The following is a 144,179-nucleotide window of genomic DNA, read 5'->3' as shown; positions in this document are numbered from 1 at the left end:
ACTCATGTTCACCACTAGGTCCACTTCAAATGAACTGTTAATTCATCTGAAGTCAAGGGACAAGATTGCTTACCCATGCCATTTGGGATTTAAAAAAAAAAAAAGTATGGTATCATGTATTAATGAAACTGATCTCTCATATGGTTCAAAAATGTCTCTGTCAGAGTTGGATTTTCAAAACTACTTTGTACAAAGGCCATATCCAAAAAGAATTTTTTTTATATGGGAATTCCCTGGCAGTCCAGTGTTTAAGACTCCACACTTCCAATGCAGGGGACACAGGTTCGATCCCTGGTCAGGAAACTAAAATCCCATATGACGGGTGGTGCAGCCCAAAAAAACAAAAACAAAGGCCATATCACTTAAGTGATGCCACCCTCAACCCCCTCCACTTGCACCTACACATACCATTCTAAAGGAGAACAAGAGACTCAGTGAGAATTAAGTTCTGGCATGTTTATTTCAAACCCTTTTTTTAAACTTTCAGTTTCACTTCATTATCCTTTTCTCGGGTCAATGAAACACACCAGGACTCAAAATTGGCCTCTGCAGAGAATAGCTCGTATTCAAAGACAGCAGGAAAGGTGAAGAAAGCAGGAATCACAGGACAAGGCAATTTCTCATTCCTGAGCTACCACATCCCTACTAACCTACTCCCCATTCCCATCGTCTGTAAAATGGGGGCAATAAGTCTTTTCTGTTGCCAATTTCATCAGAACAGCACATGTATTAATTAGCTGATACAATTCACCGAACACCCAAAAGAAAGGTAAAAATAAATTTGGTGTGGCAACACCTTTAAAACCCAAGGTCCATGTTCTCAACTGAAGCCACAGAGCAAGTCCTGCTATCCAATCTCCAAATCTGGCTATAGTTTTATCATAAAGGAAAAGAGCTTGGGTAGGTTGGGAGATAAAAAGACACACAAATACAAAACACATCTTTCACACTGTCAAAACAAACACTATGTTTATAAAAATCAATTTCTTCTCTTAGCAAACATGGCGGATTCATTCTTTACCTGCCTACCTAGTCTGGGTTTAATCTAACCCCCTCAATCCCCCAAAGCAGTTTGCCTTTTTGTTTTGTTTTATTTAGGCCGGAAAGCCAGCTGGACTTGAATCAAGGCCAAGCATTTAAAAATATTAGAAAATTGATCTTACATATGAATCACATTTTTTAAATTATTATTTTTTAAGGCATCAAACAGCCCTCTAGCTCCTCTAGGGCAAAGGAAGCCCCCACTGGCCTCTTAAGTGTTGGGCATTTCCTGACTCCTTGTTTTTCCCACATGGGGCTCATATTTCAAATGATTTTCTCCTGCCTTCTTTAGCAGAGGATTTCAGGACCACCTAAATCAGAACCACCTGGGAAGGATTGCAGGTGCCCATGCCCCACTTTACCCAAAATTCCTGTAAGTAAAACCCAGAGATATGCACAACCTTCTGGGTGATTTGTAACACACCCAAGTCTCTAACCCCTACTTTAAAGGCAAGTATTTCATCTACCAGGGCAAAGGATAACACAAGACAGGAGTGGATATACGACGCGGGTAGGGCTCAATTCCACATGGTGAAGAGACACCAGAATGTCAACACTGGAGCAGCTGGACAAATGCAGAAACTGAGGCCGGGAAAAGGGAACAGGGAAGGGAACTAAAACAGATGCGAAGCCAAAAGCCCGTCTCCTGGCCTTTAAGCACGGTTACGGGAGACGTTTTGAGAGGGGAAAAGTAGGGAAGGCAGCCTTGGGCTGAGAGGCCCGGTCTGCGGAAACCAGTGAGGAGCCCAGAGCCCCCTTGTACGTCCCGCTTCGCAGACACTAGGGGGGCGATATGTAGGGACCCCACAACAGTGCTGGGAAGGCGCCAGGGCCTCTGGCGGGAGGAGACCGGGGCAGCGCCCTGAGCCCCCAGCCCAGGCCCAGGGCCGGGCGGCCCTCACCGCCCCTACCTTCGGCTTCCCGCCCGGCAGCCGAGGGGCAGACACAACCCCCACAATTCCAGGCGGCCGCAGCGGCAACCAGCTCCCCGTACGCAGACGCAGCGGCCACCGTCAGAAGCCGTGAGCGCGCGGCTATTATGTCACTTGCCTCCTCGCCCAACTGTCTTCTTCCAAACAGCGTACAGCCGCCTCTCTCCCTTTCCCGCAATCGGAGTAGTCAGCCCCACCCCTCCCGGCTTCTGTTAAGTCCCGCCCCCTAGCGTCTATCTGAGCAAACCTCCTGGAACTTATTTACCCCAGTATCCCTCCGCCAGCGTGAGGTACCCGCGGGCCTGGTTTTGTTCCTAAACCACAGCTTAACTTCTTTCTAGCGGAAGGATCATCAGAAAAAAGTGAGAGGTGGTGCTGCCCTCGTGGTCCAGGGGTTAAGACTCCGGGCTTCCACTGCAGGGTACAAGGGTTCAATTCCTGGTTGAGGAAATAAGATTCCCACAAGACGCATAGTGCGGCCAAAAAGAAACCAGAGGTGGTAGGGAGTAAAAAATCAAACTGGTGTGACTCAGTTGGGATAAAGCAATAAGGAGTCTGAAGCAATAAACAGTCCTTAGAAAATTTATGCAGAAGAGGGCACCTGCAAGTCACCTACTTTATCTACTTATGTAATGTGTGAATTGACAACGACCAATTATTTTAAAAATAAAAGTCACCAGCAGCTCTAATTCCGTTCTACCACTGAATATCTTATTTATATATGCCAGGTGTTGCGTATACATTATATTTACTTCTTATAACGTTTTTATTTTTAATTTTTGGCTGCATTGGATCTTTGTTGCTGAACACGGGCTTTCTCTAGTTGCGGTGAGCGGGAGCTACTCTTCGTTGCAGCGCACGGGCTTCTCGTTGCGATGGCTTCTCTCGTTGTGGAGCATGGGCTCTAGGTGTGCGGCCTTCAGTAGTTGTGGCTCGCGGGCTCTAGGGCGCAGGCTCAGTTGTTGTGGCGCACGGGCTTAGTTGCTCTGCAGCATGTGGGATCTCCCTGGGCCAGGGCTCAAACCCGTGTTCCCTGCATTGGCAGGCAGATTCTTAACCACTGCACCACCAGGGAAGCCCCTCATAACTTCTTAAGATCAGAACTGTCACCCCCTTTTTATAGATGGGGAAGCTGTGGCTCAAAGAGGTTGAAAGACTTATACAAGTTCATACAGTCCGAAAGTGCTATAAATGGGAATTTAAGTCAGAGAAAGGATAATCTAAACAATAAGAGCAAACAATCAACCTATCTGTTTAGTTACTTTCCCTTTTCCATGTATTATGTGAGCTTCTAGCAGTTAATCTACTTTCTTGATTATGTTTACTTCAAGCAGATGGAAGATTGACTTCACAACCATGAACAAACTTTGGTTAGTAGCCTGGAAAGAGAGAACAAGCCCCTAGGCTTCAGTGAGTAGTGCCACTTTATTAGAAAAACCTACATAAGATACTTCCCTGGGACTGGGTGGGAAAGGACAGGGAACAGCTCACTTTTCCCATGGAACACCCAGGAGGCTGGTGAGAATAGCTGGGCCCAGGAATAATTCTAGTTTGTGTCACTGCCTAGTACCATGAGGACAGATAATAAATGTTCAACAAGTATTTACTGCATCAGTGGTACATTGCATAGTGAACATATAAATTACAATTGAGCCTGACACAAGTTATAAAAAAGATATTAATAAAGTACTACAAGAGTAAGATGCTTAAAAATAGAATAACTCAAATCTCAGAATTCGTATTTAAATGCATGAGCCAAGAGAAGAGTCCAGCTGGACACAGAGCTGCCAACACTCACAGGAGCATGGCTTCCTTCTTGGGACAGATCTAACCAGCTCAAATATGTACAGAAGGAAAATTCTGTGTCCCCCCAATCCCCAAACCTCTAAAAGCCCTGATTGAGAACCCCTTCCCAGGGGAAGTAGCTCCAAGCTCAAGCCTCTTGAGCTGCTAAAATCAGAGTGCAGGGCTGGGCCTAAGCAGATTGCCTCTACTCTCGTGGCCCCCAAACAAGGAGGACCACTGTAAAGGTGGAAAGTTTGAAATCCAAGGATCAGATTGGGTGGTGGGATCACGTTGGTCTCTTCTCTGTTTCCCTGTATTACTCTTGGAATTGAGCAGAAATAAGTTTTAAATTTCCTTTTCAATAAGTAAACAACACCTAAAAAGCCTTCTGTCCCTTACAGCTCTGTTGGAGAGCTTCCAAGTTCCCTCTTCCACTCCCCAGAAGAGCAAAACCTTGGAAAGGTAAAGAGCCTGGGGAACCACCTTCAACCTTGCCACCATCAATTAAAGGAAACCACAGCACCCACCCCCAGAGCCCTGGCTAGGCAGAGATTTATATGATCAATCTGGCCTACCTCAACAAGCAAAATGTATGAATAGATCATTTCTCCTCTGACCAAACGTTCTCAATTAATCTCCGACAAGCCTGATACCCAGTTGTGTGAAAGCATTCCTGGCATCAGGAATTGGCTCCCTGCTCTCTCTGGATGGCCCTAGAATGTTGAGTGTGGGGAGCCAGAGCCCTAGCTCTCTGTCTCACCACCCTATTGTCCTGCCCCCTCCTCTCTGTGTACCCCCTAATCCCAGCTCTCACCATACACTTTATTTTTTTTTAATTTATTTAATTTGTTTATTTATTTGGTTGCAGCAGGTCTTAGTTGCAGCAGGTGGGCTCCTTAGCTGTGGCATACAAACTCTTAGTTGCCATGCATGTGGGATCTAGTTCCCTGGCCAGGGATCGAACCCCGGGCCCCCTGCATTGGGAACATGGAGTCTTAACCACTGTGCCACCAGGGAAGTCCCTCACCATACACTTTAAATCCTGCTGCCAGGAATCACTTCTGAACTCCCGACATTTTATTTACTTGAACATGAGTACCATGCTACATGCGGTGAGGATACATCTCTGATACTATCCCACCTGTTCTTACCCTTAAAGAGCTCAGAGTCAGAAGAGAGACACAGAAATGTAAACAGATCAAATCAACACAGTCCAGCAAGGGCCATAAAACAGAAATTTTAACAAAGAGCTATAAGTTCACACTGCTGTCTATCTTTCCAGATCCCTTATGTGAATAAAACTTTTTCACATTCATCATCTTGTTTGCTTCAGACAGCCCTATGAGGCAGATGGGGCCAATTTTTATCCCCATTTTACAAATAAAAGAAAAACTCTTCTCTCTGAACTCTTCAGAGCTGTGCTGTCCTACACAGTAGCCAATAGACACATGCAGTATTTAGATTTAAATTAATTAAAATTAAATAAAATTTTAAGTTCAGTTTCTTAGTCACACCAGTCACATTTCAAGTGCTCAAGAGCCACATGTGGCTAATGTCTACCATATTGGACAGTGCAGATTATGAAACATTTCCATCATCGCTAAAAGATCTGTTAGAAAACAGTGCTTTAGAGGTCCTGAGAGGCTGAGAGTCAGTGCAAGGGCAGGAGTGTGAAGCTAGAGAGAGCTCTCTGCGTTCCCAGAAAAGCTAAATCGAGCTGCCAACATGGAAGAAGCAATAAGCTGAGAGCAAGAAGCTGAGGGGAGGGCCTTCCCTGGTGGCGCAGTGGTTGAGAGTCCGCCTGCTGATGCAGGGGACACGGGTTCGTGCCCCGGTCCGGGAAGATCCCACATGCCGCGGAGTGGCTGGGCCCGTGAGCCATGGCCGCTGAGCCTGCGCGTCTGGAGCCTGTGCTCCGCAGTGGGAGAGGCCACAACAGTGAGAGGCCCATGTACCGCAAAAAAAAAAAAAAAGAAGCTGAGGGGCACTGCCGAGGAGACCAAGAGGAACTGGCCATCTGAACCAGGGTCCTCTACTACCTGTGCTGCACTCAGATGGAGTAGGTGGCAGCAGCTAAGGCAGTGCAAAGACGAGATGACCTCTGCCCTGGGACTGGGCACACTTGAGCCCATCAGCAGCTTCCTTGGTGCCAGTCAGGAATTCTAGGTCTCTCTATCCCAGGAGACATCAACGACCCTGGTGTCTGTGCTTTGCTCAGGTGCATTTCTGAAGGCCTCAGTAGCAGAAAAGGAAAATTTAAAAAAGTGTTTTCAGCCCCCTGAGAAAGGGATGTGAGGCCTCTGGATGGCAGCCTCCCACCTACTAGAAGGCTTTGGCATCTCCAGGGAGTTTTGGCCAGAAAAAGGTAAGTAAATTTAAGCTGCACTTGCTTTCAGCTAAACAGGCCTCTCTGGTTCAACGGGAAAGCACGCAAAAGAAGAGACTCAGAAGACAGACAAGATTCAAAGTGTTCTCACCAAACAGCTCCCATTGAGGCCAAAGCTAAACCCCAAGAACCATGATTCTGTCTCCAGAAACACCTTCAACCACACACCTACTCATGTACACTGACATCTGACACAACTGTACTGCCTATGGGCACCCACAAAGGCACTGAATCACAGGAACACACACACAGAGCAGACACAGCTACAGCCGCATAACAAAGCATCCACAGTCATTTATTTAGCAATTTGGTCAGGGCTTGGTAGGGAAGAATAGACTCTGCTCTGTGCACTGTCCACTGGCGTGGCTCAACTAAGGCATGGTTCTCACTCACATGGCTGGAAGTTGACGCTGGCTGTCAGTTGGGACCTCAGCTGGGGCTGTCAGCCAAGACACTGACAAGTGGCCTCTCCCAGTATCTGCTTGGCCTCCTCACAACTTAGTGGCTGGTTTCCAAGAATGAGCATCCCAAGAGAACCAAGCATTAAGGTGCATGGTATTTTTATGATCTAGCCTCAGAAGTCACGTAGCATTATTTCTGCCATACTCTATTGGTTGAACCCTTCTCTCCTCTGACATTGTCCCTAATAAAGGTCCCCAAGCACCAAAGCTTTGGGAGATCACATGTGGAGAATAAGGCTTGCCATGTGGCATGTCACAGGATGTTGGATCATCAAATCCAATATCGTTGTCAGCAGAGAGCCTAGAATTGGGGTTGTAGAGAAGTGTAAGAACAGGCTTTGAAATTGGTCAGACGTTTTAAGTCCTGACTGCCCCTCACTAACTAAGCAAGTTGCTTTAACTTTAAGCAATGTTAGAGGTGTGTTTCCTTATTTGTAAAAAGGAGATAATATTAGTACTCACCTCAGTAATTGTTATGGAGATTAAATGGGATAATATATATAAAGCATTCAGCCCGGTCCCTGGCACAGTAAGTGCTGAATAGTTCTTAGCTATTACTATTCTTTTCCATGCCTGTTGGCTACACAGATGTTGTGCTAGAAGCTGGGCAAAGTTAAATCACACACATATACACATGTGGGTACTTATAGACTCACACAGGGGATCCGGCTTTATATCCCTACTTATATTCTAAGTAATTATCCCACTCTCAGACGTACACATATTACACACATATTATACATCATGCCCAGACTCTATAGGAGCTTTTACAGAAATGTTGGAAGAGGTATTACTAAGGCAGACAAATCCTCCTTCCAGTCAAAAATGAGACACAAAAAAATGAAAGGTATGGCAGTGTCTCTGGGACAGAGGGTTTCAAGGGGGTTCTTCTGGGGAAAAGAATACTGCATTTTCTGAGCTGGGTTAGAGTGACAAGTTGAATGTGGTTTTTCTCAGCAGTGTCTTTATTAGTCCATATGTTGGAGCACACAACAGGCCAGCTCAGGTGTCAAGGGGCTGGTCACATGCAACTAATCATTCTTATTTGTTTACCTAGTGTGGCTTCCCATTTCCCCACAGCCTCTGCAGAGACACCCAGGGTGGGAGGCATTGGCACCAAGATCATTATGGAATAATGAGACCCATCGAACCATCATTAGAGCCACTGTGGGGAAATAAATCTTCCCTGGCTATAACTGGACTGCACAGCCATGGGAACCCTCCTAATGTGTTTTCCTCAGGAACTGGCAGGGGTAAGAGCTGAAGAGTGGGGTAAGGTTCAGGGGTCCTTCTCCAGGGCTGGGGATCTAGGGGCTCTGGCCTTGTCCACTCCTCATCCTGGGGAACAATGATAATAATGACAACCTAATGTTAAACAGAACTTTACAGTTTATATCACTTTCTTGCATTCATTATACCATTTAATTCTCATAGGAATCCTGTGAGATGCAGGATACATTGTCCCTCATTAACCAAAAAGGAAACTGAAGTTCAAATACTCTGAGAGATGCGGCATGGTAGAGATGACCCATGGTAGCCCCAAAATGGAACATGTGGAATGGAGTGCTTCTAAGAGTCCAGTTAGACCTCAGCTTTGATCTAGCTGCAAATCTAATATTTTCATACTACAAATAGGTCAGCTTTTATCTACCAGAGTATATCCATTAGTTAACAAATTTATTGAGTTCATAAGCCAGGTGGTATGCTAAGAGCTGACAATGTATGGTGAGTGAGCTTAGTCCTCAAGTAAATTAAAGAAAGCCTCAACTTTTTTGCACTCCTGTCATTCAGATGTGGGTTATATTTCCCCTCCCTTTGAATCTGGGTTGGCCTGTGACTGCTTTGACCAATGGAATACAGAAGGAGTGACACTCTTCAATTATAAGCCCCATCTTTCGGAGTTTCCATTTTGGTTTTTTGGATACCTGAGCCACTCTTTCATAAGTCCAATCACTCTGAGGGAGGGACAGTATGGAAAGGGGCCCAGCTAAGCCCAGGCTTCCAGCTGACTTGCCAAGGTACCAGACATGTGAGTGAAGCCTTCTTGGACCCTCTAGACCAGACCAATTTCTAGCTGAGTGCCGATGAGCAGTGCCAGTCAATATCACATAGAGCAGAAGAATCATCCAACCAAACCCTTCCTGAAGTCCTGTTGCACAAAATCATGAGATGTAACAAAATGGTTGTTTTGGCAAACCTCTTCTATAAAGGGCCAGATAGTAAATACTTTAGGCTTTGTGGGCCATGTACCATCTCTGTCACATATTGTTCTTGTTTAGGGGGTTTCTTTTACAATCCCTTAAAAATGTGAAAAAAAATTCTTAGTTTTTCAGTTATATAAAAACAGGTGAGGGACTTCCCTGTGGTGCAGTGGTTAAGAATCCACCTGCCAATGCAGAGGACACGGGTTTGAGCCCTGGTCCGGGAGGATCCCACATGCCACAAAGCAACTAAGCCCACAACTCAGTAGTTGTGCGCCACAACAACTGAGCCTGCACTCTAGAGCCTGTGAGCTGCAACTACTGAAGCCCACGTGCCTAGAGCCTGTGCTCCGCAACAAGAGAAGCCACCTCAATGAGAAGCCTGCGCACCGCAACAAAGAGTAGCCCCCACTTGCCACAACTAGAGAAAGTCCGCGCAGCAACGAAGACCCACTGCAGCCAAAAATTAATTAATTAATTAATTAATTTAAAAACAACAACAACAACCAAAAAAACAGGTGGTAGGCTGGATCTGGCACATGGGTCCTACTATGCCAACCTCTGCTTTAGGCCACTAAGGTTTGGGGTAGTTTTTTACCTAGAAATAGCTAACCAGAACAGTCCCTTCCTTCATGAAGCTAGAAGACTGCGAGGAAGACAACATAAAACAAAAAAACAATTACTAGTTAATCAAATTGCTACATATGCTCCAAATGCCATTGGACTTTAACAGCACTGATGGCTCCAGGAAAGGACTCCCCCAAAAGGTAACATTTAGACTGAGACTTGAAGGATGACTATAAGTTTGCAGGTGAAAAGAAACAAAGAAGAATATAGTGGGCCCACCATTTTGGTTCAGTGTGGGACTCTCTGAAGGGCAATACTAGTTCCAGAGCTCTCTCTTGGATTGGCGAAGGACTTCTTCCTCCACCCAATCTTCTTCTGCCTCCTTCCTTTCATAGGTATTGTTCCCTATGAACATCTGGAACCCTGAACCCAGTCTCAGTTCCTGCCTCTGGAAAACCCAACCCATGACACTTGCTAAAACAAAAAGGGAATTTATTGACTCACGTACTTGGAGAGACTACAGGCAGAGTCCTGAGTGTCAAGCAGAGGTAGATTTAGAGCTCCAACTAGGGTGACCAACATGGGACACAGGACTTTCAGTCCTAAAACCAGGAAGGTCACAGACAAACTCCAGTGTATAACCAGGTCTTCATATCTCTCCATGGCTTGGCTCTATTATCACCTGGGTGGGATAATTCAGTCTCAGGCTCTACACAAAGCAAGACAGGTCAGCACGTTCAGACCCTGTATTCTCTCAAGTTGGAGACCTGCAAGAGGGAAACTAGTTTGCTACCCTTACAGCTCTAAATAATTGGATTGAGTCTTATTGGCTCTCATTGGCCTGCTTAAGTCACGTGCCCTTATTTTTTAAGTTTAGTGTTTTTTGTTTTGGGGGGTGGTTTTTGCCTGCACCACGCGGCATGAGGAACTTCCCCAACCAGGGATGGAACCTGCACCCCCAGCAGTGGAAGGGCGTAGTCTTAACCACTGGACCACCAGGGAAGTCCCAAGTTTAGTTTTTTTTAATTGACATAATTCACTTACTAAAAATTCATCCTTTTAAAGTATGAAATTCAGTAGTTTTTAGCATACTCACAATGTTGTACAATTATCACCACTATCTAATTCCAAAACGTTTTCAGCACCTCAAAGAGAAGCCCCAGACCCATTAGCAATCATCCCCATTCTCTCTTCCTCCAATCCCTGGCAGTCACTAGTGTACTTTCCATCCCTGTAGATTTGCCTATTCTGCATATTTCATATAAATGGAATCATATAACATATGGCCTGTCTTCTTTCACTTAGCACAATGTTTTCAAGTTTCATCCATGTTGTAGCATAAATTAGTACTTCATTCCTTTTTATGGCTGAATAATATTACCCTTGTATGAATATACCAACATTTTATTTATCCACTCATCACATTATGGACATTTGGGTTGTTTCCATTTTTCATTGTTATGAATAATGCTGCTATGAACATTCCTATACAAATTTTTATTTGAAGACCTGTTTTAAATTCCCTTGGGTATACACCTAGGAGTAGAATTGCTGGATCATATGGTAACTCCATGTATGGCCCCATTTTTTAATCAATCACTGTGGCCTGGAGGATGGAATCGTCTGATTGGTTTAAACCTAAGTCACAGGCTTTACTCCTGATGCTGAGGGTGGAGTCAGTTTCACTAGAACAACAGGGACTGAGGAGAGAATGATGTTTCACCAGAAGGAAATGTGGAACAGCTAGCAGATGCAGGGTGAATGGACTCTAGGCAGCAAATCCACAGATGACCACTGCAAATAACTACTTTTACTGAATGCTTACTATGACCCAGGCACTGTGCTAAGTACATGCATTATCTCATTTAACCCTGCTAGCAACTTCATGAGGTTTCTACTATTATTCCTATTTTACAGATGAGGAAACTGAGCCTCAGAAAAGTTGAGTAAGTTGCCCAAGTTTGTGTATCCGGGAGGTGGGAATTTGAACCCAGGTCTGATTGAAAGCGAAGTGTCAGAGAAAAAACAGATTTTGAGTTATTTCAAAGTGTATCTACTAGAGGCTCTTTTATTTCATTTGCCCAACATTGTTATAATCATTGTAGAAGAGTCTGTGTAACCAAAAATTTCCTTTTACATCAGGAACAGAGAAGAACAGGTTTTATAATGAAAAAAATCACAGTTGACATTTTTTCCTTTAGATTTCCAAGTAAGCTTCCAACTTAGTGAGATACTGCATCATTGGCATTGAAATTAATCAGCTATATTTCTCAGAAAGCCCCCATGCTTCTTGTAACCAACCATCTTTTTCAAATAGGTCTAGCAGAAATTCAGCTAAATTTTTCTTGTCATGAGATTAGGAAATGCAGAACACCACATCATGCTCTTAACCTCCCTCAGACATGATTTACAAGAGCTCTTATCACAGGCTCTTCTGCAGTCCTCACGGTGAGGACCTGAGGCCAGGGATTTCTGACTCTCTGCTCCAGTAGACCAGAGCATGGGCAGTGTGAGATGGGTGGGACAGAAGATGTGAGGTTGCCAAAGAGTTGAAAGGGTACAAGGAGTTGCACTTCATTGCCCCCACACCCTCTGCCGAATCCAACAAGCCAGTCTTTGGAATATCATGGAAGAATAACTTCGTATTAAGCTGCATACTGTATTAAGCTTCATACTAAGCTTCAGGCTTACAGCACCATACTGGCATTTAAGAGACTTCTTCCCACCACCTCCTCCTCCCCAGTATACGCACATCCCCACCAAAGCAACTTGCATCCTAAGCCCTTAAAAGATTTACTGCCAGTATCACAGACAAATTAGTGAATGCTCCAGCAGTTGTTTCCAAAGACAGGACACTCATTTGCATGAGGAGTTGCATGCCATCTGCATTATATTTGCAAGTAATTTGCATATCATGTCTGCCCTGTCAGAATGTACATAAATCCTTTATACTTTTGCTTTTTTATTTTCTAAAAAGGACTACGCCTCCACATCCTGCCCAGACTGTCTGGTAAAATTACCAATTGAGTATTCCTAGCTTGATTGTGAAGAGCCTCACATGCCATGCTAAGGAGATCTCAAACAGTAGCGAATCCCCAAGGATATCAGGAAGCAGTTTGAGATGCTTCCTTCATTCATTTATTCAACAAATCTTTACTGAACACCTACAATGTGCCAGACACTGTTCTGGGCGCTGAGGATATATCTTTGAACAATGAGATAAAAATAATTACAGCATTAAAAATTAAATGCTGGGGACTTCCCTGGTGGCGTAGTGGTTAAGAATCTGCCTGCCAATGCAGGGGACATGGGTTCGAGCCCTGCTCTGGGAAGATCCCACATGCCCGGAGCAACTAAGCCCGTGCACCACAACTACTGAGCCTGCGCTCTAGAGCCCATGAGCCACAACTACTGAGCCTGTGTGCCACAACTACTGAAGCCCACACACCTAGAGCCTGTGCTCCGCAACAAGAGAAGCCACTGCAATGAGAAGCCCATGCACTGCAATGAAGAGTAGCCCCCACTCGCCACAACTAGAGAAAGCCCGCACACAGCAATGAAGACCTAACGCAGACAAATTAATTAATTAATTAAATTTTTAAAAAATTAAATGCTCTCATTTCAGAAGATCATTTCTCACCAACCCAATCAATAAATACAAGTGTAAACCAACACTAAAATCTCAAAGTGTTTGGCTATAACATAGTCGTCTGGGTATTACAGACTATGCTTACATTTAAAAAAAATTAATCCTGAAATTAAATAATACATTTTTTAAAAAATATTTATTTATTTATTTGCCTGCATCGGGTCTCAGTTGTGGCATGCGGGATCTTCGTTGTGGCATGTGGGATCTTTCATTGCAGCACAGGGCTCCGTAGTTGTGGCATGCTGGCTCTCTAGTTGTGGCGTGAAAGCTTTAGAGCACGTGGGCTTAGTTGCCCGTGGCATGTGGGATCTTAGTTCCCAGACCAGGGATTGAACCCGCGTCCTCTGCATTGGAAGGCGGATTCTCAATCACTGGACCACCAGGGAAGTCCCAAATAATACATTTCTTAAAGGGTACTGAAGACCCCTGAGAATACATCCACAGTGATCCATGAGCCCCAGGTTTGAAAAACACTAACTAGAGAGTCATTAAAAGATTTAAGCAGGGAATTTCCCTGGTAGTCCAGTGGCTAAGACTCCGCGCTCCCAATGCAGGGGTCCCAGTTCGATCCCTGGTCTGGGAACTAGATCCCACATGCCGCAACTAAGAGTTCGCATGCTGCAACTAAAAGATCCCGCATGCCGCAACTAAAAATTCCGCATGCAACTAAAAATTCCGCACGCCACTAAAGATCCCGCAAGCAGCAACGAAGATCCCTCGAGCCGCAATTAAGACCCAGTGCAGCCAAATAATTAAAGAAAAATAAATTTTAAAAAAGATTTAAGCAGACTTCCCTGGCAGTCCAGTGGTTAAGACTGTGCTCCCACTGCACAGGGCACAGGGTTCAATCCGTGGTCAGGATAAGATGCCACAAGAAAATGACCTAGGTTTGTGTCATAGATCTTTCTGGCAGCTATATGGAGGGTGGGCTGGAAGCAGTTTCAGGTCAGAGGCTAAGAGATCAGAGAGAGACTTCAATAGTCTGGGTGTGACTCAGATGTGGCGCTGTCCACACTGCCAGCCTCATAAACCTTGGCCCCCTCACTGCTGTCTGTCTGAAATCAAGTCACAACACTTACATGGTAGCTTCAGAAGTTTTACATAAAAATTTATGCAGTCACAGAGAGGGGTCACAACCTACATGGTTTCACTTGAAAAGTCAGGTCTAGACATGTCTATCCAAATTCTCTTACGCAGCCATAAGTGGAAGGTCCTTCTCAACTCTTCCATCACCCAGCTCTCAACTGACTCTAGTGTCTCTCTTCTTGATCTTTTAAACTCTGGGACTCCAAATACATCATGTCTTAATTTTGTGGAGCAATTCAACTTCTATTTGAAAACCCCAGGAGTGTTTGAAAACAATGGGCCCTTCAGTTCCAGGACCTACCCTATGGGAAGTTATAAATAATTTTTTAAAAAAATTCTGTCCTTAAGAAAAATCTAGTAAGAACCTTATCAAGAGCAATAGCTCTGTAATGGAGAGAAGAGACAGAGAGAGATAGCAGAGGGAGAATCACGACTATAAGGGGGAAAGGAAGCCCATGGCCAAATACAAAGATTCAAGGGGTAGGCCACAAACAGCTCTCATTAGGTCTTAGTCACATGGTTAGGGCGGATTGCTTGGTTTAGAAGCTCAGAGGTATCCAGACAGGGTCTGGTTAAAAACCCAGGGTAATGCCAACCAAAAAGAAGAGAAAGGTAATAGACAGGAGTCCAAGGAGAAGTGAGATGTAGAGAGATGTAGCAGAAAACAAAAGAAGAGCTTCAAGAAAGAGGGAGCCAGCAATGTAGAACATCACAGAGAGGTCAAGTACAAGGAAAACTGGAGAGAAGTCATTGGATCTAGCAATTAAGGTGACCAAAAGAACAGTTGTAGTGAGGTCTTGTGGGAGATACTGTTAATTATTTACCCCAAAGCTATTTTCCCACCCTCCTTCCCTACTTACAAGGACTACCTCCCACTACAGGGGAGGCTGGATAATTTCTCAGTACACCTTCCCCCACTCCTTTAAACCCAAGGATAGACAAGTGACCTAGATCTGGGCAAAGGGACTTGGGAATAAGCCTGGAAGCTTATGGAAAAGATTTTCCTTTTCAATACAATAGATATCTTCAACCCCTTCCTTTCCCAGCTTGAAAGTTGTATATGAGCTCATGCTGTTCAGAGCTGTGGCAGCCATCTTAGGACTGTGGGGGGGACAAGCTCAAGAATGGAACAAACACCCTGAGGAAGGCAAATGAGAAAAGCCTGGATCTTTGTGTGTGTCCGTCTGTCTGTCTGTGTGTATGTGTGTGTGATCTTAGTTCCCCAACCAGGGATTGAACCGGGGACCAGAGCAGTGAAAGCACCGAGTCCTAACCACTGGACCACCAGGGAACTCTCCAAAGCCTGGACCCTTGATTGTATTACTGAGTGGTGAAATAACCCAAACCTGAAGCTACTTACCTCTGGATTTCTTGTTATATGAGATAAATAAATGTTCTTACTTCTTAAATCACTGTTAGTCAACTATTTCATTATTTACAAGCATGATACATGGTGAACATGGAAGCCAGAATTACATTTACTGAGAAGGGAATGAAAAACAAGAAAGTAAAGATTCTTAGTGTTGTCCAGTGGTTTCCAAATGCCAATTAATAAACTAGCTGCATTAAAATTACGGAAGTAGCTTTCTAAAAATACAGCTGTCTCTCCTTTATTCCTGGAATATTCTGATTCAGTAAGTCCAGCACAGAGCCCAGGGATCTTGCTTTTTAATAAGGGCCCCACTGGTACACCATTTTGGAAAGTTGTTGGCACTTTCTTATAGAGTTAAACATACACATATACACCTATCCTATAACCTACAATTCCACTCCTAGATATTTACCCAGGAAAAAGAAAAATATATGTCCACAAAAAGAAGTTATGAGAATATCCATAGCAACCTTATTCATAACAGCTGAAACTGGAAACAAGCGCAAATACCCATAGCAGAAGAATGAAAGAGATCAAGGGCTGGGGATGATTACAAAGATAACCAAGGGGGCTTCCTTGGTGGTGCAGTGGTTAAGAATCTGCCTGCCAACGCAAGGGACACGGGTTCATGCCCTGGCCCGGGAAGATCTCACACGCCTTGGAGCAACTAAGCCCATGTGTCACAACTACTGGGCCCACGTGCCACAACTACTGAAGCCTGAGCGCCTAGAGCCGGTGCTCCACAACAAGAGAAGCCACGACAATGAGAAGCCCGCGCACTGCAACAAAGAGTAGCCCCCGCTCACTGCAAATAGAGAAAGCCTGTGCACAGCAACAAAGACCCAATGCAGCCAATAAGTAAATAAATAAATAGATAGATAGATTTTTAAAAAAACAAAAAAGATAACCAAGGGACATTGGAGGCCTGACCACGACTGGAAATCAGACCCTGGAGCCAATGAGCACAGTTCTGTGGTTTTCTCTGGTAGCCTCGAGGCAGGAGCAGAGTAAAAATTAATGTTGTCTGAGCTATGTGTGGGAATTAGAATGGGAGGGATGAAATGACAGGATGACAGGAGGCAAAGGAACTAAAGGAAGTGGCGAGAATGGAGGCAAAGTGACTATCTCTGTCTGAGGTTTCTTTTTTTTTTTGGCCACGCGGCCTCAGTTCCCCAACCAGGGATTGAACCCATGCCCTGAGCAGTGAAAGCACAGAGTCCCAACCACTGGACCGCCAGGGAATTCTCTGTCTGAGACTGTTTTTGAAACACCCCTGTCCAGGCTTCCCTTATTCTGCCCCCTTTAGCTCTGCCCTCCATGTGTTTTGTGCCTCCTCTTCCTTGGATTCAAAAGTAGGAAAACCGGACTTCCCTGGTGGTGCAGTGGTTGAGAGTCCGCCTGCCGATGCAGGAGACACGGGTTCGTGCCCCGGTTCGGGAGGATCCCACATGCCGCGGAGCGGCGGAGCCCGTGAGCCGTGGCCGCTGGGCCTGTGCGTCCGGAGCCTGTGCTCCGCAATGGGAGAGGCCACAGCAGTGAGAGGCCCGCATACCGCAAAAAAAAAAAAAAAAAAAAAAGTAGGAAAACCAACCAACCCATTTTGCACACTGGGACTGAGGCTTAAAGGAGAGAAAGTAGGAAAGGTAAAAGTCAGTGTTGAGGGAAGCGAAGCAAAAGCTGAGAGCAAGACAGAGATGTCCCTGAGACGTTCAGTCTACCTGGGGACCCTAGAAAGGGCAAAGGCAAATCCCAAGTTTGTGTGGCAGCCAAGGAGGTTGACCCTGCTCTCACTGAGGGTCTGAGGAGCTGTCATCTATGCGATAACTGGTAGCCTGAAAAATTAATTGGCCCGCTCCGGATAGGAGATAAAAGGAAAATTCTATCCAAGCAGGTGTCACACTAATTTGGCAGGAGGCTGGGTGCTGATTTGCATATGTCAACATCCTCTTCCCTTATTCTTCCCTCTCCCTCAGTCAGGCTGGTTTCAAGCTGCTCCCTAGGGAGGAGCATCAGAGAAGCGCAGCCTTGCATGGATGAAAATTAGGCTTTCTAAGGAGAGAAGTCCTGAAAAGGAGAGTGGAGACAGCTGTAACCTTACAGCTCTAACTTCCCTTCCTCTCTCTCCTTGCAGGCTCAGTAGAAGGAAAGGAAAAGAAACCAACACTATCAAAGTTCTACTTTTTATCCAGCCCTATGCTGAAAGCATTTAACCTAATCTTCCGAACAACCCTGCAAGTCCAAGATCATACCCAAGTAAGGAAAGAGGAGTTTGGGGGAGGGGAAGTGTCACACAGCTAGTGAGGGGCAGGGGCCACGCCGGGACCCCAGTGCATGTCAGTCTGACTCAAACTCTGAACTGTTTCTACTATAATGAGCTGAGTGGTGTTTTCTGTGTGTGTCAAAAATTAATCGACCCTATAGCCAGTGCAGATACTTAACTGTAGAGCACTGACTTGCAGGAAAGGGCTCAATTCCCCTAATTCCCAGGGCACCTAGTGATACACAGAGCAACAGCTAAGACTGTCACCCACCAACGATAACAACAAAACAACAATGGGGGGCTTCCCTGGTGGCGCCGTGGTTGAGAGTCCGCCTGCTGATGCAGGGGACACGGGTTCGTGCCCCGGTCTGGGAAAATCCCATATGCCGCGGAGCGGCTGGGCCCGTGAGCCATGGCCGCTGAGCCTGGGCATCCGGAGCCTGTGCTCCGCAACGGGAGAGGCCACAACAGTGAAAGGCCCGCGTACCGCAAAAAAAAAAAAAACAATGGGGGACTTCCCTGGTGGCGCAGTCGTTAAGAATCCGCCTGCCAATGCAGGGGTCACGGGTTCAAGCCCTGGTCCGGGAAGATCCCACATGCTGTGGAGCAACGAAGCCCGTGTGCCACACTACTGAGCCTGCGCTCTAGAGCCTGCAAGCCACAACCACTGAGCCCCCACGCCACAACTACTGAAGCCCGTGTGTCTAGAGCCTGTGCTTCACAACAAAAGAAGCCACCACAATGAGAAGCCCGTGCACTGCAACGAAGAGTAGACCCCACTCGCTGCAACTAGAGAAAGCCCGTGCACAGCAACGAAGACTCAACACAACCAAAAAATAAATAAATTTATTATTTTTTAAATTAAAAAAAAACAATGGGAGCCACTACTTCTCGAGATCTATGTGCTAAGTATTGTTTTAAGGGCTTTATAGGTATTATCTAATATTTATCTTCACAATACCCTATGAGGCAGCCAATGATTATCCTTTCAAGCACCTATGGAACATCTAAAAAACTGATCACATACTAGACAGAAGAGTACATCTCATCAGATATTTTTAAAAGTCAATAAACCACTTTCTTTAATCAAAATAGAACTTAACAACAAAAAGATAACAAGGGTCCCATGCATTTGGAAATGCTTCTAGACCCATGGGACAAAAATTAAATCAAAATGAAGATATTTAGGGCTTCCCTGGTGGCTCAGTGGTTGAGAGTCTGCCTGCCGATGCAGGGGACACCGGTTCGTGCCCCGGTCCGGGAGGATCCCACATGCCGCGGAGCGGCTAGGCCCATGAGCCATGGCTGCTGAGCCTGCACATCCGGAGCCTGTGCTCCGCAACGGGAGAGGCCACAACAGTGAGAGGCCCACGTACTGCCAAAAAAAAAAAAAAAAAAGATATTTAGAAATTAAAATTAGCTGTGGGAAGCAGATAATGTGATACTTAAAGGGAAATGTGTGGATTTAAATGCTTATATAAAAAAAGCAAAAGCTGGAAAAAAGCATCCAACTCAAGAAATTAAAAAAGAACAGACTAATCCAAAAGAGAGTAGGAAGAAGAAATCACAAGACAAAGCCAAATTTTAACAAATTGGGAAATAGAGATACTATAGAAGATCAATAAAAACTTTTGATAAGCTCAATCAAGAAAAAGAGAAGGCATAAATAAACAATATCAAAAAAATTTAAAGGGGACATACCGGCAGATAAAGTAGAAAATTTAAAATCACAACAGAATACTGTAAAGAACTTTAGGTCAATCAATTTTAAATTTTGATGAAATGGATAATTTCCCTTAACATGGAAAAACAATCCTATGATGGAGATATTATTATTATTTCTTTTCAACAGATAAGGAAACTGAGGAACAGAGAAGAACTTGTTCAAATTCCCATACTAGTAAGAGACAGAGTCTGGATTTGAAGACCCAGGCAGTGGACCTCTAACTCATCCTTCCTCCTTCCCACATTTACTGAGCACCTGCCACTGTGCTAGGGATTATAAGAATAAAAGACAAAGTTCTTACCCTCAGGAAGCTCCCAATCTAGGAGAAGAGATGAGGACAAGGAATAAGGTGAGTCAGGTGAGCTACCTAGAGCACAAAATTTAAAGATTTACTCTCACTTGAACAACTCTCCTTAAATTTCGCTCTCTAGTCATGGGCCTGCTAATAAGCATAATCACAGCTACAAAGTTACATGCTTTCCACATTGAAACAGGTAAGAATTTTGAGCTATGGACTGTGAGGAAAGGGCATTCCAGGCAGCGGGGAGTAGTTTGAGCAAAGGACAGAACAGGGAAGCAGCATGATCCCTGGTGGGAACTACCAGCAGTTTGATATTTCAGAGGCATACAAATCAGTGCAAGGTAAAGAACGGCAGAGGAGAGGCTAGAGAGATGGCCAATGTTCGGGTCATTGTAGGTGCTAAGGATTTTTGACTTTACTCTGAAGGTTTAAGCAGAGGAGTGACACGGGCAAAGTTGTATTTTATATGAGCCCTCTGGCTGAAACGTGGATGGTGTTGGGGGCAGGAACAGGCTGAAGGCAGATGACTTAGGAGGCCATAGCAGCATCCAGGCAAGAGATGAAGAGAGCCTGCTCTAGGGAAATAGCAGTTGGACTAAAAAAACAGGAAAAGGATTTAAGAAGTATTTGAGATGTAAAATTGGCAGGACTTAGTGGTTGACTGAATGTGGGAGAAGAAAGTGGGAAAGGAATCAAGAATGAGGCCCCTACCACCCAGTTTCTATCAGGAAAAACTGGAGTGCATAGTAGTAATATCAACTTCCATCTCTTTCTTGATTCATACATACATCCAATAATCTATCCATCTTTTTAGTCATTCATTCATTCATTTTTTGATTCATACATCTATATATCCATCCATTTATACATCTATCCTTTAATCAAATCCTTATGAGTGTCAAAGCGCCATGAAGAATACATGTATAGGGCTTCCCTGGTGGTGCAGTGGTTAAGAGTCCGCCTGTCAATGCAGGGGACATGGGTTCGAGCCCTGGTCCGGGAAGATCCCACATGCTGCAGAGCAACTAAGCCCGTGTGCCACAACTACCGAGCCTGCGCTCTAGGGCCCGCGAACCACAACTACTGAGCCCACGTGCCACAGCTACTGAAGCCCATGCACCTAGAGCCCATGCTCCACAAGAGAAGCCACTGAAATGAGAAGCCTGTGCACCGAAACGAAGAGTAGCCCCCGCTCACTGCAACTAGAGAAAGCCCGCATGCAGCAATGAAGACCCAGTGCAACCAAAAATAAATAAATAAAATAAATGTTTATTTTTTTAAAAGTTAAAAAAAATACATGTATAAAAAGGAATACTACTTGGCTTTACTCATTTATTCATTCACTCACTAAACGTTTATTGACATCCTGCTATGTGCCAGATACGATTCTAGGTAATAGAGATATAGCAGTGAAGAAGCAAAAAAGGGGGCTTCCCTGGTGGCGCAGTGGTTGAGAGTCCTCCTGCCAATGCAGGGGATATGGGTTCATGCCCCGGTCCGGGAATATCCCGCATGCTGCGGAGCGGCTAGGCCCGTGAGCCATGGCTACTGAGCCTGTGGGTCCGGAGCCTGTGCTCTGCAACGGGAGAGGCCACAACAGTGAGAGGCCCGTGTACCACAAAAAAAAAAAAAAAAAAAAAGCAAAAAAGGTCGTACTTAAGGACCTAATATTTTAGTGGAAGATACAAATAGAAAGCTAAGAAATAATATAATTTCAAGTAGTGAAACTTCTTTGTAATAAAAGAAACCAGAGTTCCTTGGAAATGGCTGATTCTAGGGATGGAGCAGGAAATATACAATGTGAGCCTGGAGCATCTTGCAGTACCAGAAGGAAAGGAAGGACTCAAATAAAAACACAATGATGGGGCTTCCCTGATGGCGCAGTGGTTGAGAGTCTGCCTGCCGATGCAGGGGACACGGGTTCGTGCCCCGGTCCGGGAAAATCCCACATGCCGCAGAGCGGCTGGGCCTGTGAGCCATGGCCGCTGAGCCTGCGTGTCCGGAGCCTATGCTCCGCAACGGGAGAGACCACAACAGTGAGAGGCCCGTGTACCACAAAAAAAAAAAAAAAACACAGAAATTTATTTTTCCTGTCAAAAGCTCAACATCAGTTTACATATATTCGTAGTTCATTCTTTTTTACTGCTATGTAGTATTCCATTGAATGAATATACCAGTTTATTTAGCCATTCTCCTGTTGATGCACAGTTGGTTTGTTTCCAGTTTGGGGCTATTATGAATAAGGTTGATACGAACATTCTTGTACATGTCTTTTTGTCCACATGTGCACTCATTTATCTTGGGTATATACCTAGGAGTGGAATTATTGGACAATAGTATATGTCTAACTTTAGTAGAGAGTGACAGTTTACCTAAGGGCATTTCCCAGTTTACATTCCCACCATCAGTGAATGAGAGTTCCAGTTGTTCCACATCCTTGCCTACACTTAGTGTTGTCAGAATTTTAGCATTCTGGTGGGTATATAATGGTACCTCAGTGTGGTTTTAATTTGCATTTTTCCTGATGAATAATAATGCTAAGCATCTTTTCACTGGACAACTTTGAGCAGAAGGGAGATGTAATTTAATATTCTTAAAAGATTACTCTGACTCTGAGTTTAAAATAGAAGAGGTAAGGAGTAGGTGTGGAAGTAGGGAGACCAGTTAGGAAGTAATTACACTAATCTAGGTGAAAGAGGATGATGGCTTGAACCAGGATGGTAATGATAAAGTTAATTTGAGGTGGTCAGATGCAGAATATAGTTTGAAAACATAGCTTACAGAGCTAACTGATAGATTGAATGTGGGGACTGAGGGAAAGAGAGGAGTCAGGAATGGCCCCTAGGTATCTGACTTGAGCAACCAGGTAAAGGGAGATGCCACTAGGATTGTGCAGGGAATGGCGAACTAGAAGGGTCAAAGAATCAAGATTTTTTTTTGGACATACCAAGCTTGAGATTGCTATTAGATATACAAGTGGAAATGTCAGGTAGGCATTAGACATCTGAGTCTGTAGTCCAAAAGAGAGGTCCAAACTAGAGATATAGCCATCAGTATAGAAAGTATTTAAAGCTTGATACTAGAGAAAATTACTTAGAAATGAGTATGGGGAAAAGATATATCCCTGGGACTTGAACTTGTAGAAGGCATAAAGATAGGGAAAGGATCTGCCAGGAAAGCAGGAGGAAAACCATAAACGTGTTAGTGCCCAGGAAGCCAGGTGAAGAAAGTGTTCCAAAAGAAGGGTGCCATGAACTAAGTCAAATGATGGTGAGACACAGACTAAATGATAACTGAAAATTGACAAATGGATTTGGCAAGTAGCTTTAAGTTGCTTCTTATCCAAGGGAGGCGCTAGGAAAGGTGAGGAAGAAAAGGAACCACCTGTGTGGCTCTGGAAAAAAACATCCTTAACCAGCATGTCTGGGGGTGGGGGTAGGGATGTTTAGAGAGAAAGATGAAACCCACCAGACTGTCAATGTCGAATGCTTGCATCTCAGACTACCAGCCCACATGGGGCAATTACTAAGTCTTCAGGCTAGAAAGATCACCACTAAATACAAAAATATCTCCTTGTCTTCCAGGGAACTATACCTAAACTTGCAAACTGAAGGACTTGCTGGCTGAAGGGACCATCCTGGGATTCTAGTCCTTCATTCATAAAGTATTTATGGAGCCACTACTATGTGTCGGGTAGTCTATAGGCTCTATGGAAACAGCAAAGAACGAAACAGACTAAACTCCCTGCCCTCAGGAGCTGATCGTCTCCTATGTCCCTGTACTTTCCTGTAGTCTCACCCTCTTACATGCCCAGAGACCCTAAGGCTATAGGGCAGAGCAAGGCAGATCTAGTCATCACTCCCTGAGCCCTGGTAAAACATACAAAACTCTCCTTTTCAGAACAAAGTACAGTGATCAGCCCCTTGGCAGAGGGTGAATTTTCCCCGGGGCCAAACCCAAGCTGGGAGCAAAGGCCCCACATCTGGAGTGCCATTAGTTTGGATGTCACTGCAATTATCACGTTGGCTCCAGACAAAGCCGAATCACAACTGAAGACAGGATTTTAAATCACGACCTTCCAGAGTCTCATTAGGTAATTGATGCTGATCACATTGCTTAATGGGGACCCATAAAATGCTTGCTATTTATATTGCAATGGGCAAAGAAAAGGCTCAGCTAACCAGATAATTGACTGATGATGTAAGGGACTAGGGTGAAGGGGTGGGAAGAGGCATGGAAACCTGGTGAAGTTTCCCTGCCTCTGGCTTTTAGCATCTTATTGGTGATGATTGTTTGACCGGATTCAGAAGAGACTGTGCACCATGGTCTCCACAAAGCCCAAAGCTGCTCTTCCCAGGAGCCAGGGACTAAAATAAGAATTGTAATCGGATTTTCTATAGCAGGCTAAATCGTTTGCTAAATGAGCAATTTCAAACATCCTTTCCCATCCACTAGGAGGGAATTAAGCTCACTTCTCCTCCAGCCTATACCCCCATCTCTCACCCTCATCCCTCACCAGCTCTTAGCAAGAAAGATGGTCTGGTTGAAGTACAGAAGGTACAGATTATAGCAAGATGCTTTGGGCCCAACTGAGTTCACCAGATCAGGAGACTATAAGAGAGTTGCAGCCATATTCCCTACCCCTGCACACCCCAGACCACCCTTGGAGAGCCATTCACACCCTCCAAATGTGGGTCTCCTTAGAACAAAGACCCCAGGGTAGGCAAACTTCTCCAAAACTTGCCAAGAAGGAGCTGTAACACTTCCTACTGCAGAAAGGGGGTTGGGGATGAGATTAATTTCTTTTCATTATTGAGACCTGGGTCTTTTCAGCAGGGAGTTTTGATTAAATCCCACCAATTAAGGCATATAAGGCATTCTCATAATCTCTGGGTATTTGGAAGAGAACCTAGGGAAAAGGAAGGAATGATCTTGGGAAGGAAGAAGCCACAGCATCTTCAGTCTATGGACTGAAATCAGATTAATGGAAGATGTATCTGATAAGGAAGAATTCAGTGTTCCCAAATTCTGCCTCTTGTTTGGCCTAGGACCTCACCACATCTGGATTCATTTCTACTTGCTCCATATGCATGACCACTTTCTCTCCGTCCTCTGGTATGCTCCTTTTGTCTCCTTTTGCATTGGGATTGATAGATGGCATGATGTCCTGATTAAGAATGACGGTTTTCTCCACAAATTGATCTACAACACAAACCTTATCAAAATCCCAGCTGGCTTCTCTGCGGAAGCTGACAAGCTGATCCTAAAAATGATATGGAAATGCAAGGGACCCAGAGGAGCACAACAGTGTAAAAAAAAAAAGAACAAAGTTGGAGTATAATAATCAAGACAGTGTGGTACTAGCATAAAAAGAGACATATAGATCAATGGAATGGACTTAAGACTCCAGAATAAACCCTCACATTTATAGTCAGTTAATTTTCAAAAAAGATGTCAAGACAATTCAATAATGAAAGAATAGCCTTTTAACAAATGATGCTGGATATCCATGTGTGAAAAAATGAACTTAGACCCCTTCCTTATACTATATATAAAAGCCAACTCAAAATGGGTAATAGACTTAAATGTAAGAACTAAAACTATAAAACTCCCAAAAGAAAACATAAGAGTAAATCTTCATGACTTTGGGTTAGGGAAAGCCTTCTTAGGTATGACAGTAAAAGCACGAGCAATGGAAAAAAAAAAAAAGCTAAGTGGACTTCATCAAAATTAAAACTTTTTTGTGCTTCAAAGGATACCATCAAGAAAGTAAAAAGACAACCCACAGAATGGGCGAGAATGTGTGCAAATCATAAATCTGACAAGAGACTTGAATCTAGAATATATAAAGTACACTTACAACTCAATAATAAAAAGACAAATAACCCAATTTAAAAATGGGCAAAGGATCTGAACAGATATTTCACTGAAGAAGATATGCAAATCGCCAATAAGCACATAAAAAGATGTTCAACATCATTAGTCACCAGAGAAATGAAAAGTAAAACCACCAGGATGGCTATAATAAAAAAAAGATAGATAATAACAAGTACTGAACTTTTTGGAGGATGGGGAGTGGGAAATTATTGTTTAATGAGAACAGAGTTTCAGTTTGGGAAGATGAAAATGTTCTGGAGGTGGATGGTGGTGATACTTGCACAACAGTGTGAGTGTACTTAATGCCACTGAACTGTACACTTAAATGATTAAAATGGTAAAGTAAAAAAAAAAAAAGGAGGATGTGGAGAAATTGGAACCCTCACACACTGCTGGTGAGATTGTAAAGTGGTGCAGGGGCTTCCCTGGTGGCACAGTGGTTAAGAATCTGCCTGACAATGCAGGGGTCACGGGTTGAATCCCCGGTCCGGGAAGATCCCACATGCCTCGGAGCAACTATGCCCATGAGCCACAACTGCTGAGGCCGCGTGCGGCAACTATGGAAGCCCATGCACCTAGAGCCCCTGTTCCGCAACAAGAGAAGCCTCTGCAATAAGAAGCCCGTGCACCGCAACAAAGAGTAGCTCCCACTCGCCGCAACTAGAGAAAGCCTGCGCACAGCAACAAAGACCCAACACGGCCAAAAATTTAAAAAAAAATAAAGTGGTGCAGCTGCTTTGGAAAACAGTCTGGCATTTCTCAAAAGGTTGAACACAGAGTTACCATATGGCCCAGCAATTCCACTCCTAGATATACATATACCCAAGGGAGTTGAAAACTCGTGTTCATACAAAAATTTGTACACGACTGTTCATAGTAATGTTATTCATAATAGCCTCAAAGTGGAAGCAATCCAAATTTTTATCAACTGATAAATGGATAAATACAATGTGGTATTTTATGGTATAGCCATATAATATCCATACAATGGAATATTATTATTCCATTCCATTAATATTAATGGAATATTATTCAGCAATGAAAAGAAATGAAGTACCGACAAATGCTAAACCATGGATGAACCTTGAGAACATTCTGCTAAGTAAAAGAAGCCAGTCACAAAAGACCACATAATGTATGATTCCATTCACATCAAATGTCCAGACTAGGCAAATCTATGGAGACACAAAGTACACTAGTGGTTGATTAGGGCTGGGAGTGTTGGGGGGAAATGGGAAATGACTCCAAATGGGTACTGAAAATGTTCTAGGGTTGACTGTGGCGATGGTTGCACAACTCTGTAAATATACTAAAACTACTGAATTGTGCACTTTAAATGAATTGCTTAGTACATAAATTATACCTCAATAAAGATTATATATATATATATACATACATATACATATGAAGAAAAGCAGCAGGTAAGTCAAAAGCTAACTAAAAATTCTATGTGAAATAGTTACAACTAAGATGTCTGATCATCGCATTTAAAAATAATAATAAAAAGATTCTTAAAATAAACAAACCAAATTCTGAGGGCTTTGCTGGCCAATCTCAGTTCTGGCACCTGCTGACTTTGTGACCTTGGACGGGTTACTTAACCTCACTGAGCTCAGTTATCTCATCTGTAAAATGAGCATTAGGTCATTATGAGGATTAAATAAATTAATGTGTAAAGATACCGGGCACATAGGAGGTGCTCAGTTAATGGAAACTATAAAGAAGAGTCAGAGAATAGTAGTAACTAGAGAAGGAGAGAAGAAAAAAATAGTATTTATGGGCCAAGGCCACATCCATATATTTTTGCCTAACCTCTGGATGGGCTCTAGGGACATAAAGAAGTCCCTGACTGAGGAGCTGGAAGGCTAAGAGATCAGGCATTCCCGAAAAAAAAAAATCCCAACAAAATGAAACAAGTGCTGCAACAGAGTTATAGACAGGTTGCTCAGGGACATGGAAAAGGCTTTTAAAGTGGAGGAGACTTCCTACAAACAATAAATACTGGAGAGGGTGTGGAGAAAAGGGAACCCTGCTATACTGTTGGTGGGAATGTAAATTGATACAGCCACTATGGAGAACAGCATGGAGGTTCCTTAAAAAACTAAGAATAGGACTACCGGGGCTTCCCTGGTGGCACAGTGGTTAAGAATTCACCTGCCAATGCAGGGGACACGGGTTTGAGCCCTGGCCTGGGAAGATCCCACATGCTGCAGAGCAACTAAGCCCATGCGCCACAACTACTGAGCCTGCGCTCTAGAGCCCACAAGCCACAACTACTGAAGCCTGTGCATCTAGAGCCTGTGCTCCACAACAAGAGAAGCCACCACAATGAGAAGCCCTCACACGGCAACGAAGAGTAAGTAGCCCCCGCTCGCCACAACTAGAGAAAAGCCTGTGCACAGCAACGAAGACCCAACACAGCCCAAAAATTAATTAATTAATTAATTAATTAAATCTATTTTAAAAAAAAAAGAATAGAGCTACCATATGAGCCAGCAATCCCACTCCTGGGCATATAGCCAGAGAAAACCATGGTTTGAATGTTCATTGCAGTGCTGTTCACAATAGCCAAGACATGGAAGCAACCTAAATGTCCATTGACAGATGAATGGTTAAAGGTGTGGTACATATATACAATGGAATATTACTCAGCCATTAAAAAGAATGAAATAATGCCATTTGCAGTAACATGGATAGACCTGGAGATTATCATACTAAGTAAAGTAAGTCAGACAAAGAAAGACAAATATCATATGATATCTCTTATATGCAGAATTTTTAAAATTCATAGGGTCTTCCCTGGCAGTTCAGCAGTTAAGACTTCGTCTTCCAATGCAGCGGGTGTGAGTTCAGTCTCTGGCTGGGGAGCTAAGATCCCACATGCCTCCTGGCCAAAAAACCAAAACATGAAACAGAAGCAATATTGTAACAAATTCAATAAAGACTTTAAAGTGGTCCACATTAAAAACATGATACAAATTTTTATTTCCATTACTCTAGGAGGTGGGTCAAAAAAGATCTTGCTGTGGTTTATGTCAAAAAGTGTTCTTCCTATGTTTTCCTCTAAGAGTTTTATAGTGTCTGGTCTTAATTTAGGTCTTTAATCCGTTTGGAGTTTATTTTTGTGTATGGTGTTAAGTAGTGTTCTAATTTCATTCTTTTACATGTAGCTGTCCAACAAAAATAAACAAATGGGACCTAATTAAACTTAAAAGCTTTTGCACAGCAAAAGAAACCATAAACAAGATGAAAAGATAACCCTCAGAATGGGAGAAAATATTTGCAAATGAAACAATGGACAGAGGATTAATCTCCAAAATATACAAACAGCTCAATATCAAAAAAACAATTCAATTACACATGGCCAAGAGGCACATGAAAAGATGCTCAACATCACTAATTATTAGAGAAATGCAAATCAAAACTACCATAAGGTATCACCTCACACCGGTCAGAATGGCCATTATTAAAAAATCTAGAAACAGTAAATGATGAAAAGGGTGTGGTGAAAAGGGAACCCTCTTGCACTTTTGCTGGGAATGTAAATTGATACAACCACTATGGAGAACAGTATGGAGGTTCCTTAAAAAACTAAAAATAGAACTACCATATGACTCAGCAATCCCACTACTGGGCATATACCCTAAGAAAACCATAATTCAAAAAAATACATGTAGTACAATGTTCATTGCAGCACTATTTGCAATAGCCAGGACATGGAACCAACCTAAATGTCCATCAACAGATGAATGGATAAAGAAGATGTGGCACATATATACAATGGAATATTACTCAGCCATAGAAAGAAATGAAATTGAGTTATTTGTAGTGAGGTGGATGCACATAGAGTTAGTCATACAGAGTGAAGTAAGTCAGAAAGAGAAAAACAAATACCATATGCTAACACATATATATGGAATCTAAAAAAAAAAAGGAACTGATGAACCTAGTGGCAGGGCAGGAATAAAGACATGGACATAGAGAATGGACTTGAGGACATGGAGGGGAGAGGGAGGAGAGGGGGCAGCTGGAGCAAAGTGAGAGTAGCATGGACATATATACACTACCGAATGTAAAACAGTTAACTAGTGGGAAGCAGCAGCATAGCACAGGGAGATCAGCTCGGTGCTTTGCAGTGACCTAGAGGGGTGGGATAGGGAAGGTGGGAGGGAGTCTCAAGAGGGAGGGGATATGGGGATATAGGTATGCATATGGCTGATTCACTTTGTTGTACAACAGAAACTAACAAAGTATTGTGAAGCAATTATACTCCAAAAAAATCTATTTTAAAAAATGATACAAATGAACTTATTTACAAAACAGAAACACTCACAGACTTAGAGAACAGATTTACGGTTACCGGGGGAAGGGCAGGGGTAGAGATAGATTGGGAGTTTGGGATTGACATGTACACACTACTATATTTAAAATAGATAACCAACAAGGACAGCGCAGGGAACTCAGATCAATATTCTGTAATAACCTAAATGGGAAAAGAACTTGAAAAAGAATGAATACTTGTATGGGTATAACTGAATCAGTTTGCTGTACACCTGTAACTAACACATCATTGTTAATCAAGTACACTTCAATATATAATTTAAAATTTTTTAATGTTTTAATAAAATAAATAAATTAAAAAGTGAAGGAGACTTTAAGATTTGGCCAGGTAGAAAAGTGATGAGTGGTCCCTTGTCCCCTCCCCCATTGTGGATGCCCAAAAGGATGTGAAGCACACCCTCCCACACCCCACCCAACCCCCTGTAGAGAAGGAAAACTGGATTGAGCCAAATTAACACAGGCAGAGACAGAAGTCAAAAGGGCAATTGTGGATTGACTATTTGTGGCCAGGATGGGCAGTGAAGCTGGCACATGAGATGGAAGGTGGCGCCTGCCTCCTTGGACTTGCAAGAGGTAAGCTGAGCCTTGAGAGCTCCTCCTCTCTCCCCTTCTTCCCAGCTCCTCTCGGCCACTAAGCCTCTGGATCTCCTTCTCCCTCCCACCAGCCCTCTTTTGGGGAACAGCCCGCTGCTCTGTGGGCAGAGCGTGATGCCTCTATCACTCCTCCCTCTAGTGACTCATCCTCAAGACTGGGGGTGGCAGGAAGTGTCAGGGCCCTAGAGTTGCAGCCCCATCCGGATTCTGGCAGCTTAGAGACATCCTGTCTTCTTCCCTCCTCCCCTCACCCCCGCCACCTCCTCTACTTCCAGCTCTGACTCTTGACATTTTTATGTAAGAGACATCCACCTCCCTCAAAACTTTTGTTGCCTTTCCATTGCCTCCTCCGGTCCCTCAGCTCTGGCCCCCAGGGGTTGCTGGGGTGAAACAGCTTGATCTCTAGGGGAGCAGGCACAACCCAGGTTTAGGGGCCCTTTCTTGGGGAAGGTGGCCAAGTAAGAGCTATATCCCCACAGCCAGGCCTTTGAGGGGTATTACCCATGATGTAGAAAGCATTCTGAGCAACACTTAAAACAACAACAAAATTATTTTACTACCTACTAAGAACTTCATAAGTTTTCTCATTTATTCCTCACAACAACCCTGTGAGGCAGATACTATTATCACTGCCATTTTGCAAGTGAGAAGAGTGAGGGGAACTAATTTGGAAAGTAGAAGACTGGGACTCAAATCCAGGACTCTCTACCACCAGGCTTTTCTGCCTGTTTGGGAACAGAGGGCAGTGTAGTCCTCCTTGAGCACAGCCTCTGAGTAATGTAGGGCAGCACATGCAATCCTGAGGCCCTTGGTACAGCTGCCCTGAAGTCTGACTGGGGCTAAGGGCTTTGACCCTAGCCTGCCTTCCTATTCTCATTGCCTCTGTGGACCTGCCCCACTCTCCACTCCTGAGGGGTGGGAATGTGGAGGGCTACTCCTAGGATTCTCATCCCACTCAGGAGCTTATCTTCCTATTAAACTTCTCGGACAAACAAACATCAACGTGCTTCTTGAGTGCCCAAGGGCTACTTAGAAAGAGAGAAAAGAAGGAGCATTGCTTATAGGTGCAGGCCAACAGAAGGGGGTGACAGACACCCAAGCATGGGGTTAGCCCAGGCTTGCAGACTGAGCAGACACCTGTCACATTGAAGAGGCACAGAGATGGCCCACGTGACAATAGAAATAATAATACGGGGCTTCCCTGGTGGCGCAGTGGTTGAGAGTCCGCCTGCCGATGCAGGGGACACGGGTTCGTGCCCCGGTCCGGGAGGATCCCACATGCCGTGGAGCGGCTGGGCCCGTGAGCCATGACCGCTGAGCCTGCGCGTCCGGAGCCTGTGCTCCACAGCGGGAGAGGCCACAACAGTGAGAGGCCTGCGTACTGCAAAAAATAATAATAATAAAATAAAATAATAATAATAATACCCTTGAATTATGCAGCACATTATAATTCCTCAGGCACTTTACAAACATCTGATTCTTCCGATGACCTCCAGGGAGCCAAGGAGGCAGAAAGCATTTTTTATAAGCTGTTGCCACCTGTCAAGTTTTCCCCCCAGAGGAGGAAAGGCAGGAGGCAGGCAAGGCAGTGAGTGAGTTAACCAAACCCAAGCCCCAGTGGGTAACGGATAGTTTTAATGGTGACTTTGTCCTCAGACTCCTCAGATATCATATTTCCACTGGATTACCACATTTACATAACAGTGCAGGGTGAGAGACCCTGATAAATCTTCTCTGCATGGGGATGAATACAGTGGAAATGTACTCTGTTAACATCCATTTGTTTTACTACACTCCTGCCCTTCAGTTTAGGGAGGAAAGAGCAAGGCTATTGCTTTATGAAGGGAGGGAGGAAAGGAGGGAAAAATGGAAAAGGGACGGAGGAAGATCAGAGATCTGGAAAGAGAGGAGTGAATGAGAGGGTTAGAGATGGAGAGAAAGGGAGAGCTTTGGGCAAGCTGGAAAGAGGAAGCAAGGAAGGAAAGAAGGAAAGCCATCTCAGCAGTCAAGGGTTTAATGGTGAAAGGGAGGGAATGATTCTGCACCATGTGGCTAGCTGCTGGGGAGCAGCCCACAGTGGGGGTGAAAAAGATTCAGAGGTTTTTTGGGTGGCTTTCACCTTTGTAGCTGGTCAGAGAGGTTGGGAGAGTAAGGAGAGCCACAGGCCACAGGACTCCTTTTAAGTCTACTTAAGGTGTTATCAGAAACCTCTCTGAACCTCTTCCCATCACATCCCACCACTTTCCATCCCCCTATATCCAGAGAACAGGTGGGCTTCTAGGGGCATCAGGACTGACCTCTAAGAATCCCTGGGCCTGAAGTCTTTCTGATCCAGAGGCTTGGATTTCAGTCCCTGCTCTGCCACTAATTTAGCTGGATGATTTTACTCCCCTAAACTCTCAGCTTCGGTTTCTCTATTGGTAAAATGGGAATTTATTTTTCCATCCAACAAGTATTGACTGACTGTACACCAGGCATTTTCTATAGAGCAGAAAACAAGATAGATAATAGTCCTTTCCTTCAGAGAAAGACAATCCAACGAAAGTAACAAAACTTTGTCCGAGAAACAGGCCCTGCCCACATTGGGATACAAGAGATGACAGCTCACTCTGTGCCAGGCACTGTGCTAAGCGCTTTATGTATTAACTCCTATGGTCCTCACAGCAACCCAGTGAGAACATTCCTGTTATTAACCCCATTGCACAGATGACAACACCCTAGTTGGGGCAGCCTCCCCAACACAGCCCATCCTACTATTTCATTTTCTTCACAGAATTTACCACTATCTACAATGAACTTGTTAACTCACTTGTGTGCTTATTGCCTTATTCACATCTATATCCCAAACATCTTGAGCAGTTTCTGACCCAAAGGAGGTTCTCATTAACTGTATGTTGAAGGAATGAAGGAACAAAGGGATGAGGAGCTCCTGAGGAGTGAATGCCACCCTGCCCTCCACGCAGGGTGATGACGAGGGGGATCTGAGGGCAGGTGCTGGAGGTGCTCTATCACTGCAGACATGGAGGGGGCTGTAATCAGCTGACCGTTCTTTAGTAAGGAAGAAGTGCCTGTTCTTCTCCCTATTCTTCAGCTGTCTTCTTTTTTGTAACTTCCCTCAGATGTTCTGCCTCTTCTGGTCCCATGATTAATTATGCTTCCTCTAATTGTATCCTCCTCAATTTCTTTGTCTCACTCTCATTCTTGTTCTTTTTGCTTCCCTGCTTCTTTGTTTCTCTTTGAGAGAAAGCTCATGCAAAGAATTGCAGTTGGTGATTTCAGAGGCCAAGTGGAAGTGCCCTGCAGAGGGCACTTTTCTCCATCTAAAATGGGCAGACACTTTTAAAAAAAGAAAAAGGGCAGTTTTTTTTGCAGTTTTTTGAACCAGTGCTGGTGGGTCTGTGGGAGAGGGGTCCACAGCACTGACCTTCCCACATCCTCATCCAGAGAAGCCTCCCCAAAGCCTTAACCACAGAAGTCCCATAACCAACAGATAGCTATTTCCTCTCCCACTATGTGTGTTATTTAGTTGTTACTTGCAGTAAATGCCAATCAGAGGAATAATAAGCCTGGCTTTCCCTCTCTCTTTGGGTTGTTTTTTTTTTTTTTTTTTTTTTGTGGTACGCGGGCCTCTCACTGTTGTGGCCTACTCCCATTGCGGGGCACAGGCTCCAGACGCGCAGGCTCAGCGGCCATGGCTCACGGGCCTAGTCGCTCCGCGGCATGTGGGATCCTCCCGGACCAGGGCACGAACCCACGTCCCCTGCATAGGCAGGCAGACTCTCAACCACTGCGCCACCAGGGAAGCCCTCTCTTTCGGTTTTGAAAACTCCTCAATCCATTGCATAGCAGCTTCTGCCGAGGCTGTAACCAGCAAGGCCATGGGTTAAGTGTAGAGAACCATGTCACCACATGATTGGCCGTATTGTTACCAAAAGTGGGATCTGGCTGCTCACAGCTCTAAAGCCAATAAAGAGGCAAGGTTGGTGGAAAGGAAAGTTTGCTTTATTTCAGAGGCTGCCAACTGGGGGCGGGGGATAGGGGTAGGGGTGGGAGGGGGCAGACTCCTGTTGTCCAAAGGCCAATCCTCCCCACCACTGACAATCAGGGGGCAAGAGCTTTTATAGGCAGAGGGAGGGGGCTACGTGCAGAAACAGTACAGTCAGCTCTGACAGTCATCTTGAAATTGGTCATGCAGTGGTCTGATCAGTGTCATCTTGATTGTTTTAAGTACAGTTAATCTTCAGTTCCAGAGTCCATTTGTCCCCATTTCTTTGAGGGAAAGTTCTCAGAATTTTGGCAACTTATGCCATGGCTACAGTCTGGTCATGATGGAGTTAACTTCTTCCACCTGGTGGGGGTTTCAGTATCTGCAAGACAGCTCCCAGGATATGGCTCAGAATATTATCTATAGCCCTTGAGGAGGAACTAAAGGTCCTTGACTTTGTTTAATGACTAAACTATGATTATTTGGTCTTAGTTGACTGTTTTCCTTTGCTTCAGCATTTTCTCACTTCTCTGATTAAACGTATTCTTTGGCTAAAGTTTTTCTACAGACAAAAGGCAGGCACGGGCTTCCCTGGTGGCGCAGTTGGGGGTTGGGGGTCCGCCTGCTGATGCAGGGGACGCGGGTTCGTGCCCCGGTCTGCGAGGGTCCCACGTGCCGCAGAGCGGCTGGGCCCGTGAGCCATGGCCGCTGGGCCTGTGAGTCCGGAGCCTGTGCTCCGCGGCGGGAGAGGCCACGACAGTGGGAGGCCCGTGTACCGCAAAAAAAAAAAAAAAAAACGGCAGGCAGAAGACATGGGGGGGAAAGGACCATAGGGTCCTACTCCATTTCACTATATCAGAGTGGTTGGCAACGTGAGCCTGAAGATTCAGACAGCCCTGAGTTTGAGGCCTGGCTTCTAAGTGAGTAGACTATAGACGGCAAGGGCAGAAGTTGTGTGTCAGATGAATCCTTTTGTACTTTCCCCAAATCAGGCATTCCTCACAGGACCACCAGAGCCGCCCCCGTGTCAAGTCATCTTGGCCAGTCGAATTGGGATTATCTCTGCAGAAATGTCCAACCCACAGGATTCTGAGCTCCTCAAAAACTCAGTTTTTTTTTTCTTTGTATCCCTAGAGCCATAAAAGCAGCACGTTGTCCAGACCCAAAGATACTCATTCACTCCCTCTAGACACTGCTGTTCCTCGAGACTTTGTTATACTTAGCACCTACTGTGTGCCAAGCACCCTAAATATGTTATCTTATTTAATCCTCATAATAGCCCTTGAGTTAGGGATTACATGAGACAATAAGCATTATCTCTCACCTGGACTATGGAAGAGCCTCCTTCTAGAAGAACACTGAGTTCTTCCTCATTTGACACCCATAGTCTATTCACACAGCAGCCACAGATCCTTTTAAAATCATGTCACTCCTCTGCTCAAAACCCTTCAATGGCTCCCCATTTCACTCAGCATAAAGTCCAAAATCCTTACTATAGGATTCTGTAGTTCTGTAGTTCTACAGGGCCCTATATTACCTCCCTAACCCCAGGCCACAAATTTTATGACCTCATGCCGTATCATTCTCCCCCTTCCTCTCTCTGGTAAGCCACACTGGCTTCCTGACAGTCCTCAAACTTTGCTGCACACACTCCTGCCTCAGGCCCTTTGCACTGGCTATCCCCTGTGCCTACAAAGCTTTATCCTGAATATGTCCATGGCTTTCTCCCTTGTTTATTTCAAATCTTCACTCAAATGTCACTTTATAATGGAAACCTTCCCTGACTCCCCTGTAGTAATTTTAAAATATGCCTACAAATTATCTGATACTATTCCCTTAAGAAGTAGAACTCAATTCTCCTCGCCTTGAATGTTGGTCCAACTTAGTGACTGCTTTCTAAAGAATAGAATATGGCATAACAGTGTGTGACTGCTAAGACAAAGTCACAAAAGGCATTATGATTACCCTAGTCTGATCAGGAGAAAACACCAGACAAGCCCAAATTGAGGGACATTCCACAAAACACTTCATCAGTACTTTTCAAAATTCTCAAGGTCATGAAAAACAAAGAAAGACTGAGAAACTGTCACTGATCAAAGGAGACTAAGGTAACATGATGACTAAACGCAACGTGTCATCCTGGATTGGATCCTAGAACAGAAAAAGGACATTGATGGAAAAACTGGTGGAATCTGAATAAAGTCTATAGTTTAGTTAATAGTTGTGTACCAATGTTAATTTCTTAGTTTTGACAAATGCACCATGTTTATGTAAGATATTAATGTTAGAGGAAGCTGGGTAAAGTGTATACAGGAACTCTCTGTACTATCCTTGCAACTTTTCTGTAAATCTAAAATTATTGCAGAATAAAAAGTGGCTTCCTCATTGCTCTCTTTCTTGGATCACACACTGCCATGCCATGGGGATACTCAAATAGTGAGGACCATGTGGTGAGCAACTGACGCCTCCGGCCAAAGCCCTGTGAGCCAACCATCTTGGAAGATCCTTCAGCCCTAGTCAAGGCTTCAGACACTGGGGTCTTGACTGACACCTTGACTGCACCTTCAAAAGAGACCCTGAGCCAGAAACACCCAGCTAAGCCACTCCTGACCCTCAGAAACCGTGAAAGATAATAAATGTTTGTTGTTGTTTTAAAGCTCTAAGTTTTAGAGCAATTCATTATGCAACAATAGATAACTAATATATGCCCCTATCTAAAATAGTCTGCTTACAGTCACATTCGACCCCCTTTCTGGCCTTAATTTTCTTTATAGCACTTACCACCTGACACAGAACAAGTTTGTTTATTTAACTTGGTCTCTATACCAGAATGTGAGCTACATGGGAGTGGAAACTTTGTTTTATTGATGTCCCCAGCATGTAGAACTGTGCCTGACACACAGCAAATGTTCAATAAAGGATAGTTGTTGTAGTTATTATTATTGCATAATAGAGGGTTCCCTGTCCTCACCTGGAAAAAAAAACCCTGCCCCTGGGATGTGGGGTGTAAGATGGGGGGCAATGTGGCACTGGGAAATGTGAGCAGAGATGAGTACAAAACCCTGACTTCTGAGTCCAAGTTCCTCATCCACTGAGATCCCTTAGACAAGCTCTTCCTCTCTCTGGGTCTCTGTTTCCTCACCTATTAAATTCAAAAGAGGACTTCCCTGGTGGTCCAGTAGTTAAGACTCCGCGTTTCCACTGCAGGGGGCACGGGTTCAATGCCTGGTTGAGGTACTAACATCCTGCATGCCTCGCGGTGCAGCCAAAAAATATAAAATAAAATTCAAAAGACTGGGATGACCTACAAGTCACCAAGATTTCTTTTAGCTCTAATAGCCAATGATTCTAAGGGCGGGCTGGGAGAAGGAGGCACAAGAGTTCAGTTCTGGAGATGGAGGAAAGGAGAGGGATGAAGAATATGTTTATCTTCCACAGGGACCAGGCAGAACCTGCCTCCCTTTGAGCTGTGCCCACTGCCTGGAAAACTTTTTGCATTTGATCATCTACTCCTTTGCCCTGAGGCCCTGCTGCCCCTCTTCCCTCCTCTGCCAATCCTTCCCAGGGGCTGGGTTACCTACCTGTGTCTACAGGCTCCCATTGCCCTTCGCATAAGCCCTCATAAGGCACTTTCCACAGAGTATAGTAATGGGACCTTTGTGTCCTGGAACCTCATCTCCTAACAGAAACAAGTAAGTCCTGGGGAACACTCCCAGGCTTGTAATTCCCTCCCAGAGAACACGGACCCTAAAGGGAGAAAGGAAAGAGAAAATGGGGGAGGGGCTGGAAGACCAGGTATGTGCTGAGACTCCCCTAAACCCTTCCCCTTTCCCTCTTCTCCAGTCTTAGCTTCACTACCAAGAGAAGCATGCCTGCCAGCCTGCCTGCCCCTCACCTAAGTACTCTGTCAAATGCCACTTATTTGAGCCATATTATCTTTCCCTGCTCCTCCCTCCCTTAGTCCCCCATGCCCCTCCCACAACAGACTCACCCTAGGTCCCCTCCTAACATGTGCTCCAGGTCTCTGAAAGCTTCCTGGTATATTGGTATGAAGTCATTTTCTCTCCAGAAGGATAGCTCATGTAAACACTGAAGAACATGGTATGTTCCGGGAATCAGAGGTAGTAGCATGTGTTATGTTTAGTCTGTTAAGTGAGGTTGGGAGTAATGGAGATGAGGCAGGACAGATAGGCAGGAACCAGCATTGGTGGAGGATTTTGTCTCATAGGCCATGGAAGCCAATGAAGAATCTGTACAGGTTGGAACTCACTTCCCTTCTACTCGGCCCACCTCACTTACATCCCTTCCTATCTCTTTCTGTACCCCCTTGGCCCCCCACAACCCATTTGGCTCATATCATAATCTCAATAACACCAAAAATTTATTGAGAACCTTCACTGTGTAAGCTTTCTGTTCACATTACCTCATTTCAACCTTTCAGCATCGATGAGGTAGACATTATTATTGTCCCCACTTCATAGGTGAGGAAAATGGCTCCAGTAAGTGATTTGCCCAAAGTTGCAAATCAAGGAAGAAGCAGAGCCCATTTCTTAAGCATTACACTAATTGGTCCATGCTTTCTGACCTTTTCCAAATCTCTTCTTTGGGGGAAAAATTAGAGATGTCCATAGGAGGTCTTGAGGTCTGGAGATAGAACAGGAAAAGAATCCAGAGACTAGAGAATGCTGGAAGAGAGAGTTCCAGGCTCTGATGGGGCCTATCTCACCCAGCTTTGCTACCTGGCTGTGCTTGGCAGGCAGTCTTTTTCTGTTTTCCCCACTCCTTATCTTGGTCCACTTGCTTCCTCCAGTTCCCACATCCTCCTTTACCTCCTTAGATACTGTTTGCCCTTGTCCTTCAGCTTCTGGGTAATACGTTTGTTCTGAAGATGCCTGGATGAACCAGGACCCTCTGGAAGCTTCAGGTATCTGGAGAGGATGGCCATACCTTCCCCCTCTTCCCCCAACTCTAACAAAAGGGGTCACCCTGAGCTTCCAAGGGTCTTCAGCAAAGGTTAGTTCCTCTCTATCTCATCTCCTAACACCTACCCCATGCCCTCTCCCAAGCTAAAAATACATAACCACACAAGCTTCTCAGCACATGACAAGTTCTTGAAATCTTTGCACAGGCATTTTCTCTCTCAGGAACGCCAGCACCCCCTCCACCCAAGTTTGTTTCCAGGAAAACTCCTAATTATCCCCAGTCTTGACTCAAACATGACCTTTATCCCCACTGAATTATCACCATTCAGGCTGTTATTCCTTGCCTGGACTACTCCCTCACTGGTTTCTAGGATGCCACTCTGGCCCTACACTATCCATTTCCCATACTGTACCCAGAGTGATCTTTCTAGAATGTAAACTTAATCTTATCACCTCCTTTCTTAAAACTTTTAAATGGTTTCCCATGCCCTCAATGTAAAGCCATAATCCTTAACCTGGTGTGGCGGCTTTCACCCCACTCCCACCTACTTCTCCAGATGCGTGCCTTTCAGCTGAGCCTACCACCATACTAGTACTCCAGCCAGATTTCCTGACACTTTTTCTCAGTTCCTTGAAACTTGCCTGCTCTCTCTCGACCCTACACAATGTTCCCTTGGCCTGGAATTCTCTTTTCCTTCTCCTTCCCTAGCTGACTTCCACTAACCCTTCAAGCAGGTCCCGGCCTGAACTCACTTCACCACTGAGCCTTCCAGAACCCCCCAGACTAGGCGAGTTGCCTCTGCTTTCTGCCCCCAGTGTCCATTATTTCCCCTAAGACAGCATTTATCCTGTTTGTTACTACCCATTTATTTATTCATATCTCCCAGACCCAACTGCGGGCCTACTTTATCCCCTGCTATAACCCAGAGTCTAGTACTAATGGGTTCTCCATGAACAACTGTTGAAGTGGTGAGTGAACAAAGCCTTCTCTGTCTTAACAGTGCAGACTCAGACACCCACTGCAGCTTCTACCACCACCATCCACGTAGTTACTATTATGGATTACTTCTTCTCTGGGTGTTCCTCTCTCTTTATGGACTGGGATGGCACCTTTCACGTTAGTACTCCAACACCTAATACAGAGCATAGCATTCATCCTTCCATCCATCCTCTCATTATTGTTTTTTAAAAAATATGTATTATCTACTATGTACTAGACACTATGGATGCAGCAGTGAGCAAGATAGACAGTCCCTGCTGTCAAGTTCACATTCTAGTGGCATATATGGGTAACTAGTGAACTGGAGGTTGAGTGGATCTCAGTCTTATTGGGAAGCCCCTGAGGGCTTTCCTCTCCATAGCTACAAAGCAAGGAGCACAGGCTCTGAGGGAGGAGATATATGCTCTTGGTGACCTCTGGACCTCCCTTTTTACAGGTTTTCTTGGGACCAGCCATCAAGCAGCAGCAGCAGCAGGGAGGAAGGGAATGATGGAGGGTGGACCGAGTGGAGAGGGTCCAAGCCTCTAAAGACAGGCAATGGTGTTGCAGCCCAGTGCCCACAGGCACTCTGCCAGGGCAGTTTGGTAACTGGCTTTCCTTGCTATCCTGGAGCAGAGAAAGAAAGAGATCCACAAAGGGAAAGACATCAATGGACAGAGGTGACAGAGGAAAAAGGAAGGAGAGAAAAAGTGGAACAGAGAGGTGAAGGAGGAGGAGTCAGAAATACAGAGAGAAGGAAGGAGACTGAGGCACAAAAAGAAGGCCTGCGGGACTGAACCCTCCCTGTGTTGCTAGGAGAAAGCTCTGGGGCTTGGCTCCTCATTCAGGTCACTAGGGAGAAAAAAGATTCAATATTGAGTCTTTAGGATTCCTCAGATGCTTTCCAGAGCCCTCTGATCCCTCAAATTGTCTTTGGCCCCATCTGGTCATCCCAGGAGGCTTCTGCCAGGGATCTGTCAGCCCCCCAACCAGGATATACTCTGTGCAGACCCTCACAAGCAAGGGATAGGCGGTGGTGGAAAAACACAGTAGCTCTGGGCACAGCAACCTCTGATTTTCATCTTTTTCAGAAAGGATCGTAGAAAAGACCCTATGTTCATCATCTGTTTCCTAACTGGGGGCTCCAAGCTCTACTCTCTGAGATACCAGCCTGACCATATCCCAATCTGCAGGAACAGAGCAGAAACTTCCTGAGCTGGGAGCTGGGGAGGCAGGGGCCCCCACCCCAGGAACTCGCAGATGCCAAGCAGGAGTCTGAGTTCTTAATTGTGCTGCTGCTCTTGCCAGCAGTCTGGGATGCTCGCTCCTGAGGCTGCGATGCCATCTGCTGCTCAACTTAGGAAACTGGCTGATTCCGGCTGCATAGCCAAAGCTGAACCTGGCAGGAGTCAGCAGGAGACCTGCCTGGGTCTCAGGAGGCCATGTCTTTGTCTCTGAACAGACCCAATGCTGGGCCTCAGGAACAGAGCAAATACTTTCTTCCCTGTCATCATTCTTTCAGCAGCCATGTGAGTGAGCTTGGATGCAGATCCTCCAGCTTCAGGCAAGCCTTCAGATGACTGAGGCCCTAGTGGACAGCCTGACTGCAGCCTCACGAGTGACCCTGAGCCAGCTCAGCTGAGCTGCTCCCAGTTCCTAACCCCCAGAAGCTCTGTGAGATAAGTTTTTGCTGTTTTAAACTCTACAAGTTTGGGGGTAATTTGTTATGTAGCAACATAATAGACCTGTCACATGGTCTTATTAATATTGTATCATGGCATACCATCTGCATTATATCACTTCATTTCCTTATAAGAGCTGGCATCTGGACCCCAACCCCTCAATCTCTCTAACCTCATCTCCTACCACCCCACCCTCTCCCGAGCTCACCCTCACCCTAGGCTCACTCCTGCCTGAGGCCCTTTGAACTTGCTTTTATCTCTGCTGGAGCACCCTCCTAGGCACCCTAAACCTCTGCATGGTCACTCCCTTATCTCCTTCAGGTCTTTATTCAAATGTAGCCTTTTCAGTATAGCCTTCCTTGACCCCCTGCACCCCTTATCTGCAACTCCCACATCTGCCTATCCTTTTCTCTATTTTTATTCTTAGCCCTTATGATTATAAGGCATATATATATATATATAATGTAACATATATAACAGAATATATTTTACATATTTATCTCATAACTTCTACCTCCCCCACTAGAATGTAAGCTCCATGAAGGCAAGAATTTGTGTTTTTGTCTATTTTGGTCACTGCTCTGTCTCCAGCACCTGGAATAGTGATAAGCACATCATAATAGATGTGCAATACATATTTAGTTGAATGGGGAAAAAATGAATGTCATAATTCACTACTTATAGTATGTATGTCTTTTAGATCCTATATTGTATATCACATGCCATATTATGATGTCACATGTATATTATATTTAAACACAGTACAAGGCAGTGCAGAGAGAGTAGGGCCATAAACAAGAAGACCTAGCTTTGCTTGCTGATTAGCTATGTTTCTATGAGCAAGGCATGCAATCTCTCTGCGCCTCAGTTTTACTCATCTATAAAATGAGGCTATTATAACTTCCCTGTCCTATCATAGGGTAGTTGTAAAAATCAAATGATGATGAATGTTACAGCAATTAAAAAAAAACTAGCACATGCTATGATTGTTTCTGAAATGTGTTCCAAAGACCACCTGTCCCAGGATATGCTCTGTGGAGGAAAAAAAGATCAAGAGGTTTGGGAAAATGGGTTCCAATATTCTAAGCATCCCCTCCCCCATGGACACTCACGGTTCATTAGCATATGAAAGGCTCTGAAAAACCTTGCTCTCTAAATATACAGAGCAGCATAATACTGTTACTTTAGAAGAAGGAATTCTAAAGTTTTTGGAACCGAACTCCCAGTGGGGTAGGCGACGAGATCCCACAGCTGATACAGATTGGGAGGAGGGGGTAGTGGAGAAAATGAAATGGAGGCGGCACGAGAGAGGAGGGAAAGAAAGCGAGAATAAGGAAAAGAAGGAAGAAGAAAGAAAAATGGTGGTAAAGGAGGAAAGGACAACTAAAATAATGCCCTTTGAAAAGAACTCAGCAGAACAAAGGCAACCTGAAATTTCCTGTGGGCGGGGGCGGGGGCGGGGGCGGGGGAGTGAATCCAGGAACCCTGGTGTCGCCTGCTGAGCCGGGCTTATCCCTTTCAGTGCTGCCTCTGCCAATTTCTGCAGTTGGAGCTCAGGCTTCCCTTTGTTTCAAAGAACCTCTGATTGAAGAGATCTCTTCTTCATCAGGGGGGTGGAATCAGGTAAACCAAATCAGCAGCTTCTCAATTTAGTGTACTTATTAAGTGCCTGAAATGGCAGCTGCCATTTTTCCTTTCCTTGTGAGCAATAAGCCTTCTTGGCAGCATTCATCTCCCCAGAGGACGCCTGACTTGGAAAAGGAAGGAGAACAGCAATTCCTCCTGAAAAGATTCCCTAGGCTAAATGGGACATGAAGAGGTTGGCAGGTTTACCTCCAGGTCGACCTTCCCTAGCCCAGTCGAAACAGGTATTCTTAGAAAAAAAAGATTCTGTAGCTCTCTGAGGCATCCACTCATATTTCCAGCCCTCATGGTGAGGAAGTCCTTTGTTATACCTTATTTCAGTCTTTTTGTATAATTTCATTTTTTTTTTACTGCCTTTCCTTTACCCCAGAATAAGGGAGTAATCTATCATAAATTGCATGTATAGTGCAATTTGTAGTAACCAATTTCTCTGGGCATATGATTGGTTAATACCAACTGAAGAACCTCATTTCCCATCAAATGAGAGACTGGATTTTTTTTTTTTTTTTTTTGTAATTGTGAGATTCAAAGGTAGGATAAGGAGGTAATGGGAACAGAAGCAACATATGTTGGGCACCTGCCCCGTCCCTTATATATGCTATCTCATTTAGTCATCACAACAACCTAAAATGTAGTGATTACAATCCCCATTTTATAGGTGAGGGAACTGAGGTCCAGAGGTCAAACCACTAATATTTAAGTGGTGGAGTCAGAATCACATCCACATCTGACTGTCAAATCCATGTTCTCTTTACCCCAGGGGCTTGTACATAACACACAGAAACCTGGGTCTTCGATTTCCTTGCATTCCTTCTGATATATTTAGTTTCTTCTTTAACCCCACAAACATGCTGGGATTTGGGCTGTTTTCACATGCACATTTACTGCAGGTTAAACTTAGCATCAGAAAGGTGCCAGTAACTCCCTCAAGGTTTTCCTGTGACCAAAACTGATCTCAATCTACCTGATGTCCACCTGCCTCATCAGACTGTAATCTCCATAATGGTAAGGACCATGTCTGTCTTATTCACCACTGTATTCTCCTAGTGAGGACCTGGTAGATATTCAATATTTGTTGAATGAATGAATAAATGAATGACAAAGGCAGACAAAAGACTCCATAAAGCAAGAGAAGAGAACCTAAGATGAAGATTAAAAGATGAAGATTTATTTTAAAGAAGAAGCAAAGAAGAGGAGAGATAGCCAGGAAGAGAATGAGAGACAGCAAGATAAGAAAATTCAGCACAAACAAGCAAGATAAAAATATCCTCTTGCCACTGTCCTTTTAAAATTACTTTCTATATTTGAGCCCAAGTGACAAGTGAAATCTCCTCTGTAATTTCCCATGTGTTCAGCTTAATGAATTTCCGGCACATGGTTTCAGTACTGGAGGGCCAATTTGGACACTGTGGGGGTGGGGGTGGAATTGAAATAGACTAACTAATTGAGTCTAGAAACCAAATGAAGGGGTGATTGGAAGCATGTGAGGAGGGAGCCAAGTCTTGGAACTTGCTCAACATCAAGGACTGGGAATTAGTCTTGCTCTAGCTGATGTCACCATGATGTTTCCCTACATGCCATAGAGGGAGCCCAGGATCCCAGGATGCTTTGCAACTATTCTTTGTACCACATTGCCTATCTTCTATTTATTTATTTATTTAGGCTGCGTGGGATCTTTGTTGCTGCAGGCAGGCTTTCTCTAGTTGTGGCGAGCGGGGGCTACTCTTCGTTGTGGTGCATGGGCTTCTCATTGCAGTGGCTTCCCTTGTTGCGGAGCACGGGCTCTAGGCACACGGGCTTCAGTAGTTGTGGCACATGGGCTCAGTAGTTGTGGCTCGCGGGCTCTAGAGCGCAGGCTTCAGTAGTTGTGGCACAGGGGCTTAGCTGCTCCACGGCATGTGGGATCTTCCCAGACCAGGGTTCGAACCCACGTCCCCTGCGTTGGCAGGTGGATTCTTAACCACGCCCCACCAGGGAAGTCCCCACATTGCCTATCTTCTAAAGAGCTTTATCTGTTTATATAGAGGGTAGCCTATTAGCAACTTAATTTCAACCATTGGAAAAATAGACTAGATCTTTCCATATACCTTCTACACAGTAGGTACACCATAAATCTTAAACCGAAACATAATGAGAGAGTCAAGTTAGGGAGGGGAAGTATGAGAATGCACAGTCTACCCCTCTGCATCTGCTTGTGCTGATGTATTAATGGGTGTGGCCACCCAAATGCATTAATTTTCTTTGTATATTGAGGAAGGAACTCTGAAAGGCCACAAGACCCAGAATAAAAAGTCCTTTCTAGACCTTAAAATTGACAATGACCATGAGGCCCACAATTTTAATCAGAATTGCAGATCTTTTAGGTCCCCAGGTATGCTTCTTATTGTTGTTTTAACACCTTTATTGAGATATAATTCACATACCATACAATTCACCCATTTAAAGTATACGATTCAACGGTTTCTATTATACTCACAGATATGTGCAACCATCACCACAATTTTAGAACTTTTTCATCCCCTCAAAAAGAAACCCCATGGGATGCTGGGCCCCACGCCTTTACGCAAACACAGCAGCTCCTCCCCCTGCACCTCTGCCTTCACCGGCCTTGCGGGGATGGTTCCATCATGGCGTCAATGTAGAAATGACTACAGAAAGAACTGTTGGCTTTGCAAAATGACCCACCTCCTGGAATAACTTTAAATGAAAAGAGTGTTCAAAATTCAGTTACACAATGGATTGTAGACGTAGAAGCTGCACCAAGTACCTTATATGAAGAGGAAAAATTTCAACTTCTATTTAAGTTTAGTAGTCGATATCCTTTTGACTCTCAGTTATAATTAATTCCCCATGGGACTTCTCTGGCGGTCCAGTGGTTAAGAATCCACCTTCTAATGCAGGGGACGCAGGTTTGATCCCTGGTCCGGGAACTAAGATCCCACATGCCAGGGGCAGCTAAGCCTGTGTGCTCTAGAGCCCGCACACCACAACTAGAGAGAAGCCCGCATGCCGCAAAAAGATCCCGCATGCCGCAACTAAGACCCAATGCAGCCAAATAAATAAATAAATATTTTTTAAAAAAAGAAGAAACCCCATAACCCTTAGCTATCTCACCACCCCCACTCAACCTAAGCAACACCTAATTTACTTTCTGTCTTTATAGATTTTCCTGTCCTGGACTTTCATATGAATGGAATTAAGCACAGTGTGGTCTGGCTTCTTTAATTTAACATAATGTTTTCAAGGTTCACGTAGGTTATAGCATGAATCAGTACTTCATTTCTTTTTATGGCCAAATAATATTCCACTGTATAGATATACCACATTTTGTTTATCCATTTGGCAGTTAAAGGACATTTGGGTTGTTTCAAATTTTTGGCTCTAATGAATAATGCTACTATGAACATGTGTGTACAAGTTTTTGTGTAGACATATATTTTCATTTTCTTGGGTATATACCTAGGAGTGGAATTGTTGAGCCATAAAGAAATTCTATGTTTAATAATATGAAGAACTGCCAGACTGTTTTCCAAAGCAGTTGCACCATTTTACATTCCCACCAGCAGTGTATGAGGGTTCCAGTTTCTCTATATCCTTGACAATCTAACTATGCTTTTGAGAAATAAGGACTTCCCTGGTGGTCCAGTGGCTGAGACTCTGCGCTCCCAATGCAGGCGGCCCAGGTTCAGTCCCTGGTCAGGGAACTAGATCCCATATGCTGCAACTAAGAGTTCACATGCTGCAGCTAAAGATCCCAAACGCCACAATGAAGATCCCATGTGCCGCAACTAAGACCCAGTGTAGCCAAATAAATAAATAAATAAAAATTTTTAAAAAGAAATAAGGACTACTGCAGGGCCCCACTCTAACTTTGGTAGCTATTACAGAGCAGCAGCAAGGAGTACAGGGATGCAGGAGAGATCCCTCTTCTACTCTAAGCCTTTAAGATCAGCCAGAGGGAATACTGCCATCTCTAGTACTCTTCCTGACTCCCCAGGCTAGGTTAGCTGCCCCCTGACATATGCCCAAGGATACCTATACTACTTATCTTTCTTCCCCAATAGACTGTAAGCTCTAGGCAGGCAGGAATCTCTATTCCTCTGAGTTTATTTTTTAATTTAATTTTATTTTTTATAAATTTATTTATTTTTGGCTGCATTGGGTCTTCGTTGCTGCGTGCGGGCTTTCTCTAGTTGCGGCAAGCGGGGGCTACTCTTCGTTGTGGTGCGTGAGCTTCTCACTGCAGTGCCTTCTCTTGTTGCAGAGCACAGGCTCTAGGCGCGTGGGCTTCTGTAGTTGTGGCTCACAGGCTCTAGAGCGCAGGCTCAGTAGTTGTGGCGCACGGGCTTAGTTGTTCCGCGGCATGTGGGATCTTCCTGGACCACGGATCAAACCCGTGTCCCCTGCATTGGCAGGCAGATTCTTAACCACTGTGCCACCAGGGAAGTCCTATTCCTCTGACTTTATATGCAGCGCCTGAACAGGGTCTGGTAAATGGTAGATGGTCAGTAAATGTTGATGGGCAGATTAATTGAAGAAATGATTAAATATTTCTCTACTGGTTATTCCTGTCCAGGGAGGAGAGGAAAAGAGCAGTCTCGGGGCTGAAAGACATCAAGTAAGGAAGCAAGAAGGAGAGGATAAATGAAGGAGAAAGGGAAAGGCAGGCAAAAAGCTTGGAAACCTAGTGTCCCTTGGGGCCAGGCTTTTGATTATGAGGTCAAACTCAGAGCTCATGGACCTTCCCTAATCCTTTGCCTTTCATCTCACTGCATTTTTTTTTCTATAAATTCTCCCTTTTCTTTTTTGTTTTTCCTAACAATTTTGTCTTTGCAAGAATAAGAAACAAACAAAAAGGTAAAAAAGTAGTTGATATTATAAATAAAAGACCATATAAGTCAACTCGCCAAAATGAATTCAGAATTTAAAAGGATGGAGATTAAGAAGGTTGACTATAAAGGATTTTTTAACTGAGAAATGAAGAAATCATAATCTAGGTTTTCCTTCAAAGGACACACTAGCTAGCTAAAAAAGGTGACCACATTTTCAATATCACATGAGAACATGGCACATCTCTCAGCCTTACTTATGTCTGGCCTTACCTCCATCCTGCCTTCTCCCTGGACTGATCTGTGAAACCAGTTGTCTCCAGGTCATCTGGTCCCTCTCTCCTCAAAGGCCCTGGTATCTCCCTATTCTCAATTACTTCCTGTCTTTGCTCTGAAAGCACACATGCACACATTCACACAAACCTCATCCTTCCTTTTCATGAATCCTCGGGTAGCTCTGCCTTCTCCATTTTGTGTGTTTGGAACGAAAGAAAGCAAAATATATGAGATGCCAATGCAATTTCTCCTTTAGCAGAGCTCCACAGGACAATTACCCACCCCATCTGCCTGGTTTTATAGCTCTCATAACCCTCCTTTATGAACGCACTGTGGCAGCTGGATGCAGGCATTGATTATGGCAGCAGTCTTCAGCCACTTTCCTATTTAACTGCAAAGCAGAGCTCCTGCCTACCAGCCCAGCACTGATCATGTGACGTTTTTAATTATTGTATTTATGTAAGCCTTTTTCCTACCAGAGCCTGTGTCCAATTCCATCAAAACTGGGGAGGATTTGTGCTTGCCACTTCAGTGGCTCTGTGTCCTTAGGGCCTAAAGTCTTTTCCTGGAATCAATGTAGGACTCTGGGCTTTCTCAGCAGAGGTCTGGAAGTGTGGGGGTGTACAGGAAGCACATTTTTTTGTTGTTGTTATGAAATACCCGAGGAAATAGATAATAAAACATGTTGGCAGATAAGGGCATTGGCTGGCTCCCAGGGGTTCACCTGACGAAGGTGCCAGGTGCAATAGATCAGCAGAGCCAGTAGGATGCTGGAGCTATAGGAACGAAGTGGCTTTAGAATTTTGAGAATTATGGAATGGATTTTGGAATTACTGCTGCTGGGCCTTGCCCTTCTAGTCCTCAGCTTCACCAAATGTTCAGCAGGAGAGAATCATATTGACTCCAGGTAGTGGGGGAAGGTTTAGTGTTCAAAAGAAATGCTGGCAACCTGGTGGGCAAAATATGGCCTCTTTGGCTATTGTGCCACGGTGAAAGGCAAGTCCGGCAGAGAAAGTACTCTTTAGTTGCTGCAGCTCAGCTAAGGATCCCACTGCAGGGCCGCAGGGATGGTCCCGCAGGTTAGGCTGGAGTGACTAGCATAATCTAGCCGAAAACCTCCTGGAGAGATCCCAAAGACCAAGGTGACCTGTGTGGGCAGGCGATCCGTTAGCCGAGTGACAGAACTGCTGAAGAAAGCCAGAAAGAGGATCTGCGTGGGAGGTGGAAAAAGCGTGGGCTGAGCTTGCGGCAACCGAAAGACGCCACACGTGTGAGAGGAACCCGCGGCGCTCGGTGTGGGCAGGCGGGAAGCACCGCCCCGCTAGGACACACCAAGTTTTCTCTTAAGCAGTCCCACACCCAGCGCCCTTTGCATGCGTAAGTCACAAATGGGATGGGTGTCATAATTGTAACGCTTGTTCGGATTCCTACCTTTTCTCTTCTGGGGTCTAGTTCCTGAAAAAGAGAGTATACTCACCTCTGCCACAGCTCTCCCATTTTTCTAACTCTTTCCTGGGCGGGGTTTCTGGGCCCCGCCCGCTGAGGGCCCGCCCAGTAGCCGCCTCGGGGCGGGGCTCCCCTCGGCTCCCGGCTGCCCTTTCCCCTGCGGACTCTACCCGAGCTGCAGTGTCCCCGCCGAGCTCCGGACATGTGCTGGTGAGTAAGGGCAAATAGGGGAGAGAGGCCTTGGAGGTTTACCAGCCAGGGGCGAGAGGCAGTTGTGGGGAGGCTTCTTCCTTGGCACGGGACGAAATTGGGGTTCGTTCCCTCGTGACCCCAGGTTCGGAGGGCATGTTGAAGAGATGCTGGGGGATCGTACCCCCAGAGTCGCCCCCTGTTTCCTACCATCCCTACTGTCTCTGGAGAGTTCCCTAGAGCCGGTCTCTGAGAGTCTCGGTCCCCAGGCACCAGGGCCAGGGACTTGGGAAGGTTTCTGAGGAACACGTGTTCGGGTGGAGCTCGGTCAGACCCTTCAACCCGAGCCCCTGAAAGGGACAGGCTATTTTTGGATTCGTTTTTAGACCTGGACAATAAGCCCCCTCTATTTTCCTTTTCCTCTAAATTGTTTGGAGGCGTTTAGGAGTGAAATTAGAGGATGGCTGGAAAAAAGTATGGTCTTAGATACTCTCACTTTATATATATAAGATAAATTATAAGGGTGAGTGTGTAGGAATGTTTATTAACATTTTGCAAATATTTCGGTTATTGTTTTCAACCAGTAGTTGGGGTCGTTGGCAGGAATGGCAACCTAACTGCCTCCAGTTCCTTTCACACCGATTACTGCATCCAATCATTTTTTAAGATGCTGTTTTATGGTTCTTCAAGAGGTCACATAATTGAGGCCCTTCTCAATCTAGTTTTAACCAGCCTCTCCAATTTTCACTGCCCACTGCTCTCCCAGGATAACTTTCCCTTCTACTCACCAGTATTTATCTCCTTGCCTGGAATGTAGCTCCTGATAACAAGTGTTACTGAGTTATCAGTCTATAGCAGATATTATCCTATGGGCTTAATTTATATTCCATTTAAATCTCCCAACCACCCCGGGTACTATTATCAACACCCCCATTCTACAAATGAGGAGACTGAGGTACAGAGGTTAAGTTACTTGCCCACTGCCACTTGGGTGTTAAGTGACAGAGCCATTAATTTGATACTTGATGAGACCATTAATTTGCTACTGTTGAACTGCTGTGGTATGCAGGTACAAATGACATATGACAATAAAGCTAACCAAGGGAAAGCTATTTGTTTTATTTCCTGCTATTGTTTCTGTGGCTCAGGCCTCACCAAGTTACAGAGTTTTGAGGGTAGGGGTCTTGAACTCCACACAAGTGTTCACTAACTGTTGGCTGACTCTAACCTGGAGTGCTTTGATTGCAGAGGGGCCAGCTGTGGACTTTGGGAAGATGCAGCGCCAGGTGAGTGCAACTCCACTAGCCTACCTTTGGCCCCAGCTGTAGGCAGCTGCCTAGGTTTCCATGTACCTAGGCAAGTGTTACACTGCTGGGAGAACAGCAGCCAATATAGCTGGTTGGCATTCTGGGCCTGGTTCATGCCAACTATGTTGTTAACTATACCAGGATGCCAGCATATTTGCTTTTCCATTAAGGTTAAATCTGCAAGAGCATGCCTTTGCAAGGAGAAACCTAACATGGAGAATGGTTCTGGTCCGACAGGTTTGGCTAGTATGAAGTTCCTTGAATCATGCCTTGGAAACAGAACAAAGGCAATGGAGGGATATATAAGTAGAGAGGAAAAGTTGGGCTTTTATTTTTTGAGTCTACCAAGTGCTCAAAAGGGGCCTTATAGGACTTTCCTGGTGGTCCAGTGGTTAAGACTCCAAGCTTCCACTGCACGGGATAGATCCTTGGTCGGGGAAGTTCCACATGCCCCAAAACAAAACAAGTGTGCGCAGACACACACAAAAGAGGGGGGCCTTATAGAGGGTGGAAGTCAGTGGGATTTTTGCAGATTTCATAGCTCCCACTCCCCCACAGTACAGAGCTAGTCAGGATAAACCCTTTGTAGAAGGATGGCTGTAGTTATCTGTGAGAATGCCATGCCTTACAAGGAAACATAGATGTGAATTTGCTTTAAAATTATGGTGTTTTTTTTTTTTTTTTTTTTTTTTTTTGCTGCACTGCATGGCTTGTGGGATCTTAGTTCCCCAACCAGGGTTCGAACCCAGGCCCTCAGCAGTGAAAGTGCAGAGTCTTAACCACTGGACCGCCAGGGAATTCCCTGGGCATTCTTTAGTTCATTAATAGAATATAAAAATATCAATTCATTGAGGGGGCTCTAGATACTAGGTCTAGCTACAACGATGATAATTTATGCTTTAGGTTGACAGTATATTTTTGTTGATATCTTACTGATTTTCAGGAGTAAGCAGACTTGTCTCTTTGGAGCAGTAGATACTGAGTCCCCTTTGTAGTGATATTGTTTTAGAATGCTAATTTTCTAAAAAAGAGATGCTTCTCAGTTCTAGGCAATCACTTATCACTCAGGGTGATGCTGGAGGTTGTCCAATAGGGCTGACTTAGTTGCTGCTTTCTGTGAAAAGTGATATCTTAGTTCTACAGAAGGAACTGGTGAGGATGTTGGGAGGCAGAGGAGTTATTTATCAAAGCTAGTTTTGTTCTATCAATTGGCTTTGCCTTAAAAGGATTCTTTTAGCTAAATGTTGGGTGCTTTGTGTGAATACCTCAGATGTTCATTGTGAATAGCCTTTAATATGTCGGTTTTTTTTTTTTTTTTAAGATGTTGGGGGTAGGAGTTTCTTAATTAATTTATTTATTTTTGCCGTGTTGCGTCTTCGTTTCTGTGCGAGGGCTTTCTCTAGTTGTGGCAAGTGGGGGCCGCTCTTCATCGCGGTGCGCGGGCCTCTCACTATCGCGGCCTCTCTTTTTGCGGAACAGAGGCTCCAGACGCGCAGGCTCAGTAGTTGTGGCTCACGGGCCTAGTTGCTCCGCGGCATGTGGGCTCCTCCCGGACCAGGGCTCGAACCCGTGTCCCCTTCATTAGCAGGCAGATTCTCAACCACTGCGCCACCAGGGAAGCCCTATCAGTTGTTAATACAAGTGATATCTAGAGGTCTTTAGTAGTAACAGGCAAGAAAAAAGGTAAGTAATGGGAAATAAAATAATTGCTGAGGATATAAAAATTATGGTAAATCATAAACGACAAACAGCATTTTGTTTCTGTCTCTACAGAAAAGCAGCCTTAGGAGCTAGGATGTTGAACACTGAAATCTTTTTCTTTTTAGGATGACTTGAAAGTAGGGCATCCTTGGCCCTCCTGAAGAGAGAAAATTAGTGGCAGATGGACAGTCTGTGTATGGAGTTATCAGGTAAATGTCCTTATTCATTCCAACATTGACTATGTGCCAGGCCTGTTTGTTAGATGGAGCCCATCAGGAAACAATTGGGAGGCAGAATCAACTGTATGTGCCCCTAACAAATCCTATTCAGGGAAAGGCTGAGTAGGATTTTGGTGATTATGGTCTGAAGGCATGTGGGATCTTTGAGATTATCTGTGTCATTCCATCTGAGGAAACTGTGGGGCGATTGTAAATTCCGTGAGGGAAAGGTTAGTGTATCTTACCTTGTTCACAGCTAGATCCCAAGCACAGTGCCCAGCACATGGCAAGAACTTGCTCAGTGTTGGATAAAATGACTGAAGCCATGGGAAAGGGTTTCCTGTTCCCAATTTTTTAAAGGATTTGACAGCACGGTCTGCAATCAGTGCTCCTAGGCCTCTGTTTTGCAGTCCGTGTTCAATTCATGGGGATACCTATATCCATGTCTTCTACCTGGGGTACTTGGGTATCTGAAACAAATAAGAAAACTGTTTCAGGAATCATCCAGCAATTGTCAGCTGTCCAGGCTAGTGTGATGCCTCGGATGGTGTTACACTGTTGGAAGAGCAAATGCTGCCTTTATCGAGGTCTGGCTGTAGTACTGTTTTGGCGCTGTGGCTGAGTACCTTTGGGCAACGTTTTGCACCTCTGAGAGTGGAGTAACTCCTCCTGTGGAGTTGGTCCTAGTCTGGGTGCAAACAGTTTTTTTCTGTTAGAAAAGGACCCTGCCTTAAGGATAGCCTGTCATTCCTTTCCTCTTTGAAACCTAGATGCCTTTACCTGAGTGAGAAACCTTCCTCCACTGGGACCTCAGATGTCTGACAGCCCTTCATGACACCAAGATAAGTAATGTATGCAGTGCTTTTGTCATGTAGTTTCTAGTTAACTCACTTCAGCTCAGATGGGTGGTGTGAAATAATAGAAAAAATATATGTACATACATTTTTTTTATGCACACACACACACACACACACACACACACTTGATATATATATATCTGCCCCTGGTTTTTGGTACAGCTCCTAAAACCCTTCTGATTTCCTAAGTGATCAGAGCACTAGGAGCATCTTTTGTTCTAATATTTGGTCTTTGAATGTGGCTCCTGACAATGAGCTCCTAAATCCCTTGGAACTTCCTGGGTGATGTATGTCTTTTGTTCTGGTGGGGCTGGTCACCAGAAAGACCAGGCAATGATTAGAGCTTAGAATTGTCACACACACACACACACACACACACACTCTCTCTCTCTCAGACACACACTCATTCTCCAGAATGGGGAGAGGGCTTGGAGATGGAGTTAATGATCATGATGAAGCCTCCATAAAACTTCCAACAGTATGGGGTTCAGAGAACTTAACAGGTTGGTAAACAACATGTTGAGCTGCTGGGAGAGTAGCATCCCTTCCCACATACCTTGTCCTGCGCATCTCTTCCATCTGGATGTTCGTTTGTATCCTTTATCGTATCCTTTTATAATAAACAGGTAAACAGTAAGCTGTTTTCCTGAGCTCTTTGAGCCACTCTAGCAAAAATTAGTCAAACCCAAGGAGAAGGCTGTGGCAATCTCTGACTTACAGCCTTTCTGTCAGAAGTACAGGTTAACAACCTGGACTTGTGTCTGGCATCTGAAGTGGAGAAGGAGCAGTCTTGTGGGACTGTGCCTTTGGCCTCTGGGATCTGAAGTTATCTCTAGGTGTAGATATTGTCAGAATTGAGTTAAATTGCAGGGCACCCAGCTGGTGACAAGATTTGCTTGGTGTGGGAAAAACACCCACACATCTGGTGTCAGAAGTACTGAGAGTGTGATCAGAGTGTGAGACTAAAGGAAAAACAGGAGTGAGGTTTTCTTCATAGGTGGGAATACTTAAAATTCTAAAAAAAATTGTGGCAGGACTTCCCTAGTGTCGCAGTGGATAAGAATCCGCCTGTCAATGCAGGGACACGGGTTTGAGCCCTGGTCTGGGAAGATCCCACATGCTGCGGAGCAACTAAGCTCCTGTGCCACAACTAATGAGCCTGCGCTTTACAGCCCGCGAGCCACAACTGTTGAGCCCACGTGCCACAACTACTGAAGCCCTCACGCCTAGAGCCCATGCTCCGCAACAAGAAAAGCCACCACGATGAGAAGCCTGTGCCCCGCAACGAAAAGTAGCCCCTGCTCACCGCAACTAGAGAAAGCCCACACGCAGCAATGAAGACCCAACACGGCCAAAAAAAATAAATTTATTTAAAAGAAAATTATGGCGAGAACTAGAATTTTAGAGAAGAATGATTACTCTAAAGTCCAAGGCTTGGGACTTCCCTGGCGGTCCAGTGGTTAAGACTTCGGGCTTCCACTGCAATGGGCCTGGGTTCAATCCCTGGTCGGGGAACTAAGATCTTACAAGGCATGCAGTGCGGCCAAAAAAAAAAAAGTCCAAGACTTAAACTAAGCCCTCATATTCTAGAGCTCTGCTGTACACTACATGTGGATTTAAATTGACGAATAAAATCCATTTCTCCATATCAGTATCTAGTGACTACCTACTGGCCAGCTTTAGAAGACATTTCCACCAATGCAGGAAGTTTGCACTTGTGTTCTAGAGGAGGAGTTGGCAAACTTGCTGTAAAGGGCCCGATAATATTTTAGGTTTGTGCACCATATAGTATCTGTTGCAACTACTCAACTCTGTAATTGCAGTGTGCAAGCAGCCATAGATAATATGTTAACAAATGAGCATTACTGTGTTTCAATAAAACTTTATTTAGGGGGCTTCCCTTGTGGCACAGTGGTTAAGAATCCGCCTGCCAATGCAGGAGAAACAGGTTCGAGCCCTGGTCCGCGAAGATCCCACATACCGTGGAGCAACTAAGCCCGCGCACCTAGAGCCCGTGCTCTGCAACAAGAGAAGCCACTGCAGTGAGAAGCCCGCGCACCACAATGAAGAGTAGCCCTGGCTTGCTGCAACTAGAGAAAGCCCACGTGGAGCAACGAAGACCCAACACAGCCAAAAATAATAAATAAATAAAATAAATAAATTTATTTTAAATAAAACTTTATTTAGGGACATTGAAAGTGAAATTTTCAGTGTTGAAAGAAAAAATTCCCCTCAACCATGCTAAGCTTGAGAGCCTTTCAAAAACAGATGGCAGGCCAGAATTACCAAACTCTGTTTTAGGGAATGAAATTCAGGCCTTGGGAGTTTACAGCTCATTTGTGACAGATTTAGGGCCAGTACCAACATGTGTCCCTAAAAAATTATGTTATCAATACCTTTGCCTTAGAGCAAGCTTTTACCATATGGTATTAAACTCCTTTTAGAGGATTGAGGTGACTTAAGTAAATTATCCAGTAGTAGGATAGTCCTTATTTCTTGTGTTTAGTGTTTGTTATATATACTTTTTAAATGGGTTACTTATAATTGTTTTCTCTTTTAATGTACACCTAAAGAAGAGGCCCTAAGAAAGAATAGCAATCTGGTTTCCAGCAGAAGCTGATCACAAACTCAACCCTAGGTAGTGAAGTAGAAATGGTCCCAAAGGAAAGAGGAAAATTTTATATATCATGAATAGCCAAGGTTTAAAATCTGGGATCTCAAGTTCCTCTGAGCATACAGATTGCTTTCCTGAGCATGGTAAAGCTACCCACGTGCAGGGAGGGGCCCCTATGTTGCTACTTGGAAAGGGAAAATTCATTTGGTGTTTGTACCTGTATTCAATACCCCAGGAGGTTTCAGTGGCTTAATCATGCACATTAAAATAATTTAATGGGATTTCCTACTTGATAAGTGAAGTTAATTGGTCACTTACTACTCCCTGTCGGCTTGATTTCTTTTTAAGATTTCCTATTGAGTCTAAGATGAAGTTACACATTTCAGAGTAGCTTTTTATCCATTCCTTCTCTTTCACCATCACCCTTTTCCCATGCTGCAAGAAAAACTGAAATTGGACTGGCAGATATTGGTCTGTAAATATCCAAGCTGCCACCTCCTGCCATAGATAGCAGTTAGTGAACACGAGTGCCCCTTTTCATTGCTCTGCTCAAGTTTCAGGTCCTGTACTATATTAAGAGGGAAAATTAAAGCAGGATGAGTAGGGGGCCCCAAGTATTGAGTGCTGTCCCTGGCGCCTGTCAATTTATTTTCCTTCCTTCAGGGTTGAAAGAAACTTGTCAATGAACATTTACATTGAAATTTTGGATTATATCAAATTTTAATCAGGAAAACAAAAACCCCAGAGGAATAAATTCTGCAGGCCCCAAAGGGACATAAAAAAGTGGCTCAGTCCCTAGGAATTCACACAAAGGAAAACAACCTGGTAAGAGCAACTAATTAAGAACCTAAAACAGTGACAGTGGCTCTTGTGAGTCGTGTTGCTTAATTAGGGTTTTATGAACAGATCCAGTTAATGGACCTGTCAATATTCTCTTGGAAAACAATTTCACTGAATTAGCAAATCAACTGTAATACTTAGAATGTCTGCTTAGCAACACCTTTCTCTTTACTGTTATTTAGGAACGCTTTTAATGACCCAACATGCTAGGTCATATATTTGTCAATTTAGGATCCTAAAGCCTGGTTCAAAGGAGCCCCTGTTACTTTAGCTCTCCCTAATCTCCATTATAAGCCCTTTGGGGTGTGAGAACATTTTATACTGCTTTTTGAGGGTGACTTAACTGTTACCTGGGAAAGGCGTGATAAAATGGACCTTGAAATTTATTTCATTTTAGAATAGTTGTAGATTTACAGAAAAGTTGTGAAGATGGTACAAAGAATTCACATGTAGCCTGCACCCAGTTTCTCCTAATGTTAACATCTTATATTAGTATAGTACATTTGTCACAATTCATAGGCTAATATTGGTACATTATTATTGACTAAAGTTCATGCTTTATTCACATTTCCTTAGTTTTTACCTAATGTCCTTTGTCTGTTCCAGGATCCCACTGAAGATATTACATTTAGTCATCATGTCTCCTTAGGCTTCTCTTGGCTGTGACAGCTTCTTAGACTTTCCTTGTTTTTGATGACCTCAGGTTTTGAGTAAGGAAGGCATTTTGTAGAGTTTCTCAATTAGTTTGAGTTTTTCTCATAATTAGTATTTTCTCATAATTAGGATTTCAAAATCTTAAATGATTTTGAAAGGAAGACCACAATACCATTCTCCTCCCATATCAAGGGTACATACTATCAACATAACTTATTACTATTGATGTTAACCTTGATCATGTGGCTGAGGTCATATTTTCAGGTATTTCCACTGTAAAGTTACCCCCTCTCCCCAGTGCTGTACTCCTTGGAATGAAGTCACTGTGTGCAGCCCACACTTAAGAAGAGTGGAGTTGTGGTATTCCTTCTTTATAAATATATATATATTTATTGGAGTATAGTTGAGTTACAATGTTGTGTTTCTGCTGTACAGCAAAGTGAATCAGTTATACATATACATATGTCCACTCTTTTAGATTCTATTCCTGTATAGGTCACTACAGAGTATTAAGTAGAGTTCCTTGTGCTATACAGTAGGTTCTTAGTTATCTATTTTCTATATAGTATGGAGTTGTGGTATTCTTAAGAGTGAAATGTTTACATCAGTTTATTGAAATTCTATAGAAAGTAATTGGTCTCTTCCCTCATTTATTAAATTTATTTCTATGACTATGGACTCATGGATATTCATTTTATGCTTTGGGAAATAATCCAGTAATAAACTTAATTTTGTTCAAAGTATTGGCATCTTTGGCCGCTGGGAGCTCTTAACAGTTGACTCCTGTGTCCCTTTGATATGCCCCCATCATTGTGCTGTTGTTTTTAAACACTTCTCACTTTATGGCATCATAAGATGCTCCAGGTTCATCTTATATCTTTCCTGTCCCAGAGTTAGCCATTTATCTAAGGAGTCATGGTTCCTTTATTGGAGAATGGTATTAAGGAACCAAGACCTGGGTGCTAAATGTGCTCTAGATACTGAGGTGTTATTGCTTCTAGGTCCTGTCAGCTACATGGTGCTTCTATGAACATTGGGGTTCTTGTATCTTTTCATTTTATTTATTTATTGGCTGCGTTGGGTCTTTGTTGCTGCACACAGGCTTTCTCTAGTTGCTGCGAGCGGGGGCTACTCTTCCGTTGCAGTGTGCGGGCTTCTCATTGCAGTGTCTTCTCATTGCGGAGCACGGGCTCTAGGTACGCGGGCTTCAGTAGCTGTGGTGCGCAGGCTCAGTAGTGTGGCACATGGGCTCTAGAGCACAGGCTCAGTAGTTGTGCACGGGCTTAGTTGCTCTGCGGCATGTGGGATCTTCCCAGACCAGGGATCGAACCCATGTCCCCTGCATTGACAGGTGGACTCTTAACCACTGTGCCACCAGGGAAGTCCCGCTTGTATCTTTTCAAATTAGAGTTTTCTCCAGATATATCCCCAGGATTCCTGGATCATATGGCAACTCTAGTTTTTTAAGGAACCTCCATACTGTTTTCCATAGTGGCTGCTTTACATTCCCACCAACAGTGTAGGAGGGTTCCCTTTTCTCCACACACTCTCCAGCATTTGTTATTTGTAGACTTTTTAATGATGGCCATTCTGACTGGTGGGAAGTGCATTTCTCTGATAATTAGTGATGTCAAGCATCTTCATGTGCTTATTGGTCATCTGTATGTCTTCTTTAGAGAAATGTCTTATCTAGGTCTTCTACCCAGTTTTTGATTGGGTTGTTTGTTTTTTTGATACTGAGTTGTACAAGCTCTTTGTATATTAGAAATAAAGCCCTTGTCTGTAGCATCATTTGCAAATATTTTTTCCTATTCTATAGGTTGCCTTTTCATTTTGTTTATGGTTTCCTTTGTTGTGCAAAAGCTTAAAAGTTTGATTAGGTCCCATTTTTAAATTTTTGCTTTTATTTCGGTTGCCTTGGGAGACTGACCTAAGAAAACACTGCTATGATTTATGAACATTCCATTTTTAGTACTCAACATGTCTTAGTCTATGGTCTTCGTTTATTCTCTTTCATTTAGAATACTGGTTGAGGCTGTTGTCTTTTATAGTAGATGCTGTATTCCCCAAATGACGGATTTTTTTTACCCTATGAGCTCACAGAAGAGGATGGGAATTTTGTATCAGCTGGTGGTAGAAGGGAGGAGCCAAGCCCAGGCCCTAGTGTACTAATGAATTGAAGGAAAGTAGAGATGTCCTCAAGGCACAGAGCCTGTGAGTTAGAATCTGGGACTTCACCAGGATGGCAGATGGTAGAACTTCCTCTTCTTCCCCTCAGTTGTAATTCTCTAGAGGAGAACTCCAGGAGCTAATGGTTACAGTATGTTGGCCACCCCAGGAGAGTTCTTTGCCAGCCTACGGCACAACCCCTACTCCCATGGCACTCTACCCTTTTCTACACTGGGCTTCCATTTCTTGCCCCTGTATAGTAGGGCCCAATCATGATCTGTTCATCCAGGGGACTCTTCATATTTAGTTTCTCACATCCCTAACCTCCCTCTTATTTGTGTGTATAATATCTCCCGGGCTAAGTTAGAGGAAGATGAGTAAATAACCTATGCTATTTACTCATCTTGTCAGAAGACTAGTCATTTAACTCATACCCTTTTTATGGCTTTACAGCTTTTATGAACTGAACTCTGCTAGACATTGGGGATACGTGATGAACAAGACACAGTCTAGCCCTCTCTTGTTTACCACCCTCAGATTTCATTCCGGACACGCTGGTTTCTTTCAGTCCTTTTGCATCTAGGTCTCTGCACATGCTGTTTCCCTTTCCCATTCCATCTTCCTTTTCCACTTTTTCTACTTTGAGATCTCAGCCCAGGCAGCACTTCAGCAGAGAAGCCACCCTCCCTGACTGAGCACGCATTTTATGTGTCATTGTACCATGTTTTACCACAGAGCTAGATATCCCCATGCCATGTAACAGTCCTTTGAAAGATATTATTCACCAGTTTTTACAGGTTTACCTCACTCCCATATAGCCAAGCAGCCTCAATTCTACTGACAGCTGACTAAAGAGCCTCAACTGGTAAATATTAGTATCAGTGTGTCATAAGGTACCCAATATAGAGTAAGACCATAGGTATATCCTACTTTTTAACAATACCCCAGTGGGTAAGGATAATAACAGTGCTGGTTTGGTTTTGTTTAATTTTGAAAAGAAAAATCATGGTAACAAAGATGTTGGGTTTCCAAATCATTTGCTGGTGGACTCTAAAGATATAACAGTGGCTAACTATTTGAAACTAAATTTAGCTTCAAAGTGTTATATGAAAATAATGGAATTGCGAGGATTTGTTGTTCAAATTTGAGACATCTTTTAACTAAAATGTGTGTGGCCTTTTAAACTTTTTGATAATCTGTAAGTGTCTTTATGTTGAAGAAAATTTTTGAAACATCTTTCTAAATTATAACTTGTAGAACCTCTCTTACTAGCAGTCATTGCACTGACAAGTAGGTGCCAGGATAAAACTTATAACCAGATTTAAATGGATAATTTTAACATGTTTACTCTGGAGCTCTATAAAAGTGAATAATCTTTGATTCTATGGTTTTGTCATTTTAGAATATTTATGTAAATACACTTCAGGACATAGAATATGGAGAATATTTACTGCATGTTGACCGTGGGCCAAAACTGCTAAATTCATTCTATACATCTCTTAATCCTCTCAACAGCCCTACAAGGTGCATGCTGTTATTTGCCCAAGGTCACACAGCTGGTCCAGGAAGTATGGTGGTGGTCACTGAATCTGACTTCAAAGCTAGTGATTGGTTTGGGGGTTTCATGTATAGTTCCCTTCCAACTAATTCTCATATATAGCTTCAATCATCAACCTCATTCAGCCTAACAGAGACTCCTGGGTGCTATGAGAGGAAGTATGAAGTACACGGAGACTCCTTTTATTTATTTATTTATCTATCTATCTATCTATCTATCTTTCGCACTGCGTGGCATGTGGGATCTTAGTTCCCTGACCAGGGATCAAACCTGTGCCCCCTGCATTAGAAGCTCAGAGTCTTAACCACTGGACTGCCAGGGAAGTCCCTAACGGAGACTCCTTTTAAAAGCAAGGGTAAAGACTATATCTGTATATGTTCTATGTATGTTAACAGCAAAAGGAAGCTTCCTCAAGCTACAGCAGTAGTGGCCAAGATGCCGATGGCCTGAAACAAGGTATGTGGCATTTGTTATGTGTAAGAGACTAGAAGCAAGAAGAGAAGCATTTCAGTAGTCCCTGAAAGATGTCACACATCCCCACTCCTAGCTTTGCTCTTTGGTAGGGTTTATCATATTTTATTAAAATTCTCCAGTGCCTGTGCTACTAAACTATGGGCTCAATGAGAGGGTCAGAATAAGAATTTCAAGACATTTAAAAATTCCTCAAGAATTTATGTTTTTAGAAGATGGGAGTTGGATTCTCTTTTCTGTTTCACATATATAGTGGAATATACCTGCTAAATTAGGGACATAAAGACCTTGATAGATAAACCATTATATAAAAATATAACATTATTCCTAGATTATTTTAAGAATACATCAAAAATATTTGCAATTAATTGATCTCAATAAAAGTTACATATTATCCCAACATGCTAAAATGGCATTTACTAAAATTGCTGAGAGTCAGGTTTCCAAGCCTGGTAAAATGTATCTTATTCTGAAAGCCTGTGTGATGCTTAATAGGGGAACCCTAGAACTGTTCCGATTAAAACAGAAAGCTTTTTGTTCAACGGTACTATCAAAGGCAAAGAGGTATGAGAAGAAAATGTATAAATGGGGGAAAAGGTAAAAATCAGTTGTAGATAATAAGTTTTCTTAAATGCTGTGTCAACTGAAAATAGTCCATTGAAGTAGCAAGTAATCAGTTTGAAGATAAACTGGAAGGAAGACAAAGATAGGAATCATTAAAAAGACATGTATAAGTTATATATGAAGAAAATATTAAAATGACAAAAATGAGACCTTAAATGGAAGTCATACCATGTCCAATAAATCTCAACATAATTCTAAAGAAAAGTATAAGTTTATTAAAATCTCATTAAAAATAACAGGATAATTTTTGGAAGTAGACAAGTTGATTCTAACATTCATATGGGAAAACCATAATATTAAGAATTATTATGAATAATATAATATTAGAACTAGAGTCATAAAGGAAAACTAGCTCTACCAGATGTTAAAATAATAAGACAGGGTGGGAACTTCCTTGGCAGTCCAAGGGTTTGATCCCTGCTCGGGGAACTGAGATCCTGCATGCTGCATGGTGCAGCCAAAAAAAAAAAAGGGTGGTACTGGCACCTGAGTAGACTACTCTATGAATGGAACAATTAAGGGAATACAAAAATAGATCCTGAAACAAAAAGTTCAAGAACAAAACAAAGTATAATTGTGTAGTAGCTTTGCCTTCTAAGTGAAAAAAACAAAATGAATACTTAAAAAGACTGGATGATGTCTAGATTTTTAAAATTTTGTATGGAAAAACAAACAACCAATAAAATGTTTGCCAAGAGTTAATTTTTCTTTAATACAGTCCCTATAAATTAAGAGGTAAAAGCTCAACAACCCGATAAGTAATGGCAAAAGATATAAACAGTTAAGTGATCCTTAACCCTAGTTAATGCAAGTAAAACTCATAGCTTAAACTTCATTTTCCAGCAATCAGATTTACAAATAGAATTTGATAGGTTATCAAAGGAATAATTAGTTCCAATTAAAATTCCAATATTTATGTTTATTAGAACATAGTTAATGCTCGTTTATTGACCAATCGTGGCTGCTTTTGCACAAGTGCAGAGTACTTCTGACAGACTATGGGCCTTGAAGCCTAAGATGCCATTTGACACTACAGAAATTTTGCCTGACCACTGCTCTAGAACAGCACTATATAATTAAAAGTTCTGCAATGACAGAAGTTTTCTCCAAGCTGTCCACTAGTTAACTATAGATAGTAAGATTGAGAAAGTGAGTGTAGATTATGGCTGTTGTACAGCAACAGCATAGGTTTAGAAAATGAGGGGTTTATTTTAAACTGCACATAGACTTTGACATGTATAGGGTAATATGTACATAAACTTTTGATTTTTGGCCACATCATGTGATGGGCAGGATCTTAGTTCCCCCACCAGGGATCGAACCCATGCTCACTGCAGTGGAAGTGCAGCATCCTAACCACTGGGCCGCCAGGGAGTTCCTGTACCCAAACTTTTTAATACTAATGCTTTGAATAGCAAAAAATAGGAAAATAAGAACAGGGAAAATAAGACTTTGGTGTGTCACCACATTATAAACCACCTTAAAACTTAGTAGTTCAGGGGCTTCCCTGGTGGTGCAGTGGTTCAGAATCCACCTGCCTATGCAGGGAACATGGGTTCAATCCCTGGTCTGGGAAGATAGATCACACCACAACTAGGGTTGTTGTTGTTGTGGGAAAGCCTGCCCACAGCAGCGAAGACCGAACGCAGCCAAAAATTTTTTTGAAAAAAAAAATTACTAAAAAAAAAAAGTTAGTAGTTCAAACAAGTTTTTTTTTTTTTTTTTTTTTTTTTTTTTTTTTTTGTGGTACGAGGGCCTCTCACTGTTGTGGCCTCTCCCGTTGCGGAGCACAGGCTCCGGACGCGCAGGCTCAGCGGCCATGGCTCACGGGCCCAGACGCTCCGCGGCATGTGGGATCTTCCCAGACCGGGGCACGAACCCATGTCCCCTGCATCAGCAGGTGGACTCTCAACCACTGCGCCACCAGGGAAGCCCCAAACAAGTCTTAAAATTCTGTGGGTTAATTGGGCTCTGCTGGGTGGTTGTGTTGTTACACATGGATTTGGCTGGGGCTACTGCCATCTGGAGGCTTCACTTCGGCTGGCAGATGCTGCTGGCTGTCACCTGGGAGCTCAGCTGGGGCTGTTGACTGAAGCACCTTGATTCTTTTGATGTGGTCTCACAGCATGGCACTTGACTTCCAAGTGGATGAAAGTAGATCTTAAAATCACTTCTGTGTTCTGTTGTTAAAAGCCAATTACAGGGCCCTTACAGAGGGCAGGTAAGGGGGAAATTGATGCTACTGTTTCATAAGTATGGAAAAGGATTATTTGTGGCAATCTTTAATTCACCACAAGCATGTGTGTGTGTGTGTGTGTGTGTGTGTGTGTATAAATGTTTATGTTTATAGGAAATCCTTAAAATATACAAATGGTTGATAGTGGTTGCCTTTATGTAAGGGAGTAGTGGTTGGGGAAAACTCTTTGTTGTGTGCTTTGAATTTTATATGTATTCTTTATTCAAAAACTTTTTTTAATTAATTAATTTATTTTTGCCCTCACCGCTACATGGCTTGTGGGATTTCCCTGACCAGGGATCGAACCCAGGACCCCTGCAGTGGAAGTGTGGAGTCCTAACCACTGGACCACCAGGGAATTCCCCCAAAACCCTTTTTTAGGCCCACTTCCCTTCCTTTGCCACTGCTAAAAAAGAGCCACTGGTTAACTGTTTTCTGTTTTTAAATAGCCTAAAGTATTGAAATGGCCTGGTTCCAGGGCATTAAATCTATTTAAAAAGTAGAGGGTGGACTGCCAGGAGATTCTGAGACCACAGCTTTGCTGAAGGCAATCCGATATAATGCTTTAAAGCTCTGGGTTTGGATTTATTTAGAGCGGAGTTCAAATCCTGGCTTTGTCACTCTTTAGCTACATGACCTTAGGCAAGCTTTCTTAATCTCTTATGTAAAACAAGAGTAATGGTACTTTACTCTCAGAATTATAATGCATTATGAGCTACTTAGTGGTGTCAAAATACATGTCCTCAATCAATATGACTCTTCTGCTCAAAACTTCTAAAGGTATTCATTATTAGCTCAAATGTAGACTGTATCCTGGTGTTTAAAGCCTTATTCCAAACTTGTCACTTAGACCTTCCAAAGTCTCAGCAGAAATACTTGCTCCGTACCCTCTTTATCATCCCTGGTGTACCACACCCATTGCCAAGAAACCCAAATGTGAATAGAGCTCTTGATCCATCTCTTCTCATAGCCAGGCCCACCTTGAGGCCAGACTCCTTGTCCAATCTTCATCTGACTGGGATCCTCGAGAGCTGGTAATTTGTCTTATCCATCATTATATACCCACCCTTGTACACTGTCTTTCATGAAATTGGCATTTGATGACTGAAATCTTGTATCAGTTTGGTTTCCAATGTGTCTTTTTGCTGTTGACCCACTAAGCAGATCCTCAATAAATAATTACTCAATTGAAAAAGTCTGCCTTTCCTTCTTTGTACGACCACCAGATTGCATTAACAGCCTGTACAAAAGCATGGTTAAGTGCATATCTGAACTAAGCATGCATTCAAGTTTCTGTCTCCAGAGAAGCAGAGCCTCTTTTTTTCATCTAAGATCTGGGGAGAACATAAAGTGAAGTCTTATCCAAAGTCAGTTGGAATCAAAGACTCACAGAGTAGAAAGCAGATCTGGTTTCAAGTGAAGGAGGACCCAGGATTCACTGAACATTTAGGATACTCCCAAATTTCATTCCAAAATTAACTATTTAGTGGGCTTACGCCTTACTTATTCAGGGGAACCCCCAGTTCTTGATGTATTCTAACAAATGCCCTGTCAAAGCCTGTAGAAAATCATGCAACACAATGGAGGTGTGGGATTACAGTTTCACTCTTCACCACAGCTATTTAAAAATTTTCCTTCATGCAGCTCTAGCCCTTTCCACAGATGGCTTAGTCACAGAAAATTGAAGTCACCTGACTATAATTCCTAATGAAAACTCCGCACCATCCTTTCCATACCGCCTGTTACAGTAAAGACATGTCTCCTTTCGGATCCCATCCTTTGAGTAGTGTCCAATATGAATTATCCCTTCTCGTCCTGTTTTTTTTTTTTCCAACCAGTCCTTTCCTAAGATAACTCTTCTGCAAACATTTTAATTGTGCCCAAAATTCTCCCATAGTAAAACAAAAATCTTCCCCAACCCTGCTTTCTCCTCTCTTCATAGCCACTTTTTCTGCATTTGGTAGTTTCCCTCTTACAGCTTTCCATACACTCCCGTCTGACTTCCTCTCCCACTTTACTGGAAGTCCACGTTGCTAAATCTTTTGTAGGTGTTTTTAGTCCTAGTCTTGACCTCTTGATAGCATTTGACCCTGTTGATCATTTTGGCCTTTAAGTACTTTGGCTGGGCTGTCAAGGCAGTACAATTTCTCTGCCTCCCCCTTCGCTTTTTTCCCCTACCTCTACTCACTTGGTCTCTCTTGCCATTCAACTCTACCTGATTGTAAGATTTGCTTTTTGTCCCAAACGATCTCTTCAACATTCTACAGGTCTCTGCCCTTCTCCATCTTTTCCCTCTCCACTATCTTCACAGTGGACCCAGAATGACGTTTCAAAGACGTGAATCTGAGTTAGCATACTCTAGATTTTAAATTTTTCAGGGCTATTAATCTGACTTGTATTCACTAATTTACCTCAGGTGTCAGTTGATTCCCTGTCCCTCTGCGTTTAAACTTGAAACCCCAGGGAAATGGCCCTTTCCTCCGGCCTTATCTATACAATTTCTCAGGATTTCCACACGTGCTATATACTTCTTTGCTCATGGGGTACTTGAGTGTTCTACGTTCAGATTCACCAAATGGCTGCGGCGGTCTTTTCAATAGCTATCTTTCTCCTCAATGACCCTCTGCATGAAATATCTGAAATCAAAAACCACTCAAAATGGTATCTGTCCCCACTTCCCGGCCCTAACTACGACCCCTCAGCAAATTATCAGATAATACCAGAGGATAGAAATTGGGTCTAGGCCAGGGATTCCTGCGACTAGCTTCTAACGCATACTCTTTTTAAGTTTTGCACCAAGCAATATGGAGGGAGTCGAGAAAAGTCCTTTGTGGGGAATGGGACTCGAACTCCTAAGCTACGGCTCTCCATTTCCCGCCATAAGCGGGCTACAAGATTAGAGAACAACGACCGCCGCTGAGAGCGCGAGCGACGTGCGCGCGCTGAGTAGGGGGAGGGGCAGAAAGGGACCGAGGAGGGTGGGGGCGAGCTCTCGCGAGAGTGGGTTTGTTCTTGGGCTGCAACCGCTGCTGCCACCTCTTACAGCGCCGTTGCTGCGGGGGATTGTGGGAGCCTCAGCGTCCCGCTCGCTTCGAGAGAGGTACCTCTCCTCTTCCCTCTCCCTCTCCTTAAGGTAGGCGAGAAGCGGGTAAGAATCGGGGTGGGGTGGCTGGGGGCTCTCTGCGTCCGCCGGGAGGAGGCAGCGACGGCGACAGGGGCCGCGGGGAGCCGGCGGCGCGCCTTTCTTGCTCGCTCCCGCTCGCCCGCTCTGCCTCCCTCCGCGCTGCGTATGTGAGCCGCCTGATCGGCGGCCGCCATGTTAGGAGCGCAGTGGCGGCGCAACCAGCCTTCTCGGGCGGCGGAGGTGAGCGGCCCCGGAGGGAGGCACGCGGCCAGTCAAGGGCCCAGGGTGCGGCGGGAGAGTCGGGGGCGCAGAGGGCAGCCGATCGGCCGAGCTTCCTGCATCTTGGGCTTGATGTGGGCGGGGGCGGGACGACGAGCCCGTTACACGCGGACTGCAGCGCTGAGGGGAAGGGAGGAGCGCTCGAGGCCTGAGGGACCGACTAATCATAGGGGGCCTGCCGTTTGGGGAGGATAGTTAAGATAGGGCCAGCCCCAGATATATTTGCTTTTTTTTCCCTTTTGCGCCTGAAAATGTGCCCCAAAATGGAGGATTTCGTAGACTCTGAAAAGCCTAGCCGTTTGAGCGGCGTTTTTTTCCTGGTGTCGCGGCCTTCGCTCCTTTCCTCGCCCATCGTTTCATAGCGCCCCCTAAGACTCCCCTGTCTCCTGCCCACACACAGGCGCGCGCGATTTTAGCCGGACCTCAGAAACAATTCCCCTCACCCGCCATCGCGTAAAAATGGCCGAAAAATGAAACGTTAACGCTTGTTTATCGTATTGCGTCGTGGATAAAGCCTTCTTCAGTGCGCTGCGAGGCAGGAGATTTGTTGTTTAGAGAGTCACCTCACATTCCTTTCCCTCTTTATTAAAATACTCTCAGTCTAGGGTTCTCTAGAGAGGGTGGCGTGGTGTGGGGACCTTCCGGTTTCCAAACAAAGGGTTTAGAGTACACCCTGGTGTAGTCGCGGCATCGTTGTTCTTTTCGTTGCCGGCGCTGTGCCATGTTCTGTGTTCTACAGGGACTTTTCCCATTTACGGCGGAGCAATATCTCCTAGGTGTTTATCCTGCTCTGTGGCCCCATTCTGTGGCATAGGCTTATTGGATCAGTTACAATTTTCCAGCCAGATATTTCTAGAACAGTTATGGCGATTCCGAAATTCTAGTCTTTCAAGCGCGCTGGAATAGTGTGCGAGTCGTTGATTTCCCAGGTCGTAGTCATGAGATTTTGCATTGATGCTGCGTTCTGCGTGTTGAACAGAGCTTGGTTTAATAATTTTAGATAGTCGACAAAACAGTTTTCTCCCAGGCAAATTTAAACAGCTGTACTCTGCGCGCAAAAAATATATTTTAGGCAATTTTTATACATGCTCAAAATAAAATTTCCTTTTAAAAAGCTAAATGGTTCAGTCACCTACGGAGTGTCTCGACATAATTGTTTCACGTTAGTATTGTTGTGGAAATCAAGAAGGCGGGGAGGACAGATTTTTGTTACAAAAAACGCTGTGTGACTTTTACACTTAACTTAAAATTAAACACGATTGAAGTACTACATGAAGGTTCTTCTGGTTGGTCATGTAAATAAGACTTGGAAAAGAGATCGTTAGCCAGAAGCGTTTGTGTTGAAAGTGCCTTAAATTGGCATTTCTTCCTTTACACGTTATATGTTGATAACGTTAGCGTATGCTTTACCCAGAGAGGAAGTTTTCACATTATCATCTTTACACATCTCCTCAGCTTTGTGTAAGTGAAGTTGCTTTTACGTAGCATTTTGAGCTAATTAATTCAGAAGGATTTAACCACCCTTGACCTTAAAACATTGTGTATGTTAAAGGAGTCTTTAAACCTACTAATTCTACTAATGCTTTTAGGGACGTGTAAACGCCAAGTATTATTACAAGTCAATGATGTTTAAACTTTAACAACTGAAGAATGCAAAGAAAATATCTTACATAATTTAAGAAATAACAGGTAGTTCAAATTCCTCATTTTATAGAAGAGAGAATTAAACCCCAAGGAAGTCGTTGTTATGTAGTTAACCAGTAGCAGTGATGCCAGTGTATTCTAGAACGCTTGCATTTTGATTGGATACTTGATTCAGGCTCTGCATGTTTTAATAAATAGGCTTAAAAATGGAAGAACTATACTTACAGGAAGTTATCCTGTAAATAAGGGAATAATGTGTCAAAGATTGGTGTACATAAATGTTAATGTTGGTTATTAAGCATTAAAAATCCAGAAGATAAAACATTTGGAGATCTTCTAATTGTAGTGTGGCCATCAAGTGGTAATCTATACAGCTATTTAGAAGTGTTTTAAGAGGAGAGTAGTGATGGGAAAATTATAGTGGAATATAGTACTCATTGGGAAGAAAGTGTAATAAAACTCCACCAATACCAAATTTGATTATTTTTTTGTTGTTTCAAGGAACATGTAAATAAGCATAAAAATAGAGATATACCCAAAATTTTGGGTTGGATGTTAGCATCGTAGGTCATTTGTATTTCCTTCTTTTTTTTCTGAAATATCCACAAGACGTTATACTTACTTTTGTAATGAGGAAAAATGAAGCATTTTTTGAAAATGCTAGAACTGCTGAAAAGACCAGAATCTCATGTTTTGTTTTTTTAGGATCTCATGTATTTTTGAGGGGAATTGAGATAGAAATGGGCCAGCTTCTTGAAACCAAGTGCAGAGTGTTCAAAAGTGACAGAAAGAAGCGCTTGTGTAAGATACCCTTGTTATTATGTGTGTACAGAGAAACCTGAAGACATTCTTATGTAAAATTATTATTAGGACTAATAATTAGATTATGATATGAACTGCAGCCATTAGCTGTTTTTAAATGATCAAAACTAGAGAATTGGGTAATGGTCTGTTAGGTGGTGTTCTTAGCAGATCTTCTAATTAAAAGTCTGTGCTTTGTTTTTATGTATCTCTCTTAGTTAGAATCGTATTAAAATTGTACCATACTGTGACAACAGGTTCTAAGTATACTTGACTGACTTAAGGTTTGGGGTGGACAATACTAAATTTATTGTGGGTGAGGTGGAAGGGTTGTAGACAGTGTAGTTTTGCAATTTTTTATATATGTGGTTATTCCAGGGCTAATTAACACTGTCCAGGAAATTGCTTTAATTTAAAATTTCTAGGTATGTAGTGGGTCTTCTCATTGGACCATTAGGATCAAGGGTTGTGACATGCTTGTTAAAAAGTTTATAGGTAGAAAAGCTGTTTAGTGGATAAAGGTAGAGTAGAGAGAAGCCAGTGGATTGAGAGGACTTCGGATACGTACCCTTTAAAGTACGTTAGTTTTTGACTTATCGCAGATGATATTGACTGTAAGCTTAAATATAAACTGTAATACATTAGAAGTTATATGATAAATGCTGTGTTATCTTTCCTCACCTGAATATAATTTATTACTGTGGCAGGTCTGAATAGATGCAATACCTTTGATGTGTTGCAGCCTCCATGTGATTTTCCAGTTGTAGGTCAAGCCCTAATGTCTGTATAAAAAAGGCTCAGGAGTTGCTGAAATTAAAATTTACATGAGGTAGCAATGAAAGCTTACGTACAATTCTTTTTAATTAAATTTTTTTTTTTTTTTTTTTTGCGGTACGTGGGCCTCTCACTGTTGTGGCCTCTCCCGTTGCGGAGCACAGGCTCTGGACGCGCAGGGTCAGCGGCCATGGCTCACGGGCCCAGCCGCTCCGCGGCATGTGGGATCTTCCCGGACCGGGGCGCGAACCTGTGTCCCCTGCATCGGTAGGCGGACTCTCGACCACTGCGCCACCAGGGAAGCCCGATTAAAATTTTTTTTAACTTAAAATCTCTTAACTTAAAATTTTTAATTATTAAAAATTTAATAAGTATTCCAAAGATTAAGGCTCATTGATATAAAATACTTGGTTTTTTTCTGGAAACTTTTTAAAATAGCAAATCTCTGCCTTCCTTTTGTAGAGTACCAATAGCCTGTGGTTGTTGGTACCTGTCAGAACACGTTAGTAGGAAAACAGAGGGTTCCCATGGTGGGGGGTGGGATGATAGGTCTTCCCAGCTCTTGCTGTTGGATATGCTGCTGGATAAGAAGAGCTAAGAGGGGGGAAATGCCTATAGTTGTTGTCACAGTTAGCAGTAAATGCAAATATGGAAAGTAATCTGTTGATACTAGAGTCTCAGTAGAATCTTTGATTTGTAGTATCATAGATTGTTAATAGACAACTTCCTGGTCTTTAAAGGTGATGTGTATGGTGTTTTGTTTTTTTTTTTTTTTTTCTCCTCTGTGGGAATTTCTAGGATATTAAACATCTCCTCCCTCTGGTATAGTCACTGATAGAAGAGCTTATACCATATGTGAAAGTTTAAAGCCAAGTGTTTGAACACCTGAATCACACAGTAGGTGGGAAAGGAACAGTAATAGCCAAGAAATACAAACCTTTGTACTTAAAATATTCTTGGGACTTCCCTGGCGGTCCAGTGGTTAAGACTTCGCCTTCCAATGCAGGGTGTGCGGCTTCAGTCCCTGGTGGGGGAGCTAAGATCCCACGTGCCCCCCCGGGGGCCAAAAAACCAAAACATAAAACAGAAGCAGTATTGTAACAAATTCAATAAAGACTTTAAAAATGGTTCACATCAAAAAGTAAAAAAAAAAAATTTCCAGCTGTGAAAAGATGTGGAACAACAACAATTTTAATGCTTAGCTGTGTTTCCTTGTGGGCTATGATATTCTGGGAAAGCAGAATGGACGAGGAAACTTTACACTTAAGCATCAGGAAACCGAGAAATATTCATAAACAGCGTTCTTGGTAGTGACAGGAAATTGGAAACAGTCTAAAGGTTCATCATCTGCAAAACAGATAAGTGTATGTGCCCTAATGGTATCTATATTGCAGTGAAAATGTAGATGTAATTCATGTGTAAATCAGTTTTAAAAAGTAAGCAATACATACATTTTAAGCCAATTTGTATAAAATTCAGAAATGCAAAATTAACACTGTTTAAAAAGATATATGTCTATTAAGTGGTAAGACTTAAAAACAAGAGACTGCAGAAGGGGAGGAGGAATCACTGGAAATTGGTAGGTAGAAGGTATCTAAGGTTTCATTAACGTTGTTTCTAAACTTTGGTGTTTATATACACAGCTTTGTATAATGTATGATATAAAGGGGGTGGTGCTGGGCCTTAAGAGAATTACTAGTATTAAATGGAGAACGGAGAGACACATTCCAGCTAATAATTGTATTTGAGTGTGGACTTAATGTGGTAAGTAGTAGGGAGGTGTGTGTGTGTGTGTGTGTGTGTGTGTGTATTATTTATTTATTGGCTGCGTTGGGTCTTCGTTGCTGTGTGCGGGCTTTTGGGGGCTACTCTTTGTTGCGGTGCGTGGGCTTCTCTCACCGTGGCTTCTCTTGTTGAGGAGCACGGGCTCTAGGCGCTCAGGCTCAACGGCCATGGCTCACGGGGCCTAGCCGCTCCGCGGCATATGGGGTCTTCCCGGACCGGGGCACGAACCCATGTCCCCTGTATCGGCAGGCGGACTCTCAACCACTGCGCCACCAGGGAAGCCCTAAATCTGGTCTTTTAAAGCAGATTTCTGGTTCAGAAACAGAGTTCAGATTTTAAATCTGACTTTAAATAGAAAGGGATGAGACATGATAGTATAGTTGACATATGAAATAGTGCAGTGAAAGTGAAAGGTGTTTATGTCTCTGGGCCAGTCCTTTTACTTCTAGTTTCTCATTGGTTGTGAGGATCAGATTGCATAAAGTAGATGATCACTGTGGTGCTTACCATGTACCAAGTCTTATGAAATGGGTGTTATTTTTATTCCCATTTTACATACGAGGGAACAAACACAGAGATGTTAAGTAATTTGCCCAAGGTCACACAGCTATTTTGTAGTAGAACTGGGATTCAAATCCAGGCATTTGGGCTCTAAAAATCTCAGCTTATATCAAATCAGAGAGTTGTACAAATGTTTGTGGAAACCAAGAACAGTAAATCATAAAGTTGTGAGTGGAGGGGGAAAATTTTAAGAGTGCAGAATGGTGCCTTGAGAAAAACCACAAATTTTGCTTTTAAGTAGAGAGGAGAGTTAGCCAAGTTAGTGTCTTAGGTCAAATCAAGAGTCAAAATTGCCAGTTGAATGGAATAATTTTCTTTCCTATAGTATGAATTTACTTAATCAGTTTTCTCTATTGCTTAATCTGAAAATATTTAATGTCTAGTTGATAAAGTCACTAGGAAAAAAATTTAAACCTAGGAAGAAGAAAAATGTTCCAAGTCTGAATAATAGGAATCCCTTCTGTAGATTACCGTGAAGATTTCTATTTTAGCAGATGAAGGTGCTGTGTTAGCCTAAGGATCAAGAAGTGGGCTAGAAGCTGAATCCAGGTCTGTGATTGGATTAACACCAACAGTCTTAAAGCATTTAAAAATAATACTTGTTTTTCAGCCTTCCTGGGCACGACACATTATATGGTTTTATCTTGTGTGATGAGGTACATATTGCTTTATACAAAACAAATTAATAGAGCTGGATAAACAACAAGGCTATACGGTATAACAAAAGGAATAATAGCTGTTATCTTGTAATAACTTACAGTGGAGTATAATATGCAAAAATACTGAATCACTATGTTGTACACCTGAAACTAATATAGTATTGTAAATCAACTATACTTCAATTAAAAAAATAATCTGGAACAGTATTTCCTAGGGGGTTTACTATTTAAATTAATTAGTAGTTTGTTTTTTTTTAAAAAAAAAACCTTGTAAGTCACTTAGAGGCATGCCATACTGAGATGAGATTATGTCACTGAAGAACACAGACTAAAATATAAGTTTTTAAAGTGGCTCAAGCTCAATATATAAAATTGAATAGTTCCTCAGATAACAATCTTTTAAAAAAATGAAACCCTTAAATGAAATACAGGTTATAAACATATATTGGGAAAGCATATAGTGACATAAGCTAATGTGAAAATGAAAATTTACTTAACACTGTAAAATGGAAACTATGTTGATAAGTTATTATAAAGCCATTATAAATTTAATAAATGAGAAACTTTAAGGAGTAATTAACCTAATCCTGTATTTTAATTGGAAATGAGTCAGTTGCTTGCTTTAAAAGTTCTGACCAGAGTAGTCAATGCTTTAAATTACTAATAGTGAACTATCCCTGCCATCTGTTGGTGAAATGGTTAGGACATTTTTACTGTATTGGTATTGTTGGTTGCTACGTGTATTTGGCATATTTTCGCATGAATAAGTTAAATCACAAGGGTGTTTGACCTTGATAGAACGTGGAAAATCTGAAAATTTCTTACACCCTTTTGTGTTTTTAATTCAGATGGGGGAAATACCGTAAGAAACTATTGTTTTTTAGCTGTTGTGTGTTAAATTTTTATGTGAGATTAAAGGGTTATTATAAGTGGATATTTTTTTCCTGAGCATCTCTACAAGCCTTTATGATTATACCATCTTAAAATTAGTTGTTTTTAAGAAGTGATTATTTCACACAACTGAAAACATAGTTAAGAATCCATATGATGGTGTTAGATACCTTTAAAACATAGCATTTTTTTATTTTTTATTTATTTATTTTTTGCGGTACGCGGGCCTCTCACCACTGCGGTCTCTCCCGCTGCAGAGCACAGGCTCCGGACGTGCAGGCCCAGTGGCCATGGCTCACGGGCCCAGCCGCTCCGCGTCATGTGGGATCCTCCCGGACCGTGTCCCCTGCATCGGCAGGCAGACTCCCAACCATTGCGCCACCAGGGAAGCCCAAAACATAGCATTTTTAAATTTAGAAGCTGAAGATGTTTTTCTATAATGTCTTTTAAAGAACTAAAGTCTGCTTATGGTCATTTCACTTCCTGCTAAATAACCCTTTGAAAGAATGAATATGTAATAGGACTAATAGGTAATTTTTATTTTACATAGGAAATCAAAATATGGAACAACTATTTGTTTTCTCTACGAACTTTCTGGATGTGTTAAGCTTTCATTTGTTTTCTGAAATATTATAGTTTTCCATTTCTTTTAATTGTTGAAGAAAATAAATCCAATAAAGAGTATCAGATAGGGCTTCCCTGGTGGCGCAGTGGTTGAGAGTCCGCCTGCCAATGCAGGGGACACGGGTTCGTGCCCCGGTCCAGGAGGATCCCACGTGCCGCGGAGCGGCTGGGCCCGTGAGCCATGGCCGCTGAGCCTGCGCATCCGGAGCCTGTGCTCCGCAACGGGAGAGGCCACAACAGTGGGAGGCCCGTGTACCGCAAAAAAAAAAAAAAAAAAAAAAAGAGTATCAGATAGTATTCATGGAATGTGGAGGTTGAATATTATTAACCTAAACTTATTTCTTAACCATATATAGAGATACTTGTTCATCTGTTGAAGGTGAAGCTAACATCTTTAGTAGCACTTATATCACGAACTAGATTTAAGTTCCAGGTTAATAATTTAGAATTGTGTATTAAAATGAGCTTTAAATCTGTTCATTGAGAATTTGAATATCAGATTGTAGTTAAATGGCATTTGTAAAGCAAGCCTAATTAGTCGTTCTTTTTCTGATGTTTTCTGGTTGGGAGTGGGGTGGAGGTACTTTCTCTTTCAGAAGTGAAATATTTTGCATTAATGGGCATTTAGAATTTATTATATAAAGAATTTAAATGGGTAAATTGGATTTTGATATTACATTCTAGATTAGTTATCTCAAAGGAATTATTTTCAAGCTTTATTAATCTCTATGAAAAGGCAACTTTATAATGATGGGGAAAAATACAGTAAAAGAAGCTAATCTTTTTTTAAAATCTTGGTAACTTAGTAAACCTCTCAGTATTGTGCTAACTTTCATAGGCAGTAGGTCTTGCTTAAAGGAGCCTTTTAAAGTGACTTATTCGTCTTATGTTCACCATTGACCAAAGATCTAAAGGAACTTTTTGTAAATGTTCTTGCACCAGTGCTGTCCTGTCTGATTTCTCTTAATTTCTTTGTTCTAATAAAAGATTTTTAAGAACTTTGTTTCAATCAGAAGTCTGACTTAAGTTCTTTTTCAGTAATGCTACTCTCATGTCTTTGTGTGGGACTGCATTTTAAGTTGAAACAGCATTTTAAGTTGAAACTCTGAGTCACAAAAATATCGTTATTCTTAAGAATTACAAGTTGTCATGGGATTTACATGGTTTGTCTTGCCCTTTTTCTTAGTTTTTTTGACATCCATTTTCTGTTTGTCTTAAGGTTATCACCTTTTACCTTTACTTCTCTTAACCTTTCCTTTTTGCAGATCCACCATTTTCATATATGCTACAAAGAAAAATAATTCTGTAATGCAACAGTCATTTACTTCCCTTCAAATATGATCAATTAAAAAATTTACATACGATTATAATGCCGCAGTATAATTTCCCTAAGGGAAAGAATAGTTCTTTCAAAAGACTGGCTTTTCAATAATACAAAGCTTTGGCTCTCAAATGAAGGGCAAAGCTGCAATTAATAGTAACCTCGATACTTTGAAATTTTGATTTTGAAAAACCCTCTTAATGGTATTGATTTTTTTTTTTTAAACAAAGTATATGTGAAAACTTAGAGGGTCCTACCAATGTTTACACAGTATTTCAACCGGCATTCTGTATGGCATTTAAAAGTCATATCAAAGAAACCTTCATCCAATGATGTACACTTAGTCTTGTCTTTATTAATCTTAAGGCCTAAGTAGTTTACATAATGGATCTCATCTAGAACTAGTTTCTTTAGTGTCTTTTCTCAAATTCGTCTTTCTTGGTGTGCAAAAACATCTTCTGTACTTCCAGTCACCTCTGATAGCATTTCTATGTCTTTTTAACTTTGTTACATCTTTTTGTAAAATCTGAAGTCTTGCCTCCAACTTTTTTTTATACTTCTTCTACCACTGTTTTCATCCAGTGTTTCCTTACTTTAATCTGTCATTGGTGGAATTGGTCCCATAATAGACTTGTAACTATTGAATATTGCCTGGTTTTTACATTATTAAAGTTTAATATTTTAAACTAACAGTACTTAGGGGTATGGGTGATGAAATGTATAAAAGTTAACTGAGCAATGCCTCCTAGTAGAATTATGTAGCAAACAATTTAAGACTTATCAACCTCTGTATGTAATTGTGATTATAAAATTGTTTCATCAAGGACATTTATTGTGTATATCATTTAACTGATACTTTATGAGCTCACACAAATGCTTTCCAAATTCTTATGTAACAATTTCTGAGGTAAAATAACAATTTAAGAAAGAAAATGAAAATAATTTCATTATTTTCACGTCTTGGAGGAAACATATCTTGGAGGGTCGCATTCAGAATTTAAATTTTCCAGGTGATTGGGCTATTCTTGTGAAAGAATCTATGTTTACAGAAATCTGTGTAAGCAAGATCTCATTTTCATTTTCACCTGTTTTGAGCTCTGGGGGTGCTGTGGCCCTGAGCATTAAGTGAATGTCGATGGCTGCTACCTTGGGGAGTTTCACTTCTTTAAATCACCTATACTTCCTGTACCTGGGTTTTTTCTTGGGAGGTCTCCTATTTCTGTACTGAGCGTATTTAGTTCTCCTTACCTTTTAAGATTAGAGCTGAAATAAGCAACTGCCTGATATAGGATGGACAGTAAGAAGGCAGTTAATTATTTGGCTTACATTTGTGCAGAAATCCTTAAACTGTAGGAAGTCACTTATTTTTCTTCACATCTGTCTTTACCTCAATTTGATTTTGCTGCATAAAGGTCTCAACTGTTGTGTTTGATCTTAGATCTTATACTAGGTACTTGACACCTAAGCTTCGTTTACTTGTGATTTTACTTGGTTCTTTCTGATAGTGTTAATAGGTCTCATTTTCTAAAACAGAATACAACTGATTCATCTTTGACTTGCTGACCTTGATTTTTTGTTTTTAGTCTTCTGGAACTTAAGCATCATACTATAGGGTGTATTTTTATTCTTCTAAAAGAAGAGACCCATCTATATTTTTATTGAAATTTTGATGTATTCAGACATCTAACCCTTCAATTGAAATGTTTTTAAATTCAGTATGAAATTCCCTTTAATAGTTAAACTTTAGCATGAAAGACTACTTTTTAAATATCTATATGCAGGCTCTGCATACATCTGAAATCTGTTTAAGTTATGTAATTCCTTGTAAGTTTGAGATCTTAAATGTTTTTTTTTAATCAACATGATGCATAAGTTTTTTTTCTAAAAAAACGGCATCTACTTAAAGGGATTTATGACTAAAATTGCTTATTTTTCTACAGAGTTGTCTGCTGGTTCTCAGCTTGAAGAAGATTCTACAGTCCTTATTGATCCTTTTTCTTGGCGTTACCATTTTTTGAAGCAAAGTTAACCTAGTTTTCTAGTTTGAGCTTTCTTTTTGGCCATCTTCTAAATTTTTTTTTTTTTAAATCTGTAAACTAGACAAGAGATAGTTCTACAATGTCCAAGTCATTCCAGCAGTCATCTCTCGGTAGGGACTCGCAGGGTCATGGGCGTGACCTGTCTGCAGCAGGAATAGGCCTTCTTGCTGCTGCTACCCAGTCTTTAAGTATGCCAGCATCTCTTGGAAGGATGAACCAGGGTACTGCACGCCTTGCTAGTTTAATGAATCTTGGAATGAGTTCTTCATTGAATCAACAAGGAGCTCATAGTGCACTGTCTTCTGCTAGTACTTCTTCCCATAATTTGCAGTCTATATTTAACATTGGAAGTAGAGGTCCGCTCCCTTTGTCTTCTCAACACCGTGGAGATGCAGACCAGGCCAGTAACATTTTGGCCAGCTTTGGTCTGTCTGCTAGAGACTTAGATGAACTGAGTCGTTATCCAGAGGACAAGATTACTCCTGAGAACTTGCCCCAAATCCTTCTACAGCTTAAAAGGAGGAGAACTGAAGAAGGCCCTACACTGAGTTATGGTAGAGATGGCAGATCTGCTACACGGGAGCCACCATACAGAGTACCTAGGGACGATTGGGAAGAAAAAAGGCACTTTAGAAGAGATAGTTTTGATGATCGTGGTCCTAGTCTCAACCCAGTGCTTGATTATGACCATGGAAGTCGTTCTCAAGAATCTGGTTATTATGACAGAATGGATTATGAAGATGACAGATTAAGAGATGGAGAAAGGTGTAGGGATGATTCTTTTTTTGGTGAGACCTCGCATAACTATCATAAATTTGACAGTGAGTATGAGAGAATGGGACGTGGTCCTGGCCCCTTACAAGAGAGATCTCTCTTTGAGAAAAAGAGGGGCGCTCCTCCAAGTAGCAATATTGAAGACTTCCATGGACTCTTACCGAAGGGTTATCCCCATCTGTGCTCTATATGTGATTTGCCAGTTCATTCTAATAAGGTGAGTTAATGCAACAGATACTTCTAATTTCTTTTACGTTGTAGTGCCTATTCTGTATTTACCTATATCTTTTACTCTAATTCTGTAGTCTGGTGACATTGAGTTGATCAAGAATTTTTATACTTTTGAGAACACTTACTTTATTTCGAAGGTAATTGTTTTTGAGCATTTTAAACCAGGGCTTTACATTAATACAATCTGCCTAGATTACTTCTGGCCACAAAGCTGTCATCCACTGGGATTATCTTGTTGGTTTTTGGCATCAATATGTTCTTCTTAGTCGTATATTTAAGCAGGTTTTTTGTCTGCTTTGTTGAATTGTTTTAAGTATTTTTTATTTTTTTTTTATTTTTTTTATTTTTTTGCAGTCAATGTGCTCTGCCATTTAGGATGCTAGATAATCAGCTCTCCATCTGTCTTAATTACTGATTCGTATGTAGTAAAGATGTATTCTTGAACAATTCTCTTTTTTTCCTTATCTGTGGCTACAGGGAAAGAGTTAATGTAGAGCCCTGGTGTTTCAGTATATTTCATATTTTAGATTAGTTCATTCTTCCTTTTTTAATTTCCCTTTAACACAAACTCTCATGCTATAACTGAAATTTTTTCATCATTTTTTTTCTCCTTTTCCACAACTTTCTTAAACATACTTCAGAACTCACTTTTTATTATCCCATATTGCATCTATCCCTTTAGAGACTTGGGAAAATCAACTACTGCAGTATCCTGCTCTGTGTTCCTCATAAGCATGTTCTTTTTCTGACTTAGGCTTAGACTTCTGGTATAGTCATTTGAGGAAAAAAAAATCTAATTCTCCTTTGCTTTAATTATCACATCTGGCAAAATGGGAACTTTTTCAAAATATCCTTTTAAATATATTGTCTTTTCTCTTTCAACGTTTTCAATGCTAATCATTCGCACTGTTTTTTTTCCCCCCAAAATACAGTGCAGTTGACTTAAGGTCAACATTATAGCAGTCCACTAGCTTGATCTGTAATCTGACCATCCATTTTTCCTGATGTGCTGTACTTAACTGGAACATGTTGCTGCCATGAAACTGATTTGATGGTTACTGTTACAGGGTTTTTTCTTCACAGTAACATTTGGAAGGGTCATTTTCTTTTCATTATCTATCCCTTTTAAATGCATTTTTAAGTGAGTGTTGATTTTTGAGCAAACTATATCATATAAGTCATTAGCAATTTTGTTTTTAATCTTTTTAAAAGTATTACCAGTCAATCCCTTTTCTGTGTTTGGATCTCAATATTTTTGTCTCAGATAAGTAAGAGAAGAGACTTCTTATATTATTTGAATTTACAGAGTACTTTGAAAAATATCTTTAAGAATAATTCCTAGCTAAATATATGTATGTATTCCTTATAATACAAAAATCTTTTGAATTAATGCATCAATAATTTAAGTATACAAGGAATATTTTAATCTTTAATCCATGTCAAAATAAATTAATTTCAAATGCTAAATTTACGTTCATAGATTAATTTTCATTTTAGACAGAACCACAAACTCATAAAAGTTAGGGAATTTAGTTGATGTTTTCCTTTTTCAAATTTGTTGGATACACTAAGTATATCATGGAATTTAGTTTTTGTCCAATACCAAACTTCAAGTTTTAGGTCTGGTATGAATTGATTTAATGAAAAGGTCCATTAAACTTTGGTGACTCAAAATATTTTGTTACTTCTTGCCTGTTCGCAAAAATGGCAATACAAGAAATATTCTCAGGTTCTCTAAACTCTAAGGAAGATAGCTAGTTACAGTGTCTCAAAGTGATTAAGGGACTTAAAATCTTTGCTACTGGAGTCATCATAAATCAAAAGCTGTTGTTGGAAGTCTCCTTTTCCTGACTTTGAGCAGTAATTTAACCTTGCTGCTTACACATGGGAAAACAATTCAGTAAAGGAACACAAAAGAAAACCAAGAAGGACTTTAATCAGAAAAAAGTTTCTATTTTTATATATGATTATACTTTTCTCTCCAAATGTTGCTACCTTCTAGTTCCTTAACAGTTGTATTAATAAATAATGATAGTAAATGGACCTAAATTGACAAAAGAATACTTTTGAATATTTAAAACTTTGAATTCAAGAGTAAGATACCTTACCTAGTGCAAGAGGTACTTTTAACCTGTAAAAATGCATGTACCCTAGCTAGTTTGGGTATTTTATCACAAATTTAGAAACAGTTAAGAATTACTTTAGAGGCCCTTTGATTGTTTGGTTTACAAAATTTATGGTATTTGTAAATTGTACCAATTTTAAGAAGTTTAGCACCTGGATTCTCTTAATGTATTTTAGTTTCCTTAACATAGCTAATGTTTTCTGGATATCTTCATTATGGAAAAAATAAATACTCACTTTTAGTTAGGATCTTTTTAATTTATAGCTGATGTAGAATCAATGAGTTTAGAGAAAGTAGATAATGAAAATTTTTTTAACATTTAATCCTGCTCTCTGGTATTGCTGCATAACTTGGAAAATCTGTTCTTTTCACTTAGTAGTAACGTTAAATAGCCTACATGATCAAAACTTCTTCTTACTATGAAATAAGAAACTTTTAGGTGAAAAACATCTAATTTGTCATCATTATTTTTGATATTTTAAGTAACTTTCAGTGATGGTGTTGCTTTTATTTCTTTCTAGGTCATTGTAGAACATCAAGTTGCTTTTCTACACAGCCTCAAACTTGCCTCAAAATTCCTTTCACTTAAAGAAAACTGGCCACTACAGCCCTTTCACTGTCTTGTCACTTGAGTTCATATTTTCCTTTCAGTATTCTAGAAGCCCTTAAGTTATTCTTTATTCTGCCATTCCACATGTGCTTCTCCAAATTATCTTTTCTTTATATAATTTAGGTGTCTCAGTGACATCAAGGTGAATGTAGTTTTTCCTGCAGAACTTCTGAATTCAAAAAGTGAATCCTTACTCTTTATTAATCTGGTGTGAGTTACCTCCATGTAGAATCCAAGGATATAGGTTTTTTTAAAAACCTTTTGGCTCTTAATCCTCACCTTAGACCAAACAGTAAAAGATCAGGTATGGTAGTGCAGATTAGTAATGGGTGGGTTTGGGAGGTATATAACTGATTCTTGGATCTTGGCTTTCCTTCTAGTACTTTGTAAGACCAGCCACACTTTCACAAGTTTGAACCTTTAAAGATCATGGGGGATTGGATATAAATAACTTCTGGTCAACTAGATATCCTTTCCATCTCCTATTAATTAGAAGCATGCCTAATAGGGTAACTTTTGCTCCTCTCCCAACACACTACTTCTCAAGGATATTTTAAATCTGAATATTTTTCGTTAAGAAAATTCTAAGTTAACGTAGTTGTTTAATCCCGCTTCTGAATTTTGTGAACTTTACCTATGGCGCCTCTTGGTTACAGCCATTTTTAAAGTGGCCTTCAACAAGTCAGTGGTCTGTTGCTTTGCAAGTAGAAATGTTTTATATCCCAAATATCTGGTTGTAGAGCCAGCTGGAGAGATCTCTTCCAGTTCCTTACTTATTAGCCATTATTTTAAAAAGACAATCCAGCTTTGAGAGATAGTTCCCCAAGTTCTTAGAAGTACCATTCTGTTTGAATGTGTTCCATTTTACCTCTTTCACAGTTTTAGTTAATTTTAGTAGGGCATAGAAATGTGTGTAAACTCTCAAAATGTAAGTTAGTTTTTAAAGATTAGATCCCATTTATAAAATAACTTTTTGAAAAGTTTCAGAATGGTGTCTCTTATAATTTGGTTCCTTACTTTAGTTCAGCTCTAAGTGAGACTCCCTTTTTAAAACATTGCCTGACCATGTTTTATATTCCAAATATAATGTATTAGGTAGTGTGGGTGTTGGAAAAGTTAGCTTATTTTGTGGGGATTTGTGAAACAATAATACTTGTAAAGCAGGAAGTGTAAAACAAGATAGCTTTCTTTATAAGCAATATAATAGTAGTTGCTTTTCTTTTTAATTGAAAAATTTTTTATTATTAGCACTTCCTATGTGCCTGGCAATGTTCCGATAAACAGGTTACCTTTATTAATTCATTACTTTTCACAAAATCCTAGGAGAATATTGAATCACAGTGAATTTAAATAACTTACACGAAGAATTCACATCTAGTAAGTGGCACCTTGGGAATTGAATGTAGGCAGTCTGGCAGCAAAGCCAACTTTTCCTAACTCTTTCTTATATTGCCTAAAATGTTAATCATTTACATGTGAATTTTTAACTAAAGAAAGGAAAGTTTATTTGCATAAAATAGGGAAAAAAATTAATCCCTTCAAATTTAAAATAATCACACAGGAGCAAATACTGAAGAAATAAAATGTTTTCCTCCTTAAAATTTAGAAATGGACACTCCTAAAATTTGCTTCTCTGTTTTTGGGAAATATAATGGGAGCTTAGTTTTTTGATAAATGGGAGCATTTTCTAGAAAGGTCACTCCTGTTGAATCAACTTAGCTTTTTATGGCTGTAGTACACTTGCAACATACCTCAAAGGCTGGATGAAATTAAAGATACTATTTTTAACTGATTATTCACATTTATAGTATATATTTTCTAAAGTGATATAAGCATGGATATTTTATCATATTTAGAGTTCTATAAAAAGCAATTCTAATGATACGTAAATAAAAATTCAGTTTCGTCCACAGCAGAAATTAATATGCCTACTGATCTCAAGGTCAGTTACTACTCTTGATCTTTATTAACTCTATATCTTTTCCCTGTCAGGTCTGTTAGTATATTAACCAAGTTATCCAGTTTTTCCAAGAATGTGCATGGCGTATTTGAGGGCAGGATCAAGCTACAAGGACTCAGAGAAATGGTTTTAAATTAATTCATTGTGATTAGTGAATGGGCAGCTGTTTGTTCTGCTTATGATACTACGTATAGATTAACATCCTAGATTTTGAATGGTTCAAATGAAAATATGTTAGTTTTATTTTTGTTAATTCTGCTAATTTACTTTGCTACAGGAGTGGAGTCAACATATCAATGGAGCAAGTCACAGTCGTCGATGCCAGCTTCTTCTTGAAATGTAGGAGTTTGAAATACCTTTAAAGCATCCTTATCGTGAATCAGAAACACCCATTGATTGCTTTGGGGAGTTCACCGTTTACTTGTAATATCCACATTGTTATTATTGCATAGTTGATACTGTCCAGGCAATGCCAATTACAAACAAAATGTTTAGATCTGGAATTGTATATGAGATGTTAGATGCAGTGGTAGTGGTACTTTGTTATTTAATATTATTTCTAGGGTTAATAAACGTTGGTTCTTTTTATACAAATTGAAAGAATTAATAGACTTAAAGATAGCCTTTGATACATAGAACAGGTTCATAAGAGCATTTGCAGTAACAGTAATACGTGCTCTAAGAATATAGAAGATGTGGAAAAGGGAGAAATTACTAGAAGTTACAAGTTAGTTTTCAAGCAGAACCCTTCAGGATGTATTTTTTGCTTTTGAGATACTTTTGATTCTGGGTTTAACCTGCTAGAATGAAATTGAATTCCTAAAGAATCTCCCTGCCTAAATAGCACATGATACCCATTCTTCACTGAAGTGGCCATTTTTACGTATGCTATGCTCTGTTGGGCCTGTCCTTTCTGTCTAGTGCCACAATTCAGCTCTGCTCTTGGTATTTAATATTGGAGAAAGAAAATCTGTGGTCAGTCTTTGTTTCCCTATATAACCCACATTTCCAGTCCCTCATGCAGCACTTTTCCTCTTTTTGAATTAACAAATATAGGGAATTCCCTAGCGGCCCAGTGGTTAGGACTACACACGATTTCACTGCCAAGGGCTCGGGTTCAGTCCCTGGTTGGGGATACAAGCCATGTGGCATGGCTAAAAAAAACCAAATATAGGAGTATTTTAATTGCAACATACATTACCTACATTTTCAGGCAATACAGAACAAGTTTATTCTCCTTCATTTGGATTAATTTGAAATTCTGAAATTTTCCTTTGGAAATATCTACATGTCATGTTTTTAAACTGTAATATTTCTAACACTTAGACTCTGTATAACTTTACTAATGAATAATCTCTATTTTAAAGGCCAAACGAGGCTACTTTGGGAATAGGACAGTTTTATTTTAAAGTTAATTTTCTGGTCTTTTTAAAGCTACCCAGAATGGAATCCTGACAATGATACAGGACACACAATGTAAGTTAAATTTTTTAAGCTATTGTTTGTAAAGGAGATCAATGTAAGGAATTCAGGTTAAATTTTTCAACATTTCATAAACAATATTTTCTTAATTTCTTTATTGAATATGAGAGTTTGGTAAAAGTCACTGTGGGTGAAAGAATTTCTAGAAACTATCTTATGTAGTAATTTTTATGTTATGGTTGTAGATTTTTCCCTAGTTACTTCATACAAAAATGCCCCCAAAGATTGGAATCATAGTCATACAAATGTTTTAGCAGTAAATCTTAGTTATTTCTGATGGACTTGATCATGCTTTATATTTTATGTTTTCACATTATACTAGGGGTGATCCCTTCATGTTGCAGCAATCTACAAACCCAGCACCAGGAATTCTGGGACCTCCGCCTCCCTCATTTCATCTTGGGGGACCGGCAGTTGGACCAAGAGGAAATCTGGGTGATTATAAAATTCATGTTACCTTTCCCTAAGAGCTTTTATCATAAAAATTAAATGCAGTGATGTTAGGCAAAAGAAGTGTCATAGAACTGTAACTCAGAAATAACATTGCATGAGAAGACATGTGGTACTCATATGATATTTGTAATATCCTTCATTTGTGTTTGAAAGATGTCTGTTTTTCAATTAAAATAGCCTGGTAGCACAAGTATATTTATTACAAGACTGAAAAATATACTTTTTCCTTGTAAAGGTGCTGGAAATGGAAACCTGCAAGGACCAAGACACATGCAAAAGGGCAGAGTGGTCAGTAATAAAGCTCTTGGCTTTTACTGTTTTAGCTGTTCGGGGGAATGTGATTTGACTTGAATCCTTGCTAATTGAATTTGTGTCATAGTCTTTATTATAGGAAGATAGCTTTAGTTTGAAAATCATCAGGCTTTTATATATGACTTTGATAAGAGTTAAAACTTTGTTTTCCTATGTCCATAGTCTAGAGATCTCACCTTGATTCAAAGTTAAGAACTTTGCTATCTAATTATGTACACAGTGGTCAATTTAAATATCAGTGCAGATACTGTTTTCTGAAACTTCGAGATTTGCCCCAGTGACATATTTTAAATATTTAGTTTTTTCTGGTTGACCGTAGATTATAAACGTTTTAATATAATACATAACCTGTTTCATATTGCTTCTAAAGAGACTTGTTTACTAACTTGATTTTTTTCCTAATGGATAGGAAACTAGCCGTGTTGTTCACATCATGGATTTCCAGCGAGGGAAAAACTTGAGATATCAACTATTACAGCTGGTGGAACCATTTGGAGTTATTTCAAATCATCTGATTCTAAATAAAATTAATGAGGTATGAGTTAAGTGTAGTATTTATTCATCACTAAAATATTTCCTAAGGGGATTACATAATTTTGTATTAGAAAAAGAATGTAAGCTTAAATCGTCAATATGGAATGTAATATAGAGCAAAGGGCCAATAGTTGAACTAATCAGTAATAAATTCTAGTACTAATGGATTATTAATAACTTTATAAATGGTGATTCTTAAGCAGTAACATTGTCATTATTACACTGCTGCTACTATAAGGGCTATATAAGAATAATTATTTGGAAAACCATTTCAAACTTTTACCCAAATGGTACCAAATTATTTCAGATTCAGTAGGCATAATAAATGATAGTTTTAGTATCATGACGGTAATAAAATCTGAGGTGATAGTTAATAAATAGCAAATTAGCAATGCTGGGTTTCTTGTTTTGCTTTTAGATTCTTGAAAATGCTTTCTATTAAATGATTAAACATTTTTGGAAAGACTTCAGGTAGTGTGGAATTTGGTTGGTTTGGGGAAATAATTTTTTTTGCCATTTTAGGCATTTATTGAAATGGCAACCACAGAAGATGCTCAGGCTGCGGTGGATTATTATACAACCACACCAGCATTAGTATTTGGCAAGCCAGTGAGAGTTCATTTATCCCAGAAGTATAAAAGAATAAAGGTAATATCTGTTTTTCCAGATTTGTATTACCAACCATTTGATACATCATTTTAGTATTTACTAACTTACAGCTATTTTAAGTTGTTGCTAATATCTAGGATAATCTTAACTGTTAACTAATAATTACGGCATACCTACCAACGTTTGACTCCCCCTTCCTCCCTTTTTTTCCCGTTTATTAAATTAAAGAAACCTGAAGGGAAGCCAGACCAGAAGTTTGATCAAAAACAAGAACTTGGACGTGTGATACATCTCAGCAATTTACCTCATTCTGGCTATTCTGACAGTGCTGTCCTCAAGCTCGCTGAGCCTTATGGGAAAATTAAGAATTATATACTGATGAGGATGAAAAGTCAGGTAATATACATGTAGAAGTGTTGAAAAAGATTATTTCTGAGTGCTTTAAGTTTTTTGTTTCGTTTTGTTTTTTTAATATCCTCATTTGTAGTGAAGAAAGGGCGGGGGCGGTAATTTGGCATCCAAGGTGGAGTGGTTCTTTATCTTATCACAGATGAATTTTCTAGCCAAGTGGTAGTTTAGTAGGCAAATTCTATCAAACATTTAGAGAAGAGCTAACACCGATCCTTCTTAAACTCTTCAAAAAATTGCAGAGGGAGGAACACTCCCAAATTCACCATCACCCTGATAAAAAACCAGACAAAGATACCACAAAAGAAGAGAATTACAGACCAATGTCACTGATGAACGCAGATGCAAAAATCCTGAACAAAATACTAGCAAACAGAATCCAACAACATATTAAAAGGATCATACACCGTGATCAAATGGCATTTATCCCAGGGATACAAGGATTCTTCGGTATACGCAAATCAATCAATGTGATACACTATATTAACAAATTAAGGAATAAAAACCATATGATCGTCTCAATAGATGCAGAAAAAGCTTTTGACAGAATTCAACACCCATTTATGATAAAAACTCTCCAGAAAAATGGGCATAGAGGGAACCTTCTTCAATATAGTAAAGGCCATATATGACAGACGCACAGCAAACATCATACTCGATGGTGAAAAACTGAAAGCATTTCCACTAAGATCAGGAACAAGACAAGGATGTCCACTGTTGCCACTCAGCATAGTTTTGGAAGTCCTAGCCACGGCAATCAGAGAAGAAAAAGAAATAAAGGGAATCCAAATTGGAAAAGAAGTAAAACTGTCACTGTTTGCAGATGACGTGACATAATTTTCTACTCTACATAGAAAATCCTAAAGATGCCACCAGAAAACTACTAGAACTAATCAATGAATTTGGTAAGGTTGCAGGATACAAAATTAATGCACAGAAATCTGGCATTCCTATACACTAACAACGAAAGATCAGAAAGCGACATTAAGGAAACACTCCCATTTACCACTGCAACAAAAAGAATAAAATACCTAGGAATAAACCTACGTAAGGAGGTGAAAGACTTGTACTCAGAAAACTATAGAACACTGATGAAAGAAATCAAAGATGACATAAACAGATGGAGAGATACACCATGTTCTTGGATTGGAAGAATCAATATTGTGAAAATGACTGTACTACCCAAAGCATTCTACAGATTCAGTGCAATCCCTGTCAAAGTACCAATGGCATTCTTCACAGAATTAGAACAAAAAATTTTGCAATTTGTAAGGAAGCACGGAACACCCCAAATAGCCAAAGCAATCTTGAGAAAGAAAAACGGAGCTGGAGGAATCAGGCTCCCCGACTTCAAACTATACTATAAAGCTACAGTAATGAAGACAGTATGGTACTGGCATGAAAACAGAAATATAGATCAACAGTACAGGATAGAAAGCCCAGAGATAAGCCCCCGCACATATGGTCACCTAATTTTTGACAAAGGAGGCAAGAACATACAAGGGAGAAAAGACAGCCTCTTCAATAAGTGGTGCTGGGAAAACTGGGCAGCTTCATGTAAAAGAATGAAATTAGAACGCTCTATAACACCATACACAAAAATAAACTCAAAACGGATTAAAGACCTAAATGTAAGGCCAGACACTATCAAACTCTTAGAGGAAAACATAGGCAGAACACTCTATGACATAAATCACAGCAAGATCCTTTTTGACCCACCTCCTAGAGAAATGGAAATAAAAACAAAAACAAATGGGACCTAAGTAAACTTAAAAGCTTTTGCACAGCAAAGGAAACCATAAACAAGACTAAAAGATAACCCTGAGAATGAGAGAAAATATTTTCAAATGAAACAATGGACAAAGGATTAATCTCCAAAATATACAAACAGCTCATGGAGCTCAATATCAAAAAAAATAATTCAATTAAAAAATGGGCAGAAAACCTAAATAGACATTTCACCAAAGAAGACATACACATGGCCAAGAGGCACATGAAAACATGCTCAACATCACTAATTATTAGAGAAATGCAAATCAAAACTACAATGAGGTATCACCTCACGCTGGTCAGAATGGCCATTATCAAAAAATCTAGGGCTTCCCTGGTGGCGCAGTGGTTGGGAGTCCGCCTGCCGATGCAGGGGACACGGGTTCATGCCCCGGTCTGGGAAGATCCCACATGCCGCGGAGCGGCTGGGCCCGTGAGCCATGGCCATTGAGCCTGCGCGTCCGGAGCCTGTGCTCCGCAACGGGAGAGGCCACAACAGTGAGAGGCCCATGTAACGCAAAAAAAAAAAAAAAAAAAAAAAAAATCTAGAAACAATAAATGCTGGAAAGGGTGTGGTGAAAAGGGAACTATCCTGCACTGTTGGTGGGAATGTAAATTGATACAACCACTTTGGAGAACGGTATGAAGGTTCCTTAAAAAACTAAAATTAGAACTACTGTATGACCCAGCAGTCCCACTACTGGGCATATACCCTAAGAAAACCGTAATTCAAAGAGAGTCATGTACCAGTGTTCATTGCAGCACTGTTTACAATAACTAGGACATGGAACCAATCTAAATGTCCATCGACAGATGAATGGATAAAGAAGATGTGGCACATACATACAGTGGAGTGTTACTCAACCATAAGAAGAAATGAAATTGAGTTATTTGTAGTGAGTTAGATGAACCTAGAGTCTGTCATACAGAGTGAAGTAAGTCAGAGAAAAACGAATACCATATGCTAACATACATATGTATGGAATCTAAAAAAAAAAAAAAAGGAACCGATGAACCCAGTGGCAGGGCAGGAATAAAGACATAGACATGGAGAATGGACTTGAGGACATGGAGTGGGGAGAGGGGGAAGCTGGGGTGAAGTGAGAGTAGCATCGACATATATACACTACCGAATGTAAAATAGTTAGCTAGCAGCAGCATAGCACAGGGTGATCAGCTCGGTGCCTTGAGATGACCTGGAGAGGTGGGATTGGGAGGGAGGCTCGAGAGGGAGGGGATATGGGGACATATGTATGCATATGGCTGATTCACTTTGTTGTACAACAGAAACTAACACAGTATTGTGAAGCAGTTATACTCCAGTAAAGCTCTATTTAAAGATTATTTCTCAAAGTGCTTTAAGTTTTGTTTGTTTTTTGTTTAATATCCTCATTTGTAGTGAATAAATAAAGTGGAAAGTAAAGATCTTTTCTCTTGCTTGGTTAATAACACTATTTGTTTCCAGAGTTTGCTTCCAGAGATCTTCCTTTGTGTATATAGGTATACTTTTCCCCCTTACTTCAAATGGGATTATATCATACTGTTGTTTTCCACATTATATGATTCCATTGAGTAAACTGTAATGAATTTAATTTCTTTAGTTGATGGATATTAGAGTTGCTAGTATTTTGGTTGTGCCATTAATGCTGCTGTGGACTTTGTGGCATGTGAATTTATGCATTTGATTGAAGGGTACAATTTCAGAATTGGAATTTTGGATCCTGATATTTGCTTTCTTTACTTTGATGGTGTCAAATTGCTCTTCAAAAAATAGTGCTCATGTATAGTCACACCAGCATTGTCCGAGAGTGAGAGCTTTGCAAACACTGGATATTAAAGACTTTTCAAATTATGTGAATTTAATGGATGGATTAAGTTATGTCATACTTGTATTTCATTTTTAAAATTCACAGTAAGGAGAGCATCTTTTCTTTTTTGTTAACCCTTTTGTAGCAACATGAGTTTGTATCCTTCCAAACTTTTACTTTTTAATTTTTTGTTCTTTTCCTTAATGTATTTTGAGTGATATTTTCTAAGCTTAGTACTTCAGTTACTTTTGCAAAAAGACTGCATACAGGTGGTTTAATATTTGGACAAGATACTTTGTAAATCTGACAAATTGCCCTTATTTCACTGGGTGATTTTTAACTCTTACTGCTATCTCTATACTAAAGATTAAATTCTCCTAACAGGTAGAAAAAATAAGCTCTAACATTCTGTACAATTCTCTGAAAAATAATGTCTTTGCTAATTTTTTTTTTCAGGCCTTTATTGAGATGGAGACCAGAGAAGATGCAATGGCAATGGTTGACCACTGTTTGAAAAAGGCCCTTTGGTTTCAAGGAAGATGTGTAAAAGTTGACCTGTCTGAAAAATACAAAAAATTGGTACTCAGGGTATGTAGTATTTGATTCTACTTCATTATAAAGTTTGTTTTCATGCTTTTCAAGCCATGACATTCTTATAAACATTTTTATATGCCAAGGATATAGGGTTTGGTTATTGAAAGAGAATAACCTTTCCTCTTTTTCTGGTCTTCATTAGTACAGAAATTTTTAAACTGATGTCTGTATAAAGCACTTTTTTACTTTTATCTATTTTATTTAAGATTTTATTTGAACAGAGTTCTGTTAACAAAATGTTTATTACTCACTGCTCTATGGAAATGTTGATTGTAATGAATTGTAATGTGCAGCTTAAATTCTTAGGTATGGTTACAGAGATTGTATAAGCTTAGTTGATATATAAAGGGTGGTCATCAATTATTAGTTAATTGGATAATTATATATTCTATAAATTCTAATACATTTATTTAACTTCTGTAAAATTTTGTCTTTTAGATTCCCAACAGAGGCATTGACTTACTGAAAAAAGATAAGTCCCGGTAATTTCCCTTTGTGTGTGTGTGTGTGTGTCTGTGTCTTTGTATATACTAGTATATTAAAAACTTTTGTTTTCCAGCTCAGGTGAATTAATTCAGATGTATCTTTTGGTTTCAGGAAAAGATCTTACTCTCCAGATGGCAAAGAATCTCCAAGTGATAAGAAATCCAAAACTGATGGTTCCCAGAAGACTGAAAGTACAACCGAAGGTAAAGAACAAGAAGAGAAATCAGGAGAAGATGGTGAAAAAGATACAAAGGATGACCAGGCAGAACAAGAACCTAACATGCTTCTTGAATCTGAAGATGAGCTACTTGTAGATGAAGAAGAAGCAGCAGCACTGCTAGAAAGTGGCAGTTCAGTGGGAGATGAGACAGATCTTGCTAATTTAGGGGATGTGGCATCTGATGGGAAAAAGGAACCATCAGACAAAGTTGTGAAAAAAGATGCAAATGCGAGTGCTTCAGCAACTGCCAAGAAAAAGCTTAAAAAGGTAAAAGAAGATTATATGTTGACCTGTTTTAGTAGAAAACGAGATCAGATAAACGTTTCAAATTATATATGTTAGGGTCACAGTAAAGAGAAGTCACTTATATTAGGAAAAAATAGATATGAATAATAAAAACATTGAAATCTAAACTCTGCAATAAATAGATTAAATAGGACTAATTTTCAAAAGAAAAATGTCAGTTCACAAAAGGAACTTTTTAGTAGTGAAGGAGAAAGACTTAAAGCTACATATGATTCTGTTTTGTAGTGATAGTGTGTAAGTAGTAGTAGGCAGCCTTTATGGTCCAGCTTGTTTTTTAAAAGATGGGGTATGAATTTTACAGTAACTTAACTGACCCAGGCCACTAAAAACCTTTTGTCAAGAATGGTTGAATTTGAAGAATTTTCCTATTAGAGAAATGTAACCTTGATTAGATACTTTAATAGGTTTTAAAACATTTTTTCTTAGAACACATGTCACATATAAGAGCATATAAGGCAAATATCAATACAAAAATACATACATTGTAAAAGAATAGTAACTCAAGAGACCCATGGTGTATTGACTACCTATGTTTGGAGCTCCTTAAGATAAATGGGTCTTGAAATGAGATTTTTATAATCCTATTTCATTGGTTCCTTCTAAGCAGTACTCAGCTACTAGGAAACTAATACTTACCTCCAGTTTTTGATGGCTTGGTCAAAAAAGTTAGTCTTGAGATTCTTTTTCTGGCGGAAATGGATAGTGCTGTGTTTGCACTCTTAAGAGCTAATTATTGAGCGCTTATTACATACAGTAATTTTTCCTAAGCTCTTCGTGTGTGCTGATTAACTGATTCTTATAATGACCCTATGCCATAGATACTTTGTTATCCCCATTTCATGAATGAGCAGATAGAGATATGTTAAAATTGAGTGGATTGTGGTTATACTGCCTGTAAATGGCAGAGCCAAAATCTAAACCTAAGCAATCATGCTCCAGAGCTTGATTTTTAAACCACAGTGCTATTTTTAGACTGAATGTTCTCTAAGCAAGATTTATACTGTAAGATACCTTCTTTGAAGGACATCTTTCACCTACCAGATCAGTTCTTTGATACATTCCCTAGCAGCAGAATAGTCTCAGAAAGTATAGAATATGAATGTCCTCATACTTATTTTCTGCTCTTTGTATGAGGCAAGCCTTCGATTATTTAGTTTTAAAACAGGCGAAGGTGTTTTTGAAAAGGTTAGTAATTTAGAGGGGAAAAAGGAAGAAGTCAGCTTTTTTTTTTTTTTTTGAAAAAATGAAGGCAAAGACGCTATCCCTTTCCCTTCAAGTAAAGCAAATGGAAGGGATGCTGCAGGATAATTGTTGCAGAGTAAATTTGTCTTTCTTAACAGCGTCGTTTCCCAGGGAGTATGGAAGGTTTTGTCACTCTAGATGAGGTTGGTGATGAGGAAGATTCGGAACTTCAGAAACTTCGTAAATCGGGCATGGCATTTAAATCTGGTGACAAAAATGATGATGGTTTGGTTGAAATTAAGGTGGACAAGATCGAGGAACTTGACCAAGAAAACGAAGCAGCGTTGGAAAATGGAATTAAAAATGAGGAAAATACAGAACCAGGTGCTGAATCTGCTGAGAATGCTGATGATCCCAACAAAGATACAAGTGAAAACGCAGATGGCCAAAGTGATGAAAACAAGGAGGACTATACAATCCCAGATGAGTATAGAATTGGACCATATCAGCCCAATGTTCCTGTTGGTGAGATTTAAGGCTTTGTTCTTCCCCTCTCACCCTCCCCAAACTCTTATTAAATAAGATTTTTAAAATTGGTCTTACATAAGCTCTGATAACATTCTTAATTTACTTCTCTGCAAAACAGTTTGTAAATCTTAATTGGAACACTCTTTTTTCCTCTTACCCATGTCTCCTGATTTTGTATTATCTTTTGTTACCATTCCATAATATGTTCTCTTTTCTCAAAGTTTTCTGAGAATTTCACATTGCTTTTTGTTTTGTTTACCTTTTCTATTTCAAGATTTAAGTACAAACTATTAACAATGTCATGGGTTTTGTTTTGTTTTAGCTTAGGCTATATTAGACTTGTCACAAATGTTACCTCATTCAAATTATATTGACAGGAAAAAAAGATTTGAGAACACTATTAAAATCTTCAGTTTACTGAATTTGTAAGAATGTATGTTTGTGTTCTAGGTATAGACTATGTGATACCTAAAACAGGGTTTTACTGTAAGCTGTGTTCACTCTTTTATACAAATGAAGAAGTTGCAAAGAATACTCATTGCAGCAGCCTTCCTCATTATCAGAAATTAAAGGTAAGGCTATATCTAAAAGAGTAGAGTTCTTTAGTGAAAACTAGCAAATCATGTAAGTTTATGGAAAGTACTGTCTGTGGACCCAGCATGCTTTATCCTGGAGATAACATTCTTTATTGATGGGCCTTGAGCAGTTAAATGAATTCTAGAAACATCTGTTAATTAAGCCTCTTTCTAGAAAACACTCTTAACTAAATGTTGATAATTGAGTAATTTCTAAATTTATAGTTCTAAATGTTATAAATTCTTTGGTATAATTAAAGTTATTTGAGTATTCTCAAATGGTTGTTAGACTGTGATTTCTCTAATTTGTATATTGGAGGCCTGAAAGCCAGCTTTATAAAGTGCCACATCCCTTCATACTTAATGATTTTTACATTGACTTTAAATTATTATATATTAATAATGACACTTCAGTAAGTTTCATGATCAACAGGATATAAAGATAAAAGGATAAATTAAAAAAGCACAACATGGTAAAGCATAACAAATTTCTGTTTGGATATTTTGAAGTCTGGTGTTTTAGTTAGTGGCTTAAGGACTAAGTATTGAAATAAATAATGGGGAAAAACTTGAAAGTAAGAGTTAAAGAATTCATAATTTTAGATAACTTAATTGTAGATAACACTGATTTATAATATAAAGCTACTAGAGCATTAAGAACTGTGTATTTTCAGTGGTAGTAGCAATTTAATATAAATATTTTGTCTGCTTGGCTTAGTGGAAGGGTCATTGAATAAATATGTGTCATTTTAACTAAGTTCTTGGGGTTTATCAGTACTTAGGTGTGGCTGTTATGGTCTTTGATCATCTCTGTAAGTTAGTCTTAATTGCACATTAAATAACTTTTCCATGTTTTACCGTTTTTCTCCTATGCCTTACTGTGGTGTCCAGTTTAGTTTCATACCTGCCTAATAAGAATAACTGGATCTTAAAAATATTGATAAGGTTATAGTTAAATTAGACTCAAGTCCCTAAACATGGATAGAATATTTGGAGTTAATCCATTTGTTATGTTTCACTGTGGTGACTTAACCTTTGTAAAAAAATTTTTTTCTCTTTTCTTTTCAGAAATTTCTGAATAAATTGGCAGAAGAACGCAGGCAGAAGAAGGAAGCTTAAGATGTGCAAGAAGCTTAATGAATTCAAAGAAAATAATGGTTCTTTGTTTTTAAATGTTAACCTTTTTTAAATACAATACAGATAGTTAGAAGAAAACTATTGTACTCTTTTGTTATAGTGGAAAAATAATAGACGTCTGTTCATGTGTTAAGTGTTATAGCAAAAATACATATACGGTTAAGTTAATGAAGAATTGTTTTTGTTTTATCAAAATGGTAACAGACAGAACTACTTGTTAGAGACTGACTTCATATGCTACTTAAGACACTTGCACCACTAAGAAAGATACGTAGAAACATTCAGAGAAATGAAATTTAGTAGTTCCAAGCTTCAAAGAAATGTCAAAACTTTTGATTCCATTCAATAAAGAACAAAACCAATTGTATTTTTACTACTTTCATCTGAAACATTCCACATTTTAATCTGAGCCTTGCAGACTTTTCATTTGCAGTTCGAAGCATTTTTTGGTTTTGTTTCAATTTTTGAGAACTTGATTAATGTGAGATTGGTAATTAAAATGCAGGTGCAGTTTCTTTTTAATGTCATGCTGTTTAGGTAATAAGAAATACTAAGTAATTGGCTTTAGATTTTGTAATTTTTTCCCTAAGTTCCTGCTAGATTTCGTATTCTAGTAGTCATTGTATTTTTCAGTGAAATGTAAAAATATTCCCATTCTCTTTGACCAGTGTTAATTTCTTGCGATATTGCTTGTCACTTGAATCCTGTAGCTGTCATACATCTGGTATAAGCACATTTGATTTTTGAAGTGTGTAGACCATCTCTTCATATTTTCAAGATGTAATTTTACATTTCTGCATTTTAAAACCAGTTTGGCCATAATCTTAGACGCACGCTTCTAATTCATATACTGCATATGTGACCTTTGTGAACAGAAATTTGCATGTATAATCTGTGTTTACTTGTAACTTTCTGGTTATATACTGCTTATATCTGTGGATTCAAGTTTCTGAAGTGAGTACCAATAAAAAAAAAACCTAGGCCATGTTCATTGGTTATACATGTTTGAAATGTTAACCAATATATTTGTCAGTTGTGGTTTTTATTCACTGTTACACTTTTTGCATGCTTTAACAAATTATTACATTTTTAATTTAGAGTGTTCTAAAGAGTGCTACTAAAGATCTGAGTTTTAAAGCTTTTGGTGCTGGTGGATTTCTTGTTCTGTTACATAACTGAAAATGGGACTCTTCATAGTTTTTTAAAACCTTGGAGTTTTAAGATGTTAACGGGTGAGGAAATGGTAAAAGCTCATGTTTAGACATGTCTAAATATTTAACGATAAAATTGGAAGTAACATGGAATAACAAGAATTGGTTTTACCAGTCTTTCAAAGTTGTTGGGATTATAGGTATAAGAGATTATTGTCAAAACAAATTTTTGATTTAAAAAAAATAAGAATTTAAGGGATTCTCTTTGAAACTCTTAGGTCCAAGTGTATTAAAGGATATATCAAATAGTTGAAAGAAATATGATCTACCACTGAGGGGCAGATGACACTTTTTAAGTGTAACATGCACAAAAAATCCTTGCCAGTTTACTTCTGTAGTTTAATTTTGGCCTTTACTAATTACCTGCTTTTGTTTAACTCCAACTTTTAACTAACAGCAGCTACACATAGCATTTTGTGTACACAAATCAAGGAATCCCTTGATTGTTTTCTGTCAATGATAACTTTTTTCATAGATCCTACTTTGTCAGATATACCAAGTTGTGGAAAAGAATGTTTAATATCTTCATTGGAAAGCAGAAATTCTCATAAATAAATTGCTAGTGATTAATAAATCTGTAACAGCGATTTCCCAGATTATGGCAAACCTTTATTTAAGAGGAATGTTTCCACTTTAACCAGCTATAAAGTTGAAAATTTCCCCACCACCATTTTAGTTTTTAGTTTAATCTGCTGTTAATCCTGGGTAAAGGAAACTTTTATAAACACCTTCATGTTTGGTTTACAGTTTTCTTTTAACCGATTGTTGATAAATTTGGCATATGAGAGTGACCCTGGTAAGGCTTGAGTTGGCTAGCTTAGTATTGTGTATCCTAAAAATTGTATTTAAGATTTTATTAATGAGGAAGGTGAATTTCTGGCTATAGAGTACACCAGGAAGTACCTCCTCTAGAAAATGGTATGATTGCAAGGAACTTTTAAAGGTTATATCCTTTCTCTGAATTCTTTTACCCCTTAGGGTGATGGGGACAAGGATGTATATACCCTATTAAGTATTATGGTGGCATTAAGTTTATAAAAGGGGAAGGGTACACATACTTTATGCCTCGCTTTGTTCACAGTGCATTTTTGGTGGCTTTGACCTGTAAAGCAACATCATGAATAAACATTGTGGGAAAAGAAGCTCACGGTATGTAGTAGAAATCTGTAGGAACACTGCAGATTATATTTTTAAATCAGTAACAAAATTGGTATAGACAGTTTGGTTAGGATAATATGCACTAGGGCTAGGAGTGAGTAGCTCTGTACTCTTCTGTATTGGTCTCCATCATAGAAAATGGCCTAGGATAGCTGAAAGCTCAGGTATTGAATGGTTATGCATTTGAGATTATATTCCCTGACAAGGAAGGACCTTGAGCTGTTTGTTGAGCTGGAGTGCCTCTCCAGTCTGATGCAGGTCCTTTGACTGTCATGGGTAAGACCAAGATTCTTATCCAACATGGTATATAAACAAAATGGTTCTGTGAATTCTTTTCCTTTAGTGGTTCTCAAATGTTACCGTGCATCAGAATTACCCGGAAGCTTCATTTAAACCTTGCTGGGCCCTGTTCTTAGAATTTCTGATTTGCTAGGTGTAGGGTGGGTGTTAATAATTATCATTTTTCAAGTTACCAAGGTGATGGTGATGTCAAGGATAGAGGCCACACTTTGGTTTACCTGTAGCTGAAGTGTTACTGCTAGGCAGTTGTAATCAAACACCTGGTTTAGATACTGTTGCTTGAAGTACTGGTTTTGCTACTGTTAAAAACTAAAAATAAGGGGAATGTTGGAAAATAATTATTTGGGGGCACTCGCAAAGCATTTTTTAAAGAGCCATTAATGGGAGACGCCCATTTCAGAGCCCTAGATACTGCTTTCCCAAGTCAACCCTTTATCTTTTGCTTGGAACATTAATAAAGTCTTGAACAGCTAATTTACTGAAGTTTCAAGTGAATGGCAAAATGGAAGTAGGTACCTCTCATCACTCCATGTATATTTAATTTGCTGAATTACAAACTTTATAGTTGACACAAGCTAGAGCGCAATTAAGGTACTAGTTAGTTTGGAAAAGTTCTGAGGGAGAGGACTGTCAGATAATGATTAATTTTTAAAAGGCTATAAATACTTTTAAAAGGCTTTATCTTAAGATTTTTAGCCCTGGCCTTTCCTTGAAATTATAGTTCTTGCCTTAGATTTATAATTTCCATACAGTTTTAAGAATTCTGCAAAGCCAAATGTACAGTAGAGAATGGGAAAATTGAAGGGCAGTATGTTACATGTAGAGAAAAGTCAAACGTACCCATGCCAATAGTATTTGTAAACTTCTGGTGAAAATTGCTGCCATTAGATACAAGTTTAATGATCTTTGAACCATCTTGTCATTGTGCTTCATAAATGGCAGCATTGATGTATTGGTTCTGAGGACCTGATCCAAATGGATATACCAAGAGCAGCAGGAATGTCTTACCTTTGACAAGGACAAAATACTGAAGTTTCAGTCATTGCACCTGATATCAAAAGTAGGACCAATTTCTATTTGCTCTATTAGCAATCTTGCCAGGGTTGTTAAATCACAGCCACTTCCTTGGCAACTTCCAACTATGTTCTTGATATATGCCCCCCCTTTTTTCCTACACTTTGTATCAAGATAAGCCCTAGTTCACGCTCTGTGTGCACTCTTATTTTGTGGTATGAAAACCTGTGGAAAAGAATTGGAGTTTAAATGATTCTTGGTGTAATGGATGGTGAAACTTTAGTGAAAACCTAACTCATTTTCCTGATGGTGGCTGCTTCTGCTCACAAGTACAAGGTGTGTTTCTGACCCATCTCATTTTAAGTAGCTGGGCTGTGCAAAAGCAGCAAGAAGGGCTTGGCTCAGACTGGAAAAGGGGAACTTTTTCTTCCTCATACCACCCTTCTGCAAAAACCTTTGCTTATTTTACATTTACAACTTACTTTCTACAAATTTGACCCTCCTTTTAGGACAGTTTTGTTTTTTGGGGGGGGGCGTACGTGGGCCTCTCACTGTTGTGGCCTCTCCCGTTGCGGAGCACAGGCTCTTGGATGTGCAGGCTCAGCGGCCATGGCTCACGGGCCCAGCCGCTCCGCGGCATGTGGGATCCTCCCGCACTGGGGCACGAACCCATGTCCCCTGCATCGGCAGACGGACTCTCAACCACTGCGCCACCAGGGAAGCCCAGGACAGTTTTTTTTAATACACAAAATTTACCATCTTAGCCATTTTTTAATAATTTGCTTTATTGTTAATACCGTAATTCACTTAACCAATTCCCTATTGATAGGCTTTTCAGTTTCTTGGTTTATAACATAGCTATGAATATCCTTACGTATCTATATATATGTCCGATTTCTTCCTCATACGTGGAGTGTTTGAGTCAGAGGGTTTACACATTCTACATTTTGAAAATTCGGGGAGAGTGGGAACCTGTTCATAGCCATCCTAGGCCTTCATAACCATCCTCTCCTGATTCCTGATTCCTACTTCACCTTCCATCTCAAGTTAGAATTGTTAGTGCCTGAGACAATTGAATGCAGCATTTTAAAACTGCACCTCTGATGGTTCCATTGCAGTCTTTCCTCATCATTGGCAAACTGCTTAGCCTTCATTATTGTGATAGTGTTTTCCATTCATAGACCATCATCACCACCATCCAGGCATAGCATAAAAACATGACAGTACCCTGGGCCCATCAGGCTTTCTCAGCCACAATGGTGAACTCACTGTGAGCTGGGAATTGAGATCTGTAACCCCTTTGTGTGAGAAAAACAACATAAGCCTTTGAATGGTTCGGATTAAAATAAGCCAGGATTTAGCAAAGATTATTTTTCAACAAATTACATAGGTTGTGTTAAGTAATAAGTTCCATTTATCTCCATGATTAGCTTTTAAGATTGCCAGAGTCATCTACAGATTACCTATTTTGATTTTGTTCTCCCTCCTGTTCATGCCTCTTCTAGCCTCGAGTTGATAGTTCCAGGTTCCTTGAATGAATCATGCTCCACAGACCAGTAAAACAGCACCATCTTCCTCCCCAGAGCTGTTGGCTCAGCAGGCAAGAAAGCCAGCCCTTCCAGTTTAGGATACAGATCTGCAAATGTGGCCAAAGTGGTTGACCAAGGGACAACTGCCAAACTTTATTTGGAGTTTTGGGCTGACTCAAAGATTTTTTTTTTTTTTTTTTTTTGCGGTACGCGGGCCTCTCACTCTTGTGGCCTCTCCCGTTGCGGAGCACAGGCTCCGGACGTGCAGGCTCAGCGGCCATGGCTCACAGGCCTAGCCCCTCCGCGGCATGTGGGATCTTCCCGGACCGGGGCACGAACTCGTGTCCCCTGCATCGGCAGGCGCACTCTCAACCACTGTGCCACCAGGGAAGCCCCAAAGCAGATTTTTAATGAGTGAAATGGCCCTAGAGAGAAGCCCTCGCTTGGATTCAAGAGTTTCATGGAGGGAGCTTTCTTTAGTTTTAGCAGTTATAAAAGCTTGTGGTTTTTTAAAGATTCAAGTTTTACAAGAGAGTAAAAAGATAAATCTCAGTCCCTCATTTTACTTCCCCAAGGGGAAGAAATTAGAAGTTTTTGTGTGTCCCCTCTCAAATATAATGTATATTCGGAATTTTCTTATACACTGTAGCTTGATTAGCATCACTAAAAATATATCAGGACGTGCCAGTGATGAAGCATGGATTAGAGTAACGTGTGCGGGGCAGCCCATCCAAGATCATGGACGAGGAAATTCTTGGACCCTTAGGTCTCACCCTTCTATCTTACCTCTGGACAGAGTATTTCCTCCCTTAGCCTGGGCACCATATATATTTCGGTAATTTGCGCCTGTGTGTTAAGATCTAGCTTCAAAAAGTGTGTTCCTGAACGTGTATGAGTGCAGGTGCTTGTAGATCAGTTAACATGCCTCTGTGAATTTGTCTTAGTTTATTATTTCTGCGTTATGTTTCTGTGTCAGGATCTCTGGATATGATTTGGTACATGTCATTCGTAGTTGACGCTGTGTATCACGTTTGGTGTGTGTTCCTGGGTGTGTGAGTGCGCTGTCGTTATCTAGATGTTCCTATTTGATGTCAGTGTGTTTGAGGTAACCGTTGCGGTGTGAATAGTCCACGTCTGTGTATCTTTTCTGGGTCTCCTTCCCAGCTCCCCCACTCACTGCATCCCATCATTCTTGAAGGATGGGCGGTCGTGGGGACACTAGCCCAGCTCCACTCCGGTTTTCCTGAGAGAACACGACAGGACTCCCAGTGTTCCCCGCGGCCGCCGGGGTACGCCGGAAAGGCCGTTGCGCATGCACATGTGTGCCGCTTAGGCGACGAGAACTTTGAGGTCGCCCTTTCTCTCCCGCGCGCTCTCTGGTGGCCTCGGAGGGCAACGATGACAAAACGAGAGGCGGAGCCGGCGGCGGCGGCGGAAGTGAAGTCACTTCCGGGCTGGGGTGTTTGTTTGGACTGGAGAAGGGAGGCGGCGGGCGAAGCGCGCGTCGAGCGGGGTAGTGGCGCTGCCTGTGGAGATCCGCGGAGGCCTACCAGATTCGTTGGCTGCCGTCCCCGCTGCCGTGCACTGGGTGAGGGGTTCTCTCGGGTGGAGCGGCGAGAAGGGTGCGGCGGCCCGGCGGTCGAGGGGCAGCACCTCGGCGACGGCTGAGGGGCCTAGAGGGTCCCCTGGGTTGTTGGCCACCAAGCCTGTATGGCCCCCATTGTTCCTTGCCTCTTCCAGCCGAGCCTGAGGGATGATCTTGGACCGACTTAGTCTCTTTCTTCTCTGAGAAATGGCCGTCGCTTTTTTCTCATTGTCATTATTATGGTTTGGACCTCGCAGCTCTCTATCCGGGTCCTCGGTGGCGCGCGAGGATTGCCGGGATAGCACTTTCTCGCGTGCTCCCCCTTCCTCCAATCGATTCACCCACCCTCCGATACCCTTTTCCCCTGCCCCCCGCTGCCGCCTCGGCAACAAAGCTCATTGTTTCTCCCCACTTTACGCCTGCGCGTCGCCACGCGCGGCCCCTACTTGCTGCGCTTGCGCGCTCCTCCAGACGCTTGGGTGGGGGAAGAGAAAGGGGCGGAGGGACTGGCGGGCTGGCGAGCGTCCTAGGGGAGCATTCTGTAACCGTCCACGAGCCTGTACCTTTCTGATGATCCCCCTTTCTCCGGTTTCTTCGCCTTCCCCTGACCCTTATTTTTAGTTACATTGTATTCCGTGCTCGGGATAGGAGGGCCTTTGGAGTACTGGCAGCTCCTACTCCAGGACTGTTTTGAACCAGATGAACCCATCCAATTCATATTCTTTTGATTTTGGTTATCTCACTTTTTAATTTCTACTACTGTGCTTATTCTCTCCCACCATCAAAAATATATGGCTTATGGTAAAGTTGTTTGTTTCAAAACATTTGTTGAAGCAGTCAGCAATGGTATTCTCTAGTAACTGCAAAAGGTGGCCTTTTCTGCTTCCTTTTATTGTCTTATTTTCCCTGATTTTGCAACCCCATCATCTCACAGAAACCGCAAACTCTAGAAAGAATTTGGCTTCCAGTATGCCGTGGGATGAGGTCTAACAGCTGACAGCTTTTGACATTTCAACAGAAGACAAATTCCCATTTTGCATGTGCTGGCTTATCTTGTTAACCTGATAGCATAATTTGTCACAATTTGCCTTTGAGCAGTTGGTCGGGTGTTGGTTTGCGTTTGAAATTTCGTGGGGTGCAGATTATTTTTGCAAATAAGGGTCTCTCAGGGTTTTTAATGAGATTCCCAGTGTTTGCTGTTTTTTGCTTCTGTTTCCGGTTTGTGAGAGGATATATGGGGCAAATTAGTCTGTTTATATTATTTGTTAATTGTGAACTTGAACAGAACTTAATTTTTTCTCACAAGTAAGTGTCTATGATAAAAAGATAGGTAACTCTCCCAAAAGTATAGCCTCCTTATCTGTTTCTTTCAGGGATGGGAGCTAAGTGGGTTTCATATTTATTATTAACCTGTGAAATAGGCAGGGTAAGTTTTTTTTTAATACAAATTTTAAAATATATATTTATTTATTTTTGTCTGTGTTGGGTCTTCGTTGCTGTGCGCGGGCTTTCTCTAGTTGCCACGAGTGGAGGCTACTCTTTGTTGCACTGTGCAGGCTTCAGTAGTTGTGGCTCACGGGCTTAGTTGCTTCGCAGCATGTGGGATCTTCCCGGACCAGGGCTTGAATCCCTGTCCCCTTCATTGGCAGGCGGATTCTTAACCACTGTGCCACCAGGGAGGTCCTAGGCAGAGTAAGTTTTATCCTGCCCATTTTGAAATCGGGAAAATAGAAACTTGAGGGATTATTTTATTAGGCACATATTTCCATAGCACTTAGTAATGCCAGGCATCGTTCGAAGTGCTTTTACAAGTATTTAATCTTTAACGTCTGTAGGCAGTAAGTACTACTGTAAAATGAAGATTATAAATGAGAAATGTGAAGTAACTTGCCCACTGTTACATAGCTAATAAAAGCTGGAATTCAAATCCAAATACTCCAGAGATTATGTGCTCTTAACCACTATAGTGTGTTGCCTGGAATTTAGTAGCATATCCAAGGCCCTCTAGGTGGTTAGTGGCATATCTGGGACTTGAATCCAATGCAAGGTTAAAGTTGTCCAAGTTGTTGTCTTTGTGATCTGGATCACCCTGTTGCACAGATACATTAATAGTTTGTATATGTTACAGCCTGAGGTTCAGTTCCAATAACTCAAATCTTTTTTCTTAATGTCCTCATCGTTTAGAGTGGTGCTGTCCAGTAAGATAGCTACTAAGCACATGTCTATTGAGCACCTGAAATGTAGCAAGTGCAACTGAAAAACTAAAATTTTAATTGTATTGAATTAAAGTTAAATTTAAATAGCCACAGGTACCTGGTGGGTACCACATTGGATAGCGTGGGTTTATTTGAATTGCCTTTGCTTTTTATTTTTTGTATCAGTTTTTATAAATAAAGATGGTATTTCTGATGTGCTTTGAGCTTTTATCAGCAGTGTTGAGCCATCCTTACTCTGACCTGATCACCCTGGTTACACTACAGTTGAGATTAGGGTTATACTCTCTGGGACTTTTCTGTGACATTGTTTCACTCCTACAGATGTTTGGACCTATTATTTTTATTTATACAAATTTATATTTGCTCTAAGTGAAGTATTTAAGAATACTGTTATGTGCCAGGCTGTCTGCCTAGGTACAGATGGGGAACCTGAAACACAGAGAGGTTAAATAACTTGCCCATCGTCACATGGCTAGAAAGGTAGCCTGGTTCCAGAGCCCCTTTTTTGTTTTTTTAATTTTTAATTTTATTTTTATTTGTTTATTTTTGGTTGCGTTGGATCTTCGTTGTTGCGCGCGGGCTTTCTCTAGTTGCGGCGAGAGGGGACTACTCTTCCGTTGTGGTGCGCAGGCTTCTCATTGCAGTGGCTTCTCTTGTTGCAGAGCACAGGCTCTAGGTACGCGGGCGCAGTAGTTGTGGCACGCAGGCTCTAGACCACAGGCTCAGTAGTTGTGGCGCACGGGCTTAGTTGCTCCGCGGCATGTGGGATCTTCCTGGACCAGGGATTGAACCTGTGTGCCCTGCATTGGCAGGTGGATTGTTAACTACTGCACCAGCAGGGAAATCCCAGAGCCCATGCTTTTAATCATTCCTTTATACTGCCAAACATTAAAACAAAATATTCAGCGCTGCTCACAGACTTCTGAATTAAATACAGAGGCTGATGCAGAAATTTCTTTATCTTCTCTAAAATACATACGTATAAAATATATATGTGTACAAATAAGGTTAAGGAGTCTACTGTAGTTCAAAGTAGAGTCCAGTGGAATAAGAAAAGGTGTTATGTCTGTGGGGTCAGTTTTTTTTGGGGGGGGGGTTGGGGGTTTTTGGCCGTGCCACGGCTTGTGGGATCTTAGTTCCCTGACCAGGGATCAAACCCAGGCCCCCAGCAGTGGAACCCCGGAATCCTAACCACTGGATCACCAGGGAATTCCCTGTGGAGTCAGTTTAATGAAAAAAGTGGAAAGAGAATCCTGTTTGAATTTTAATGAGAATTTTTTTGAAGAGTTAATGTTTTTATTTTTTTATTACAGTTTTATTGAGATATAATTGAAATATAGCACTGTGTAAGTTTAAGGTATACAGCATAACTTGATTTACATATATCATGAAGTGTTTAATGAGAATTCTTAAGAAAGTAGGGGGAGACTTTTCTAAAACTTAAAAGATTTCCATATTTTAAAATTTTGTAGGGACTATGAAAGGATGGTCACTGCTGGAAACCAGATGTGTAAGAGGCATTTCAGAAGGAAACAAACAGCTGAAATAAAGAGTTTGTAGATTTAAAGTGCCAGGCATCAGAAAAAACAGCTCTCACCTAACCAGAATCTGGCAAAATCTCTGAATTTAGGTGTTAGGCTCTCATATCAGGCGTGATGTAAACAGCATGTTTACAAAAGAAAGAAAATTCATTTTCTACAATAGTGAAAGTTGGAATATTCGTAGGTTATTGATAGAAAGGACAAGTCTAAATCTGTCCCACTTAATATTACTGTTCAAATATGAAAGCAAAAGACAGTTTCAGACATGAAGTAGCTTAGAAATTTGTAACCTTTTGAAGAAATATTAAGGCAAAACAAAGGTGTCAAGTTAGGGGAAGATGATTCTTTATATATATAATCTAGGGGAAAACCTAATAGTGTAGATCTAACAGTGCTCAATTATTTCTACAAAACTCAGGATATGGGGTGGGGAGAGGAATTGGGTAAGTAAAATCATTCTAAAGGTCTTGCTTTGTCTGGGAGCAGGGATTGGGTTGGATATATTGAAGAAGGTAAAGCATTCTAAATGTCTTGGGTTGGTTTGAGGGTGTATAGAGTATTTTTTTAATCGATAGAAAACTGTTCAAACTAATTTCACAATAGATATGTCAAATCATTGTGCTGTACACCTTAAACTTATACAGTGCTGTATGTCAGTTACATCTCAAAACTGGGGGGAAAAAACCAACTGAAATTCCACAGTAGTTTGTAAGTTACAGAAAATAAATCAAGTATTTTTTTAAAAATCTGCTTAAAATAGGAAAGTAAACATTACAGGAATAGAATGTAAAAAGAAACTAAGAAAGCTAAATACGAAGTTACGATGAAAGACAATACCAAGCGTCAGTTACCAAAAATGTTAATTCCCTGTGAGACAGATCCTCAGACTGGGTCAAGTAATCTAGCTGTTATAGTAGAGGACTTGAATATATCACTTTCAGAATTTAACAGGTAAAGTTTAAAAAAAAGAAAGAAAAAAAAGACCAGCCTAATATATATGCATCATTTTTTATGTAAGAAATAGAAATCACAACAAGGTCCTAATGTATAGCACAGGGAACTATATCCAATATCTGTGAAACCATAATGGAAAAGAATATAAAAAAAGAATGTGTATATGTGTATAACTGAGTCACTTTGTTGTACAGCAGAGATTGGTACAACATTGTAAATCAACTATACTTCAATTTTAAAAATTGAAAAAAAAAAGAAAAGAAAAGAAATGCAAGTCCCACATTTTTCTCTTTAGGCCCAAGGAACATTTTGCAAAAATCATTAGTTGTCTGCAAACAAAACTGTAATAAATTCCCAAAAGTGAAGGTTTTCTGGCTGCATTTTATAACATAATAAAACTAGAAATCAGGCATCAAAAGGTAACCAAAAGAACCTTAACTACTTGGAAATTAAGAACATTCTTCTGAATAATCTCTGGCTTATTATAAATTAAATAATTTGTAGTTACCTAAAGTTGGTAACTGTATTCTATATTAAAATTTCTAGGGAGAATTCATAGATATAAAATTTTTATTTGTGAAAGGTTGAAAATGAACATTTGTCAACTTGAAAAACAAAGAGCAACAAATTGAAGTTATGTAAAAAGGAAGGGAAAATAATGTGAGAAAAGTAAAATTAATAAAATAAAAAATAAGTAGAAAAGATCAATAAAACCAAAAGCAGGAGTTTTGTTTATTAAAGTTGAATTTTTAAATAGGTAATCCAGGGCTTCCCTGGTGGCGCAGTGGTCGAGAGTCCGCCTGCCGATGCAGGGGACACGGGTTCGTGCCCCGGTCCGGGAAGATCCCACATGCCGCGGAGCGGCTAGGCCCGTGAGCCATGGCCGCTGAGCCTGCGCGTCCAGAGCCTGTGCTCCGCAACGGGAGAGGCCACAGCAGTGAGAGGCCCGCGTACCGCAAAAAAATAAATAAATAAATAAATAGGTAATCCATTCCCCAAAAAAGATACAAAAAATATCCTTAGCCATCTAGTTCTCCTCCCTGTAGGTAACCAGTATTCTCAGTTTTGTTTTTAGCAGCTCTTACTGAGCTATAGTTCACATACCATGCAATTCATCCATTTGAAGTGTATAGTAGAGTAGTTTTTAGTATATTGCCAGAGTTGTGCATTGATCACCACAGTCAATTTTAGAACATTTTCATTACCCCAAAAAGAAATCTTGTTCCCATCATCTGTCATACAATATGTGTTCCTTGGTGACTAGCTTCTTTCATTTAGCATATTTTCAGTATTCATCCATTTATCAATTGGTGGACCTTTGGGTTGTATCCACTTTTTGGCTATTAAGAATAATATTTCTGGGCCTCCCTGGTGGCGCAGTGGTTGAGAGTCCGCCTGCTGATGCAGGGGATACGGGTTCGTGCCCCGGTCTGGGAGGATCCCATATGCCGCGGAGCGGCTGGGCCCGTGAGCCATGGCCGCTGAGCCTGCGCATCCAGAGCCTGTGCTCCGCAACGGGAGAGGCCACAACAGTGAGAGGCCCGCGTACCGCAAAAAAAAAAAAAAAAAGAATAATATTTCTGTCGGGCTTCTCTGGTGGCGCAGTGGTTGAGAGTCCGCCTGCTGATGCAGGGGACACGGGTTCGTGCCCCAGTCCGGGAAGATCCCACATGCCGCGGAGCGGCTGGGCCCGTGAGCCTGAGCCTGCACGTCCAGAGCCTGTGCTCCGCAATGGGAGAGGCCACAGCAGTGAGAGGCCCGCGTACCGAAAAAAAAAAAAAAGTAATATTTCTGTGAACATTTGTGTGTATAAGTTTTTATGTAGACATTTTTATTTCTCTTGGGTATATACTTAGGAGTGGAATTGCTGAGTTATAAGGTAATTCCGTGTTTAATCTTTTGGGGAACTGCCAGACTTTTCCAGAGCAGCTGCACCATTTTAACATTCCCACTGACAGTGAATGAGCATTCCATTTCTCCACATTTTCACTAATATAAAGTGGTATCTCGTGGTTTTGATTTGCATTTTCCCTGATGGTTAAGGATGTTGAGCATCTTTTCATGTGTTTATTGGCCTTTGGAGAACTGTCTATTCAGATCCTTTGCATTTTTAAATTGGTTGTTTTGGGGACTTCCCTGGCGGTCCAGTGGTTAGGACTTTGCCTTCCAATGGCTGGCGGGGGGCGGGGGGCGGGGGGGGGTGTTGCAAGTTCAATCCCTGGTTAGGGAGCTAAGATCCCACATGCCTCTCGGCCAAAAAACCAAAACATAGAACAGAAGCATATTGTAACAAATTTAATAAAGACTTTAAAAAATGGTCCACATCAAAAAGAAATCTTAAATTGGTTGGTTGTCCTTTTATTATTGAGTTGTAATAGTTCTTTATATATTCTAGATATAGTTCCCTCATCAGATACAATTTGCTTCTCTGTTTTTTTTCTTTCTAGAGATTCTATGCATTTGCAAATTGTGAACACACACACCTTTCTTTTATATATATGAAGAGTTTTATTACACTTGCTGTTCTGCAAATTGCAAAGTTGGAATTTTTTTTTTCCTACGATAAATCCCTGGTAGGCCTAATCGAGGAAAAGAGGAACATAGTCAAATTAGCTATGAAATAGGAGAAATTAGATAGTTTCTATTATAACAAAATTGAAATTATGGAGAAATAAAATTTTAGTGAAATAAAAATTACCATAGTTAACCAGAGAGGTAGAAAACCTGAATAGATGAATCAAAACAAGAAAAACAAAATTAAAGGTTGTTAATAATGTACTAGTTTAAAAAGTACCAAGCCCTTATAATTTTAGATTCATTTGTCTTCAGGGATCCCATAATTCTTGTTATTCAAATGATTCCTTAATATAAGGATGGGAAGTTTCTAGTTCATTTGTTTGAAAACTATTTTCTGTAGAGTTCTAGTAATCTGGGTTTGCAGTTATTTTCTTTCAGTGTGGTCTTTTGCTTTTCATTATTGTTGAAAAGCAGCTGGTTTTTCTCATTCTTTTTTGAAAATAATGTCTTCGGTTTTTAGAATTCTCTTTGATATTCTGCAGTTTGATATATCTTGCTTTTTATTTATCTTACTTTGAGATTCTTGGGCTCCTTAAACATGTTGGTTGATTGCTTTCATCAAATATGCAATATTCAGATCCTGCCTCTGCCCTATGTTTCTTCTTTTCTTCTTCAGGAATTCGATAGTTGTCACTCTGCCCTCTGCATTGTTTGAATCCTCTTTTGTATGTTCTATCTTTTTGCTGTTTTCTGGGTACTTTCTTTTGTTTTCCAATTCTATTGTATCTAATCTGCTGCCAGACTTATTACATTTTTGTTTATGTTGTGATTTCTGTATATCTAGAAGTTTTATTTGGCTCTTTTCCAAATCTACTATGCACTTTTTATATTTTGCTGTTTTCTGAAGATATTTTCAAGCTTGATATGTAATGATCATTTTTGTCATCTACCAAATGGGTCTGGTTATGCTTTCTATAAATTGCTCTGATTCTTGCATGTTGTATCTTGCTTTTTCCTTCTGGATTTAGTTATCTTTCATTTTGAACTCTTCATTGGCCTTGAAAAATCATTTTTGGAGGTCCTTAAGGCCTAGCATGAAGATGCCTTCCTCCCAAGGAGTTTTACATTTGCTTTTTCCAGGCACTGGCACTAGAGACACTACCAAGTCAGGACTACTTCATACTCATTTCATGACTTGGGATGTTCTGGACCTCCCAGGTGATGAATTTATTCCTCCTATCCACAGGAGGACCAACCACAGTCACAGTGTCTGTGTTCCATTCCACCTTTTCCTTTTGATTTGCTTGGTGGGGAGTGGGAGTTGCTTTTGGTTCACCCTTACCCTGAGCCTATAGCCCTTTAGGGTCCCAGCTTAGAGTGGAGAGGATCTTCTCTTCAGTTTTCCACCTTGACCTTTATGCCTTTTGCCCCATGAAGCATCCAAGGTCAACCCAAAGAAGGCTAATGGGCAAAAGTCCTCAGTGCGAAGGCAGCTTCAGTGTTTAAAAGTTCCACTTTGTTCTCAGAATTCCCACTTTACTTACTCTTCAACACTTTAATGCTTTTAAGTGTTTCTTTAAGACTATGGCATCCGACACTTCCAGTTTTCAATGGAAAGACTGGTCCAAATAACCTAGCCCACCATTATTGGTAAAAAGAAGTCCTGACTCATTTATGTTTTAAGGAATGTTAAAACAATTCCAAGTAAACGGATGTACCATCTTCCTGGCCAGAAGGCTTAATATAAAAACATGATCCTGATTAAGCTGCAAATTTTTTTTTTTTTTTTTTTTTTTTTTTTTTTTTGCGGTATGCGGGCCTCTCACTGTTGTGGCCTCTCCCATTGCGGAGCACAGGCTCCGGACGCGCAGGCTCAGCGGCCATGGCTCACGGGCCCAGCCGCTCAACGGCATGTGGGATCTTCCCAGACCGGGGCACGAACCCTTGTCCCCTGCATCGGCAGGCGGACTCTCAACCACTGCGCCACCAGGGAAGCCCAAGCTGCAAATTTTTTTTTTTTTTTTTTTTTTTTTTTTTTTGTGCTACGCGGGCCTCTCACTGTTGTGGCCTCTCCCGTTGCGGAGCACAGGCTCCGGATGCGCAGGCTCAGCAGCCATGGCTCACGGACCCAGCCGCTCCGCGGCATATGGGATCCTCCCAGACCGAGGCACGAACCCGTATCCCCTGCATCGGCAGGCGGACTCTCAACCACTGCGCCACCAGGGAGGCCCCAAGCTGCAAATTTTTAATAAAATTCCAGGCAGACTCTTATGGAAAAATTATTCTAAAGTTCATATGAAGAATAAAAGTGCAAGATTTCCACCCCCCGAAGAAAGTTGAGATGTGAGTTGTGCTACTACGTATTTAAACTTACTGAAAGGCTCCTGTAATCAAAAGAGTAAAATACAGTGCTGAAATATTTGAGGATGAAAGGTCATAATGTCTGCAACTTATCAGATGGTTAAGCAAAAAAACTGTATAGAGGAAACAACTGTGGCAAAATGTTAACAGTTGATGAATCTAGATGAAAAATACAAATGTTCATTGTACTATTATTATGACTTTTCTGTAAGTTTAAAATTCTTCAAAATAAAAGTTGGGGATTAAACAGTATACATACAATACACCATCATGGAACAAAGAATCTAGAAACCATGTAAGTGGGAATTTGATTATGATAAACATCAGGGACAAGCTTTCATTAAATAATGATGAATGATGTGTTCATATGGAAAAATATAGATCTTTCACATCATACTCAAAGAAATGTTCACACGAGTTAAAGATTTAAATGTAAAAAAAAGAAACTATAAAAATACTGAGAGAAAATAAAGGAAATATAACCTCAAGGTAGGAAAAGACTTACTAAGCAAGATAAGCATATCCCAGGAGCTGTAGAGGAAAACAGATTCTTTTTAAACCCATCTGTTTGCAAAAGTAAAATGCTATGTTGCTTATATAGAGAACTGTTGAGGATGCAGAGAAATGGGAGCATTCAGTGTATTATAGGAATGTACACTACCATAATATTTTTGGCAAATAATCTGTCTTCTCTTAAAGCTACAAGTGCACACGGCCTTTGACCCAGTTATTCCCACTTACCAGAATGTATCCCACAGAAAGCTCAAATAGAAAAGGATATGTGTACAAGGGTGATCGAAGCAGGATTGTTTGTAATGAAAAAACTGGAAATGTAAATGCATCAAAGGGGGAATTGTTGAGTAATTGGTGCTGTGTCAATTAAAAAGTAAAGTGTACTTCTACATGTTGATTAGTAAGGATATTTCATGTAATATATTTAGCATGATTCTGTAAAATATATAAATCCTTTATGTGTGTTTCTATAAGCAAAGAGATATGAAAGGACACGTACTAAGCTGTTAACATTGATTACCTCTGAGTAGGATTGGAGATCAAAAGGAAAAAACTTACATACACTTAGGACCTGTTTTGTACATTTAACTTCTTCTTTTTTTTTTTTTTTTGGCTGTGTTGGGTCTTCGTTGCTGTGCGTGGGCTTCCTCTAGTTGTGGCGAGTGGGGGCTCCTCTTCATTGCAGTGCACGGCTTATTGTCGTGGCTTCTCTTGTTGCAGAACATGAGCTCTAGGCGCGCAGGCTCTAGAGCACGGGCTTAGTTGCTCCACGGCATGTGGGATCCTCCTGGGCCAGGGCTCAAACCCGTGTCCCCTGCATTGGCAGGCAGATTCTTAACCACTGCGCCACCAGGGAAGCCCTAACTTTTTTTTTAAGTAGGATGTACTTTGTATATGTACATTTCTTTCACTTTAATGCTTCTTTTTCCAACAAGATTTCCTAACTATATACAAAATATTTTAAATGATTACTGAAAACACTGTAAGATGATACATTGCTGTTTTACTGTTTTGTAATTTTTGTTTAGGAAAATCTTAACTATGTGTAGTCTAACAACTACTAGATATTTAATATTAGTAATTTAATATAGCTTGTTCAGAGTTAGTATTACTATGTTATTTTAAAAATCCTTTTATGAGAGTAAGGCTAAAAAATTATTTGAATTACAATTTTCTGATAATTTTAGGATTTTAAAGCATAATAAACATTATTTGAAGTAAATATGAACATTAAAAAATTGCGGGGAAATTATTGGCTTTCTCAGTTCATTTCTGCCAGTTTTAAAGTGGTTTGGATTGAAGCATGAACAAAGATAAGATAGCAACAGATTGGTATGATTTAATTACCAGATTTTTTTTTTTAACTGTATTTGTCGAGTTATTATCTACGTTGTGCCCTCAGGCATCACTCAAGCAAATTAGGTGCTTCTGTTGTATTTCCAGTAGTTCCTCTTTTAGTTTTGGTTGGTTTTGTTCTAGAGAAAAATTTTTTCTCAGCCACAAGAGACTAATATATATAGATTTGAGCTCATTGACTCTTGGAGTCTTGAAGCTGCTTCTTTTGGGCTGCCTCTGAATGGGATGATAATACACCCCAGCAATACACCTTTCACTATATATTTTTTTGGTGGTTTTCCTAGTGGTTACCCTGGGAATTACAACTAACATCTTAGTTTGTAACAAGTATGAACTAGTAATAATTTAGTTTCGTACAGAGAGAAAGAGGGGTTATAAAGCAAAAAATACATTATTAGTGATTTTTGTATTTACCTATATAGTTACCATTGTTGTTTATTTCTTTGGATGAATTCAAGTTAATGCTCGTATTTTTTTGTTTCAACATGAAGGACTCACTTTAGGTTTTCCTATAGGACAGGTCTATTGGTGATGAATAAGCTCTTACTTTTTTACTTATCTGGGAATGTCTTACTTTTTTTTTTAGTCACTTTGTATATGTTTTCCTACTGCCTTCTGGCCTCTGGTTTCTGATGTGAAATCAGCTATTAATCTTATTTTGAAGATGCTCTCTTTGACTTTCAATAACTTGATTACAGTGTGTCTCAGTGTGGATTGCTTTGAGTTTATCCTGCTTGGAGTTTGTTGAGCTTCTTGGATGTGTAGACTAACATAGATTTCATCAAGTTGGAGGAGTTTGGGGCCATTATTTCTTCTAATACTCTTTCTCTTCTCCTTCTGGGACTCCCATTATGCATATATTGGTACATGTAGCAGTGTCCTACTGGTATCTGAGGTTCTGTTCATTTTTCTTCATTATTTTCTCTTTCTGTTTCTCAGACTGAATAATCTCAGTTGACTTACCAAGTTTGCTTATTCTTTCCCTGCTCAAATCTGCTATAAACCCTCAAGTAGAATTTTCATTTATTGTACTTTTCATCTCCAGAATTTCTACTTGGCTTTTTTTAATAATTTGTCTCTATTGATATTTGCTATTTGATGAAGATATTTGCTATTTTTATGGTTTCCTTTTTTTTCTTTGTACGTGGTTTCCTTTGGCTCTCTGGACATTTAAAACACCTGATTTAAAAGTCTTTGCCTAGGGCTTCCCTGGTGGCGCAGTGGTTGAGAGTTCGCCTGCCGATGCAGGGGATGTGGGTTCGTGTCCCGGTCTGGGAAGATCCCACATGCTGCGGAGCGGCTGGGCCTGTGAGCCATGTCCGCTGAGCCTGCGCATCCAGAGCCTGTGCTCCACAGCGGGAGAGGCCACAACAGTGAGAGGCCCGTGTACCGCAAAAAAAAAAAAAAAAAAAGTATTTGCCTAATAAGCCTAATGTCTGGGCTTCCGCAGGGACACTTCCTATTAATTTCTTTTTTTTTCCTGTTTATAGGCCATACTATCTTATTTTTTTGCATGCCTCATAATTTTTGTTGAAAACTGAACATTGTGACTATTATATGGCAACTCTGGAAATCATATTCTCCCCTCTCCCCAGGGTGGTTGTTCTGCTTGTTCTGTTATTTGTTTAGTGACCTTTCTGAAAAAATTTTGTAAGAGCTTGTATTATTTTTTGTGTGGCCATTGAAGTCTGTCCCATTAGCTTAGTTGTCAGCTAGTTCTTTTCTTTTTTAAAAAAAATTTATTTATTTTTAATTAATTTAGTTTGGGCTGTGTTGGGTCTTCGTTGCTGCACGCAGGCTTTCTCTAGTTGCAGCGAGCGGGGGCTACTCTTCATTGCGGTGCACGGGCTTCTCATTGCAGTGGCTTCTCTTGTTGTGGAGCACAGGCTCTAGGTGTGCGGGCTTCAGTAGTTGCGGCTTGCAGGCTCTAGAGCACAGGCTCAGTAGTTGTGGTGCACGGCTTAGTTGCTCCGCGGCATGTGTGATTTTCCCGGACCAGGGATCAAACCCATGTCCCCTGCATTGGCAGGCAGATTCTTAACCACTGCGCCACCAGGGAAGTCCCAGCTAGTTATTTTCAAGAGATGTCCTTTACTACCCCTAAGCAAAAAATAAAACTCTCCCAGTCTTGGCAGATGGGTTTTTGTGTATGCCGAGGTACACCTTTAACACTCGGGCAGTTTACAGCTCTTTCTTAACCTTCATTTTATGTGCAGAGCCTGAAGCCTGAAAAATGTAGGGCCTTGTTAGGTCTTTTCTGAGCGTGCTGCCAGCACTGGGCATGCCCATGGCCTTTTAGGTTTCCCAGAATATGCAGGAGCTTTTCAAAGCCTTTAAGCATCTCCTTCACCAGCCTTTCCTCCCAGGCTTTTTTTTTTTTTTTTTTTTTTTGCGGTACGCGGGTCTCCCACTGCTGCGGCCTCTCCCGGTGTGGAGCACAGGCTCCGGATGCTCAGGCTCAGCGGCCATGGCTCACGGGCCCAGCCGCCCCGCGGCACGCGGGATCCCCCCGGACCAGGGCACAAACCAGCTCCCCTGCATCGCCAGGCGGACTCCCAACCACTGCGCCACCAGGGAAGCCTCCTCCCAGGCTTTTTGCCCCAACTGTTATTCTTTGCAGGCATTGGCTACTACATTTGCCTTTAACAATTTAAAATTGTAAATTTTATGGTATTTGAACTATATACTCAATTTTTTAAAATAGCAAAACACACGACACAATCTAAAGAGTGTGGTCTAAGAAGGATCAAGAACAGGTCATAGGGCTTCCCTGCTGGCCCAGTGGTTGAGAGTCCGCCTGCCGATGCAGGGGACACGGGTTCGTGCCCCGGTCCAGGAGGATCCCACATGCCGCGGAGCGGCTGGTCCCGTGAGCCATGGCCGCTGAGCCTGCGCCTCCGGAGCCTGTGCTCCGCAACGGGAGAGGCCACAACAGTGAGAGGCCCGCATACCGCAAAAAAAAAACAGGTCATAGAAGAAAATTTAAAATCTGATACAATACCTTATATTAGAACACCTTGTACTCAGTAATTGTAGGTCTGTCAACGTTCTGAAAGTAAATGATACTTACCCCTCTGGCTTTTCACTTGGCTAACTGTATCAGAAATCTGGTCAGCCGTTGTTCCTTCCTCAGCTATCTTAAGGTGTAAGATTAGTGCCCAGGCTCCAGTTGATTTTTACTGGTTCCAGTTATGATTTGTTTCCCAAATATTACTTGACCGAAATTTCATTTACTGTCCTTCATAGACTCTTTCACTGGCATCTATACCAAAGCCACGGGTTGTTTGATGAGGTGATAATCGGCAAAAAGCTGACCTAGAGACATGTCAAATGCAGGGATTGGGCCCTTTAGGCTAAGCACTGTTTATATTTTATTTGTTACTGGTTGGCATCAAACAAGGAGGGGGGGAGTCCCTTGAGATTCTCAGACTATAGAATTTGCTGATGCAGATTTTTCATTGTTTCATTGTTATGCTCGTGAAATGTATGGAGAACACTTTTTTCTTTTAAAAAAAATTGCGTTTATATATAGATAATTAGTCACCTGAAGCACATTCAAACACAAGTTAGTAGTATTTCTAGTATGTCTCACATGTATAATTGCTACTTAACTATTCAATTCTACTTGGATATCCTGTACTGTGTGCTAAACATGATTTTTATTTGCTGTTTTTAACTAAAGATATGTCACTTATTAATATTGTGGCCTTCTGAAACGTAGGATTTAATGGGTACGAGTTGGGATAGGACACATGTTGGGAAAATAATAATGTAAAGCTGTTATAAATTGGGGTGTCTTTGAATATAGTTTAACGATCAGTTCATATGCAGAGTAAACAAAGTTCCATCCAGTTGCAAAGCAGAATTGACCCCCTGCTTTTCATAATATTTGAGTCTAGTCTAAAATGTAATTTGTTTAAAGATGAGCATATAAATGTTTGGTAGCCTTGACATATAAGAATGAGTAATTTTCTAAAAAAAAAAAAAAAGAATGAGTAATTTTCTTTAGAGGAACTGATTGCTCTCTAGTCGAACGACACTTGTTATCAAAATAAGGGAGTTTGGGGCCTCCCTGGTGGCGCAGTGGTTGAGAGTCCGCCTGCCGATGCAGGGGATACGGGTTCGTGCCCCGGTCTGGGAGGATCCCATATGCCGCGGAGCGGCTGGGCCCGTGAGCCATGGCTGCTGAGCCTGCGCATCCGGAGCCTGTGCTCCGCAACGGGAGAGGCCACAACAGTGAGAGGCCCGCGTACCACAAAAAAAAAAAAAAAAAAAAAAATAAGGGAGTTTGGGCTTCCCTGGTGGCGCAGTGGTTGAGAGTTCGCCTGCCGATACAGGGGACACGGGTTCGTGCCCCGGTCTGGGAAGATCCCATATGCCGCAGAGGGCTGGGCGCGTGAGCCATGGTCGCTGAGCCTGCGCGTCTGGAAGCCTGTGCTCCGCAATGGGAGAGGCCACAACAGAGAGAGGCCCACGTACCGCAAAAAAAAAAAAATAATAAGGGGGTTTATTTAATCCAAGATTAATGATAAATAAAAATATCAAAGATATCCATCATCTGTTTTCTGTCGTGTCTGCTTTCACAGTGCTTCACTTTCTTAACCCACATCATGTTTCCTTTCTACTCACAGCCTAGCACATAAATCTCAGTCTGTCTCTGCCTTTCTTTCATATACATACAACAATGAATAAGTAAGGCAGAAGTTCTCAGTAATTTTTAATTCAGGACTTGCTAACAATTGAAAATGCTACCACCATGATGACTGTTGTCATTAGTATTCAGTCTTGAGGGAAATGCATGTGTATGCCAGGATAGGACCCCCTACCACAGCTTAGAGACTAAATTCATGTTACATGAACAGCTATGAGTTTTATTATACTTAGGTTTTCCTAAGGATAAGTCCATAAAATGAATGTAAAGGGCCAGGCAACATACATAGAGCAAGTCTTTCCCTGAACCTTACCCAAAGAAAAAAACTATTTCTAGTAGGAGATTTTGGTTTTAGTATTTTATTTGATTATAAGTTTAAGAAGGCCTGAAGAATTTTTTTTTTTTAAACTCTATTAGGTATGCTATTTCCTTCCTTCGGCACAAGTCACACTAATGTTTGGATTTATGTACAAGTGACTCTTGCTTTATGTAAACCCATTTTTTAGCAATTTCAGAGTCAGTGAATTGGTAGACTATTGTAGAATCTGAAACTTTATGCTTCATACTTTTAGCCTGCAACATATCAGCAAGGTTAGATCATGTTATCACCTATTGAGTAGAGTATAAGAAACCAGATCTACTGTATGAGATTAGATGCCTGATACTTACTGTACAGTGGGAAAATCCAGACATGGAGGAACTCAACATGGACCCAAAGATAAAGCAAATAGAGAATGGGCTATGAAGTCGAGAGAGCCAGAGCTATACCTCGCGACTAAGGAACTAGGAGTTATTAAAAGTTTGTTAGTTTTCACTTCTAGTCTCTGGGCGCTTTTTTTTTTTTTTTTTTTTTTTTTTGGCGGTACACCGGCCTCTCACTGTTGTGGCCTCTTCCGTTGCGGAGGCTCCAGACGCACAGGCTCAGCGGCCATGGCTCACAAGTCCAGCCGCTCCGTGGCATGTGGGATCTTCCCGAACCGGGGCACGAACCCGTGTCCCCTGCATCGGCAGGCGGACTCTCAACCACTGCCCCACCAGGGAGACCCTGGGCTTTTTAATAACAATTTTAAAAAGTAGAATTTGCTTTTCATAAAGTCTCTTGATGACTTAAGTCTTCCAAACCATGCTTGTTTTATAAAGTACAGAATATCCAATTTAAAAAAAATTGGATGGTTTGGGGATTCCATTTAAACAATTGATTGCCTTTGTTTACTGTTATTAGAAAACATTAGATGAATCTAGGCTATTCTCAGCTATTTCTTAAACATTAAAATCATTTAGGAGAAAAAGCTTTCCAATTGCTGTGTTTATCATGTGCGTTAATATATCATGCACATCTAATACCTAATCATGATGGCTGGTAATAATGGATGCTAAAACTGAAAGAATGACTGATTAGATTAACTGTATTGTTCTTCTTTTAAGGCTAAAAACTATATCTAACACCAACCATGAAAGATCCAAGTCGCAGCAGTACTAGCCCAAGCATCATCAATGAAGATGTGATTATTAACGGTCATTCTCATGAAGATGACAATCCATTTGCAGAGTACATGTGGATGGAAAATGAAGAGGAATTCAACAGACAAGTTAGTTTTGTGTATAAACATGCTCTTTTATTGTAGCCTATGACAGCTGTCAAATAATATAAATGTACTTTTCCCTGAAATGCGTTTTTCACTTGGTCCCTTATATATGAAATACATGGATTTATGTGCCACCACACCACTCCTATTTTAGTTGGATGCTGATTACTACCAGGTTTAACAGCTCATTGAAATAACCTAGGGAGTTTTCGGGGTCCCACCCAGAGATTCTGATTCAGAAGGATTTAGGGTGAAGCCTGGGAAACGTATTTTTGTTGTTTTTTTTTTTTGCGCGGGCCTCTCACTGTTGTGGCCTCTCCCGTTGCGGAGCACAGGCTCCGGACGCGCAGGCCCAGTGGCCATGGCTCACAGGCCCAGCCGCTGCGCAGCACGTGGGATCCTCCCTGACCGAGGCACGAACCCGTGTCCCCTGCATTGGCAGGCGGACCCCCAATGACTGCGCCACCAGGGAAGCCCGGGAAACGTGTTTTTTAAAAGCTCCCAGGTGGTTCCAGTGAGCAATTAGGTTTGGAAACCACTACCTTACACCAGTCAGATTGTTCTATTGCAGTGAAAGTCAAGAGAGCTGGAATCAGGAGCAGATAGGCACAGGTACTGGGGTACAGATTGTACTGTTTTTCATGTAAGGTTCTCATTCTGATCAGCCTCAAAATCTGACACCACTGTTCTTTTTAGAGAACTCTCATACATTGATAGATGTCTTTTATTCCCATATTTCTGGCACCTGTTTCTACCTTTCATCTAGTTTCTCTCTGATCCTGGCTTTGATAATTAGTCCAGCTTGATTTCACCATATCCAGTTATATATATTCAAGAGTAAAGCAATGTAGTCTTATTTCAGTGAGATTGTTTAGTTGCTGACCCTACCCTCCAAATAAATTTTTTTTTTTTTTTTTTTTTTTTTTAAATTTTGGCTGCGCTGGGTCTTCGTTGCTGCATGAGGGCTTTTTCTAGTTGCGGTGAGCGGGGGCGACTCTTTGTTGCGGTGCGCGGGCTTCTTATTGAGGTGGCTTCTCCTGTTGCGGAGCATGGGCTCTAGGTGTGCGGACTTCAGTAGTTGTGGTGCAAGGGCTCAGTAGTTGTGGCTCACGTGCTCTAGAATGCAGGCTTAATAGTTGTGGCACACGGGCTTAGTTGCTCCGCGGCACGTGGGATCTTCCCGGACCAGGGCTCAAACCCGTGTCCCCTGCATTGGCAGGTGGATTTTTAACCACTGTACCATGTCCCCTGCATTGGCAGGTGGATTCTTAACCACTGTGCCACCAGGGAAGTCCTACCCAAAGATTTTTTTTTCCAGTCATTTTTGAGTGGGTTTAGGGTTTGTATATATAGTTTTAGAAGTATCATAGGTAATTCTGATACACATTCCTCCATGAGAACACTTCTTTGTTACTTCTTCCCCGCCACCCTCAGTGGAAAAAAAGAATATTCTGCTGTGACAAGTAAAGACATAGCAGAACCCTAAACAGATCTTTCCAGGTTTTATGGAAAAGATTTTTTTTCCTTAGCACAGAAGCAAAGGAGGAAGGTATAACATTGTTTCTAAATGGTTTAGTTCAAGATTCTTTAAGCCTTTTCTAGTGATGTCATCTTACCAAGTATGCTATAACTTACCCTTTATTTATTATAAATCCAGATAGAAGAGGAGTTATGGGAAGAAGAATTTATTGAACGCTGTTTCCAGGAAATGCTGGAAGAAGAAGAGGAACATGAGTGGTTTATTCCAGCTCGAGATCTCCCACAAACTATGGACCAAATCCAAGACCAATTTAATGACCTTGTTATCAGTGATGGCTCTTCCCTGGAAGATCTTGTGGTAAAGAGTTATTTTTTCATCTTTTTAAAACCTAGCTCAGCTCATCTCTCCCATAAGTGGAAAAGCTAGCAACCATCTATTTAAGAAGAGTTCTACATCTCTTCCCCTTCAGAAATTCTGCTGCTTCTTACTATGGAAGCAGAGGCCTCCTGGTCTCACTTATGATAAGGAGTGACTTCTGGCAACACTCTGGAGCTAGCCTGAGACTACTAACAGACTTCTTGCCACTGCTTTTAGTTATGATAACTATGTTGCCCTAGGAAATGTCTTAAAGCATTAATTCAAAAGGGAGTACACAGGATGTTCATGTGACTTGCCTATACAAAAGTAGCTTGATGGAGAGGTTTTGCTCTTTAATTGTCTTAAATATTTGGTGAAATTACAAATTTTTTCTGAAAGATAAAATTTGAGATTTTTTTTCCTGACCCAGGATTTTCATTGAGTTACCCTGACTCCATTTGGAACTGTGATAAGGACTTTTACAAGCTCTTGGCAGAAAAGGAACACAAATCTTTTTACATTTTTAGTTATTCTCAGTGTCTCATTGCTGATGGTTTATTTGTAGTGAAAAGTTTTTTCAGGAATTTTGATAACTAAGCATCAGTACTAGAGTAAAACCTAATGATTCCTTTGCTAAAATTAAGATAAAATAATTTAAAGTCAGAATGTTAAACTTTCTTTCCATATGGACAATCTGTCTAGTTGCTTCTACAAGATGGTTCTCTGGAATTTACCCCTAGACTCTGAAGTAATTTTTGCAGTTGTCTTTTGTTCACTGTGCAGTGATTTCCTAACCTGGCTGTATGTCATAATTACCTATGAAGCATTACAAAAATTTTCTCAGCAACATCCCAGACCTGCAGAATCAATCATCTAGGCATGTTAATTTTTTAAAAGCACTCCCAGAGGATACCGCCAGCCTGCCCTATCAGGCATTTGGAAACCATTTTTCTAAAGGGCTGTATAGAGAACACTGAAATTTACTTGTGGTATAGCTTTTGTTGCAGTAATGACAGTAACCCAATTGAGCAGATACATGATCTGAATAGTCTGTTGAGATATGCTTGCTTATGGCTACATTAGGCACTCCACAAATAATCCTAGTTGCTCTGAGGAGGGAAGCCCTTTGCTGGGCATAATCTATAACTTTAACTGGACCCAGTATCTTTCCATTGTCTAGAAACTGGTTTGTTTGACTCAGTCTATTTGAGGTTAATTCCTTCTCATTCTTTTGTAGCTGCCAAAAGATTGGACATTCAAGAACACTGTTTTTAAATTTAAACCTCAGACTTCTAAAGTTTAGATATATTTCCCTTGAGAGAAGGGAATGGTTGTATATAAATTATGAAACTTAAATTATTGCTCCAACATGTTGTTTAATATGCTTTGGTCTTGAAGTAAGTGATATTGGGGGCTCAGATTCAATCTAAAATCCTGCCAGCATGCCTACATTTCAGGCCCTGGAATCCGTTCTGGTTTCTTTTTGTCTTGATAACTTGCATTCAGAGATGTGGTAGAGGAAAATTTCCAGCTATTCCCTATATGCTGACACATCTGCTTAGGAAAGTAAAGATTTAGAAATACAAAATAATGGTGGTACAAGTCTCTCAGGCTCTTAGAGGCTTTGGCCCAGTCTTCCCCTAACTGATGCAAAAATGAAGTCCCAAAGAGTGACTTATCCGGGCCTATATAAGAAGTTAGTTAGCAGAGCTGGGATTCCAACTTAGGTCTTCTGACTCCCCATGCAGTTTTCTTTTCCTCTTATATACCATGCTACCTGTGGGAATTGAATACAGCAGTTGTAGAAAGACAACTCCATATTTTCAAGGAGCATCATAAAGTAAAATTAATCCATAAACCATTCCCCAATCACTTTTATCATCATTTCAACACTTGTTTAGTATTTTTGCATAGTATGAAACTGTTTAAATAGTAAGTATCATAGTTAAATGAACAGAATTCCGTGTTCTGAGACATTCCTTTAATTGATGTGAAGTTAGTGAGTTTCTGATTATACTTAAGCAAATTTAATTTCAATTTCTACTTTCTCTTTAGAAAATTGATAAAATTTGGTATAATATACGTAGCTTACCTCTGGTTCCTCCTTTCCCTGCTGTGGATTTTTTTTTTTTTTTGACTTAAGTTTGACCTTACAATCTGAATTCTTGCCTTTGTCTTATATTTTTGGAAGATGTTTTTGCATGTGGATCTGGGTTGACTGCTTCTGAGTATCTGAAGCTTATCTGTTAATGAACTTGCTTTTTTATGTACTTATTTTCCAGGTCAAGAGCAATCTGAATCCAAATGCAAAGGAGTTTGTTCCTGGGGTGAAGTACTAAAATATTTGAGTAGACGGGGCCCTCTTTTGGTGGATGTAGCACAATTTCCACACTGTGAAGGCAGTATTAGAAGACTTAATTGTAAAAGCTCTCTCTTGTCACTGTGTTACACTTATGCATTGCCAAAGTTTTGTTAGTCTTGCATGCTTAATAAAAGTGCTGAGACTGTTATTAAGTAAAAAGCTGTCAAACATTTACTGAAAATAGAATTGGCCCCATGGCTTGATGTGAAGACAGCGAGGAAAGAAGCACCAGTCAAGTTGTGTCAAAGCACCAAATTAAATGACCTCTAAATCTTAGTGAATTGTCCTTTTTGAGACTAAACTGGTCCCTTAGGGTTAACTAATACTTGTTAATGTCTAAACTTTTTTTAAATGAGTAAATTTAAGTTCTAGTAGTTAAGTTAATTTCTCAGTTCAGACTTAAATTTACATTTGTCCCCATCAGAAAGAATCTTCTTTTTCTGATGAAGGCTTGTTAGTTAATTTGAAATAATTTTTTATAAACAAGTATGTCTTAGGTTCACTACCTTGTAACCTTAGTAACCAAAGTCCTAGCTTTTATGGTATGTTATCATGTAAGAAATATTGAATTCCCCTAATGTTACATCTGAGAAAGTATGTGATTTGAGAATTGCATCCTCTTCTAAGGAGTCATTGCATCAGAACTATACCTGTGTAAAGTCTAACATTTGACCAACCCATAATCAATTGAACAAAGAAATTGTAACCTGTGATTTGAGTGGTGCTTTTCCTTGCTTTGTTAACCATCACTACAATAGTCTGCAGCACAACTTTTCTTTTAACAAAGCTAGAACAGTTTTGGCTTCTTAAACTTCTTATTTGGGTAGGTTAAGCTGCCATACGTGTTCAGTGTGAATAGTGTTTAAGTTGAAAATATTGTAAAAAAATTATATTTTTTCAAAAATATTTAAAAAAATAAATAATAGTAGAACTGAGCAGATGGTTGTGTTTATTGGTGCTGGAATACAGACTCTCCAGTGGTGATACTTCCTTGAGCGTGGGCTCAGTCCCTCAGGACAACCCTGCTGGCAAGATTTGCTGAGAGAGCAGGCTTTATTATTAGATTCCATAGTGTCAAGTATGTTGTTATATAAGTGTCTGTCCAAAATACAGCAGTAAAATAAATCCCATAGCCCCTTCCGTAGCCCACCTTGATCACCTCAGGCTGCAGTGTCAAGACAATTATATATATCCATGTTAAGAAACTTTCTGGCTGACCAGTATAACGGTAACCTTACTGTAGTATAACCTTCATTGAGTTTTGCCCTTCACAAACCATTGCTGCTCCGATTGGACTGGTTTGCTCTTTTGATTCACCTGGACCTTCCCCTTTTTCACCCTCACAAGCTAATTAATAATAGGTTTGTGGCTAATATTTATTTGGGATAGGCTGTCAACCAACTAGCAATTTCCTGGTTCCACATACAATTCTGCCCCACGGCCCTACTCAGTCGTTGATAATGTCCTCTGTGTTTTTCTTGAGCTTGGAGGGCTCAAGATTAAGAAGACCATCTAGTCAGTTCTGGGTCACATTCTTCCTAGGATCCTTTGGTGTGCGTACCTGTGCCTGGTGTTTTTTTAGTAGCTACCTTACTAAGCTAATAAACAGGTGGGTTTTTTAAGACACTAAAGCAGACGATCCTGCTTGGCTCTCATTCTTTTTGGAGCCATAATACCACCAGTCCCCTCTGTTCTCTAACAGCTCAGTACCACAAGTGGCACAGCAGGCTGCCAAGTATATGAGGGTTACAGATCACTTCTCTGAGCCTAGACGGGGGCAAATGAGTTCATTTCCACATACTGCCAAATTATCATCATGCAGCATAATTAGAGGTTATAAATTTGAATTAGAGAGGCATTGTAACCTAATGATTAAGAGCAAAGACCAGCCTATCTCAGGATTGTGTGATTAGTTAATACACATCAAGTACTTAAGACAATCCCTGGTACATAGAAATTTCTATTTAAGTGACTTATTACAATTAAGGAGTCAGCTAAGCTCTCACTTTGTTGGAACTTGTCTGAGGCAGTGTGCACATTAAAACTACTTTGATTTTTTTTAAGGGCTTGAAACACATTATTACTGCATCTGGGCCTATGTGGCATAGTTTTAGGGTAACTGAAGTCACTCTGTTTCGTAGGGGTTTTATTTTATTACAACTATTTAAACAAGGCACCTTATGTGAGAGGATTTTTCCTATTCTTGTGCTATGTCAGTTATTTCTCAACCTTTTCTATGTCATAAAGTGTGATTTATCATACTGGAGTGTAAGGATGAGGCTGCCTGTAGCTAGAGTTTATGGCTCATTGGCTCCAGTTGACCCAGTATCAGCCCAGATAACCAAAGGCCAAAGGGATCAATACTTCAGTATACTTGTAACCTCCTACAAGGTTACTGGCCCACACCTGTTGGGAAGTTCCACTGTCACTATAAAATGGCTAAGGAGTTCCACATATGTATATTGACTTTTTACCCAATATGCCTTCTGATTGAAAACATTCAAGTAGGTCACAGAAATGGAAACTGAGTACTTTGTTTTCTCTTTGGTTAAAGCATAAGAATGTTGTGATTTTTCAACCCTCCCACAAAAGCCATAGACTAACAGACATCCTACCTTTCCTGGGCACAGTTTTTCAGACCTTGGTGCACACAGACCCAGTTTCTGTATTTTGTGGGGTATCTTCTGGAACTGGAAGCTGGTCTTTTGACCTTGAAGAAAATCCTTTGAAGACTGGGCAGATAGGAATGTATTTCAGAAAGGCAGTTCTTTTTACCGTGCTCATCCCAATGGGAAAGTCATAGCTCTTCAGGCTGGTAGACATCTCACTGTTGGCATGGGCCCCAGCTTTCCACTGTATCAGACCTCGTTCCTCTGGGCTTCCTGGAAGAGGACAGTGAGGTCACTTACCAGAGCCAGCAATCCTCTGCTACCTCCCCTTCCCATAACCTAGTCATAAGGTAGACTTCCGGAGTTGTCTTGATTCTCAATTCTCTGGTCCTGAAAAGTTGAATCTGTGATCTCTCAGCTCTTAACTTGGCTAGAGCTCTAGGGAACCCTAAGGGATACTGGTTATACATAATTAGTATTTATTGTGTATCTACAGTGTGCCATGGTCTGTGCTAAGTGCTTTTATTTCATTATCTAATTTCTTTGAAACATTGGTGGGAGGTGTATAGGCACTATTACAAAAATTTTATGATCAAGAAGGCAGGCAGATGGTTAAGTAATTGTCGGCCTACATCTCGAGTATGGGGCTGGTGTCTGCTGGGCCAGTGGGGACCAAATAATGCTCAGACTGCTGTGAGGGCAGGAAGTTATATTTTGAAACACTGTAATCAGTATTAATATTCAATATTATGATTCCATATTTGGAAAATAAACTCTTGTTTTTATAATACAAACTTCAGAGAGTCAAGCTAAGTAAAATCTTTGTTGGTGGTAGGGATACGCAAGAGAGATTTTTTACAACTAGGGGAAATCTCCTTTAGGAGGTATGGGAGGGATGTGTGAATTCTCTGAGGTTTTCACAAGAGGGCTGGGGTTGACCGAAGACTGTGAGACAGTGTAAATCTAGTGCAAAGATTTCCACGCGTTGGCAGCCCAGGCTGAAAAGCCCCATGAGTAGAGAAACCAAATGTGTCCCAAAGTCTCAGAGGAGAGGGCACTGAGGGAGGGCTGGCGTCCTTAGAGAAGACCACTTGGAGGAGGTACTGTTTGAGCTGGGCCTGACTGCACAAAGAGCACAGGTGGGCAGGGTGGAGGGAGAAGAGCTGCAGCTGTGGCACAGGACTGAGGTGACTGATGGCCCCACTCCTCACCACTGCCGGGACACAAGAGCCAGACCGGCACTCCCTCCCCTCCCCTCCACATCCCTACCTGTGTTGCCTTCTCCAGTGCTTCTCCAAGTCCTAATCTTCTTGGCCCCACCCAGAATCATCCAGGAAGCCCCCCAGATGACTCCAGCCGAGGCTCATTCACCTTATTGCTCTGAATTGCTTTAAACCCAGTTTTACTTTCTATCTTGTTGACTTAACGTTTTTTTACCCTTAAGTGTCTAACTCAGGGCCGTGCTTGCTCCAGTAGCACTTGCTGAACTAAACTTAACTGCCCCTCTAAGGTTGGTATGTGGGTAGGTAAAGAGTAAGAGCAAATGCAAAGTGGTCTATCAGCAAAATGTACCCATCCTACAGAATAAAGCTCTGCAATTCCATTGTTGAGGACAAGGTTCTGAGCCAGCCAGACCTGGGCTTGAGACCAGGTTGTGTGACCTTAGGCAAGTGATTTAACCACTCTGAGCTTCAGATTCCTCATCATGCACATTGAAGGACTGTTGAAGATTATGTAGCATAATACATATATTGATCATTGGCAGGGATGGTTGCTGATGGGCAGTTGGGTTGAAGGATAGAGATGTGAGGAACTCAGGCACTCTGAGGCTGTTAACATCTGGGTAGCTTAATCCAGCTGCCCAAATCACAAACCCCTCTGTACAGATACCCACCCAGATGCCCTCCATCTCTGTGGATTCCCTAGGCATTGAGGTTGCCACTTCCCTGTCTCATGTCCGCAGGATGAGCTTCTCCAGGTCCCACCTCAGCTTCCTCTGGTAGGCAAGGGAGGTACCATGGTCAGGTATCACCCATCCATCTAAGTGATAGCTGCTACCAAAAGCTCCCTCATCTGATGCTATCTAAAATCCCTGAAAGTGCCAGGGAGTCCTGGCCCTTCCCTGCCCAAACTCTAACCCACCAGCTGTGCATAGCCAGCCGCTGATTCCTGTGCTCTGAATAGACACTTGTGCCTTCAGAGAGGGGAAAACAAGTGGGGACAGCTATGTTTAGGCTGTTAAGTCGCAGAAGATGGAGAGCTATCATCCTCCATCTGTCATCTCTGTGGACTGATGCAATCCAGCCCCTGTCTCTACGGAGCTTTCCTTGATCTTACAGTTCCCCTGAAACTCTCTAGCAGAGGCAGTGTGGTGGAGTGACTGGAACACAGGCCTTGGACTAACTGCATCAGGTGGACTTGTTTAAATCCCAAATTTGCAGTGTTTTAAATCAGCAAGTGTTGTGACCTTCGGTGAGTCACCTAACCTCTGGTTTTTTCTCATATAAAATGGTGTTGATAGCCTCTGCCTCACAGGATAGTTTTTGAGGATGAAATGAGACATTTAGCTCCATGCCTGACCCATAAATGTTTGGTAAATGCTAACTATTCTTACTACTAGTTAGAGCACCTGGTGACATTTAGTTTTTATATATTTACTGGGCACATAAACATGGGTCAGGAGGATTCTCAGGGACCCCACAAAGTATCCTCCATGATCCCCGTAAAAAGCCCTGATACCAAAGAGAAACGTTAGGGGCTCTTCTAGTACCCAACATGACAAGTCACTGGCATATTTGGAGTGAGTTTTGCCAACATACTGATGCTACATTTCCATCTGTCCTACTCTAAGAAAGCGAAAGCAAAAGCAACCCTCAACCCAGTGGCAACAAAGAAATGGAAAAGAAACAATTTACAGGGCCCGGGAATGACTCTCGTAGCCACATCATCTTCAAGACTAAGAGGGAAGCCTGTGCCTCTATCAGGCTGGTGGTCTCTCCCTCCCGCCCATCTGTTCTGCTTCTCCCTGCAGGGCCTGAGGCATTGCATCTGACCTGGCCACAGCTCCGGCTCAGGAGACATCTGCTGGACTGCCTCTGAGTCCAACCTAGTTCTCTGTTCCCTTCCCAGGGCTGACCCATACCTGGCACTGTGTTGTCCAGTATGAAAGCGAGGCACCCACCCACAAACATCTCTGTAGTCAGCAGCACAGTCAGAATCTGGTCCACTTCAGGAATGCCTGTGGAATAGGCCAAAGGCTAATGGGTGTCGCGGCCCCATCTGGAGAACAGAGCTCAGAGACTTTCTCCCCACTGGTGCAGCCTGCTGACTTCCTTGAGCAGGCACAGAGATGGAACAGTACAAAACCTTCACTTTCAAGATGATACACCTCTGCCTCTCCCATCCTTGGATTCAAATCCCAGTTTTGCTGGTTGCTACTTGTCTTGCAACAAATCATTTAACCCCTCTGAACCTCACTTTTCTCACCTGTCACATGAAGATGGTAATAGTATCTGTTTCATGGAGCCGTTGTGAAAATTAAATGAGCATATGTAAAGCTCATACCTGTCCACAGAAAGTGTCTTAGTAAAGCACAGCTGTTAATTAGCCTCTCAGCTGCTAACATCCAGAGATGGGCAGGATTTGTGGCTCTGGCTGTGTGGAGCCTTTGAGGGAAGAGGCTATGCTCAGAGTCGAGGCCCACCACACCTCCCCCACCCTGAGACAGGTAAGACAGGTGGAGGCACCTGTGTTGATGGCATTCGGGTTGGAGTCCAGGTAATTGGGCAGCGTGAGCCCGAAGAACATGGAAAATCCAAGCACGAAGAGGTTGCGGGAAGAGTTCATGTCCACGAACTGCAGGTTAGACAGCCCCACAGCTGTAATCATGCCTGAGAGCACAAAAGAACCGCTGGAGGCTCCTCGCAGGCTGGGTGGGCTCCACCACACGGCAACCACGACCCAAAAGCACGCACAACACTCACCAAAAAGGGTGCAGAACATCCCCCCTAGGATGGGGTCAGGGAGAGAGGCGAAGAGGGCCGTGAATTTGCCAATGGTGCCCAGGACCAGCATGATACCCGCACCATACTGCACCACGCGCCGGCTACCCACCTGCCAGTGAGCCAAGGGGTGGGGCTAGACCCAGGGGGTGGGGCTAGACCCAGGGGGTGAAGTTGGGCGGGGTAGTTGCGGGAGGGGAAGGGCGTGGTGGGTGGGGGTGGGCGGGGCCTGTTATAAGAGCAAGGTACATATGGGTCAGAGCATGATGCAGGGGAGGCCTGTCAAAGGCAGGGGGGGGCTAGGCCAAAGTAGGGACAGGTTTGGGGTGGGGCCTGCGGCACATGGAATGGGGGCGCAGCTTTGTGCTGCTCTGGCTAGTTGCGGCACCTTGGTAATCCCCAGGACACCAATGTTGGGGCTGGACGAGGTGGACCCGTTGCCCGTGCCCAGCAGCCCTGCGATAACGCAGCAGATGCCTTCGGTGAAGATACCCCTGTAAGAAAAGGGCAAGTGGGTGCCTTGGTCCATGCTCTAGCCTGGCTTGTGTCCTCCCATTGCCCTGGCCAGAGTCTCTAGGGCTGTGTGAGCTGCAACTATCTGTCCATAGTACTCCCCACTCCAGGCCAGAGGTGGGTCTGGGAGCCAGGAGCCCAGGTCTGGATGCTAGTCCCACTGCCCTGGCACTTAATCCTTAGGTGATTCTGGGCTTCAATTTCCTCATCTGTAAGATGGGGATATTAAGAGTACCTGTCTAACAGAGCCATTAGTGGATTGCATAAGAGAACACACATCAAGAGCTAGACACATGGGGACTTCCCTGGTAGTCCAGCAGTGAAGACTCCGCGCTCCCAATGCAGGGGGCCCCGGTTCCATCCCTGGTCAGAGAACTAGATCTCACATGCTTCAACTAAGAGCCCGTGTGCTGCAACTAAAAAGATACCATGTGCCACAACTAAGACCCAGTGCAGCCAAATAAATAAATAAATAAATAGAGAAAGAGCTAGACACATGGAAGGCTGTCAGTGACTGTAGTTTCCCTTAGACTTCGTTGTCTCCTCAGCTGTTTGCACCACAGAGTGAGTGATGAGAGCATCTCCATTTCATAACTAAGGAGAACCCGTCCTGGAGAGTTAGTGACTTGCCCAACTCCTTGTCCCCCACCTCTGGGATTCAATTCTGTCTGTACGTTTGCTTCCTGAGTGACCCTTGAGGGGATGAGATACCAGGGAAGGCAGATGGGCATACCTGTTGATAGCGTGCACTGGAGGGGGTGGTGCGCCAGCCAGGCGGGCACAAGCATAGTAATCTCCGATGGATTCAATGATGCCTGCTAATGTGGCACTAAACATTCCCAGCACAGCAGCCGCAGTCACTGTGGGAAGCCCCCACTGACCTGTATCAACAGGGAGATGGGAGGTTGGATGCAATGAGTGTTCCTAGGTGGGTCAGGGAGCAGACTAGGCAGTACTTGGGTGGAGCAGGGGAAGGGGTAAAGAGATCTCAAGCTGGGGTGGGAGCTATACAGTTGTGGGAGCTTATTTGGGGTCACTTAGAGTCATAAAGCTGGAGTGAGACTTTGAGTACACCACCACTCTGCCTGGCACACTATAAATGTGCAGTTAATACTTGTTATGTCATCAGCTGGACTGGGGTCACCAGGGGCCTCATTGATGGGCTCAGTCTGAGGCAGAGGGGCCCAGATGGGGTTGCTTACAGGGGTAGGGGATGCGGATCCAGGGAGCAATAGCCACGATGTCCCCTCGGGCATCTGTTCGTGCCTGGAAGCCATAGGCTGTGGGATCTGAGGGCAGCACGTCCGTCAGGGTCAGTATATAGCAGAGCAGCCACACGGTCATGATGGCTAGCACGATCTGAAGTGGGGGGGGGTGGTGAGGGTTGCACTGAGGGCCCAGGAGGTCTTGGTCCAGGCTAACCAGCTCCTACCTTAGCCCTAGCCCCAGCCCGAGCCTGTGCCCCAGCCCCAGCCCAGACCCCAGCCCCTATCCCTGGCTGTCGGACCTCAACTCTGCCTCTAGCTCCCCTGCTGCCCCTGCCCTTGGCCCTGGATATAGGTCCAGCCCCTGCCCTAGTCCCAGCCCGAACCGCCTGTCAGCTCCTCACGGGAAACATCTTGAAGATCTGGATGCGGAAGAGAGTGAGGCCCTTTCCCCAGCAGTAGACGGGCAGCAAGAAGGTGAGATTTCGCAGGTACTGGGAGAAGAGGACAATCAGAAGAATGGAGCTGGGGACAGAAGCACAAAGAGAAAACGGCTGGTAGCCCGGGCTGGGGGCAAGAGCCAAGGCTAAGGGGGCAGGACACGAAGGGGTTGAGGGACTGGGGCTGAGCAAGGATCAGGCCTGGTGCCCACTCACCAAGCCGAGATACCCCAGTGGGAGCCAGCTCGGTCACCAGCAGCTTGGAAGACAGAGAGACCAATGAGGGAGACAGTGGGGGTGACTGTAAGAGGCCCGATGTAACTAAGCAGGGCCCCAGGCAGCCCCATCAGCCCAATCACCACCTCCACCATACTGGACACCATGATTGCACCCTGGACCTGGAAAAGCAAAGATCAGCTATAAGTCACTATGTAGAAGCCATGACCTCTATGTTAAAAAAAAGTTCCTGGACCACGTCCTCATATCCCCCAATTCAGCAGTGGCCTTCCCTCCCATCTAGTCCCACCCTCAAGTCCAGGTCTCTTCTACCCCACGTGCAAACCCACCTCTCGTATCCGTGGGTGCCAAATATGAGAGGTATTCAGGGGCAGACTCCAGTTACCATAGATGTCCTCTGGGGGCATAGACAGGAACACACACACACACACACACACACACACGCACAGGGAACAAAGAGAGAAAGTAAAGATGCTGCCCTGAAGGCACCTTGGGGTATGGACATGGAACAGTCGCCCAGACCTCCAGGCTCCTGGGGCTCCCCTCTCCAGTGCAGCCCCCAGAAATGTGCCCACCTTCTGGAGGGCATTTCCATCTCTCCAGGGCCAGGATGGCTTTGGCTGGGACCAGAAATGCAAAGGCGCTGGCCTGGAACAGCGGCAGCCTGGAAAGAGAGGCACAGAGCAGCAGGGACAGGTTGGGAGGTGGGGAGGCAGGAACAAAGAGACGGGGAGATGGGGAGGGAGGGGCACAGAGCGAGGCACAGGGAGAATCACACACAGGGACAGAGACACAGAGGAACAAGGGCAAGGGCAGAACAGAGGTAAGCCACTGAGGCCCCAGGCGGGACTCTGTAACATTTTGGGGGCCTAAGAAAGAAAACAAATGGAGCCCCTGGCTCACAACCTGCTCCCTTTCCTTCTCAGCACCAGCTGCTGCACTGTGAGGGGCCACGTGCACGGAAGTGGACAGCTCAGCTCCTGCATGCAAGCTCCACTCACAACCTTCCTTCATCTTCCCACCATACAAATGACCATCCTTAGGCCACCCAGGCCTAGGACTGTGCACGCGGGGGCAGGGGGCCCCCAGGAGGACGGACCACTGAAGAGGCCCACACAAGCCCTGGCAGCAGGGGAGTGAGTGGTCCCAATTACCCAGAGTATGGCTTAACGGAGGAGACCCCAGCTAGGGCACGTTCCCTTTCCTTGAGGAACACCTGGGGTCCAGGGTGGGACCCCAGCTGCCTGACTCTAAGGCTGGCCTGGAAGCAGAAGCAGCAGGTGGGGGCAGATAGCAGTTTTTCTTGTCCCACAAGAGTCCTCTGAGACTGCTCCTGCTGTGTGGATCACTGCGTGTGTGTCTACGTGGGGTGGGGTAGGGGTGGGAGTGGGGCAGCTCACCGGATGCCCAGTGTGGTCTGGATGAGGGTGGTGATGCCCACACAGGTGAAGATGGTACCAATGAGCTGGCTGACCATGTACTGGTCACGGCCCACACACAGCGCCTCAGCCAGGAGGAAGGGCACAGCGATGGTGCCACTGAAGCAGGTCAGGTAATGCTAGGGGTGTGGGGAGAGTGCATGAGGCAGGGCCCACGGAGCTCACAGGGATGCAGGGGAACCCTCACAGTCCTCACGCCTGCCTCAGTGGGCCTGAGCCCGTGCCGCCCCTGCCAGTGTGCCCACCCAGGACTGATACTCCCATAAGGCATCCCCACAGAGCGACTGCTCACCTCTCTGGGGGTTACTAATCTGTCCCCAAGTTATTCCTGCAGCTTCTGTGGAGTGGGCCCCCTTCCCTGTCACCGGCACTCCGCCTGGCAGGTGATACCTTGTCCCTTTCAGGCCCCATCAAGCCTCTTCCCCACCCCTGCTTGGTGACAGTCACTGCTTCCGACTTTAGGTTTCTCTTCCTGTTACCCAAGATGACCTCTTTGGCCGGGGAGGGGGCTGGGGAGCAGGCAGGGCGGGGGTGGGAAGGCCCTGGGGGGACGCCCACCTGGAAGCCCAGCAGGATGCACAGGTACCAGGGCGGCACATCCTCGATCTTGTACAACATGTCAGACTTGGGCTCTGTGCACAGGGCCGTCGGGGGGTCCTTCGTGGAGGTCCCTGCTGAGCCCAGGGACTCATGCTGGGGGCAGCAGAGAGAAGTAACTCAGCGTGGAGTGATGGGAACCAGAAAAGTCCATTCTGCTTCAGAATCAATTAGGTAGCCCGAGTGGCCTGTCAGCTCCTCAGAATGGGATCCCCACCCTCCCTCAGTGCTCATGCACCCAGCTACCCCTTGGCCTGGCTACACCTGGCTCCCAGCTCACGTTGCTTTGTGCAGGGATGAGTCCGCTGTACTGGCTCCTGGAGCCCTCAGAACCTGGGCCTTCTAGCCAAGGGAACGGGCCCATACGTCAGAAGGCCAGGGGTACCAGGAGAGGAGGCCAAGAGGGCTGGAGACTGTGACAGGCCCTCTTGGACGTACTCTGGTCCCCCCTCTGTTCCTTAGAGGTCCTTGGGGTGTCACTAATGGGGCGGTAGGCTGGGCCCCCGCCGGCCCCCAAGCTGGGGTGAGCCAGTCCCAAAGCAGAAGTCTCCTTCACCCCACTGCCACCCACCCCTCCCCCAACTGCCACATTCCGCCTGGGACAGTCACTCTTGATCCAGTTCATCAGAACCTTTGTCTCTGCCCTCCCAGGGAGCAAGGACTGCTCAGGTCCCCAGCCCCACCCTGCCTCCACCCGCTCCCCTCATTCCCCAGCACCTGTGTCTGGCCCTCAGGGTCCTCCTGGGCCCTCATCTTTGGGGCACAGGTGTGAGCAGTTCCTGAGGAGAAGAAGGGACGGCTTATACGAAGGCCAAGGAGGACTTTAATCCGCATAGCCGACATTGTTTGAAGTAAATCTGTAACCAGATCTCCAGCACCGATTGCGAAAGGAGGGCCCAGGCCTGGGTAATATATTAACTCCGGCCATAGTGGAAAAGGCCGCCCAAGCCTCTGTCACATTTACCTCCCGAGCACACCCTTCCTTGCCCGCACCTGACCCTGGGCACGGGACAGGTATTTTCCGAGAGAGGGCCGGAGTGGGGGTGAGGAGCGGATGGCCTTGGAAGTTTACCAGGCCCTGGGTGAGGTGAGAGGAAAGGGAGTGAAAATGGGCACATATTATGGCACACTCTGAATGAGGCTTTTCCCTGCTTATTAATCAAAAGTTAATCATTATCATCATCATAACCCATCTCGTTACTTAGGAACAACTGCGTGCCAAGCAACATCTATGTATTGTCACATTTAACCCCAGGTGCTGGGTGCCATTAACCTCTTTTACAGCTGAGGAAACAGATTTAGGAGATGTGATCTGACCAAGGCTACACAGGTAGCAAGGTTTTAGAAAGCCATTCCAAAAATTCAGGTTGGCCTGAACTACTGAGCCCACGCTGTTAATTATACATTAAATGTCAGACAGGACTGCACTCCCCACCACCTCCGCTTGCCCCTCAGGGTCCCTGAGGCACAGAACAGATGGGCCTCCGGAGAAGGAGCTGCTGAGGCTAGCCCGGTCTTCTCTGTTCTCTGTGTCAGGACAAGGATTCCTTCCCTTCCCCTCCCAGTCAGGACCAGCTACGTAATCTGTGGGACCCAGTGCAAAATGAAAATCTGGGGCCCCTGTTGCAAAAGTATTATACATTTTTTTTTTTTTCGGTACACAGGCCTCTCACTGTTGTGGCCTCTCCCGTTGCGGAGCACAGGCTCTGGACGCACAGGCTTAGCGGCCATGGCTCACGGGCCCAGCCGTTCCGCAGCATGTGGGATCTTCCCGGACCGGGGCACGAACCCGTGTCCCCTGCATCAGCAGGCAGACTCTCAACCACTGCACCACCAGGGAAGCCCAAAAGTATTATAAATTTAAAAGTAGCAACAGCAGAGCATTAAACTGATTTGTGGGGTCTTTCTAAGCACCGGGCCCTGCGTGACTGCTACACAGTCGCTGAAGCCGGCCTGGGCCCGGCCTGTCTTCCCCTCCCGGGGGCTGGGGAGAGCCCAGGGGCTGAGGGCCCTGGTTCTGCTCCCTTCTGCGCTGCCCCAACCCCATTAGGGTCCACTTACTTCTGGGTCGCTGTGCCCATGGCCAGGCCCTGCCCCAAGGCCTCCCCCGCAGCACCGCTATCCAGCTGGGTAGCAGCTTCATGTCACAGCCCCGAATCCGACGGCCTGTCCAGCCTCCGGCCCGTTCCTCTGTCCACCTGTCCTCTCCTCTCAAATCCTGGCCCCTGTTCCCAGGTTCCCAAAGTCATCCGACCAGTTAGAAGCCTCTACTCCTTGGCACTCTCCTCCCCACCCTCTCCTCCCCGGTACTTCCCAGGGGCTGGGGAGACACCCCTACCCCTTCCACACATTGTCCGTTGGACCCTCATATCAACCCAAACCACATACCACACACATGGAGACAAAGCCGGGAAGTTGCACATGGTCTCAGATACGCAATCACACAAATGGACCCGGAGCACCTAGACTCTGATGCAAAGTGTCTCTAAATCACGCCACAAAAACACAGGGCCACGCAGGTGCACGTCATGGGCTCCCGGCTCCACACCTGATACTACTGACTGCTCAGCCAATTCCTTGGGCCCTGGCTCTCCTGGTGCTTAAGAGTTCTCTCCTGAGGGCCAGGAGGAGGGGCCTCAGGCAGATGGGGAACAGGTGATGGAACATAGGGGGCTGGGGTGCAGAGTGGTAAGGGCCTGCGTGGGACACCCCCATTCCTTCAGCCCTAACCTTCCCCCACTCCCCAAATTTGAATCCCCTCCCAGCCCTGCCACTGCTCAGCCTGGGACTCTGCCTGAGCCTCTTTTGTTGTCTGAGCCCCAGTTTCTGCACCTGTCAGCAGGGGATTAGAGTGTCTGTTCTGTCCACTTTCCAGAGCTTCGGAGGATCAGAGACACAAATGAAACTAAGCTGTAGCACCACTGACCCCAGATACCCAGACCCAGGTGTGAACCAGGTGGAGCTCTTTTCTCCGTTTCTAAGAAAAGGGCCCCAGGTGAGAATTTCTGGGGAGAGCAGGACGTAGAGCCAAGATACTGAATCCAGGCTGTTCCGGGACCCCTGTCCTGCCCTGCCCTGTCCCAGGTGAGCACCGAGAGCTCAAACATGCTAGCTGGGGTCAGAAGCAGAGTCCAGAGTCTAGAAAGTGAGCAGCTGCTGGGTGTAGACCCAGGAAGACTAGTGTTCTGGGAGGGGCACAGTAGCACACAGTTGTTGCAGTGGGTATGTCCACAGGCAGCCTGCTTATAGAGTTTGCCTTGGCTTTTCTTTTCTCTCGTGAGGGATCTGGGGTTTCAACCGTTCAGATAACTGGTTCCATATGCCTTTGACAGCTCACTCACATTTCCAGCCATGACAGATCTCACTTACCTCTGGGAAATTGTGGGGGACGTGTACCTGGCCCTCTCTAGGAGGGACGTCAGCAGAAACACCAATGTCTATCCTCCCAGCCCCCCAAGCACCTTTTGCAGAGAGAAGGAATTGAGGTCACTGGTTTTATTTGAGTCCAGAGGGGAAGGCCTTGGCCACCCCCCAGGCCCCAGGGCCCAGAAGCTGAAGGAGGGAGGGAGAGTGGCAGCACAGAAGAACAAGGCCTCCCTGCCCTCCAGGCAGCCTGCAGAAAGCAGGGGACAGATCCAGAGGAAGCCCAGCTCCCTTTAGGGGCTGACCAGGAAGGGGAAGGAGGAGTCGGGCTAGAGCTCTGCCCTTGTGACTGGTGCCTCCTCTGAGCAGGCCCCCGGGGGGCCTCCACACAGCAATGCCTCCAGGGCCCCTTGACCTTGTTGGTGGGCTTCATAGATCTGGTCTTCTCCAAACTCCCCCAGGTAGTGAAAGCATGTCTTGGAGAGCCTAGGGGAGCCCAGGAGGAGCCTCAGACTCTGCCCGGCCCACAGTGGGGCAGACCAAGGCTCCGTCCCACCCCAACCCTCCAGTCATGACCTGGTAGGCCACGGCGCCCCCATGATGATCACACTGATGCTCGGCTCCGGCCCCTTCCTAAGTCCTGGGCCCATGAGACGTTTCACCTGGTCCACTTCTCCAACTCCGTAGCTGGAGGCAGTGGGAGGAGAGGGAGACAGCATTAGTGTTCCCGTCACCACATGAAGCTGGGCACACTGGGCATCTGCCGAGTTTAGTGCCCAGATTCTGATCCTCCCTGCTGAAAAACTAAGGACCAGAAAGGGGAAACTCCTGGCCCAAAGTCACACAGCAACCTTGTCTCCTGGCCACCTTACTCTTCTACTTGCTCCCAGCTCCAGAGCTCAGACTCTGTCCCAGCCAGTCCCCACCCTTGGGCCAGAGCCCTAGTGGAGTGTGTGGTGTGTGAGTGGGAGAATGAGAAGCCCCACTCATCAGCCTGCCCCTGGAGGAGGGGGGCAGGGGCCAGATTTTCAACTCACCCCTGCCAGGTCTGGGAGCAGCTCTGGTCCAGGACGTCTGTGTATACCGACTCGCTCAGCTTGCCACGGCCCCCGGAGTCCAGGGTGTGAAGCTTGGCCTCTGCCTTTGTCAGATGCTGCCACATCTGCAACAAGGAGGGATTGGGAACCAGGGCTTCAGAACTGCTCAGCGTGAAAGGAGGGGTGATTGGCAGGGGGGAACAGAAGCCTGTGTCTCTGAGGAAGAACGAGGAAATGGAGCCTTTTGAGCAGGAACACCTGTGAGGCAGGCTTCATGGCCCTCCCCCAGGTCCAGAAAGCTAGGACCACGCCAGCTGAGGCAGGATCCGCTGCCTTGGGATGGGGGGTGGGTGGGAAACACTGAGGTGGAGAATTAGGCCTGGGCATTGGGGCCCCTCCCCCAGGGCACACCTGCCCATCAGCACACACTATTTGAAACCACAAGAACAAGGAAAGAAAAAAAAAACCTCCCAGTCTTCAGTGACACGTGTACTCATAGCCCCCGTGTGCGTGCGCGTGCACACAGTCACACAGACACACACAAGAAGTACTCAGGCACGCGTGACAGGTTTGTATGTGAACTCAAGACACGCACATGCTCATGGATTCATGGGATTGACAAACATGCACACGTGTACACATACACCAATACTCCCCAGTCATGCCTTGGGAAGGAGTCCAGACTTAAGGGTGGTCCTAGAAAGGGAGGAGTCCGAGAGGACAAGCTAGTGACTCCCTGGTGTCCCAGAGGTCGCCTGCTCTTTGTTGGGCAGACAGACAGGTAAACTGAGGCAGGCCAGTGCTGGTGAGGTGAAGATGGCAATATCATGGAAGGCTGAGTCTAGCTCAATGCCTTGGGGGTGGGGCGGGGTTAGGGGATCCAAGGCCAGCAGTGGAATCTGAGGTAGATGGAGGGGTCTGGCTTGGGTGGGGGCCTGGGTAGGGGCAGGAGAACTGCTCGCGGGGCGGCAAGGGGGTGGGGGGCTCACCTGGTAGGCCACCGCCCTGCAGGCGTCACAGCGCAGGTGAGCAGGCATGTGAGCTGAGAACTTCTCTTCATCATCCAGCTCGGGGGCCGTGGCTGTGAGCGGGGCCCTGTCCCCAAGGCCCCCTGGGATGGTCCAGGCCCCCAGCAGCAGCAGCAGCAGCGACAGCCTCATGGTCTGTGGAGCTGGCTCAGCGAGCAGGGACTGTGGTTGGGGTGCAGGGATGCACGTGTGTACGCGCAGTGGGGGTTGCTGCAGAGAGCCCGCCCCAGACCAATGGGAAACCGACACCTCACCCTCCTGTTCTCTCCCTTCCCCCAGGGCCCTGGAGACACCGCTCGCACACCTCCTCTCATGGGACCCCGGCTCCAGCCAATGAGGCAAGGAGAGGGGCTGGGCCTGGGCGAGGACACATGGGGGCTGATACCTCTCATGTCCTGGGACCTGAGCACATGGCAGGCACCGCGCTGAGCCCCTCGGGGAAGGAGGTGGCTTGTTACTATCATCTTAAATCTACCCCTGAGGACACAAAGGTTCAGAGAAAAGTGTCAAATCCAAGGCCACATAGCTAGAAGGGCTATGCTGAGATTGGAACCCAAGCCTTGTTGACCCCAAGGCACACTGGCCACTCGGCCACCAGGAGAAATGAGGCCACAGGCGTGGTTGCCAGCCAAG

At 42.4% G+C, this 144,179-nt stretch overlaps 4 protein-coding genes and 1 long non-coding RNA gene across 7 annotated transcripts; 3 read left to right on the top strand and 2 right to left on the bottom strand.

The window, feature by feature from the left end:
• Positions 1-50,500: 50,500 nt before the first annotated feature.
• Positions 50,501-56,740, top strand: LOC307052563. Its single transcript, XR_013810867.1, has 5 exons — positions 50,501-50,552; positions 51,780-51,817; positions 53,665-53,748; positions 54,528-54,608; positions 55,787-56,740. It is a non-coding gene; the product is annotated as an uncharacterized lncRNA (long non-coding RNA).
• Positions 56,741-69,096: 12,356 nt separating this feature from the next.
• MATR3 (matrin 3) lies at positions 69,097-99,407 on the top strand (the record flags this gene model as incomplete). 3 transcript variants are annotated; one of them, XM_079702538.1, is made up of 14 exons in its annotated part: positions 69,097-69,144; positions 86,260-86,321; positions 87,417-87,458; positions 87,787-87,899; positions 88,153-88,205; positions 88,639-88,764; positions 89,286-89,411; positions 89,601-89,768; positions 93,815-93,946; positions 94,391-94,434; positions 94,550-94,925; positions 96,449-96,671; positions 97,125-97,246; positions 98,318-99,407. In XM_079702538.1, 14 exons carry the CDS (start codon positions 69,097-69,099, stop codon positions 98,366-98,368), a joined length of 1,686 nt encoding a protein of 561 aa, XP_079558664.1. In that variant the 3' UTR covers positions 98,369-99,407. The 3 variants fall into 3 exon arrangements, with proteins under 3 accessions (XP_079558664.1, XP_079558663.1, XP_079558662.1); XM_079702537.1 differs by lacking the exon at positions 69,097-69,144 and adding an exon at positions 80,362-81,273; XM_079702536.1 differs by lacking the exon at positions 69,097-69,144 and adding an exon at positions 80,362-81,273 and having other exon boundaries at positions 96,305-96,671.
• A 5,710-nt stretch (positions 99,408-105,117) lies between these two features.
• Positions 105,118-128,012, top strand: PAIP2 (poly(A) binding protein interacting protein 2). Its single transcript, XM_079702497.1, has 4 exons — positions 105,118-105,186; positions 122,718-122,881; positions 124,536-124,715; positions 126,998-128,012. The coding sequence occupies exons 2-4, from the start codon at positions 122,744-122,746 to the stop codon at positions 127,052-127,054; spliced, it is 375 nt and encodes a 124-aa protein (XP_079558623.1). The 5' UTR covers positions 105,118-105,186; positions 122,718-122,743; the 3' UTR covers positions 127,055-128,012.
• A 1,699-nt stretch (positions 128,013-129,711) lies between these two features.
• On the bottom strand, positions 129,712-140,261 carry SLC23A1 (solute carrier family 23 member 1; the record flags this gene model as incomplete). Its single annotated transcript, XM_079703584.1, has 15 exons — positions 129,712-129,959; positions 132,829-132,924; positions 133,433-133,576; positions 133,670-133,799; positions 134,076-134,181; positions 134,934-135,081; positions 135,403-135,559; positions 135,810-135,930; positions 136,062-136,243; positions 136,412-136,479; positions 136,658-136,746; positions 137,483-137,640; positions 138,080-138,214; positions 138,836-138,897; positions 140,180-140,261. The coding sequence occupies 15 exons, from the start codon at positions 140,259-140,261 to the stop codon at positions 129,712-129,714; spliced, it is 1,926 nt and encodes a 641-aa protein (XP_079559710.1).
• Positions 140,262-141,752: 1,491 nt separating this feature from the next.
• On the bottom strand, positions 141,753-143,696 carry MZB1 (marginal zone B and B1 cell specific protein). The gene is made up of 4 exons (XM_079703984.1): positions 143,508-143,696; positions 142,519-142,643; positions 142,058-142,168; positions 141,753-141,967 (listed from the first exon to the last, which is right to left on the bottom strand). Exons 1-4 carry the CDS (start codon positions 143,676-143,678, stop codon positions 141,811-141,813), a joined length of 564 nt encoding a protein of 187 aa, XP_079560110.1. The 5' UTR covers positions 143,679-143,696; the 3' UTR covers positions 141,753-141,810.
• Positions 143,697-144,179: the final 483 nt, after the last annotated feature.

The sequence above is a fragment of the Hyperoodon ampullatus genome (genome assembly GCF_949752795.1).
Source record: "Hyperoodon ampullatus genome assembly, chromosome: 4".
NCBI classification, from domain to species: domain Eukaryota; kingdom Metazoa; phylum Chordata; class Mammalia; order Artiodactyla; family Ziphiidae; genus Hyperoodon; species Hyperoodon ampullatus.
Note: the sequence above shows the minus strand (reverse complement) of the source record. Positions and strands in the feature narration are given on the sequence as shown.

Excerpts from the sequence above, each read along its gene's own strand:
- PAIP2 (XM_079702497.1), top strand. The coding sequence starts at position 122,744 with ATGAAAGATCCAAGTCGCAGCAGTACTAGCCCAAGCATCATCAATGAA. Across the intron at positions 122,882-124,535 it reads AAGAGGAATTCAACAGACAA|ATAGAAGAGGAGTTATGGGA; the intron begins GTTAGTTTTGTG and ends TTATAAATCCAG. Across the intron at positions 124,716-126,997 it reads CTTCCCTGGAAGATCTTGTG|GTCAAGAGCAATCTGAATCC; the intron begins GTAAAGAGTTAT and ends CTTATTTTCCAG.
- MZB1 (XM_079703984.1), bottom strand. The coding sequence starts at position 143,678 with ATGAGGCTGTCGCTGCTGCTGCTGCTGCTGGGGGCCTGGACCATCCCA. Across the intron at positions 142,644-143,507 it reads GCAGGGCGGTGGCCTACCAG|ATGTGGCAGCATCTGACAAA; the intron begins GTGAGCCCCCCA and ends TCCTTGTTGCAG. Across the intron at positions 142,169-142,518 it reads TGCTCCCAGACCTGGCAGGG|CTACGGAGTTGGAGAAGTGG; the intron begins GTGAGTTGAAAA and ends CACTGCCTCCAG.